This window comes from Grus americana, chromosome 1 (genome assembly GCF_028858705.1).
Source record: "Grus americana isolate bGruAme1 chromosome 1, bGruAme1.mat, whole genome shotgun sequence".
Lineage (NCBI taxonomy): Eukaryota > Metazoa > Chordata > Aves > Gruiformes > Gruidae > Grus > Grus americana.
This window is the reverse complement of record NC_072852.1, coordinates 98,381,650-98,503,545: the sequence shown is the minus strand read 5'-3', so window position 1 is coordinate 98,503,545 and position 121,896 is coordinate 98,381,650. Positions and strand designations below refer to the sequence as shown.

Sequence of the window (121,896 nt, the reverse complement as noted above, 5' to 3'; positions counted from 1 at the left end):
ATTGGAGACACACAAGCTGCAGAATTAACAAAGTAGGGGGTTTTTAAGGTGTCTGAGATCTTTTCGATCTGAATTACTTTAATAACCCTGAATGGAACTGAATGAATCACACTGTGAATCTGTAAAGGTCCCTTTTAAAGAACAGAAAGGAGGCATGTCCACATTGCAGAGGGCAGGCAGGAGAACTTGCAAATTCTGGTTTACATAAAGGCAAGTCCCTCCAGTGTAGAAAGTTAGAGGACACCAGGGACTTTGCTGGCTGATCAAAGGAACAATCCTGCAAAGAGAGATTCTGGAAAGTCATCTTCCTGTCCTGACACAAGCCTTGATAATGGCCATGCCAACTCTGGACAATTAGAGACTGCTCAACTTCGCTGCATGTAGGCACATCTGCGCCATATGGCGTAAGGCACTGAGTCCAGCCAGGAAGAGTTCCTGATCTCCAGGACAGGGGGAACTGTAAAGCAGATGGCTTGACTTTTTAGTTTAAGGTAGTGGAACTCTTCGGACTCAAGTCATTAGTAACCAATTTAAAAAGTGCTTGAAGAACCATTCCAAACAAGTGAGACTTTTTGCCTTACCCAATATTTATTATTTGTTACTAATCCAGGGCTTGTAGCAATATTGCTGGCCGCAGGACATGGATCCAGCTGACACTAACTGACACACTAAGTCAAGTGACAAGCATTAGTAACAAAGCATTGTATCCAGAAACCCTGCAAGTTTTCTCCGCAGGTAACCTTCCGCTTTTTGTCTGCTTAGCCTACCCAGATGAACCAACCTACAAATGATGCTCTACAGTCAATCTGAATTTTAAAGCTACCTGGGATCAATACAAAGGCATTTTATTTGCCCACAGGAAGTTCTCTTTCTTCCCAATTGACATCAAAGAAGCAAAGAACTTTGTTGTGGGATTAAACTCAGGCAGCTTCAGTTCTTATGCATAATAGGAGTAATCATATCAGCAGGTGAAGTCTGGTCTTCAAAGAGCCAGTTTAGTCAGAGAGAAGACAGAAATACAACTGCTCTGTTTTCATCCACAATACTTGACAAGGAATTCAGCTTTTGTCACAAATACCTAAAAGTAACTATTCCAAAATTACTACAGCAGTTCAAAAAAGTTATGTAGACCTGTGGACTCTTTTTTTTTCTTACAAGTACACTATACTATGGTGACAGGAGAGAGCACACAATCTTTTAACGGGTGTCTGTCTCTCCCTGGCCAGCCAGCAGCCAACCAGTAGGACTGAAGCACCCTTTGCTGGTACGCTGCTGCACTGCACGTGACCTAATACAGCATGAAGCCATAAAGTAGCAAGAAAAACTTCACTTTCTAAAGTCTGTTATGCACTGAATGGTGTAAACAAACACATACTGTCCCAAATATTTTACTGTCAACTAAGGACCTGTTCAAGCACAGAACAGCTCAAGTCATACAGAGAACTATAAGAAACTTCTTAGTAGGACAGGCAAGATGAAGCGTCAGGAAGATTGAAACCGCAAACACACCATCCTTAGAGACAGGATCTAATGCAGCAAGACAGCATTAAATAAAATTGAACACTGGGAAAAGGACAAGTGAAAAAAAAGGCAGTTGAATCTTTTATAGCATCTCCTAACACTTTGATTACATTCCTTAAACAATACAGCCAGATTATTATTTTCTTACAGATGCAAAAATGAAGGTACTTGCCAGCATTTAGACCCAAGTCACATAGCGCTAGATTGGAACCAGAGGCAAAAGTGGCAGACAAGGATTTAGCCAGACACATCTAAATTATCAAGTTACATTAAGAGCAGTAGGAGTCTCTGATACACTGTCACAGGCACCACGAAGACTCAGAACCCACTAAAGGAAGGTTTTACTAAAACAGGAACAAATTTGGGTGCGGTGCAACAGCAAATATTTAAACTTCCTCCTCTGACAATCAGCATTAAAAAAGTTACTTCCTGTAAATCTGTTAGACTAATTATAATTTATCCCAGTGGAACAGTACATTTCCAGTTGGAATATAATAAATCTGTGGCTAAACTCAAATTAAAATGACTTTTTAGTATATTTAACATACTTTATGCATTCTGTGTGTAGCCCTGCAAAGTAAATTCAAATTCATCCAAACTGGTGAGCAAGCTGGAGTCTACTTTGTCTCCAACTCTGTCTCAAAAGAGTGAGCTAAATTCCAGTTGTACAGTCTTGATTACTAGTCACACAAAGGGTGGAAGAATCACAGCTTTACTTTTGGCTCTTAAGTAGAATTTATTTTCTACTGGCAGTTAAAGGGTCTAGATTTAGATACAGCACAAAATCAACTCAAGATCACAAAATAAGATGAGGAAAAGCTGCAGTGAGGGGTTGTCAGTGCAGCTTAAAATGCCTAACATATCTCTACTTTGCTTTCACATTGTTTGAATAATTATTACTAAGATTCACAATCTATTTTTTGTGCATTTTCACACAGTATCATTCAGCTAAAGGTATTAAGCTAACGACCAAGAACAATGCCATACTTTTCAATAAATACAGAAACATCAAATCTTTGCTTTCTGTCAGAAAGGAACTCTGGGGTTTATCAGAATTTTGAACCCGTATTTTTACAGGTAGGCTCCTTTACAAGTCCAGTTTTTTGCTAAGGATCAAATCATACACCTGTACTTCAAAGCAGCCATTGATACTGGAAGCAGAGCGCTGAACACCATAACCTAAAAGTTGCCTAAACTACAAAAGCCAAAGTTCTTCTAGAAAGCACTCTCCACTTGCATCCTTCCTTAGCAAAGTCCGTCCTGCGTAGCAATTTTTCACTACTCACAAATATTTTCAAAAGAGATCATCTCAGTTGCACAGCAAGGAAAAAAGGTTGATAGAAAATTCAGTGGTGTTAAAACCTAAGTCATCTACCTCCACAGGGGAATAAACAAAAAATTTATTATGCATTATCCTGTTGAGATTCAACCACTCTTCAGCTTTTGCTTTTTTCCAGTAGTCACCACCTTAACAGTTTACCATAACTTTTACATAACCTCTTACAACTTCACTAGAACATAACTATCATAACTTTCACAACTGGACTGGACATTCATGTCTTTCCACACCAAGCAGGTGGTTCTAAGTTTCCCCACCATTCAAAGAATCTACACCACCAGTTGCATAAAACCAGGTAACATTGCTTTGAAACACCACTAAAGATGCAGGCTAGCTTGTTTTGATGGCATGGGTAACATGCATTATAACCTTTAAGCAGCTTTGCTACTGGAATGAAATGTGCTCCCAAAAGCCAAACCAAATCTTCCAATACTCTGAGCACGTACAAGTGGTAAAAATCCCCAGGCCATCTCCCACCAGGCAACTTAACAGTTAAGAAATACCAAGGCCATTCCCTGCCCTCCTGAAATTTAACTCTCCCAGTAATTTCTGAAGCAACCTAAGTTGTCAAAACAATTTCATCTGCTCTGTTACTACAGCACTCACATACAGAGCCTTCAAACACCACAGTGGTTCAGACAGAAAGAGTATCTTTAGGTTCTGTGGCAAAGAAGTTACTATATTTTAAGCATTTATACAACATTACAGCATTCTGCACCCAAATTTGTATCACTCAGAGAAGTAAACAACAGTAACACTGCCAGAAAGCAGCTAAAGTTAAAAACTCTGAAGGTGAAAGCCTTCCCTTCACTCTTACCCCACCTTTTTATTAGGCTTTCCTCAAGATGGATACCCAATACATTAGATCATTTTGTGACCTAACAGCAGTAGTACTTAAATAATCTCTTGTTGTTTCCTTTTTAGTTAGCACATTTTCTTAGTTTTCCTTTGTATTACATCCTCAAACATTTTGGACATAGCAAAAAATTTTATATTTTCTGTAATTAGACTAGGGTGTAGAATTTAAACAGGAGCAGAGGAAAATTTATATCTATTAAAGCTGGATATGTAAATTACTACTCTTCCCCTCCATTCCTACATCCCTCAACGGTGATTCTGGGTGCTCAGTTTATATAAGCTCTGAATTTTCACAGAATTTTGTGACTGTCAAAAGAGGTGTTGAAAGGACATCTCATTTCAGCATCCCACACCACAGATATTCAGAAGTTGTAGTCAGGAAAAACACACATGCTCTGCATATATACAACCAGAGAGGAAGAAACATATCACCAGGTGGATGCATTTTCCATACCTTAAGCAATCTTAAATCTAAAGAACATATGAAAAGTTTCTATTTTGAATGTTTTTATTCAAATCAATATACAAATACAAACATTTGAAAATGTACAAAAATAAAAAAGGACATCTTCTACATCTTAAAAAAAAGCAGATCAAACTTACTTCTATACACGCACTCCTTTCTGTGGGAAATCCTGATCAGCAGACATTTTTCTGTTCTCTTCAGAGCATTCGATGCCAAATCCCCTCCCCCAAAATCCAGCCACACTTAAGTAACATTTCAAAAAGCCTAACACACTAAATGTCCCTGAACAGATTACAAAATATCATTTCTCACAGTTAATAACCACAATGACATATTTCCCTAATGACTTTAGGGCAAACTACATGCTGATGGATAGTTTTCAATTCAAGCTTTCTGTAGTTTGTTGATATATAACTCAGGCAATGTAATTGGACTACATTTTTATTTTTTAAGCTATTTTTTACAAATTCAAAAAAAGCAATTATAGCTTTGTTGATAGCATTCTTCCTTCCTCCCTCCCTCAAAGTTTCAACTCCCCAAACAAAAATGTATCTGCAAATAAGAATAAAAAGCAGTAGAAGAGGTCTGAACCCTAAATAATTGGTTTTTTACATCGTCTGCCAACATAAGAGGAACTGCAATGATCACCTGCTCAATATCACATTATACTAATAAATGTAGCCGAAGCATTACCACACCACCACTGTTTTCAACCAGCCCACAATGTATAACCAAATATTTTTTGTATGAACTTTTGCTCAGTGATATCGGTCAAATTATCTCAAGCAGTATAGTTAATCTCAATGTTCTGTCATTCTATTTGCTTTAACACTTGGCCAAGACACTGCCATCTTTTCATGTTCTGGCAATAGATGTTTTTTAGAGATGCAGTAATGTAAGGATAGATGAGGCAATGCTTGTGGAAAGAGGTAGCTATTTAAGCTGACAGTATTGGAAAAAATATTTTTGGGGCACACAAGCCCTTCTTTGGGGCTCAACTACAGAAGGAGGCTTTCAAAATGGAAACAGTTGCTCAATTTACATGAATGTGCTCAGTCCCTAACAGAAAGGCAAGTTGACAGTGGTTTAAAGGAAGCTCTTGAGAAACAGGTTCTCTCCAACCTTTTTCTTTGCCATTCCTTCAGCTATCAACTTCATCCACACCATATAACAAAGTTGCTTAGCAAGAGAACAGTTAATGTCTACTTGTACAGTGTCCAGAACATGGGCATCTAAGCCATAATCTTCCAGCTGCTACCTGTAACAAAGCAGAAATATTTACCTAGCCCTACTGTGGATAGGGATCTCGTTACCTGTACTATGATGGATACGAATGCAGGTTTTATAACAGCATCCTGCCTGCAGCACACTTAACTATACTAGCTTTCAGTTCTATTGCTTCTACAACTATGACTCTTCCCTCTGTCTGAAAAATCCAATCACCTGCAGAAGTAACATTTAATAATACTAATTCTGTATCACTAGCTAGTTCAGTATGACATCGCCATTCTTCTCAACATTTTGTCTTAAGATCGTCTGACTGAAAATCATTATTCTGTGCTTATATGTACAGAATACACATAAGTTTCTCCAGGAAATTTTAGTCAGTGTCTTATTTCTGCTGTCTTAAAATACTTTAAGATTGTCCTGTGAGCTCATTTCAGCACTAATACATTAGAGATTTTTTTTACTTGCTAAATATTTAATTTTTTTTACACCAAAGGAAAACTTATTTTTCTAAAAAGATCCTGAGCACATTTTTCAACCATTACCCCACACTCATAAAATTTAATGTGGAATACTGTTATAGCACTGGGAACATCAGGACATTCTCCAGTTACTTCACACTACTGGTTAAGATTAAAGGACAACGCTGAAAACTATTTGAAGTCTACTGAAGCCTTCCTTTTCTTGCTAAGGTGTAAGAACACATCACAGACAGTTTTACCACCAACTGAGAAGAAACCGAAGAACAAATGTATTTATTACCAAGCAAGACAAACTCTGCAACACTTAACATGGGAGTCATACTTGGAAAAGTGGCTAAATAGCAATTTGTAGGTAAGATGCAGTTACACGTAAGACACTTTTCAGTGTCAAGTTTTGTCTGTCTAGCCATCTACTTCCTGCAACTAAGTTTCATATAGACCTGCTGTGAGACTACAACCAGCAAGTACATCAACTGACAGCCAGGATCAATATCAAACAAGAAGTTTCTGATGTAAGGTAATTGCTTCACTTTTAACAAGGTGGGAAGACACACAACACAACATGCATTATGAAACAGCAAGTCAGTATTTGAGAGGTAGTCTAGTTGCTTATTTGACTGGGAGAGGTAGAACTAGTTGAGAAATCAATAGGTAAGGCCAGTCAAAATGATACTTATCCCAAGTTTTCTAGGACACAGAAAAATAACTCTCAGCCTGAGACTGCTTATGTTACCAGGGATTCAGTTGTCTTGCTCATATTTACTCACTTTCACATTGGTAAGTTTATTGTAAAATATCCATTCAGGGAGAGAATGCTCCCTGAAATAACCAGGGAAACTACATTTTGGCATGTGTCAACAAATCTAATTTATACGACTATGAAGGTTAATAAAGCTAAATGGCTCTCCTCTTTTGGCAGGTTGATATAACTACAAAAACAAATACATACGAAAGGCTAGAAGCAAATCTTAAATTCCATAGGGTTTATCTATATAAAATACTCACATGCAATTTCTTCCCACAGGAAAAAAACCCAATTATTTTAGAGATGAAAGTCAACAAGACATATTGGTCATACAGTCAGATATTAAACCCCTCGTATCTTAAAGTTAAAATATCCGGGTACAGAATCATACATAATGCTCCCTTGGATTGATGAAGACTCTTCCAGATCCCGAGTTTTGTGGGTATCTGCTGCTCCAATTTTTGTAGTATGTTTGCTGATAAACAGGATACATATGCTGAAGACCTTGTTCCTGTGGCTCTTCATCCTCGCAAGTAAGGTGCCTTCCATTCACAGCTTTCTAAACACACACAAGCAGCAATCAGTTCCATAGTTCATGTATAGAATCTGCAATTCCTAGTGTTGTTAAAGCTTTAAGCAAAATAAAAAGGTGCATCATCTCCAAAACAGTCCTATGAATCAAGAAATATGAACTTAAAAATTCCAGTCATTAACAGAGATGACAGAAGTGTGTCCTGGTTTCAGCTGAGATAGAGTTAATTTTCTTTCTAGTAGCCGGTATGGTGCTGTGTTTTGGGGTTAGGATGAGAATAATGTTGATAACACACTGATGCTTTTAGTTGTTGCTAGGTAGTTGTAGTGCCTACACTAAAAGTCAAGGACTCTTCAGCTTCTCACGCCCTGCCAGGTGCACCAGCAACTGGGAGAGCACAGCCAGGACAGCCGGCTCAGGCTGGCCAAAGGGATATTCCCTGCCATACAGATCTGTGCTCCGGATATAACTGGGGAAGCGAGCTAGGAAGTGAGATTGCTGCTCAGATTAGACTGGGCATCAGGTCCTTTTTTCTCCTTCCACATGCAATGAGCAATTGCATTTGTGCATCTCTTGTTTTATACATATTATTATTACTATTATTTTCCCCCTTTGTAATCCTATTAAACTGTCTTTATCTCAACCCACAAACTGAAGCATTTAAGAAGCAAATCAGAAAAAAAAACCCCATGTCTGTCAGCACTCCTGTGCTTTGTTATTCAACAAAATATGGAAAGCTATAGTGTTTATGTATTTAAATTTGTCAGCAAAACTAACTAGGAAATACAGGTTATTGAAATGATATTGACACTTTCCAATAGCAAACCCACACATCCAGCAGTTGAATAGGATGGACAAATATTTTGTTCTTCATGAAAGATCCTTATAAGCTTATTTTAAGGAACAAGATGAAATCAAAGCTTCAATGAAGAATTCAAGACATTATTTACCATGTGCTCCAAGTTTCCAACATCTTTCTCTCTGTACTGGCTTTGCAAAGCAAAATGTTCTTTCTGAAAGAAGAAAAGTTACAGTGGAAACAAGTCAAAATTCAACACTGCAGAAAAGGTTTGGTTTATACAAAAGTGCTAGTCATCACTAAATACACTCTGCCTTGTGAAGTGTGTTAACCAACTACCATTTAAAATACTACTTACAAGCTAATCTCTGGCAGAAAAAAGTGCTATTGTCAATTTACGAAGTGTTATTTACACATTTAATTTTGACTTTATTTAAGCACAAGCATGTTGGAGAAAGATTAAAAGTTTTATTTTAACATGACATTGATTTTAGATAAGCCACAGGTTAAAACCAAAGTAAAATCCAAAATCAGTTACAAAGTTTTCACAAGCATTATATGGATAAATGCTGAGTCTGATATTGCACGAAAGTATTTAACTGAAGAAGAATTACACTACTGAGAGTAGAAGGGTGTAGATGTTTGTTTCTTAATTCGGTAAAATTAAGCAAAGTACTTCCTACTGAAAAATTAAAAACTTCTAATGACACTATCCAAAACAAATAAAAGAAAATGTTTTTCAGTACAATTAAACTACTTTTATTTTTCCCTTATTAAAGCAGCATAGATATATTTACAACTTGTCTACTCAAGTTTGCTGACTGATTTTCCAACTGACAGTCCATGCTGCTTAGATGGTTTACTATTAACTTTTTCTATGAGGCTTAAAACCTACTTCAGAGGTCTAGCAAGGCCTAATAGCGAGATATACATCAGGAACTAACTGGCATTGTATTCACAGGACAGGGCAAGAGCTATCAGCAACCAAAATCCTCCTAAAAACGTACTGCATGAACACCCTACGTCTCAATGTTAACTGGAGGTCTGTTCCTACTGTTCAGTACAGCTTGCTAATAAAAACATAACCATATACAGCAGTAAGTTACTCTGCAACTCAAACAGGAGTCCACTGCTTGATTCATTAAGGCCATTAGTCCTTTGGAACACTGGCCATGTTAGAACAGGAAAAAACCCAACTTACCATCCAGCTGGGTCCTGCTACCTGATTCCCTCACTTACAGAAGTAGCCTTAGAAAGTCACATTATTCTGCAGTTATTTGCCCTTCATTGGTTCCCAAAAAATTATAGTTTTACAGACTGCTTAAGTTACAAAACTCATTAGGGCCACAGAGCTATTACAGTAACAAAACAAGTCTTAAAACTGACAGTCATACAGTAATCAAAGCATTTGAGAGGTGACTATTACTTAACTCTTCAGTCAGGTCTCCCAGAAACACCGTAATAAAAACAGGTTCTCAGGTAGCAGATAGTCATTGCTCTCTGCCCTTCTTGCACCTCTTACATTTCATAACAAAACTGTTCCCCTATGTACTGGGGCTCTGTGACAGCTTTATGAGCTAATGCAATTGAGCCTGAACACACATAGCAAACACCAACATTCTCAACAGGGTGAGTATGCTTTGACCTGACAGAAGTGCTTGTGTTAAGCCCTCAGCTTGAGAGAACCAACACATGTCAATAAAATTACAAGTGCATAAAATATATACATAACACAGACGTTAATCCTGTCCATTAGAATATATATGGGTTGAAGAATGAAGACGCAAAAATTCTAGATAGCAATTAGTACCTTAGAAAGCTCCTCTATCTTGACAGCTATATTACGTCTGGAACACCTGGTCGTTATTAGTACTATATCATGAGGAGGACATGTATGTCTTATTTAGTATATGCTTTACATATTAACAGCAACGAAAACCATATTCAAGTACACAAATGCTTCATAACCAGCTAGGGTAAAATCATCTAACTAAGAAATAATACCAGATGGAAATCTTGCTCATTGTACACATCTGAAGTTAGCTACGCACAGCTTATCTATAGTTAAATACGATAATGTGTGGTTAACATGCACATACAGAGGAAGTAACATTTATTGGTAGATAATATTGTTTGAAAACCAGCACTATTGGCATAAAAATCAGGACACTTACCGTGCTCTTGGAAGCTAGAAAAACATGGAAGAAAGGAACTTCTGCCAGAGTTCACCCAAACATTTGGCTGAAGTAGAATCACCCATACCTATATCTTGCCTGACCGGTGTTTGGAGATACTATTCAAAAGCAGCGTGGATGGCAAATAGCTTTCCCAGACAGCCTAATATCTTTTCTGTTCTTCTGTTAGAAAGCTTTTTTTTTTGGTCTTGCTAAAGGAGAACAAGTAGATTTCTGTTCTTCAAAATGGTCCTTTACTTGGTAGTAAGAACATCATGTCCTTCAATATTTCTTTCAGAATGGCCAATTGTTTCCTAAAGTCATAACTCATGTATCAATCATGACAAACATTGTTACAGTGCCCTGCTTACCTTCTGATATTCTCAGTGCTTAAAGTGGAAGTTCTGTCCAATCTCAAAAGGCAGACTACTACTAAATTCAGCAGCTGCTGGACAACAGGAATAGATGTTTATCCAATTAATTCACCACACTAATCCAATGAGAGACAAGAGGCATCTAGATTTTCCTCAGGTCCCTCCCCAGCAGGATTTTTACTGCTTGACTCATGATTTAACAGCAGCAGTCCTCAACTAAGGAGTTGTTTCCCCCCCCGCCCCAACTTAAAGCTTACTCTGTAAAGCTCAAGACCTCCAGTCCATTCCCTTCCCTCGGTCAACTTCTTTCTAAACGAAGAATTAACCCTCTACCAACCTCTGGGATTGTTTTGAAGAAGATTTCCAGAAGACAACTTCTGGAAAGCAAGTAATTCCTGTTTATATTGTGTAAAGAAGGTAAGTAAAAGGACTTTTCTTCATAGTAACATACAACTAAATGTATCTGGGTGAAGTATAAGGAGCCTTCAACGAGCAGGTATCAGATTTATTTGGAAAACAGACAACTCGGCAGCTTAATACTACTTGGTTTAGCTCCAGTCTGTCACTAGCCAATTTCACAGCTTTACCATTGCTTTGCCATCAGCAACCCCAAGGTGACCAAGTAGGCAAAAAGCTGCAATAACATTACAGCAGCTAAAGAGAAGAGGCTCAGGTATAGCCAAAGGGAACAAACCTGTACCTTGATGTTATGTAGTAACTAGTCTAAGAGATATCAGAGTGATGACTTGAAAGGCGAAGCTTTATGGACAAGCAGAACAGAGTCTTGACAGTTATAAGATCATATGACAAAATGGAAGACAGTGAATGAACATATGTTGCCTGTAACTGTTCTCCAAAAAGAGGGAGCAATCACTGCACTGCATTAAGAGCAACAGCATGAAGAAAAATCATTGATCAAGGCTAGCAAAGAACCATCACATCAAGATGAGTTCATTTCTATAACAGGGTTCATATCAGAATAAAATACAAACAGGCTACATCACATACAGTTCATAAACAAACCTACTCAAACTAAGAATAAGTAGAAAAGAACTTTCTTCACTCAACTCAAATAGGTCATCATTTTTGACACCTGCCTGCATACGTGAAGTTACTGAATATTTCCAAGTAATTGATAGTTACAGTGCTGATCAGCTTATACAAGCATCTTGAACATGCAAAATAAGTTAGAATTCGGACTAAGCAAAAGATCCCAGGCCTAGAACTCCCTCACCGATTTTCCTCTAAACACAAGCACAAAACAAGAGCAGAACATTGTGTCCTCAAGAGGACAGACAATACAGGAACCTTCCAAACAGAACGAACAGCTAAACTAAAACTCATTAGCTTATTTACAAAACTATTAATTACAATGCAACTTGTAATTTTGTGCTTGTTTATATACCTACCTCTAATTTGATTATAACTGGGAGACAAAGTACTATTATTTCAGGAAGAAATGCTTCCTTACTCTTTTTCTGGGGTCCATCTAATGAGTACACTGCACACATTAAAAAGTACATTTGCATGCATATTTTCAAATCCCAAGGAACTCAGTTATTTGTTAGGCATGTATGGTTTTAAATGATCTAAAGTAGTGGAAAGTATCTAAATGTTGCAAATTTTTTTGCCTTTTAACCTTAGCTTAAAAAAAAGCCCAAAACACAACACTGTACTATAACTATACATTTGCATCTCTGCAAATAAAGGTATTTTCTCCAGGGAAGATTTAGTGCAACTAAAAACACTTCCTCATGAGTAGAAAACCTTCCTACAATTGAGACAGCTCACTGTCAGAGGGGCCAGTTTTGATCCTAGTCACTTTATTTGTTATCTAAACCTTTTCCACATTTGTTATTCGGTTCAAGTTTCAAAGCAATTTTGAGTTATTTAACTTGTAACATGACCTGCAAATGCATTGTGAAACCAGTTTAAAAAATCATCTAGTGTTTTCTTTCTCCGCTCCTCCAGCAGTTCTTCTCCACCATCTTCATAGTTCTATTTTTCCAACTTTTCTTTGTCATGTTTTCTGTCTTGTAATTCCATTTAAATGTGGTTTTTTTTCCTCCACCCTTAAAGTCATACTGCTTTTGCTTCGAGTCCTAGAACACAATCTGCAGATCAATTCTGAGAATATGAAATTTACCCCTTACCAGAAGGGGACATTGCTCTTTCATACCTGAGCTAAGAGCATGAATTCACCACACAAGAAGGTGAAACACAGGTAGGGAACAATAACCCCTGCATCACCACCAAAGGCTAACACGCTGTGAGCAAAAAAAAAAAAATCTGCCTGCTCAAGAATTTTTACCAACAGTAGATTTAGACATGATATAGATAAACCGGAAATTCCAGTGGGTTCATTTATTCAATTAAAACTAGAGAGAAAAGAAATCCTATCACATGGCATGAAAACACAACACCTTTGCTAGAGAAAGGAGTTGTATGTTTTACTGCCATGGAGCAAGTGACAGAACCAAAATCATCAGGTTCTGTCAAAGAAAACTGGTGCTGAGCTACAGTGTTTCTCTGCAGGATGACACAGTATATCTGAGGTTTTGTGCTTTGATACAATAGTTTGCATTGTCTTACCTTTACATTTTGCAGTGTTTCATAGAAGCATTCAGTTTTACTCTAAACACGCTCCTTCTCAAAACAGTCACTTAAAAGCCTAAATCAATTATGTCATCAACATGTTCATCTTACATTTTCTCATCCTTTCCAATTCAGAAATCCCATTACAAAAGCGTCCAATAATAAAAAGCTTGTGCCTCATTCTAGTCCCTATCTGGTTATTTTTTTTTTTTCCATTGCAAGATCCTTTATCAATATAGACGAGTTTATCCATGCACATTTTGTGCTTCCTGCTATTCAACCTTGCTTGCCTAAACAGCTCTTCAGTCCAAGGCAAATTATAACAATAATGGTTCCTTTTTCATCAAGGAAGAGACATTCCCACCTGCATGAAGACCATTAGGAAAAGAACCAAGAGTGCAGGAGAGCCATAATCTAAGTGAATCAATGTTATGCTAGGTTTATGAGTACTGAGTGATCTTTTCAAATTAGATCCAGAAACATCGTCATTCAGTAAGTGGTGTTACATGGTTTTAACTGTGGTAATCCAATTTCACCATCATCTTTCCTGTTTTGATTAGGAATACCAATATTACCATTGAAGAGTTTTAGCATTTGACAGGGTTGCTTGGTATGAGGTATTCTTACAAATTCCAAGTCTAAAGTCAATCTTCTCATGGCTAGAATTACGTACTAGGCCGTATTTTTCTTCTCTGCTTCTATTCCCATTTCTACAAAAAAGTCCTATTAATTTCTGAATGTTTCAAGAACTCTGAACATTCATGCATTGCATTACACAAAACATTTCTTCCTCTTTCCATCAGAAGCATGCCAAGCTAGACAAATTCAGTTCTTTCACAACCTCAAAGACTGTTCATTTCAGTCATGTTTCTATGCAAGTAAAGTAGCTTGCTTCTTAAGAGAGATATTCTTTGAAATATAGTGAAGTAACTCTAATGAATCAAAGAATTGCCTGAATTAGTACCTCCTCTCCCACTCCTTTCATAAATATTATGCAACAGAGGAATTCCTCTTTAAGCCACTGGAATTCTTCCATTGCTCAACTTCCTCTTGATTTGCCTCAAAACTCAGTTGCCAAGCAGAGATCTCTCTCTCACCAAGGACATAACCTTCAGGCTGCTCACTGCTCTTTCACATTACATGCAAAAAATAATTTGGCTAACAGAATAGTATTTCCATGACAGTGATTCTTAAAAAACACCCAAAGCAATAGCTTTGTTGCTAAAAAGGTGATAAAGATGAACCTACAGTCTTCACAGTAAATAAAACTATTGACATTGTTATTTTTCCTTTGTTCCACTTACTATTCCTATGTTTTGGACTTCTGCCTCTCTCTTTTAGGGCCAGAAGTGAACCAGTTCTTCTCAATTCTTAAGTGATTCACAGGTGTACATAAATTGGTATCTGCAAATACCAGCGTAGAGATATTATGAGTACTCAGTTACATAGTATTTTTTACATACATACAAGTAGCTTATGATTTCACACTAGCACATAAAAGATCATGTTTAAAGTCTACTTAAAAACTTCCAAGTCTGAAGTAGTAACTATGAAAAACATTGGCAAAATTCTGTGATTCTATCCAACATTATCAAATGTCTGCAACATCCCCCTTCATTTTAATGCCAACAGTCATCTACTCAGATCTGGGTAAAATCTGGTTAAATTCTGACTGCTGGGACACACATAGGAGAATTTCAGTTTATTCAGTTGCATCTGGAATACTTCCCAAGATCCAAAAAAGCTACCATGACTTCAACAATAACCATACAGATGATTAAAAAATTTGCACATTACATATAACAACTTACAGAATCAGCTTTAATTGAATCAATCCACTGTCAATTCTCAGTGAGTATGCAGAAGACATCATTTAAGTTCATTCTCCTTTAACTTCATTTTGCACTTGTGTGGCCTATTATTTCCACTCAGATTGAACTTGGTCATCTATTGCTGTTGACGACGCAGCAACACTTGACTTGCAGTTCTTTTCAGTGTCACCAGAGCTTACATGTGAACTGTTTAGAGAGGCTCACCAGCATGCTTTGCATTTATAACTAGACAACACAGTTCAAACAGCGTTTGGAACATAAATTACACGGCATGTGGAGACTTTTAGTCAAACAGGACAAGACATAGTGACAGGCTGCTAACGTGCTTCTTTTACCTCTTCACAGCTATTCAAGTGTTGGCTCATTGCACCAAAACAATGCCACCAATCACTTCCTGGCTAAAGCTAGTATTTTGACACTTACTTCTATTAGATAAAGCAGAAGCTCTTGCCTCGAGCATAACAGAGTACTTATGTTGATTATAGGTAGTATCAGCTAGGAACTTGCCTCCAGCTCCAGTTCTTTTCAGCTTTGCAGTTTCACAGACAAGAAAAAGAACAGGTACACTGACAATGTTATGCCAATATCCACTATTTTTAAATAAAGCATAGCTAACATCTCGCCTGAAAAAGAACGAGATTTCTCATCCCTTTTCCAGAACAACTTAAAACTATGTTTATCCAGCTTGAGGGAAATGAGTATTCACAGCCTGTTTACCTTCTTTTCCCTATTTACAAAATATATTTAGATAAAACATTTTATTACATGCCCAAAGACTACAGTCACCTTCAGCTTTTCTTGGATCTTAAGTATTCATTAACAGAAGCCACAGTAAGCAAAAACAAGAAAGAATTCAAACAGAGTTCAGCAGAAGAAAACAATAAGGTATACACTTTGTGAGTAGTCCTGTAAAGGATGAATAATTGCATTTCCTTTTGTTGTCATTTTGCCATCTAGCAGCACTACAGATGCACAAATAACACAATAGTCCTTATCTTCTGATTCTGTAAGCAAAATAATCTTTTACCGTAATACTTAAAGCATAGGAATGCATTAGCAGAAACACAGTTCATCAGTATTACATTTGTTGAGTATTGTAGTGACAGAAGAAAGAGTTGCTACATAGTTGGCACAGAAAAACATTGTTTCTTTTGTGTCATCTTAGGTGTTATACTGCCTTCGAAATCAGAAAACAAAAACCTACCACACTTTTTGCCAATTAAGTGTTTTATACCTTCATAATGTTATAATCATCAGGGTGCTACTAAAAGTAGCAATAGATCTCAGAAGTTTCTGGCTTCATTCAGCAACAATATTTGCAAATATTAATGTAATATTTGTAACAATATTTTCATGCATTAATTTCATGAGAAAGAGGAAAACTTTTATCAGCAACTCGTATTTGATGAGCTTTAGTAACCAGTCGTCACATGAAGAAAATCTACAAGAGTGTTTTCAGCATTACTCCATCAAAATCCATTTTTGAAGATGAGCGAAGATTTTTTTCCTCTATCAGAAAAAAAGAGACTTCTATAAGTCCTTAAAGCTGCACAGCTACACCGAAGTATTGGAAAAACAGTATCTGTTACAAACAAATGATTGCCTGAATTACCTCAGTCTTGTGATTCAGCACATCAGTGGTTAGAATCGTATTATTTATACAAAGCACTGAAGAAGGAACAAAAATCCCATTAACAACAATTATAATCTAATTCTCACCAATACTGATAGGTGATTAAAGTTTTCTTCAGTGTAAGCAGGAATCTAAAAAAATCAGAGTGACTGATTTAATATACACAAAAAAACCATAAAATAAGACTTTAGGGGCTGTAGTCAGTATCTACAGTTTTCATGACCAGACTGGTTTATTATAACAAAGTGTAATAATCAATTCTGCTATCTGAAGCTATGTCCCATAAACAAGTCTCTTCTATGTTGCATAGTGCAAAAGAAGCCTTCTGAATTCACCTGGAGTTTCACAAGCAGGCCAAACCAGTGCAAAGCCATGCTGTAGCTAAGGGCAGCAGTCCTATCCCTCCTTGCTTCCCGCTTATTTTAACTGTCTCTCTTGCTAGAATTAGCTTTCCAGTGTATAACCTCAATGATCCTGTTATATCAAGTTACACTCACACAAACACTAAATGCTGGTAAGGAACCTCATTGCCTACTGCTGTCTTGTTTGGACAGCATCACTTTAGATTGCATGAAGCTACCTGTGAAAGCGTACTAAAACTTCAATTACTTGTCACAGAATTAGTACAGAGTCTCTTGTTGCTGATAAATTAAAAAAAGAGATAAAATTAGAAGTTACATAACCACAAACATTTAAAAGTGATTTAGTAATCTTCACTGGGAATCAAAACCATATTTCGGTAGATTAGCCATGCTAAAACCCAATATATACCCACCACTCAAACCTAACAGCATAAGAGTGGCAGTTGTAACTAGCAAAGATGATGATGTTGAAGTCACTTGTTAAGTTTACCAAGTATATTTGTTCTCCCATATGAAGATTATTTTATAAAGCCATGTATATTCTCTTAATCACCACACAGTTTCAACTATAGCTTTTTCTGCTTCAAGAGGAGCAGAGTCTGCCAAACACTATCAGAGATACAAGAAGGATCTATCTACCAATTTCCTGACCTTTGAAGATTACTTTAACACCAAGGACGTAAGATTCAGATATCACATATATAGGGAAACATCTCTTGGTTGTGAATCAACAATCGAAAAACTCCATACATTACCAGGAAAGCAAAATCAGACTAAATTAACATAATAACAGAAAGTTAACACTTTTCCTACCTCAATTAACATACATAATCACTTACCTGAAGCATAGCTTCTTTCTGTGGCACAGAGGATGGTCTCTCCTCACATGAGGATGGTTTGTGAGTGGGTGGAAGATCAATCCTGTAGTAAAAAAAGAATGAAATATGACATGCCATGTTTGCAAATTCCAACTGAACAGTCAGATTTTATTTATTTTAGGTGCAAATCATGCAAAACACACTCAGGGAAACACAGCTTTCGGTCAATGACACATATATGGGATATTGTAACATTAACGTACCCACCACTGGCAATAATTCAGGCACGTGCTTGTCTACAAGAGCACTGCCTATAATTTGTTAGTTATCCTATATTAAGTAGGTTGAACTCTCTCCCCCCTGTTCCCCCAACTAACTAAGATTAGGGAATACTGTAATCATAATTTCTAGGTTATGAGATATAACTCTAGCAACATTTACTACCACAGCCTTTCTTTGAACAGTCTTCGAGAAAACCTTACAACCAATGCAGTTTTACAGTCATGCAAGACTTCTCTACCATAACTTTCTCAGGGAAAGTAAATGGTTATAAAGGAAATAGAAAGTTTAAGACTATTCATATAAATATACTTCAGCTACAGAATTTAAGAGAAATAAACCAGAAAACAGTATTTCTAACTGTTAGAAATTACTTGGTTCTAAGAAAACCGTTTACTCCTTGCTACCTCAAGAGATTCAAATGCCAAAACTTGTTTTATGCTAAATGCTGTTATTTTATTCTGCTCCTCATTAAGTATATACAGACACAACAGACATTTTCATTCTTCATTCAGTTTAAGTGTTAACTGTATATAGCACGTGTGAAAAGACTTATATTTACAGATATTCATCATCACTTCTTATACATGTTCCAAACAGGATCTAGACATCATCCACTTTGACAAAATCTTTTCAAACTTTTGTTTGCTTGGTTTTTTTTGGCCACATTGGATGCTTAAGAAAAGTAAACTGCATGTCTGTGCCAGAGACTTGAAGAAACAACCAGCATTCCAGAAAGCACATTAAGTCAGTCATTTCTAAGCACATATGTCTGTGGGTGCTTGCTTAATTTTAAATACTGATCAGGATAAATCTTAGCGGACTTTCACTTCTGTAAAGCATGGTCAATTTGCTCTCATGTTAGACCTAAAGTTATGATAAATTAATAGTCTGTGGCATCAGTCAAGATGGACCTCTCCTCTGCCCTCCAGTTATATCGATGAGCAGTTTTCTTTCAAACAAGACTTTTAAAGAGACATTACCTCTGAAGTCATTCTGAGCTTCCTAATTTCTTTTTCAGAAATGCAAGTGATTTCACGTTTGTCTACTCTGAAAATATAGCCCTGAAATTATGACAGCTTCAACAGCTTCTAAGGAAGCTCAGACATTTAAATTCCTGTACAGAATAAATGCTTTCTGCATATTGCTTTCAGTTAAAAAAAAATCCAACACATACTCACACTTTGTCAAGATAGGATGGCCTTTTTTTCCTTGGGGTCAGCAGCACTGTCACAAAGATGGTAATGATAAAAAGAGCAAGGACTGCTCCAATCACAGCCCCTGCTACAGCAACAGAAGATGTCTGCTTAAATGGCATATCTGCAATGTGATAGCATAGATTACAACTTTAAGAAGTTCACATACTTTCAATACTCAGATAAGGTATTTCAGCATTGCTCTGAGAAACGTTTCTTCCTTCATGACCAGACAGCCTTGTCCTGCACTAGCACTCTTGGCTCTGGTCATGCAATTAAAAAAAAAAAAAGGTTTAAGAGAGCTCAGGAATCATTAATATAATTTCAAAAATTTCATTGACTACTTTTTATAAAATACTAACTGCATGCTTTTATTTTCAATTTCAAGGCAAGATGAAGTTAGAGAACACATGCTTCACACTTACATGAGCAAACGAGGTGTTAATTCAAAAAGCTAGACAACTATGGCTTTATTGGCAATCTTTCTTTAAAGCCACTGAAGTCTGCAGAAAGGAAAACGGGAAACTTAAAATCAGGGGAAGAGAGCTAGGAGCAATGAACATGCAAGCTCACTAATACTTTGCTTACACTTAAAGCAACCCCTAAGACCATTTATCATCTCTAGGACTTCACACTTCAAGCTACAAGAAAGTCACTTTTATAAATAAATTTTAACAAGAGAAGAGAAAAGCTGTTTGTTGGGTTTTATTTTTTTTTTTTTAAAAAGCATTTTTCTTTTGACCTCGGCATTGTCAGATCCGATGTTTAACTCATACTGAATTAACACCCTTGTCAGTCTTCAAATGTCATCCATTTCACTACGCTAGGAATTCAGAAAGTTTTAAATCTCATAAAGCTCTGAAATCTGTTAGCATACTTTAATTCAACATCATCAATCTCAGTGTTTCAACCTTGCAACAAAAGGCTTACCAAAAAGTTGCACAATTGGAATAATTCATATTAACTTCACTAAAACTTTTACCTGTAAAATATAGGTAGCATATAGAAATAATGCTTTGATCTACAGTGATTGCTGTTACCTTTCTGATCCAGTGAAGGAGTTTAAAATTAACACAGCTCTATACTTCTAACATTCCTAATGCAGTTTGAGCTATTTTTCTTCGGAGATAATCATATAGCATGTTTATCCAAACACCACACAACCATGCTCTATTTAATTTCTTACCAGAAGAAATTTTAGGAGCCTCCCTAGCTATATATACCCAAACCAACTATCTACTCTGTTTTATCAATTACTCATAAATCTAATGCTGTGCAGGAAAGCTGGACAAACATCTTTTTCTCATATCTTTTTTTGGGGGGAAAAACCCCACCCAAAATCAAAACAAAGCCACCTTATTTCCAATCTGCTAAAAGGATTCCTGTCCTCCCGCTGCATATGAAAGACCTGACAGCAATACTCCCCTGGGATCACTCCTGCAAGTATGTTTAAGTAGACTGAACAAAACTGAAATAAGCATTTTTTTCTTGTGACTTCCTTAAAGTTAAGCAATAAAGTAATAGGTTAACAACTTGCAGGAAGCTAATTCACTCCAGAAGATCAATGTAACATACCACCTTCAGTGATTGCTGTTCTATTTTACAAAACAGCTTTCTTGGCATAAGCCAAGCCTGTCAGCACCCGTCTATATATGTAAGAACCATAATTCCCATTTTCCCTGAAGAACGGGCACATGAATTAGTAGAAGGCTTGCTTAACTACTGCCTTTTAATCAGCTTAAGTTTCAGTTACACTGGGTGCCCTCTTGTTTAAATGAGAAAGTTGCAGGTAGCTAATACACACCATTAGGTCCAGAATTCATGAAGACACTTTGGTCTTGTGATTACAATGCCACCAGAAGAGTTTGACTGTTTCATACTGTACTAACTTTACAGTGCCTTTTTTCCTGGTAAATTCTGCTATAATATTGAAACATACTGAGATGACAATAGCCACCCATTTACCTCTGAACACCAGGAAAAACAGCAATATCCCAACAAGTGTAGCAACACAGAGAACTGAAAAGAAGTGCAATTACTACAGGGCTCACTTAATTTGCTTTTTTGAATTGCTTTGGCAAATAAGTAGGCACAAAAATTCTATCAGTCTAACCAGAAGAATGATCAGAAACTTGGACTACCATGCGAAACTAACTAAGACAGAGAGCCTAAGATGCATGGTACCAGCTACACAGCATTTGAACCACCAGTTGGTCAGAAATAGACAGGAGTTGATTCACTCCAAGAAATACAGTTAAAGAAGAGCTACAGCAACTGAAAACAAAAAAATATTTAGGAATGTGAATCCTAGACAGTGTAATCAGCTGCACTTAAAGTGAAACTGTTTGGACAGCAGCTATCCCTATTTATCATTCTCAAGGTTCACACTTTTTAAAATAGTTTCTAGAGACACATATTTTATAAGCTTAGGGTCTTCGAGAGGAAACGCTAAATAGCCCATCTTATACAGCTTAAATACTCCAGTTCCTTCTATCCAACTTCTGGTTTTATTATGCTTCTTCATCTTCAATTTGAAGAATATATCTGTCAAACATTTTTGAACACTACCTATGTTCCAGAACGTAATAAAAAGTTTATTCACACAACAGCCATTTGTACTTACAATCAATTCTTTTTACAGCAGACATAATGTACAAAACATTGCAACACGCATAAACCCTATCCCTATGATCAACTTCAACTCCAAAACATTTCAACTTCTTAATCCATAGGAATTAAATATATATATATATATTTAAAATTCAAAACAAAAAATCCACAGAGACAAAAGCAAGATATCCCATGTGGAGAACAGGTTTATGGTTATGTTTATTTCCAAGTAACACCATCTTTTAAAGATGATATATCAAGTATTTCTTTATTTGAAGAGAGGTATGATCTCTTGATTCCAGAAATAATTTGGATCAGAATCTTCTGCTAGAAATTTAACTCCTTTCCTTGTGTTTGCACTCAAACTACTGAGACATACAATATCATTTGCTATTGTTCTTGAGACTTTGGTCAATCATGTATCAGAACTCCATTAATCCAAACATGAACTTAAGTTGGTTAGGGATGCTTTGCCATTTGAATTTCAAATAAAGCTGTCGTCTTAACTTTTTTAAAGACATGCAGTCATAGGCAATCACAGTGTATTGTCTACAATGCTCAATACAACTATTTTTGTGAAGCTCTAAATGCTGTAAGCTACCAAAGATCATGAGGATAGTAAAGAACTTCCAGCATGAATGCTCATGAAGCAGCCATAATTACGCAGCCTATTTTAAAGGTAGCAGAGATTTTTCCCTTTTCAGGTTTCAAATACTAATGGTGTTATCAGCTTCATTTTCTCAAGCTAAACACTTAAAAATGGCACTTCAAAATATCTACTCTTCTAGTTATGAATTTATTGTTCTGTAATTAAAGTTATTTCATTCCTCCCTACATAATCAGCAGAATTAGTTTGGTGAACCTGCTCAAAGTAGAACTACTTCAGATGTCAAACGAGATGTCCTACATACAATGCATACAATGTCATTTTAAAGAACAAGAACATGTTGTTAAATCAGCATCGATTATTTGCAGGGAAAAAAATCCACTGTGGTAGAGAGACTGCACAATTTCTCTAAAATCCTTCTTCAGAGATTCTGTAGTTGCAGCATCGGAGAGTGTGTTTTCACTATATGAAGTAGCAATGCAAGTGTCCACTTCCCTACTAATCATCTGAACTTCTAGTTACCCTCTTCAAAGCAAACATTGTAACTTTTTCAGAAGCAGCGTAAAACCGCTGTTTTAACTTCTGGTCACAAAAATTCTAGTAAATGCTTTGACACCTCTTAGCATGCTTAATATTTATTGGCACCCAGGAGAATAAGCAAATTCAAATTAGCCTCCAGCTTTGAAATCTATTAGAGTTTTCTTAGTTACGTCCAATTCTCCAGTTTTCAAATTCAATTGTAAGATTGCCACAAAACTTCAGAAACAGGTCTCTCAAAATCGTACCCTGTGTACTTGCAAAAAGAGCCTCGTAATGAGTTTTGACCTCCTGCCAATTACAGGCCTAACAATATCTTACCATATGTATATATACACACTAGCATAAGCTTTAGAAATCAATGACTATAAAAAATAATTTTTCATCTTATTCAAAGACAAGCCTTTGACCTGTTTACACAGTTACTCCTCAAAATTTTTTTCATAAGTTAGTTTCAGTGCAATGACTTCTTTTAAGTACATAGTTACAAGAAGGCTCATTAAAATGCTAAGAGGTATTCATTTTTGTGCAGAAAAACCTAAAAATAAAGCTTTGATTCTGCTGTAACTCTTTAATTGGTAAAGTATTTGCTATACAGAAGCATTAAGTTTACCATGGATGGTATCTAGACTGGAGTAATTCACTTAATCTGCAAAGTAAATGCCCCAGAAGATTATATTTGATCATTGCCTTAGGTAAACTTTTTAAATCAGGAGAGCCAAGACAGCTACTTTTTATTCTTAAACAATTTTGAATGGCAACTTTAATTTAGCCTTTTTTTACCTCTGACATAGACCAATATAAGCACTCTGCATTAAAACTCAAATCTTAAACAGTAGTACAGCATTGGGAAAAAAGCAGCTCAAATACATTTTCCCCAGATTGAATATTTCCATTTGTCAAGCCAACAATATAAAAACCCTTCAAAAAAATCAGTTTCAAAAAGTTTATTCCTCCTCTTGTGTAAGTATAAACAATCTGAAAGTGATCAGCCAACAAAATGAACTGTAGGTAACATGTTTAGTTTTCAGTGGTTACTACACATACCACTCCCTCCGAGATATTACCGAGCCATCTATGTGAGAAACAAAGTCTTCTTCATTGTCATCATAACATTCACCACCCATATACTTCATTCCCAATGTTCCACCTTCATAGTAATCCATTGGTCTTTCATAACGTTCCTGGTACCTGTTAATATTGTCTATATTGTTCCACTCTGTTTTTTCAGGGTCTTCTAAATAATCTTTAGATATTAAGCTGTTCATTGGATGCTTTATTTCTTTTTTTATACTGTCAGGGTAAGAATCCACATCATCTGACTGAAGAACATCTATTTGAGACTCTTTTTGCATATCTGATGGTGGAATGTAGTTCTTAGCAAAGTAGTCACCACGGAACGTCCGTCTTCTCCTATAGCAGATAACTCCAACCAGAACACTGACAAGTATAAGGAAGAGCGCCCCACCCACCGCACTACCGATGACGGTACCCCAAGAGTCTTCCTGCATTGCTGGCAAGGTTGATGTTGGGAAATTTATTATTCTAGGTTCTGTTGCTAAACCTGTGATGCCATCAGTCGAAGGATGCCAGGGGACCGTGGGCAGTCGAGTGGTAGTAGTAGGAGGATCTAATGGAAAGAGCAAAGAAGTAGACAAGACACAGAAAAGGCACAGAATGTCAATGCAAGCTAAATCAGTTAAGGGTTTATAAGAAAGCAAAGTTGATGGGTATGTTCTACAAGAATAGTTTTTCATTCTCAAGTTCATGGCATTACAAGAAGTCTTACACTTTCCACAGGCTTTGAACTAGCTTCATTACATGTGGTTTTGAGCTATGCTTGCAGCAGGATAGGAAGCATGGGGAGAAAATAAAATACAAATCATCTTTAAGTAGACATCTTGCCCTCCTCAAAGTAAGGAGATGCAGCTTTTCTGCTCAGATGTTCATTGTTCATAGTTCATTTACCTCCCCCCATGGAAGAATGCTGTCCATTAGGAAAAACCAAAGCAGTCCTATGTCTTTCCAGCCAGCAGTTAGGAATACTGGATCAAATTAACTGATAATGCCATAGAGTCAATTATTCCACATTGAATTCCCACTTCAGAAATTGTTCAGGGCACTGAGTATAAGAATGAAAAACTATGAGTTGTGTGCTCAGCCAGCAGCACATGAACTACTGATTTTTAAGCTATTCTCTCCAAAAACATTTGTTGCATTAATACAAATTACTCAGCTTCACCTTTGGATTAGTGTAAGAAGCATAGTTAAAAATGGCATGTATTAATCTCAAAATAACACTTATGTTGAGCAAGGAGCTTTCAGGATTTTAAAATAAAAACCTGGAACATTTGAAGTAAAAATTATTTCTGTGCATTCCTCCTAAAAGCAATTTGATCCCTCACACAGACATTTCCATATTCATTCCTCAACATAAAATATCACCTGATTTCATGTCAGATTATGCAAGTAAACAAGAGATTGCCAGATACCAGACTGCTCTAGCATTCAGCTTTTTCCTTTGTTCTTTAGGTCTACTGGAGATGTATGCATCTGTATTGAAGACAGGGCTGCAAGTGATGGGCTGATGACACTGAGAAAGCCTCCTGAGATTATCCCAGTCAATTGCCATGTTACATGCAACTCCAGTTTTTATTTCTGTGCCACGCTGAATAAAACCGGCTTTTGCCTTGCCCAATGCAAGTAATTCTAAAATCAGTAAAGCAACAAACACTAAACATGTTGTTATAGCTTGAATCTTTTAGAGAGAATATTACATGGACAGCCAAGTAGCTCATTATGTCATGTTATTTAGTCAAAATGCCCATAAGCAAGATTCATGGAACTACTACTACCATATTACAGAGGCACCCTAAATTTACCACCACAGAACGTACAACAGATGGAACTGGAGATTTGTCAAGCTTCCAGTTATTTGACAAATCATCACTAAAGATTCATAAATATGATTTTTAATCTTACTATACAGAGTCAGCCATACAATTCTCTCATACTAGACAGAATTGCCACATTTGTCATGATCACTACAAATCGTACTTCAGACTGCACCTCACTGCTGAATGCAACACTTGAAGCTTGACATAGTAAGTAAAGTTTTACTCAGATTTTCAAAGCACGTAATTATACTTGTCTATGTAAAAGTGGTGATTTGTTAGGGAGCTATAAATAAATGAAATTAATTTGACAGAAGACAGGAAACCGAACAAGGAAGATGCACTACCAAAATGAACAAGAAGAATTCAGATTATGATTTTAGTAAAAACTGATTTAAAATGAGTTTAATAATTAACAAAGAAGTAGAGATTAAGGAATCCAAGTTTACCAGGGTTCCCATGTCCCACAAATCCATAAGTCAGGAAGTTACACTTTCAAGGAAGAGGGTTTTGAGTTTATTTGCTTTAGACACAAGACTTGTTAGCTTAAAACACAATTTCAGACAGTACCAGCAATATTTTCTTCCAGGCTATATAATTTTTTTCTAAACTGACTTTGAAATTGTTCATCTGTTTCCCTGATACTGAGGTCTTAAGTCTCATCCACATTTGCAAGCATGCAGTATTTGCATCCTGGCAAGTTTAACCATCACATATGTGAAAAACACAGTGGCAATTACATTTCAACATATTGAAATACCAGTGGTTTATGAAAAGCTTTTCCTTCATAACTTCTGTTTCATCCACCAGTTGTCAGGTTGTCCAGCTGCATTATCTACAAGCACTAATTAACATATTAATCTTAAATTAATTGCAAATGTAGTATCAATTCAGTGTTTGTTGATATGCATTCCTAGAATACATAACCATGAAAACTAATACTTTTACTGTTAATTTGTGTCAGTACCTTTTATTGTTGAAGAATGACAAAATTGAAATCGTCTCTCCTTGTTAAGGCCAATTACAACTAAGAACATGTGAAGTTAACTTCTGATGTCACCCAGAGCTTTTGTGAACATAAAACTAGTTTTTATTATGTTTTAAATTCCTGCACCACGCAAGTTTCCCAAATAGAAAACAACATTAAGATCAGGAATGCCAGAGTACCTTACTTCATAACATTTTGCTTGCAAAATCACATCTCAAATGCTATCTCCGAATTAAGAAAATGTCACTCTTGTCTATTGGTATGAGTCTTTCATACCAACAAGCTATTTAATTACAACATTTCATATCACCAATACCAGTTTGAGTTCTTAATGCTTTCCACAAAACATTAAGCATATCATAATGATTTTAATTGTTCCAAATTGCACTTTATTCAAAAGCAATTTCCTACTGATCATTTTCTTTAACATTTCACTTATGACCCAATGTTGAACAGCTCTCACATCTTTCACTGATGTAGCCTTGTGCTACAACATATTAAAGTATCCATGAAGGCCAGGGAAGTGAAAGTGGCAAAAATTCTCAAAATTTTTGGCTTTAGGTTAAACACATCTTCATGTCCGTTTTGTGTCTTACTATGTTCTGGGCCCTGTTCAAATCCTTATTACATATACCCTGTAGTCATGATGAAAACAAGTGAAGCCCCACAAAAAATTCTTCTACTGTTACATAGCTGTCACCCTTATTAAAATAGGATAGGAAATGTAACTGAAGAAAGCAAAAACCTGTTTTCTGGTATGAAAGAGTAAACCCATCAGGTCCCTCCATACATAAAAAGAAGCCAATTTTTCCTAGTTTATTTCAAAGCCTTTAATAGTTTTCTACCAAGAAAAGCAAGGTTTGCTCTTTACTTCAAATGAAGCTTTAAGACCTTCTCAAACAAAGCACCATGGTCCTTGTACAGTATGTTTAGTTTTCCCTCTATTACTTATTTTCCAGATGTTTCTCATGAAAGTCAGGACCAACTTTCAACAGCTTCAGTCTGATATTTTTAATTTTCCTTGAAATGACTATTCTTGATACAGTTTTCCCAGTTCTTGCAATACAAACAACTTATCTTGGGCAGATGAGTTTTTACAATTAAGATTAGTAGAAACAGAATCATAGAATGGTTTGGGTTAGAAGGGACCTCAAAGACCATCTCGTTCCAACCCCCCTGCTGCGGGCAGGGACACCCTCCACTAGACCACGTTGCCCAAAGCCCCATCCAACCTGGTCTTAAGCACTTCCAGGGATGGGGCATCCACAACCTCTCTGGGCAACCTGTTCCAGTGCCTCACCACCCTCACAGTAAAGAATTTCTTTCTAACATCTAACCTAAATTGACCCTCCTTCAGCTTAAACCCAAACATCTGACTACATGATATGTTTCATATCCCCAAACACTGCATCTTCCCCCTCCAGTACATCCTTGTTCAAATGTCCAGGGTCCATCTTTGCTTCCATAGGAATTGAAAGCCATCAAGCAGCCAACTGTCAGAAAGATGAATGGGCAAAGAGACAGATGGATCATCCTTCGAACCGTTAGCTTCAAAATCTTAGGTTAAATCTTGTCTTGGTTTCAAAAAGCACACCATTGTAAAAATCAACTAGAGAACACAATACTTTTAAACTACAAACCACTTTGTATTTAGCCCACTATGAAGTATTTCAGGGGTAAGGGGACCAGCTCTATAGTACAGAAGAAAATTCAGTACTGGCACACATCTCCTTTGGCTAAAATCTGTCACTTAAGCATTACAGAAACAAAGTTTTGGAAAGGAAAGTGCCTTGGCTAGTAGTTGTGTATTAATACAGTCTCCCCATTTCGAAAATAAAGTACAAACCCCACATAATTCAAGATCCACACTTCAAGTCCCATATCCCTTTCTTTGCTTTCTGCAAGACAGTTACCTGCTGTCAATTACTTATAATCCAGAATTGAGTTGGCTTTGCACAAACTACAAGATCTCTCTCTGCAGTTCTGATTTTATTGAGTGGAAAGTATCTGCCTGTACATTATTAAATGTATGTTTGCAGAGAGACGTATTTATCTCTGCCTCTTAACCTGCTGTTATTCTTAAATTTCCCTTAGATGCTAAGTACCTAAAGTACTTCATAACTCTGTGTAGCCAGGCATTATAAAAACAGCTTGTTCTTTCAGTTGCTGAAAAGCTTATGTTGCAGGTCCCTTATAAAAGCAGAGAAAGTAGCCCGTCCATGAAAGAAGGCTTTTTGAATGTCTGAGACTAACTTATTTTGAAATATATCATTGTTTCTCAAACTATTCCCACTCTAAAGTCATGTAATGGGTAAGGACACTGTGTAATCCTCTCCCCATGAAGTGTCTTGTGTACACAGGTTCCACATTAGAGTTAAACATTTTTCTTAACATTATCTTCACTTCGTTCCCCCCCATTTTGGCAGCACAATAGATATGAAGATTGAGATCAGCCCAAAAGCAACCGACAATTTCTTTCATCAATCATCCATTTTCAAAATTCAGTATACTTTTGCAGTTTCTAGCTGTTATTTCAACACACTAGGTAGACTATTTTAGTATTTCTTTAGGACACAAGAGAACAAATATTATCATTAACATAACCTCAAGCTTGCAAGGAATATTCAGGAAAAAGGTTGAAAGTTCAAAGCCTGCTACATCAGGAAGCATGCAAGTTAACAGTTAGGATATCCTCGGACCCTCTTTTCTATACAGCTGGAAAAAGCAGTTTATCAATAACCCTTCTAATATATGCCGTAGAAAATACAAGAGTGCCTATATTCACAGTGCTCTCAGATATATGAAGAAACACAAGCAAAACCCATGATCAGCCTCTGCTATGTTAACTGTGACAATATCCACTCTACAAGAAGGTGACTGTACTTAGAAGTCACGTGTTCCTAGAATTGCTAGGATTGATGGCTAATAAAGGCTGGCTTTACTTTTAACAAATAGCTGTTTCTTCCAAAGGCAGTCATTTGAGCAGATGACAGGGGAAGCAAATATGTTCCTATCTGAATGTGAAACTCACAGGTCACCCCTCTTGCACATGGAGAAAAGGGAAGTTTCAGTAAACAGTATGAAGGTGAAGGAACACAGAGATAAGAAAATAAAGTTCAATTCCTTGTGTAAAAAAACTTGAGTCAATGTATATTACAAGATGAAATGCTTTACACATCAAGCTGACAGCTTGTTTTGGAAAACCCATTGCTGTAGGACTAAGTCAGAAACTTCAACAACACTTGATCACCTTTGAACTCCACGAGGAGCATGACTTGCTTCTGCTGGACAACTATAAAAACCAAGTTGAACTTTACATCACTGAACAAGTGAAAAATAGTGAAGATATCTGCGCCTTAAAACCAGTATTTTAAAAACTCTCTAGCTTCAAACACCATTTTAGTATTTCCCTACCCATGTAAAGATGTATCCTCTCTTGTAACTAAAAGCTGGTGAATCTATCATTTAATTCCTGTCAACAACTACTCTTATATTTCTCTATTCCACTTCCATAGTATTAACATAAAGGTTAGGAGCACAACAGAATTTATTAAATACAGTTTTATTTTTTAACAATGGATATTAGGACCAAAACCATGTTTTGCTCAGCTTACATTCTAATCCTGCAACACATTTTAACTTAACAGTTATTTTTTCTAGCTTTACAACTACCAGCAGTGTGACTGTTCAGAAACATTAACTTCATAAATCCTCTTTAACAGCTTCATAATTAATATTTGAAAGATGGTATGATCATACAGCTTTGTCTGCTATCTTCAAAGCTTTACTTTATGTTTTTTGCCAAGTTCTAGACAGTTGAAAATAGCTGAGATAGAAAAGTAAGCTAATTAAATGATTGCTCTACAGTATAGCAGTGCCATGGTAACCATTACTATATAATATCTGCTCAGTTAAGTCAAATATTAAGGTGGTAAGCAGTTTGACTTAAACTTTACTTCAATCTTATTTTCTGTACTCCTGACATGAGTCTGTTCCCTCTGTAGAGTAACCTAATTGATTATTTAAGATGGACATTTTTGCTATTTCATAGTCACTTACCCATTCTGAATAATTTTAGGGGCGTTTTAGTTAATTAAAAAAGCCAGTCACACTGAAAAATTATTCTTAAGAGTTACAATAAAATGTGCTTAATATTAATTTCTGAAAACAATACAGGTGCTATATTTTATGATTGCCCCACTTCTCTCATTTTAATCATTTCTCCTATATACTAAGAGTTAATACACTGTTTTTAATCAGTTTGGTATAATCTTCCCTAAGGCATCTACAGCAGAATGCTGGATGCTTGTCTCCATGTTAAACTAATGTGTATGACTTGCTTGAGCATTAGTTGTAGTGATACAGCACCAGATTTATTCTAAGTTGCCTAAAATCACCTGTATTTTCTTAGTTGTTGGTCACGCTACACACTCCAAGATTAACATGAAGTTTTTAAAAACGAAAATTTAACATCATGTATTTGTTTTCACTAGGGCACATAACTTCAAGAACCATGACCTGGTATGATGTCTAGCTAGCTGAGGTTCAGTTTTGACACTCCCTAAACACAGCTAGATTTTGCTATTTGCAGTAAAGTTACTGCAGCAAAACAAAGTTGCTGAACAAAGCTGAAAAGCAGCACCCATGTAAACAGTATCCATCAGTCCACACCAAAGACCAATTACTGCAGCTTAACTATCTCTGCAGTAAACTAGTTTAAATTATGTTGCATTTGCCACAGGCTAGAACATAAGCTATCATAAGCTCAACTAGCATATATTTCTATTCTGCTTTTTCAAAAACTTGATTCATTTTAGGAAACACCATATAAGATTTCATACTTAACCCATTTTAGGCTGTTAGTCTCAAGTCTCATTTGAATGATAGCCTTATATTTTCATGCATGACAGTTACGGTAAATAGCATGAGTTCTACTTTTAACAGATCATATTCTTAGAACTAACAACTTGAAAGCAGTGGACATGAAAAAGCTTGCTCCCTCCTAACAGCTAGAACAGGGCTGAGAACAGAGCTATACTCAGAAAATAACAATACAGTTTAAGTGTATTTTAATGTTACATTCAAGGAGAGTATTTCATCCTATTTCATGATGATATTTTTTTTACTTGATACTTCTTCCAATGCGACAGTCTTTGTAATTGTTTTGAGACTGTTACACAGCCATGAGTTGTTCTTCATAAAGGAATTGTTAGAACCAAGCATCCAAAAGTAACTTCTCACAGAAGTGACTTTCATAAGACTTAAGTGCTGCAAAGTATTAAAAGTTACATAAAATTCAAGCTATTAAGCTGTTTACAAATAATTCCACTTTCTCAAACTATTTAGAAGTTTCCAGTTAACTAGCTCATTAACTAGTCAGTTAATTAGAACTTACTAGTTTTCCCACAGTGACCTGCAGTGTAGTTATGTTAGTCTGACCGAAACACCATCCTTTGTTCTAAAGATGCAAATAACCATCAAATATGAATTGTGACAGGTGTAGCTTCAAACATCCCGTACCTTCAGTTTTAATCTTAAGTTTTCATTCTCATCTCAATCTTACTTAGTTTTAAAGTTCTTACAAAGAAGTCATCTATGTTTGTATCCTGTAACTGGCCAACGCGCACTCTGACAATTCACTTTGTGGAATAACTAATGTCAAGAACTATACTAAAGAGCAGCAACACCATACAACAGAATGAATTTTACTTTTCATATCTGTGTTTTTTTCCTTTACAAATGATAGTATACTAGCACTTATCGATTAAGCTAGGTATCAGCTTATTTTCCTAATCCATTATGGAAATCTGGAGAGCTGTTTCACACTTGTATAGCACTATTTACACATAACCTAAGTCATGCTGTTCTTTCACAAAAAAGGTGTCAAAGTAAAACATTAATTACATTGTGTTAATAGATACAAGGATGTTTTCCAACAGCAGTGGTGCTAAACAGACACATAAATTTGCAATATTATACTAAGTAGATCTGTAAGAGTTCTGCATGAGATACTTTGATTACTGGATATCTGTAACCAAGAAAAGGAGGTAACAAATAACCGGAGTACAACACACGCATTCAGAACATAACCCTAGGTTCCTTAAAGCAGAGCATCTTTGCCTTTTCTAAATGTAGCTGTTCCTCTCCCACTAACATCTGTTTTTTCAGTTTATTACAGACAAGGTACTGTTTATTGTAGTCAATATGTCTTGCCAAAATGCAGGTTAACATCGGAAAAAAGTTCCCCTACCAAGAGAAACTAATAATGTATCAGAAGCACTATGGAAACTACTACCTCAATCTTAAGAACTTCCACTGCATGTTGCTATTATTGAAAAGTCAGTTTAATCCCAAGTTTTACTGTAGCTCTCAAATCCATACTTTCAATAGGTTTTCACACTATTGAAAGGAGTATATATTTTGTGTATCAACTGGCTCTTCAGTTTGCTATTTCAACATTGATCGAAAAAAATTTCCAAGTTAACATACTGCTTTTGCTGAGAAGACAGACTTACCTAATATGTAGATAGTCTTCTGATCACTCTTCTGACCAAGGGAATTAGTCACCTTACATATGTAAGTCCCAGTGTAGTTGTAAGTCAATGGGCTGCTGAACTGTAGAGTATTGTTGACAGATAGCAATCCTTCAGGCCATTGTCCATCCAACCTAAAATAAAACAGTAATATTCAGCCTTTAATCCTTAAGATTGACAGCTGAAATATAATAGTTAAAAATACTTGCCATAGTCTCTAGAGAGCGAGCTTTTCACTGTGCTCTGACATCGTCAGTGGGCTTTCATTGGATATTCTCAGTGTTCACCTGCACATTTGGTATTTAATTTCTGTGCCAAGTCCTTTAAACATCAAATCTGGCACTCGCAAGCTGTCTACAAATGACCACTACTACAACTAAAAACATTATCTTAAAAGGACTTGGAGGAACAATCCACCTCAAGCTCTAAAAAATAACAAAGATGCACTTATACTGCTGTAAGGAATATCTGCCTGTTCTTTTGCTTCCAATTGAGCTACTACAATAAGTATTTCTGTCAGTGCACGTTTAATTTGTAGGACATTTTGACTAGGATTTTTGAGCAAGAACTCAAACAGTTTCTTCCCTCTCAACCTGCCTTTGCTCATCTCCCATCAATTTTCTATCTAAGTTACAGCACTTGGTGATATGTTTGGGGAAACAGTGGTTAAAAAAATGTTTCCAATCAACTAGTTTTTCCAAATCTATCATTTCCCTGTAGCATTCTGCATGTGATTGCAGTAACAACTGTGTAAGCACAACAGGGAAAGGGGAAAGGGCAGAGGCACTGGAACTGTTTTAACAGAGCTGCCAAGTGCCTATTAAACACCTGTGTCATCTCATGCCATTGCATCCCATTTTGCTTTTATCTAAGTATCTATTAACAGCTAAGCAGGACTAAGTCAATGTTCAACCATGTGATCATTAGGTCTCAGTATCTTGGAAGCATTTAGCAAGTATGATTTTTTTTTTTGGTAGTATCAAAAAAGCAGCACCCTGGACACTTTAAAATAGGTACTCAACCCCCCCACCCCAGTTCAAAGTAAACAATCTCCAATAAATGTAGGTTCAAGATAACATTCCCATTGCTTTGCTGACAATGATTATTGCCCAGAATTGTTTCAGCCATATCCAGCTGATAAAAGTGATTTAGTATGGACTTCATAATTCATATCACCAGAATTATTTATTTCAATAAACATTATAAAATAGTCAACTGGTTGGAAAGCTCTATTCTAATAAAATTCTCATACGTGCAACATTAAAATATTATTGACCATGAAAATATTACTAACCTAGCAGATACAGTGTCCCTTTGCTTCCAAGGGATAAAGATTTTCTGGTATGGTAGGTTCTAAAAGCTGTTATAATTTGAAACCAATAAGACAGAACAAAACCCAACCAAGAAGGTGAATGAGGAACTTCAACGGGGGGCAGGGGGGAATTATATGCAAAAGGATAGCTTGAGTGTTTAAGGAAATGGAAAGCACACAATCTCAATACAGCTACTTTCTCAAACAAAAAGGTACACTAGTTTTATGCCAGAAGATTAAGCTTTTCTTGTAAAAGTTGGTTCCGTTTTAACCTTAGAAACTTTAAAGGTGACTCTGAAGCTTGAAGTGCTTTAAACGTATTTAAATGTGTATTTCTTCCGGAATTGGAAATAAGTGTATTGATTAGTTCTTACATATATCTCTAATTCAAATCAGAGAACTGAGATCCCAGTTCAACTGAAGAAACAAGTGGTATTGCTGTTGAAAATCTGACATGCTTTTTTAAACATAGTAATTTTTGTGCATTGAAATCTCTCATCACATTGAATTTGAGCTAAGCATGGGATGGGGATGGCAACCTATGGTAGCGTGTAGGTAAAGCACACATTTTACTACACCTACTTTAGTGTAGCCATGCCATTCTGACTAGAGTTAGCTGCAATACTGACTTAAGATCTCAATGGCTGCTTTTAGGTTTGAGTCAGTTACAGTAATGTTTTGTTTTCCTGTGAAACTGCCATCAAGCAATTCCAAACTTACCAGTACAACATTTTCAAACCACATTATGACTGCAGTTCCTACATGCTAAATTATATCTACCATTGAGAAGGTAGGGAAATGGATTACAGCTTCCATCAGTAAATATTCCTGTGACTTTACTAACAGAAGCACTGTAACATAGCTACATATAAATTTACACTGTCCTTAGGTAAGTTATTTTATTTGTTGCCTGTAGAAACAAAGGAATTTAAAATAGCTGGGTTTAATTTTTTTTCCTTCACAGGACAGATTGTGATCTATGCTTGCTTTTATTGCCTTCCTCTGTCTCTTGCCCAAAGTACATCCATAGCTGCAAAAGCTAAGCAGTACATTTCTGAGCACGGCCTGCCCAATCCATATATTAATGAAATGCGTCTGTTATGTAAGGTTTTTTTTCTTCTAGAGACATATGTTCAAGACCTAGTTTCCATCGCTATGCATTGATCTGCCTTGGCAATTACTTGAGCACTTTTGAAAAACATGACAAATTCTATAATTCAGTAAGCAACATTTGACATCTCAAGTGTAATTTCCAGATTTTAAAAGGCAGATACAGAAGTCTGAGTATTTACAATCTACCTTAAGTAATAATAAAACAGAACTAGTGAAATAAGTTAGATCCCTACTAGATTTATTGGGCTTTGCCCTATACAGTGCACAGGTTTAGTCTACTTTACTAAGTAACTACAAAAGATTTTATCCTGAGAGTAATGACAAACTGTTCAGGCTTGTAAATTTACAGGATATCCACTCACCCACATTCATATATACACACATCTTGTACCCTCTTTTTAAAAGGCTGGATAAATACCATTACAACCCAACAGAAGTCATATACTTGTTTTCAAAACAGCTGTTTACTGTAAGCTAAGAGATTATTCCACTTTAATCATGTGGCAGCCCCTTTTTATAAATATTTACCTGGTCCACATAAATTCCATAGGTAATGGATTTGCATCAGCATTACATCTGAGCTGAACGTTCTCTCTTCCAATGAACCAGTTTCCATCATAGCCAGTTACTGAAACTTCTGGGGCATCTGACAAAAAAAGATTTAACCTATCAATCATCACAATTTAATGGTCAGCTCAGGGGAGCAGAAGATTTTTTTTTTTATTGGGGTTTGTTTGTGTGTGTAATTTAAAAAACACCACCACCCGAATACATGGAGCACACCAATACAGTTCCAGGCTACAGTATAATATGCAGCAGTGTGTTAGATCAGGAACAGTAAGTTGTTTCAATCAGAGCAACTGTCCCACTGCATGCTTTCAGCAAACATACAGCACTTTAGGGAAGTGAGAACACTTCAGAAGAAAACAATCAGTTTGATATTTTTTGGAAGTGAGGAAAGGTAATTCAGAGGTACTTCTCACTAACAAGATACAGCAAAGGATCAGAAACAGCGTTTTGAGAAGCCAGGTAATTAGCAAGTCATCAAAAAATCCACATATGCCAGTTAAAAAGGTTAGTAGTTATCCACTGGCATCATAATGTAGAATTACATTGTTATGACTCTAAAAAGCATGGAGGTCACTTCAGATAAGCCAGAGATACCTAGCTGAAACATTCAGAACCCAGAGAACAGAAGAACCAGTATGATTTGGTATAAGCTCCTACAGCAGAGATGAAGTAGTAGTAGCAAAAGTTGTAAGCATAACGGAAGACTGAAGGAAGACTAGAGAACACAGACAAAATCTCTGCTTCTCGCTTGCCACTGTGTTGCTTACTATACAATTGTTATAAGGTCTGAAACATGCCTTAGCATTTATTTCAGATAAAAATAAGTTTAAGATCATCTTGCCCCCTCATTTCACTTTGAATACAGTTCATTCTCTTATTCGTTGAGACAATAATGGGAACAAATAATCTTTACTTCCATTTCTGTATCAATAGCACTTCAATCTAGAACTTCATTTCAACATTGACAAAATAAACCAGTACTAACAATTATTTTATGCCCAAATAAGTGATTCTTTACCAAACAGAACAAAAGTAAACCCACAAGAGGATCCATAATAGCATAGTTCACTTTTTCTAGCCACTACATTTCTTCTAATTGAACTGACAGACTTTTATGATTTAGGAACTTTAAAGCAGCACAGCTGAGACGGGATAACAAAGGAAGAACTTGAAAATAGCTCTTTTTTATCACATGCATTGCGCAACAAAAAATGGATCACATGCCTGAAGCTTGTCTTAATTGGTTTTAGCTAAGCAGCATTGTAAGCCATCTCACTTCATATTCATGTGTTTTAAAGCCACAAATTTGTTAAACAAGCCTAGTACAGGTTTGAATTACATGAGCAATCTGAAGCTGAACAACAAAGTGTTAGGAATGTATATATTATGTTCCTGTTTCGCTGATCTAAATTAGAGCCAAAAAAGCTTAGTGAGTAATTTGAAAATAACATACTGAGCCGCATAAGACCTACTTTCAACTTGTCATCTCAAACATGAATCTTCATTAGAATTCTTTTTTAATACTGCTGAAATTCTAAGGCACTATAAACAGTTCACAGATCAACTCAGTTTGTTATTTTGTCTGTAATTTTTTCAATGTTAAATATAAACATGAATAATAATGTTTACCCATGAGCCAATATCCAAAAGAAACAGTAGAAACATAACGGTATTCTAGTTTTGTGACTAGATTTTTACTTTTTTTAATACAGAGACCCTAGGTTTCTACTCCTGCGTGACCTACCTCTTATCGCATGCTTTTCTATATATTTTTAATTTCCCTTTTTTTCCTGAAGCAGTAAGTGCTCATCTCCTTCCTGTGGAAGGTATACACCGATAAAGAGGGTAGTTATAAGATATATACCAAGTAGTAGTTACCTTACAGAATACTTACACTGTATGTCCAACACATGAGGGTATCTTATCTCCTTTTCCAAAGCAGGGTGCCTCACAATACAAGTTATGCGTCTTCCTCTTGCAAATCGTGTAGGGACAATCATATACTGACTTACAACTGTCACCGTTTCATTTGGAAACAAAGTAGAGCTGGATTCCATTTCACCAAGACCTCCCTCCCAGTCAATCTCCGCAGCAGGTTTTCCAGTGGCTGCTGTACAAGTGGCTGCTACTGTCCGATTTGCACCATCTATTAGAGGGCTTGGTCCTTTTGTTAAGCTCACAACAGGTTCAACTAGGGAGGGGGAAAAAAAACAACCTAAATTTAATCAAGACTCCACATCTTTGAAACTGTTGCTATGTAAGAGTTAGACAAAATCTAAGCCATTTGCAAAAAGCCCATGTTAATAAGATACCCTAGAAATAAGATCATGTCATACATCAGAGATATCAGCTCTACAGAGCTTTGGCCTCCTGATACTGTTCAGCTTTGTCCACTCATTGAAGTTTAATGTTGCTTTTTCATTGCATTTAATGCACTGACAGGGAATTCTGACATGGTTAGGTTCAAAATTACAGTGCTCTAGTTGCACTGTCTGACCACAGACAGCTGAAGATATTCGGTTGAAACTACACCATGATTTTAGAAAAAGCTTGCATCCTGCTGCACTTTCAAGCATTATACTTAAAGTATTAATCTATATTGTCAGCTTGTGTCACTTCAAAGCTACTTAATTCAATGTTTTAACACCTGACATTAAGAGTGTCAGCTTCTGTTGATCAGTACAACAATATGAATTGATTCTATACTGAAAAGGACAGTTAATCACTAAAAAAGTATTTTATTATATATCCACATACATTATATATAAAATCTATTACGTATACACGTATACTTAATATACACATAATGTTTAGATAAAATTTGTATGGTTTTGATATGCAAAGTTTTAGAGGCTTAGAGAATAGACTTTCTTCTGAAAGAAATCGAGTTCCTGATGTACGAGTCTACCATTGAGGGCCATAGACTGAAAGAAAAGCTTTTACAAAAAATTTCCTTCTTATTTAAGAAATCCGCTTTGGCCCTGTACAAGACATTCACCTGTCGCAGCCTAAGTCAGAAATACCATCTGGTGCTTCAGATACAAAGGTTTTGCTTTCTAGGATGGCCCATTTCTACCATCAATACTAGAAGACAGAAGTTTCCCAGTAGTATACTAGCCTATTACATAATCCCTGCCTTTGATCTAATGAGACTATCAAGTCCTCTGAAGTGAAGTCATCACTACAAACCATAATGCTACAGAATCCACCTCACTGGACCAGTCCTCACTAATTGCAGAGACAAGTCTTGCAACTTCTGTGCCTTTCAGTATCCTATAAGAAAAAGTTTAGTTCATGGAATTTCTTTCCAAGGAGCTGAAGCTGACCTACATACCTTGAAATGAAATAGAGCAGAGTTCACAATATCTGGCAAGATACTTCAACTACCTACACTTTTAAGAGATAAATGGGTAACAAGTGTTTTCAGCTTGAGTGAATTCAATGCTAGAATCAGTTTTTGATTGTTTTCTGCTCAGTCTAACACTGCTCTTGTCTGAAGAAGGCAGTTTATAAGGTTATCAATTTAGTAGTTGCCTTTACTTTTAGTGTAATTGAGCAAATAATAAAAATATGTGGTTTCTGTTCTATGCTTACAAGTGCTTAAAGAATGTACCTCATTACCAAATTGAAGGTTAGTCATTTGGGCAAATACCGAGAGTGGATTAGTTTCTACTTTGTTTCTCTGAATGCCTACCCTCTGATTTGTTAGCGACCCTACTGTAAATAAAGCAACAGCAGGGTTTTTCCAACAAGTCCTATAGTTACTCTTCTAGATTTGAAGCATCTCTTAACACAGCTTCTTTCAAAGTTTAATTCCCTGCTCTCCAACACTAGGAACAACTAAAACTTTCTGCAGTAAGCTTGGATATTTCATTAATGTACATATGAAGCATCGTATCTTCTGGAAAAAGCCTTGAACTTGTCATTATATAGCTTAGTTATTTGACCCACAATTTGGTTTCCACCATTTAACATAAACATTACCACCTTATACCCCCCAAATCACTAGCAGCAGCCTTTTCAATAGCTTCTGTAGTATTACTGAAATGCAGAAATAAACACTCAAATTTACATTTAGCCTTACAAGCAGAGATATACCAATTTCTGCTGTAGCACCCCCCCCCCCGATCTCCATCACAGTGAAATCAATTAAATTAGCAGCTATCATTAGCTTTTCATGCCAGAACTTACAGACCCAAGTCATTTCACCTGGAAATAAAGTTTCATGTATTCTATTCCTTTGAATTTTCCTCAAAATAAAGCGAGTACAACTCCAGAATTTTTCTTCTAACCCTCTGTGAAGGGATACAAAAATCAACAAGAGATCTTAACTAAGGTAGCAGAGATCTCCAGACCCAAAGCAGACTACTCAGTATGCTGCTTCACTTACTGTGCTTTTAGGAAAAAAAGTCTTCACATATTAAGTGACAGTAGTCAGAGAACAGGATATAGACTCGTTTAAAAGTCTAGTTTCTCCTAAGATTATCATTATTAGGAAAAAAGCATACTTTGCTTTCTCAAGCAATATCTGAAATTTGTGAGACTGGTCAGTTTCAGTTCATTGTCTAAGTCTTAGTTTTACACTTGTCAAAGACACAAAGCTGAACTATTTAAAACTACTCAACTTCATAAAATATACTTATTCCCAGTCCAGTGTGTTCTGGTGCTTTAGTTTTATTATACTTCACAAACAGTTAGGCTTCTACTGTCACATCTTCCCATAAATCGTGATTCTTGGACCACACACCAACTACAAGATAACTGAATAACCACATGCTAAAAAGCAGAAAGCAACTGTTGTTATGATCTTATTTCTATAGTCTATCCCTGGGGATTACTTTGTCCCAGCAACTGAAACAAAACCAGCAGAAACCCAGTTACTCATTCTATAGCCTTTCTAGCTGTTTCACTCACCGATTAAGATAAACATCTTGCGAATGAATCCCTAATTACAAAGGGCCATTGGCATCTACCTCTCACATAGGGAAACAGTTTTACTGTTTTCAACTTGGAAAAAAGATTACCAAAGCAGAGGGTTTGAAGAGTTTTTTTGTTATGTTTTGGCTGGCTTTTTTTTTTTTTTTTTTGGAAAGCATAACTTCTATATACACAGACTCTTGTAGCAGTCCTCTTTTGTCCCTGGACCATTCAGTGTGCTATGTGAATCATACTGAAGCATGCTCTGCAGACTTGCATTGCTCACAGTGGTGGTGGGGACACATGAAGGAGGTTGGGAAAGCATTATAGAAGCTGCTTCATTCATTCAGTAAAAACACTACGCTCTATTCAGGTCAAATGAAGCAGGTGGTGGGGACAACGCTTAGTTTGGGAATGGAAACCACCAATCCCACAAAGATCCAAAAGCAGAAGGGACCTGCTTCCACAATGTAAGAGTTCAAGGGCAGTGGCAGTTTTCCCCCCATCCCCTTTAAATAATTGAGTAGACAACCTCTGTCCATTCAGTCAGTGTATCCAAAGGTCAGCATGCATTGATCATCTTATTCATTTATCTTAGCGGAATAATGACACAAATTCAAAGCAATGTTACAGTATGAATATTTGAGTTATAAGAAATGGTCACTGCAGTATGGAAGCTAGACATGCAGCTGCTTAATGAAGTCTCAACTAATTTGGCACATCTGTGCTAGCCTTTTTACTGATTCATGACCACTATGTAATTTAACCCTACTTACTCTAGGCTTCACCTTACATTCACATGGACAAGGACAGATTTTTTTGTTAGTCATGACTTACATTGCTTTATAGAAAAACAACATAATAAAGCATTCAGAAAACAAAGAGCCTGAAATCCTACTGCATTAAGTTTCCAGGTCTCAAAGTTTCTTCTTGGTTTTAAGTACTTCATAAGCCTTTTTCAACTGCTTCTGTTAGTTTTAAAACCAGTTTTCTTCTACCACTGTGCACAGGAGGTCTGGACAAAATTGGCATGATTACAACACAAGCAGTATTATTTCCACTTACCATTAAATTGACTAATTCCTTGGCAACAGAATGACACTGGGAATTGTGAGCCCCTTCATTCCAACTGACATTTACTTGAATAATGTCTTTGCAAAACTGTATTTCTAGTTTTTATTTTCTCTCCCCTCAAAATCCGCAGCTTTATATTTCTGTGTGACTTATCCCACCCGCTAATTAATCCTTTGGGGTTTTTTGTTTTGTTGTTATTTTTTTAATAACAGTAAGTTCGCTAATTTATCTGCTTGATACTTATTCTTGGCCTGGAGTATTGTGGGGTACTTAAGAATGTGTACATCTCATCAGCTACAACTTTTCAAACACCATTACTTTATTAGAACTGTCTGAGAGGATCCATGTGCCATAATGTCTGACACGCATCTTCCCTTAATTCCTTATTGTAAGAATTTCTACAGTAGCATGTCTGGGATCTATTAGTGGTGACAGACCATTTGCTATTCTCATCTGTGCAGCTCTTGTTCTTCACTTGTAGCACTGGTAAGAGCTAGCCTGCAGAAGAACAAGATCTACTTTATCAATACCTATGCTGAGAAATGTAGCTTAGCAAGACAGTAGGAGTCAAAGTGAACCAAGTATTTAAAATAGTCATGTACAGCGTTCAAGCTAGTGACATAAAATTACATAAGCTCTGCAAGCACACCATCTTCTGCCTTCAAATACCATTTCATCCAGTTTAGTCATCGTCTTAAGAAATTGCTTGACATACAATTCTTTGCGTTTTTTTTCCCTAGTTTAACAAGGTAAGTTTGAAGAACCAAAGTTCTACACAAGATCAATACATCTCTCACTCAAAAAGCATTTTCATATTTTCACTGTCTTTTACAGTGCATTTCCTCAAGACAACATGAAGCACTAACCAAAGCAAACTGGGAGTGAGCAAAGTCACCAAACATGCTAAGTCTGTTAAGCTTAAGTAGTCTAAGACAGAGGTTCTAAATGTGGTCTTAATTGATCAGTGCACTGTAGCTAAATACAGGACATTTTATCCTATAGTTATTTTTTCTTCCATTTGTCTTCAGTGTCTCTGCCTGACAGTGTACAAGCATCTACTACAAGATTAAGTATGTCCGCTACACATAGGAAGGAAACTAATTCTTTGCTAAATAGGAACAGACAGGGACTAGGAAAAAAGGCAATGCTGCTTGGACTGGAAACAGTTACAGCCTTAGGACATGAACTTTTCTCTCCTCACTTAAGGGAAACTGTTTTAGAACAGTGGGAGAATGCAGTCAGAATAAAGCTGATTTTAAGTTACATCAGGTTTTAAATTTTGATTGGAGTTACTCCATGTCTTGAGAATCTGCTGACCTTGGAACTGCTGAGCTCAGGCCATTAAAGCTCAGTTATTCAGTTACATGCATATTCTGAAAATCATTACCTCCCCAGTATTTTTACTGTTTAAGTCTAGATGTCAGTGTAGCAAAAAGTTTTCAGAAGGACAGAAAATGCTCTGCTGAGGCCACATAACATAGCTAAGTCCAACAGAGGGTTGGCTACCCAAATGTACATGCAAGCCAAGCAGCTGCTAACTGGGACAGAAAGGCATCTTCGCAATTCAGAGGTTAATACCAAGTCACCAAGAGGCTTACAACTATCAGCAACCATCTACATCATCAACTATGAAAAAAAATATGATCGGGACCACTGTATGCCTGACATACTTTACCTATTCCAACTGCAATTTTTTATAATATGTATCTTATCAAGCAAGTTGCAGTCCTCCTAAATTTTCAAGGGTAGAATACATTTACTTTCCAAGTTCCTCCTCATGTTCTCCATAAACCTGAAATTTGAAGGGCAGAATGGACACAACTACTGATGTCATCTGAAAAAAATTATCTTAGAAACAGGAACTGACTAGAAGAGATGAGGGAAAGCAGTAAGAACTTGCCACTGCATGTTGATAAAGCACAAGAGCTGAAACCTGAAGTCAAAACACTGCTGCAATAGCCACTTGTAGTACAGGCAGAAGACAGGTGGGAGAGAGCCATAAGGCTATATGCTTTGTATATCACACAGAACTTCTTTGGTCAAGTTACTTGTTTCAAATTGGATTAAGTCACTTGCTTTGATGCATTTATTTTGCCCCACCTTGTGGTGAAAATCAGTTTACATACTGTGCTACAGCCATATGATTAATCTCATAATATTAGAAAGCAGGTATCAAATACCATGAAAATACTAAAAAAGCACATTAGTTTACAAAAATAGAGGTCATTGAGGACCACCTCAGCTGTAGAAAGCATCACTTGATGACTTGCAGTGGATACAGAACTAACTTACTCTATTATAAGAAGGTATAATACTATAAGGAGAGGACAAACGAGTAAGTCTTCAAATTTTAGGATCGAGTAATTGTTTTACCTCATACTGCACTACCAACTAAGTCTACCTGTGCTTCAGTACTAGTCCTTCATGACAGCAATACTGAACCCTCAACAAGATAGACAAAATTAGTTTGTGAAAAACTGAGTTTATGTAAGGCTCACATTTGGACTACCCACAACCAGTCAAGGGCTTAAATTGCCTCTTTCATCTCACAACTCTCATTAGTAGTCTAGGCAGTTTTGCTTTACATTTATACTGTACAAAGAACAGTTTACATCACCAGCCCCAAGCAGCTACATTAACTTATCATATTAGCAACAAATTTATGAGGGAATTTAGACAAGGTGGTAGCTAAAGCTATGTTTGGCAGCTTCTCTCAGCACACACACAGGTCCCCAGTATCAGTATTGCCAGGCTTAAGTTCTAAAGCACTGTCCAAATGTTTGATTAGCACAATGCCTAAATAGGAACTGCTTATTTATATTTAATATCTGGGAAAAAAAAAATAAAAATCAAAGAGCAAGTTCTAAAGCAGCAAGATCCAAAAGAAGTGTCCTCAAAGTCAGAAAGAATACCAAGACATCTGTTATGAAAGACTGGCAAATACATTTTTTGTATTGTCACTGGGTTAAAAGGTAAAATGCAATATATTACTAAGTTTGCAGAATTTCACCTCCTTTTATAAAGAAGTTGACTTACCTAGTACTGTTACAGTCGTCGATGACTGTGTATTTCCAAGTGGGAATGTAACTGCCTTGCAAATATATTCTCCTGCATCAGAAAAGGTTACATTTTTTAAGATGATTGTTGCATCAGTAAGTGAGTAGTTTTTAAATGACACTCTTCCTTGGTATTCTCCTTGAACAGATATTCCATATTCAGGATGATGAACAGCAATAGTCTGTGAAGTTTTACCATGTATCTTCTCCCAAGAAACTTGTGTTATCGTTTCATTTACATCAATTATGCATTTCAGTGCAACCTTCTTCCCCAAAACTGCTGTCACATGTGGATCAACAATTGGTCCAGCTAAGGCACCTAAAAAACAAAGCAATCATTAGTCCGTACACAAGAAGGTTGTGCCTCTAAGACTTCACATTAAGCCTTCTTCAATAATTAGCTTGCCTTTTTCAGAGAGAATTCCTACTTTCTTCTGAATAACCATATTCTAGCTGATTCACAGCAGTGTGGAAACATTATAAAAGCATGCTTTAAGCAGAAACATCAAAGCTAAGTGTAGATTGACCATTCTTCAGAGAATACTAATAGACAGCTTTCTATAAAAATGACCTGATAATTGTGTAACTGGTATATCAGTCATTTGAGAATTTAACTAGATATGAGCATTGTGTGTATTCAGATTTACTGAAAAAACAGTAATCAGACATGGTATTTTAGCAGCTTGATTACTGATCCAGAGCATCAGGTAAAAATTTAAGTTGAAAGTAGAAGTAAGTGCAGTAATTTAAAAGATAAGATTCCTAATAAAGATAATTTAAGGAGAAATGTGTAAGTGAAACTTCTACCACTTACCATACGAATAACAAATTAAAAAGCAAAGCAACAATAAAAACCAAATAAGAAACCCCCAAGCCCCACAAACTACGCCATCTTAACAGTGATGGTCAAGAATTCAATTTTAGCTTTGGTATCCTAGTTCCAAAGACATGTACAATTATACATAGACGATCTTTCTGCCACACTGTAGTGCGGTGTTTTCACACTAGATCTTCCTCTGTATTAACACAGTAAATATGTAATAATAGGTATAGTCAGTGTTTGCTTAAGATTCAATGTATTTCCATTTAATACCTAAAATACTCTCCACAGTAGCAACTACATTCTAAGCTCAGCATTTCACACCACCTCCTTTCAAGAAAGGAAATCTACCAGGACAAAGCAGTTCATTTAACCACAGGTTCAAAATTTCTTTTCCAAACACATGCTCTAGCAATTTCAATCATTCATTCTCTTGGAGTAAACTAACATGATGAAAAAGAACTAAAGCCTTAGCCCTGTATTTCTTTCTACTGTGTTTAAGTTTTAACAGAGTCATTTCAACTGTTCTGATTTTCTCTTCCATTATCAATCAGTACTCAAGCTGTTGCTGATAAAGTTCACCCATGGAACTAGATTGAAGTCTAAATTTTAGTAGCCTTATTTTCACAAGCATAAAGAGGTCATTCAACTGGAGACATTAACCACCGTTTCAGTCAACAAGTTCCCACAAAAGCAAAACCATGTGTACAGGACAAAGTTATCTATATGCCTTTATGTAAGAGCCCATTGTTGAAAGCTTTCCATTTCCCATCAATTGATTTTTTCAGTGTTCAAACCATAACTAAGTCAACCGAGTCACCTAAACAAGTGATTTAAAGATTCAGCTATGGATTTCTTCAGTATAGAACTACCAACTAATGCCAATAATAAGAAAACATTAAGTTGCACAAATAAATCAAACTAAGCTAGAACTTTATACCAAGATTGTTGATATGCCAGTCACTAAGAGGGGTTGGTGAGGGGAAAAAAAATAGCCAGAAAATGCAAACAACTGAATAAATAAGTTTCATAGACAGAATATCTACCATGACTAATCCATGAGCAATGAAAGAACATTTTGTCTAGTCTTCTCGTGCCTCTGGAACCAATATGGAATTCTTGAGATAAACGTTGGAAAGAGGGCAACTGTTTGAACACTGAAACACACAGAATTCTACCCAAACTTTTGTCTCCACTTGCCATTGCTACGTTTAAGTGGAACACTCCTCAAGAAGTATTTAACTATTGCTTTCTACCTTATATCTAAATAAGGGTCACAAGTTACATTTCTGCAATGCATTTTAGAATGTACAGAATACATGTATTCTGCAATGTCATTTAAATAAAGAAAATCACACTTCTGTTCAGAAATCAGCTATTTGCAATATCTAAGTCTACTGAACCTTAACATAATGATCAGCTGTATATAACTCCAACAAACTTAGTACAGAAAAACCCTACAATTAAACTTACACAAAAGCTGCTCAGACTTCTGGAAAGGTAACAAACTGAATTGGAAAGTCATCCTACACCAGCTGTTTTGTTTCAAATTTTCTTTTTTGATAACTACTTCCAATAATTAGAGGCTTTAGCTAAAACCAACCAGAGTACATTTAAGAAGTCAATACTCAACTAACAGTTATCTCTCTTTCAAGATATGAAAATACTACAGTTTTTCCACCAAGGAATACTTCTAACAGCTCACTTGTCCCACAAGAACATTATGTTCTCATATGAGTTGCATGAATATTTTCATTAGTCAAACTTTTTTATTGCTGCTACCCTCAAGATTTAGACTGAACTGAGCAGGCCTCATTTATATACATCCACACACTGGCAGCTATAGAACAATAATCAGTTACATCTTTTTGTTCATTTATCTTCTCCAATAAACGAAGTAGAGCCAATAGATCATTACACTAAATTTTACACATTTATCTCATCTTCTGACACATGTTCAGACTCCAAAGACAAGAAAAACCCCAACTCATCTATACTAATCATTTATCTCGTACTTATATATAGTTTATAAAACAGTGTTTATACTCCAAAGGATTTAAAGTTTTAAAAATAGCTTAAAGCCCAAGTCAGAACAACCACATCTTTAACTTGCAATAGCATCTCTGGTTTTTATCTTCAGCCAGTTATTATTTATTCTTTTGGTTGCTGAGCAATCAAGCTAACAGTTCAAACCAGAAAGTTAATTACTATGCTGATATGCAGGGCTCTCCAAGACTCAAGGCTCTAAGAGGTATTTCCTGTGACAGATATTTTCATTTGAGAGTCAATATTTTGCTCAAAGATTGTACCTGAATAATGAGTAACAACTACATGCCTGTTCCAAAATAAAGCTTTAGAGGCTTATGATGCACAAGGTTCTGAAGAATAAGACACTTCAAGGCCACATTACTCATCTTCTTAAGTGATCCAAGGTACTAATGCATAGGACATACTGTTTTAATAAAGCCTAGCTCTCCTCCTTTTGAAATCTAATACTGAAATCTGACCTTGTTTGCTTGCGCGTTCACAATATCGAAATCCTTGCTTATTCTCAACATCCCTTAAGGAAACCATTTGTATTCACTTACTAATCAAGATCTTATTTTGTAACTTCTTAAGGCAAAAACAGCATCATAAAGTTTTCTTACATGTTTCTTTATATTTGACAAAGTTTTCGTGGATCTTTTTTACCCTTTGTTTTACACGCTTGGAAGACAGGAAAAATAGCTTATGCCTTCCCTCTGATTTCCTCAGTCATGTGTGCTCTGACAGGTCATATATTCCAGCATACCTTTGAAACATGGAATGAGGTTCTCTCATAACCTGCTTATTGAAGATACTGTCAGATGACTTGCTGGTGGGTTACAATAATTGAGTATCATATTGTGATATGGCACATGATATTGTGATATCTCATTCATTTCAAAGCTTTGTACCTAAATATCATTGAGCCTGTAGAAGTGTTTCAGAAGTTCTTGTCTCTACCAATCAGCCAGACTTCATAGAATGGTTTGGGTTGGAAGGGACCTCAAAGATCATCTAGTTCCAACCCCCCTGCCATGGGCAGGGACACCCTCCACTAGACCACATTGCCCAAAGCCCCATCCAACCTGGCCTTGAACACTTCCAGGGAGGGGGCATCCACAACCTCTCTGGGCAACCTGTTCCAGTGCCTCACCACCCTCACAGTAAAGAATTTCTTCCTAACATCTAACCTAAATCGACCCTCCTTCAGCTTAAACCCATTACCCCTTGTCCTGTCACTGCACCCCCTGATAAACAGTCCCTCTCCAGCTTTCCTGTAGGCCCCTTCAGGTACTGGAAGGCCGCAATGAGATCTCCCCAGAGCCTTCTCTTCTCCAGGCTGAACAACCCCAACTCTCAGCCTGTCCTCACAGGAGAGGTGCTCCAGCCCTCTGATCAGCTTCGTGGCCCTCCTCTGGACTCGCTCCAACAGCTCCATGTCTCTCCTGTACTGGGGCCCCCAGAGCTGGATGCAGTACTCCAGGTGGGGTCTCACAAGAGCGGAGTAGAGGGGCAGGATCACCTCCCTCGACCTGCTGGTCACACCTCTTTTGATGCAGCCCAGGACACAGTTGGCTTTCTGGGCTGCAAGCGCACACTGCCGGCTCATGTTGAGCTTCCCATCAGTCAATACCCCCAAGTCCTTCTCCTCAGGGCTGCTCTCAATCCATTCCTCACCCAGCCTATAGTCATGCTTGGGATTGCGCCGACCCACGTGCAGGACCTTGCACTTGGCTTTGTTGAACTTCATGAGGTTCGCATGGGCCCACCTTTCCAGCCTGTCAAGGTCCCTCTGGATGGCATCCCTTCCCTCCAGCGTGTCGACCACACCACACAGCTTGGTGTTGTCAGCAAACTTGCTGAGGGTGCACTCAATCCCACTGTCCATGTCGCTGACAAAGATGCTGAACAGTGCCGGTCCTAGTACCGACCCCTGAGGCACGCCACTCGTCACCGTTCTCCACTTGGACATTGAGCCATTGACCACAACTCTGAGTGCGACCATCCAGCCAATTCTTCATCCACCAAGTGGTCCATCCATCGAATCCCTGTCTCTCCAATTTAGAGACAAGGATATTGTGTGGGACAGTGTCAAATGCCTTGCACAAGTCCACATAGATGATGTTAGTTGCCCTTGCCTTATCCACCAATGCTGTAACACCATCATAGAAGGCCATCAAATTTGTCAGACACGATTTGCCCTTAGTGAAGCCGTGTTGGCTGTCACCAATCACCTCCTTATTTTCCATGAACAGCTCCTTTAATGAAACAGTTCATACTACTGGTCAGATTGCATGGGCAACAGACAGGGCATTTACATTGTCTGGAGCAGCAAGGGATTATCCAGTATTTTTTCATATGCAGCCTGGTATTCCTATCTCCAGTACCTTTAGATGGTTCCATTTAAGCTAAGTCCCTACGCACTAATTGATTTTTTGATCACACAGCAATCCAATCCATACTGGTAATACTTCACACGTCCAAGTCTATCACAAAACTACCTTGTGCCTAAAGCTAACAGAAGTTAAGCAAGTGGATACTCTTCCTAGTTGATTTACTGGACACATCCATTTTCCAATCTATTTGCAAACATGCTAATAAGACTCTCAACCTGTTTTGCAGATAACACTGGTAGTTGCATGCAGACACTAACAGTCCACATCTCAGCTTCTCAAATTGCAACAGTTCCCCTCTATCTCTAATTTCAACAACTGAGAGGACTTTTAATAAAGCAGTCATTTACTACTCATGGCTCCACACTTGCTAATTAATACCATGAGATCACTCTACCTCAACTTGAAGTCTTAAAAAAAATTATTTCAAAGCTGAACAATGGTTATCTCATTTGAGAGTGCAGGGAAGGAAAGCATAAGCTTCTTGTACTAAAAGTTTTGGTAAAACACCTTCCAGAGGAACATAGTTTTGGTCCTTTGAGTTATGATACCTTCCGCTCCCATCCTCAAAATGAGCTGAAGCATCTCTTCATTTTCCCACCCACCCTTCACATCACCACACAGACCGGATTTCAAGGTCCAGTACTGCAAATGTATCTCAGTCCAAATTGTACAAGCTATTGTTTTATTTCAGATAAACACTAGCTTTCATCTTTTCTTCAAAGTTTTTATCAGGTTTACATTGTGTTCGCTACGTCTCCAGTTTCAGACCATTGCAAGGATCTTCTACAAAATGGCAAGGCGCTTACCATTCTCACTTGTCAAAAAGCAGTTTGAAGAGTAAACATAACAGGAAAATCCCTAAAACTCACTTCTAGCATTAAAAGCCACAGAACTAAGAGCTATCAAATATCAACCGCGATAACAGATGCTGTTCACTAATAATTCTTAATCAAGCTTCTTTCACTAACTGAAAAAAAATACTGAGTAAATACAGGGTCTTGAAAATATGACCTTCTTAATATAACAAAGGACTCATGCTACAAAATGAGAGTAGTCTCCACACCTCCAGCCTTGTTATTTGTAATAGGTAGCAGATTTAGAGATTTTCTATATGGAACAGCCATGCACAAAGCTAATTACAAAAGCAATCCATTTTGTTACCAGCTGTAGAACTGTGACCTGCTTAACAGCACACCACTGCCAAGACCGAAAGACCACACTGACACTTTGCACTAGCTGTCAACTTTTTCCACAAGACAAAGCCAAACTGCAAAAGAGCACAAAACCTGAAGTTCTTCCCAATATCAGCATGCTACTCAGCTCATGGGTGTATCTGGCCTTAGCACACAAATGCAGGGAAGAAGAGTTTCAAATCAAGAGCAGAACAACAAGAACATCCCATTTTGGTGACAGCAAGTTGCTATGTCAGCAGAACTTCCCATGAAACACTCTTAAGGTCAGGCTAAGCATTATTGTTAGGTCAGTTTAATCTTAGCTGACATCAGAAAGCTCAGACTCCTTCTTTCAGCCCTCCCTCTCCTGCATCAGCACTCATCAGGTACCTAAGAGACTAATCTACAAAATATTGCTTTCTTCCCGATTCAGCCTTCTGAATTGGCTCATTCCCTGCTCAGTCAATCACAAGTGGCAATGCAACAGAAGCAACAAGAGCATAGCCACACTTTCTATGGTTTTTTTATGATTTGTTTAGCTAGAGAATCGAATCACTTAAGAACGCTCCAGAAAACAAGCCTGAAACCTCAACTTGAGGCTTTATAAAAATGTATGCTTAAATTACTGTGAAGTCAGTGTGTATCTTGAGTAACAGAGCATGATCAAATTACTGTGTCAAAAAAAGATCAGAACCAAGGAATGGAAGAGATTCAAGATTAAGTAGTACAAAATGCTTCAACACTAGCTTCCAATTAGAATTGTTAAGCAAATACTTAGTAAAAAAACCCGCACTTACATCAAAGAGATAGTTTATAACCTGTGTTACAATACTAGTGCTAGTTTGTCAATGAAGTCTTTGGAAGAAAGTGAGCTGGGAGCAGAAACAGGGCATGAGGTTGGCTTCTATATTTACTAGACTCAGCTCAAGTTCCCTTTTTTTGTAGAGCACCTTTTTAAAAAAAACACAAACCAGAGGTATATTATTTCCATCTTAGAAGAGCAATTCTTAAAACCTTGTTCAGTGTTTATCACAACAGTACAGACACATTAAAGCCTACCAGAAGGCAAAAAATTTTGGTGAAGTGAGGCGTAGCAATTGATAGTCTGCGCTGAGACTACTGAAATCCTCTTAGCCTTTCTCTGTATTTACCAGCTAACTCAGGCTGCTTTTTCATTTTATTAACGTTCAAGGGACTCAATCTTTTGAATCCAGGTGTCAACTTCACCTGATACCAGAAGGAAACTAGGAACACTATGATAACAATTGTTTAAACATTTCTAGATTTCTCTGATTGCACTGACGTATCATTACTGTGGCTCATAGACATTTATCACTTGGAAATGCATCTATTAACTTCTGAATGTTAACCTTCTATACCTACAGATGGCCCAAAACTAGGTTCCAGTCTTAACTTTAACAGGTAAGCAGCTCTCCCTTAGGTGACTGTAGCCTACGTGCTTACAAAGGCTATATTAAGGGGAACATAATTTCTGGTTGAAAAGCATAAAGAAGTCGCACAGAAGTAGAATTTCTTAAACAACCTAGAAGTTGAAGACACTGGCCACAAGACCTGGCTGAGTTTTAGAACACATAAACAGGTTAGTCTCAATTTCAGTACTGTCTCAAGAGTTAACTGTTGCTGAAGCAGGGGATTTACTCAAAACATCAAGCTAAACACACAAATTCTCAGTTAAGTGCTATCATAGGATGTTTTGCAGAATTTAAGTACTTTTAACCTCCACCTGCTGCTTCTAAGGGTAGAGCTGACAACATATCCCACCATTCTATTAAGAGGGTCATGTTACTCAACTCTATTTCCCCACACCTGATGGAAGGGACAGTCAATTATCTTCCTCTAGCTGCTGAATCAACATGTACCTATAGACAGATATCAAGAAATACTGATATTTGTGGCAAAGGCTACAGCTACCATTCACAAAATAGCATCCAGGGCCCTCAGACAGAAGATTCATACCACCTGTTAAAAGGCCAGATAATGCAATACTAGACAATACACTCTCATCCTAATACAAATGGGTTAAGATGATTAAGTATGCAAACCTCTATGACACCACAATAAACACTTCTCAGCAAGATCAAAGTTTTCATTATAGAAAGCAAGGAAACAGATTAAAAGGAGGTATTTTACTCCAGTGCAACACAAAGTCAAAGAAAAAAATAAACTCAGAGTGTGATAACAACATTGATAATAACATAGCTTGAGCCCAGCTCATACAGTCATGAGTTGGAGCCTCAAAAAAGCTCCACACCTCTGCACTTGTAGTCAGGCATGGCTGTAACCCACTACTCTTATTTCACAATACTGTTTTCTTATGTTAACTGGTGCTTCTGTTTAGTTTCACTGCCTCCATACAGGGCAGAGACTGTGCCCCTGCATACTCTGCTTCCCACCATGCTGCACAGACCTTTACTATTAAACAGCAGAAAGTGAAATACAATCTAAGAGACTAGAGGAAAGTTTCAAAAAGGTTAGGCTCATGATTCAAATTGAGTTGTGAACGATACTCTTAGCCAATTTTATAAGGTTAAAGCTTTAAATCTAACTACTTATCAAGAACGTTTACAAAGTCTCATGAACTTTAAAACTTTATCTGGAATTTCAACTTAAACCACATTAGCATCAGTATCTGTTAACATACATAGATTATAATGTAGGAGCATGTAGAACACATAGCCAATTGAGACATTCGCATTTATCCTGATACTAAGCATTCAGATGTTTACAAGACATGTTGAACTAACAAGTGAGGCAAGCTATGAGGCAGCTGGAAGTTCTTCTGCAATGAACATTCCAACCTCTGTTTAACTAGACAAACCTCCCAATCCCACCCCCTTTAAAAGGAAATAAGCGAGACAACACAGTACTCTTTTTCCAACTGTGCTGGTTTTGGCTGGGTTAGAGTTAACTTTCTTCATAGTATCTAGTATGGGGCTATGGTTTGTGTTTGTGCTGAAAACAGTGTTGATAATATAAAAGTGTTTTCATTACTGTTGAGCAGTGCTTACACAGAGTCATGACCTTTTCTGCTCAAGAAGCTGGGAGAGGACACAGTCAGGACAGCTGACCAAAGGGATATTCCATACCATATGACATCACGGTCAGCATATAAAGCTGGGGGACGAAGGAAGAGGGGGGACATTCAGAATGATGGCATTTGTCATCCTGTAACTGTTACACATATAATGGAGCCCTGCTTTCCCAGAGATGGCTGAACACCTGCCTGCCCATGGGAAGTGGTGAATGAACTCCTTGTGTTTGCTTTGCTTGTGTGGCTTTTGCTTTACCTGTTAAACTGTCTTGATCTCAACCCATGAGTTCTCACTTTCACTTTCCAATTCTCTCCCCCATTCTGGGGCAGGGGGGAGTGAGCAAGCAGCTGCACAGTGCTTAACTGCCTGCTGGGGTTAAACCACAACAGCAACAAATGGGTCAGGCTCAAAAGCAGGACTGGAAGAGAACATCTCATCCTTGGTTCCACTCCCTCAAAAAACTAGTAGTGAGAGTAAACACATAGTTCAAAAGTTATCCATAGAAATATATACCATTTCCTCTCCCTAAACACCACAAAATGCTTCACATTTCCATTTAAATAAATTTTAATCCCCAAGTAGCAAAGCAAGAGGTATAAGTACACTTAAAAAAAGCCAGAGAGATCAAAAAAGCAATTATTCATGTAACTCAAACCTTTGATTGGAAAGTTTGTTAAAGAATTCCAGATGATCTTCAAAATCTTTTGAAACACAAAAGATGAGTTAACAGTTCTGACAAACCAACGTGGAAGAAAAGGTTACAGTCCTCCTATGTGGCACCCTGTTTAAACACATAACCAAAATATCTAACAGATATAGCAGAAGGTCAAAAGGAACACTGCACTTCTGTTCTGTATCTTGGTGGGGCTGCCAACTAACTGCATTAGATACAGAAAAACAAGTGAAGTTCTACATAACAAATACTTTCCAGCCAGCCTGAAAAAAGTTGCAGGTTCTAGTGGGTCCAAATTAGAAAAGTCAGTAGGAACAAGTTTAAGTAACAGATACAAGAAGTTACCGGTTAGAGAGCAAAGACTGTTCAGAGAGTTACGGCAAGTATATGGTAATTATATTTCAAGAATTCAAAGTGTCACTCTAGAATATGCTAATATAGAAGTAAACTTTCTGCTCTAGCCAACATCAGTGAGGCTCCATCTGGAGTTGTTCAGTTTGAACATTATACCTCAAATATGAGCCTCCTAGAGTCTGAAAGCAAACAAGCTGTGCTCAAAGGCCTAGAAAACATGACCTACAAGGAAGGACTGGAAGAACTGATGGTTGTTCTCCAAGAAGGCAACCCAATAAAAAGTCCTGAAGTACTTACACTGCAAAAAGAGAATGCCTGCATTGTGAGTATGCCTATGGTAGTTAGAAAGGAGATAAACTGGAGCGACAAAAAAACCCCCACCACAAAAAAAAGCAACAACGAAACCCACTGAAATCAAGAAAATCTTTGATGTTACAGAAAGTGAATTCCTCAAATGAACACCATGGCCAAAACGGTAAACCCTCCATGACCTTTAGAAAGGTTTGATGTTTAGTTATAAAAAAACCAAACACCCAAACTCACCCTAAGCTGATCCAGCACTGGGGTAGGGACATGATCTGCTGTTCAAGGATTTTGCTGGCCTAATTACTATAAGATTGTTAACAGACATTTTTAGTAAAGTAATAATTTGGTCTTCCTTCAAATTCTTGTTAGCTGATGACACACATGCTGATGGACTCAGTTACAAGCTCTCCTTTCAGGAGCTTATTAGCAACAATCCATTCCATACACTTATACCACTTGCTATCTCATGACCATTTGGTTTACTCAGACCTCACTACTCAGATTTCAGGTTACATTGCTTTTAGAAGTCTTCCCATTCCCAGTCCTCTTACTACCAAGCTGCTGATTCACATTTTTTCCACCTGTGTTTCAAGACCATCCTTACTTACTTCGCAAATTAAGGAACTAACACAATTACACATGAAGAAATTACAAAAACCAGAGAGAAATTGTCATATCTAGGATGGCAAATTAATTTTATTTTTAATGCTCAGTTAGTAGCACTTCAAAAAATAATTACGAAACCAGAAGTTCTGTGTTCAAGAGCACCAGTGCTTTTAGCTAGCACATATTTACTTAAGACAGAGCACTTTCAACTACTTTTTTCATCCTCAGGTCTACTGTGTTTGGGGTTTAACTTGAATGTTATATTCAGCCTACTCAATTAGATAGCTGTTTTCTCACCAAGTTTTTTTTCCACCATTTGCTGCTTCTATTTGTATCCTTTCCAGCTGCCCTTTTCAGTAAAGGTTTTCCTCTTCAGAGGCACAGACAGCTCACAGCAGAATCAGTCTTCCCTATTCCTAATTTCTTGTATTCTGATCCACAAGCATATATTCAGCTTTTGTCATGTATTTTTTTAAAAAGCTTTTAATTCCTCAAAGTTCTATACATGAATCCCCACAAAATCTCTATTAACACCCAACTAACCTCAACTGAGTCACTATAACATACTCAAATCACTCCTTAGAGACTGGCTTTCTCATTCTCAGCCACAAGTAACACTTGCAGAAATAACAGATAACCTTCAGCTTTAAGTAACTTATTCTGAGTACATTCATTAGTAAGTTACAACCTGATGTTAGACATTAAATTTAGTGTTGCTTGCTTATAATTTATTTTAAAAACTCCAGTTCTTCATCTGCAAGCTTACAACTTGCCTCCTTTTAGCTTCATCTGAGGAGCACCTACCTACTTCTTGCACTGTAAGAGTTAATCTGTATACACATTGTTGACATCACTCATGATTTCAGACACCACCACATCCCTCCCTCTCCTTCTCCCAAGAAATCACCTCTTTTCTCAACTGAGAGGTCCCAGCCAACCTCACTTACAAGCCCACTTTCATATCTTTGACACTTGCTGCCCTCCTCTGAACCTACTTCAACCCTAAGTTTTATTTTATTTTGGGGGGTGGGGTGTGTGTTTGCTTTTAAGATCAAGGGACCAAAACTGAATAGAGTATTTGAACCACAGACAAAACCTATTTACACTTTAGCACAGCATGTTGTTCTCTTACTCCAACACTTGATTGCACCCTCCCCACCCCCCTCTTAAAGATAACTAACAGTCAGTTTTGTGACCTGACCATCACATACTCAAGGCCTTGTTTCCAAGTACACAAATACATATCCTATAATGATATATGAAGTTTACTCTTCTCCTCCACAAAGGGGGCCTCATGAGCATCACTAAACATTTATCTACACTTCAGCTTGTTTCATTATTCAATCAGTTTCATAAGGTCCTCCATAACCGTGTAATTCATCTTTATTCCAACTTGCTATCAGCAGCAAGTAGTTATGTATAATTAGGGCATCTCATACTCCAGGAAATGCAATAGACAAGATCCAACTATCCTTCAGCACCAAAGAGAACTACAGCTTCCACCATATGAATTTTCTCCAGAAAAAGGTCCTAGCCAGACCACAGCAATTGCTAACTGAAGGTTTGGTCAGATAAATATCCCTCCAATCCTTATTTGGAAAAGCAATTTAATGCTATTTAATGCTATCACAATACCTAGCTTTTTTTTTTTTTGAGAGGAGGAAGAAAATTGGGGGTGGGGGTTCAGACACTAAATATCACAGAAGTCTGAAGAGTTACTGCCCGTCACTCCTGCTTCATTTCAAAATCTGTGAGTTAGCAATGACAGCAGCACAGTCTCTTTCCCATAGCCACAAACTTTCAAAAACATGGGTTGATATTCCAGGAGATGCACACTATGTCCAACAACTTCTCTTCCAAGAGATATAGTTGTTCTTTCAGCACTACCATATAAAGAAGTTGCCATTAGACTAACAGAAATACAAGACAACTGCAATCAGAACCCAAAAATGCAATATGAAGTGATCAGTACAGGATTTGTCATTGCTGTTTGCTGTCTTTCATTATAAGGTAGAAAGCCACTATTCTGCTACACAGCAATACATACACTGTCATACTAATAAGGGTAACTGCAATGTGTATCTTGCTAGATTACTTAGAAAGCTCACATCTATCCCTGAGTATAAATGAATAGCAGCAAGATATTCTTCACTTAATCATGCTGACTTCATCTATCAGACCTAGGCTTTCAGAATGCTCAGGTCCCAGGAATCACTATTTATCAGTACCAGCTTGTAAAGAAAATGTATTCACAGAAAGCCTGTGATGTCTCCAAAGCGTTCAACGGGTCATGTCCAACGCAGGTATAAGCTATATCCATCATTTCCAACGATGACACCTACCAATTACCAAAAGACAAGTGAACTCCTAGGTATAGGTTTCTTCATAATACACTTCTCGTTGGCAAAGACAAACAAGCTCTAATATTGATTTAGAGAATAATGATTTCATGTAGGTAAGAGGCAAAGGACCTCTAGAGGCTACTGAGTCCTGCTCAAAGTAGACCCAGTTATATTAGACTGCTTGAAGACTCGTCCAGTCGAGTTTTATATATCACCACAGAATGAGACAGATTCCTCAAATGCTTTGGACACCCACTCCAGCATCTCAACTCCCTCACAGAGAAGTATTTTTTCCTTACATTGACTCTGAATTTCCCACACTCCAGCTTGTTCCTATTCACTTGTGTGCTGCACCACCTTCTTGACACACTCCCCTCAGGTAGCAATAAGGGCTCCCTCCCTCCAGCCTTCCCTTCACCAGACTAATCAGGCCCAGCTCTTGCAGCCTCTCCTCACACACCCTGTGCTCCAGCCCTCAATCAACATGGTGGCCCCACCACTGTGCTTGCTCCAGTACCTCAGTGTCCCTCTGGGACTGGGGAGCCCCAAACTGGACACAGCACTCCAATGCCAAACAGAGATGAAGAATCCCTTCCCTCAACCTGCTGTCATGCTTTACAGAGCCCAGGATGAGATCATCTATCTTTGCTGCAAAGGCAAACTGCTGATACACTTTCAATTTATTGTTCACCTGTACTGTACATCTGTGCTTGCCAAGCTGCCTTCCAGCCCACTGGACCACAGTCTATGCTGTTGCATGGGGTTATTTCAGATCAGATGTGGGACTTCACACTTGCTATTGCTGAACTCCATGATGTTCTGGCCAGCCTGTTTCTCCAGCATGTTGAGATCCCTCAAAGTAGCAGTTCTGCCTCCTAGTGTATCAACTGTACCCCAGTCTGGTACCATTCACAAACTTACTGAGTGCGTTATATCCTGCCTTCAAAAAACATGAAATGGTATTTGCCCCAGTATCAATTGACAATTAGCTACCAGTTGGACTCTGTACAACTGAATTCCATCCTCCAAGCCATTCCCAACCACCTTTTTTTACTCTTCGTGTGCCTAGAGGATTTGCACCATCATCTTTCCAGGGACTGAGGCAAACCTGACCAGGTTGTAGTTTCCTAGATCCTCCTTGCTTGAAGATGGGTATGATGCCTGCTTTTTTCCACTCATCAGGAAGCTTCCTCAGTCACTATGACTTTTTAAAGGTGACAGAACGTGACATCAGCCAATGCACTCAGCACCGTCAGGAGCATCATTCTGTTAGAGACTCAAACTGGGAAGCCAGAGGGCAGATCTTACCAGTGAAAAAAATCAAACACAGGATACTATACATCTCAGCTTTTTTCTTGTCCTTCCTTGCAAGGTCCCCTGCCCCACTGAGCATTGGGCACATTTTCTTCAGTTTTTCTTTTGCTGACAGCGTAGTTACAGCAGCTTTTCCTGTCACCATTAACATCCCTTACTTGTTCCAGCTGCAGCTGAGAGTGAGCTCCCCCGCTCTATACCTACCCTCTCAGATACTGTCTCTATGTTCCTATTGCTTCAGTCTTCTGTGGGCTTCCTTTGAGCACCTGAGGTTCAGTGAGGAATTCCCTGTTCTTTCATGCTGACCTTCTGCAGACCTGTTAAACTTCCTGCACATTGCAGGGGATGTTTATTGTAGTCTGAAGATATTTCATTTGCCTACCAGAACAGTTTCCCCAAGAGAACATCACAAGCAGATCCCCAAATAAGGTAAAATCTTTTTTTCTACAGTCCAGGGTTATGATTCTACTTCAGTCCTGACCACTTCTCAGTATTTCAAACTCCAGTTTCAAAGCTCCTTCAGCCAACAGTGCCATGGACTTTTACATTTTCAACCAGTTGTTCTTTGTTTATGCATAACAGATCAAGTAGAGAATCTTCCCTAGTCAGCCCATGATCACCCGCATCAACAAATTGTCTGTAATACACCCCAGACATCTCCTGGATGGTTTGTGCCCAGCCCTATTGCTCTTTCAGCAGATACCAGAGTGGCTGATGTCTCCCATAAACACCATAGCCTGCAATCATGAGGCTTCTTCCAGGTGCCTAAAGGCTTCATCTACACATTGATCAGGCCAGCAGCAGCAAAGACTTACTAGTGTCATCTGGTTTGATTTGTTCTCTTAACATAACCCATAAGCTTTTAACTGGCTTGTCACCTGCTTAAGGGTAAAGCTCCATGCATTCTAGCCATTCTTCTGTGGAGCACTACCTCTTTCTCACCTTCCCATTCTGCCTTTCCTGAAAGGTATGGATCCAGCTAATCACACTACTCCTGTTATGTAAGCTATCCCATCAAAGTGACAGAATCCCAATGAGGTCGTTAAGCCTGCAGCTGTGCACAGTCCTCATTTGTGCTGCCTTCACAATGGGAGGGCAAAAACCCTCTCCCGTCACATCCCCTTGGACACTTCTTTATTGCTCTTCATGTCTTTGCTTCTCTTCAGATTAGAGAGAAATCTGAGGACATCCCACATGCCTAGTTTAAAGCCTTGCTCACAAGCTAACAATGCTATTTGAAAATAAACTTCCGCTTACTGTCAGATGGACCCCGTCTCTGGCTCAGTAGTCCTTGTTCTTCAAGGAGAACTCAGTGGTCAAAGAAGTCAAAGTCCTACCTTCAACACCAGCTAGATGCATTCACTCCTACCCAAGTCTCCAAGTCTTTCTCCCTCACTGGGATACGCATCCCGATTGCAGGCTCTGCACTCGTGTCTCTCCCTTTGCCCCCCAGAGTTTTTTTAGTCACTCTTGATAACACCCAGGGTCACCCTTGGCAGCATCACTGGTGACCACATGTATATCTGCACAATGTAGCAGTCAAAAGACCAGACTTGGTCTCTTCCAATTCTGAATCCAATGGCCTGGAAAGGGGGAAGATCTTAAGACATGAAATCAGGTCCACAGAGAGGGTTCCTCCAAACCCCACAGGAAACTCTGATACCTACCATTCTCCTCTTCTTTCCAACACCGCTAAGTCCTTCACTCAAAACAGAAGGCTATTAAGATGCACAGAACTAGGTGCAATCATATGATGAAACCACTAAGCAATATTAAGTTCATCCATCTGATAATTAGAAGTGCTAAGACTACTACTACTACCCCAGAAGTAGAAATCCCAGCTAGTAGCTAATAAGTTAATATGCTTTCTTAAATAGAAAAAAAAAAAGGTTCTGTCACAACATTTCTCAGTTGACACCTTTTTGAAAGGTAGTCAAGGTACCACTATGCTGATAGGCTGAACCAATACTGCTGAATGCATGACCTATGGAATTAGCAAACCAAAATTTGATCCTGCATGTTACCAAAAGCAATAGGTGACTGAGGCATCTTCATAAGCGTGTCCTTCTGCCCTTAGTTCAAGTAGAATATTACATAAGGGTCCAGAAATTAAAAACTTGGTTTTTTTCTCAGTTTGAAGTAGCAAATGCCTCAGTGCCTAGCCAAGTTATAACCCTACAATGCAACTAAGGGAATCCTACAGCAGATATCTTCAAGCCAATAGCATTTATTAATAAAGTAATCGGGTTGGGCTGTAACTGATGAAGTCTTAGTAATCATGAATTAATACCTGATCCTTCAGGCATTTCCCAGTATTTACACCAGCCAGCACAAGAAAGTTGCAATGGTCAGCCAGAACCTACGTATTAACTGTAAGACTACACAAGACACTTGTTCGAATGACAGTCAACTCAGCTGACTACGAGAAGCAATGAAGATTTAAATCAAGAATTTGTGTATTTCCATGCCTGTGTTTATAAGCTTGTGCAGTACTATAGTAGTACTTAATTATTGTTATACAGTAACTTTTCCACACCTATGTATTTTCTGTTCTTTCCATGCTACCTACGCTTCTCAGGCTCCACTTGTCCATTTGTTATTAACAATAGCTTAAATTTGTCTTTAATGTGTGGACTCCGAGAAACAATTAACCATCAATTTCTGGATTTCACAATTACTGTTTATGTTCAAACAGAAGGTCTAAGAAAGTGATCATGTTTAAGTTAAGTTTCCTAGAACTAAGACATTTTTTACCTACTCAAAAGTATGGCTGGGAGGGAGAAGGATTTCTGAACTGTTCAGTCAATAATGGCCAATAAAGTCAAAGTGAAGAGTACACAGACTGCTCTTCTTTGTCTTAGGCAAATAAGTTCATTCAGTATGAACACAACACAGATTAACAAATAAGCAAAAAAACCCCAAACAACTTTAACACATACTACCAAAATTGCTGGCTGGTCTTGACAAGTCAAAATGATGGCCATTTAAAGGTGTGTGATATTGAAAAGCAGTGTCCTTGAAATTCCTATTAAACTCAACCAAGAACAAAGCTTTAAGCACAAATAATATCTCCTGACTTAGGGTAACTTAAACCTACATAGGGCATGTCAGTCATTTTGGGGAGAACAAAATCAATAGAAAAATACTGTTGTATTAACATTTTAATTGTCTTTAACAGAATATTACTTTTACACAAGAAGATTAAAGCAAAAATTTAAGTCAAGCAGAAATGGAAATAGCTCCAGCTTCAAATGGAAGGAACATGGCGTACTCTGAGAGACTGCCCACTGTATTTGGTTGTGTGACTGAACACAGTCCTTACAGAAAGCTCAAGGCTAAGATAACAACAAGTTGTGTACAAGCAAAAATTCTGAATTTCTTGAACACCCAGGTATCAGGATTTGCGGTTCAGGTGGTGGTGTGTTGGGTTTTGTTTTTCATGAAATTAATTTTAAGGACCTGAAAAATCTGCTAAGCATACAGCAACAGTTGTAAGCATCCAGCATTCCCTGACCCCACAAATGTACCTCCTACAGTGAAATTAGAAAACCATTAAGAACTGGTCAGGAGAACTGACGTGTATGACATCCTTCTAGCTGAAGGGACAAGACCTTTGCTGCCTAGGAAAGCCCTGATTCCCTTAAGCAGACCACTCCTTCACTTTTTCTATGTTGTCTTCCCATGTACCACCTACTCTGGGAAGAACTGAGGTCTGGGGGAGGAGAAGGGAGGTTGCACTTTGCACTAAATAAAAATAGTGAAAGTCTCAACTAAGTTCCAGAAGACAGCTAAACATTAACTTCACATTTTCAATTAATTGTAAAGTTTGAGTGTTATCTGCCAATATTTAACAACTGCACCCATATTATGAAATATAAAATGAACGTATTTTGTCAGGAGCAGCAAACTATGAAATACAATGCCTATCTCTCTGCTGTCCATGGCAAGATCTGAGGAGTTACCAGCTACATTACAAAGGTATGCAGATGCCTACTGCCCCCTGCACTGCTGCTGGCTTTTTTTTAGCTCTTAAGGCCACCAGCCACTGCAAGCTATTCCAGGAAGTTAACCCTTTTTGTCCAGGAACAGCATCAGGACAGTAAGCCTAGGTAACCTACAGCCACACATATAGCCACTCTATTTACTGCTGAACTACATTTTCAGTATTTGTTGCACTGTCACTCAGCTCTGTGCTATAAGGAACTGGGTCTTACAGGCTACTTACTGAAGTAACAGAAGAAATGCGGGCAAGTCTTTCTTTAAGAAATTCTCTAAAAGTTATTACTTACTTTAGGAGTTAACAATGGGATCCAATTTTAAAGTAGGCTTTTAGCAGTTAAATTGCTTTATAGGAAAAACTTAAGACTTTACTTGGACATTTTGATCTTAATACACTTAAACCACTTTCAACTACTTCTACTTTTCTTCCAGGGCTAGCGACTATAGTATACTAGCTCCTGCCTACCCAGGCAAAAAACGAGACTCATTTAGACTGAAAGGGACTTCTGGAGGTTATCCAATCTGATCCCCAACTGAAAGCAAGACTAACTTTGAAGCAGGATCAGGTTGCTCAGGGTCATACCATAGTCAGGTTCTGACTATTTTCAAGGGCAGAGATTCCACAACCTGTTTCAGTGCTTCATTCTTCATGTGGGAAAACACACCGCTAATACATTATTAGAATTTCCCTTGCTGTATCTTGTCCCTTGCCTCTTATCCTTTCCCTGTGCAATATCTAAGCAGAGTCTGTCTTCATTTTCTCTCACCTCCTATTAAACAGTCATAGCCAGCAATTCAGATCCCTTGCTTCAGACTTCTCTCAAAGCTGAACAAACTCACTTCTCAGCCCCTCTTCAGACATGATGTGCTGCTGACTCCTTATCTTAGTGGCCTTCCACAGACACCTCAGCATCTGCCTTCTTCTTGGGAACACAAACTGGACATTACTCCAGATGCAGTCTCACAAGCTCCAAATATCAGAGAACAATTGCTCCCTTCAACTAGCTGACCATGCCCAGTGTGCTCTTCATCTTTTACACCACAGAAGTACATACTGCCCCACAAAGACCCCTTAAGTTCTTTTCTGTAAAGCTGCTTTTCACCAGTTAGCACCACATCTATGCTGCTGCATGGGGTCATTCTGCCCCAGAAAGACTTAGCATTTACTTTTATTGAATTTCATGAGGTTTCTGCCAGCTATTTTTCCAGCCCACAGACGTCCCACTCAATTACCCTTAGTCTTCAGCGTACCAATTGCCCCTCACAATCTGGTAGCATCCATAAACTTGCTCGAAATGCATTACTGACCTGGAAGAGGGGTCGAAATGCAGACAAACTGCCCCATACTGATCCCTAAGGCATGCCACCAGGAAAAGCCTCGAGAAGGACTTTGTACAGCTGATCAGAACATTGAGCCTAGCAGTACACACAATTTTTCACCCACTAAATCTACTTCCCTAAACCATATCTCACCAATTTGGCTGCAAGGACATTGTAGGAAGCCTTGTTAAAAGCCTCTCCAGCCAAGGTTAGTAACACTTGCTGTTCTTCCTTTGTCCACAATCTCGTCCTATGTACTTATAGCAATCAATTCAGGACCTCTTTTCAGAGCAGTCTCAAGTTGTGGAAACACCACAACTCCTTTTCCTCACTTACTTAGTTGTCACCTTGTTTGCAGCCACATCAATTTATCACACCTAAGCCATGCCTGGAGTCTTGGAAAACAGCTGTTGAGTAGCTCTCAAAATACATCACCAAAGGAGCTTTCACTAACAGTTCCATGGAGTCCCACAGTCCTCATCTCTTGCTGTATGGCAGAATACTCTCAGCAGAATCTTTAAAAGATCTTACATGCAATGAAGCTTGCACAAAACTTTCTCAATAGATTACACTGATTTGTCAGAAGGTAACATAGGTTATTAAATGTTCATGTGAAAACACTGACACATCAACTGTGATGCTTAATCTGGTTATGGTCAAAAGCCTTACTATTTTACAGCCATTAAACTTAACACTTTTCTTACACATAGAACAACAGAATGGTTTGGAACGGACTTTAAAGACCATCTATTCCAACCCCTCCCCCCCCCGCCATATAAGCTATGTGCAGAAGCCTGAGATACCTCTGATACCACAAACTGCTGAAACATAGCTATGTAGAACTTAGTATACTTCTTCCTATACAAGATATCCTGGATAAATGGGTATATTGCATTTGCTAGTTACCAGAGGTAGACTATTTTATGGTACCTCAACACACTGAAACTTTCAACAGGATGCATTTAAATCTCATAAGTGATTAACAGTATGGTCACAAGCATCAAATTCTCATGGTTGATTTCTTTACATCTATAGTACTTCTTTAAATGTTAAAGTACCTTAATGAAGTCATAAGAACACTACTTCCGTTTCAAGAAAGTTTACCTTTTGAAGTCAAAATTGCACAGAAGTGTTTAAAGCACAGAAGCAGCATCACTGGTGACGGGCCGAGCAGTGGCGTTTTATAATGCAAATACTATTAATCGCTATAAATATGTTCAAAAATGGAATTAAGCTTAACAGCTTTTTATCTTTGCTTCTCCAATCTCTAGTCATAATCTTAGTAGATTCAACCGGGTATATTTTTTTTGTGGCAAAGGACAACAGGTGATATACAAGAAATTAAAGAAGGAATTTGGAGAAAAAAATTACCACAAATAAGAGTTTTGCCCCCCTCAGTTACTCTGCTATTATGAAGTTCCTTGCATTTGATGTACTTTAACTTATGCTTAACTAAACTGACTATTGTTCTACCAGATTATGTACACTTAAAAGAAATTAAGTAAAGCTAGTTACCCAACTTGATCATCATCTCAACTGTTTCACATTTTATCTCCAGTATTCCTTCACCCAATAGGCTGTTCCTAAGTGTGCTTGTCCAAGCAACAGTTTTCAGCTTAACCATAATGCAGCACAGGTGGTATTGCAAGTAAAGCAGCAGCAACAGAAGTGGGCAAAGAATACGCATGCAAAACAGGATGAAGAAAAATTTAAGTCAAACATTAATCTGTAATCTAACGCAAGGGGTAGTGAAAACTACAGGTCTGAAAGTAATAAATTCATTCAGCTAGCTCAGTTTGTTTCTTCCACTCATCTGTACACACATCAACTATGGAGACCTGTTTTACTATCCTTTACTCACCTTTTAGCAAGTACAGGGTTTTTTGGGCACAAGATTGCCATTTCAGGGACTTTGAATTCTGCACACGCCACTGCATTACAGTCATAGTACTACCTACCTTCTAAGTAACAGTCACTTAAGGAAAACATTCCATTCAAACTAATCCCAGGAAGATACTAAGGGCAAGTTTAAAAACTATCATGTTATACCAGCCTTGACTAACAGAAAAGGAGAAAACAATCATTCTCTGTAGACCTACAAAGGTATCTTAAGTGCCAGATAATGAAAATCTGATGGTGGGGAAGGGAAATCAACAAGAGCCATCTACTGCTGCAGGTAATCCTAATACACCAGTCAACCCAAGCCAAGCTACACTTGACTAGCCTTCATGGTGACAACGTGAAAACATGATATTTTAAAGTATTAATTAAAATTGCTTTCACTTTTGTACGCTACTGGAAAAACAATGGGAAAAAAGCAAAAACATTGAACAGGAGAATGCAGTAGTGGTTAAATAGGATAGTCTGAAAGTTGGTTACTTTTTACTACCTGAACTAATAGTGACCTTCTTGATAACATCCTGATGTTAAACTACCTAGTCAGTTCGCCACACTTGGGAAAACACAGGTAAAGGGATAGAGGACAGAGACTGAAGTTTCAAGACTTTGAAAGTTTCTTATTCTTGCTAATTTTTTTTCTACTGGTAACTAATGGACAAAGACCAAATTTTGAGTTCACATTTGAAACAGTCCCAAGTCTAATAATTAATTACTTGAAAATGATGAGAAGGAGAAAAGTAACTCTTGAAGCATGCACCTACTGGATAATAAAAAAAGTTTGGGTTTTGCGGGGTGGGGGGACGGGCGGATAGACACGACATGGATGCATGGGGGACTGTTGAGGTTTTGAATTTTTTTTTTTTTTTACTGACTTAGACATTCTTGTGCTATGCCTTGAAGTTCTCCATTATGAGCCTGTGTACTAAGTTGTGCAGTAAGCAGTCACTGGCCTAGCTTTTCCAGGACCACGGTAAATATTGTACATGAGGCCTGCCCCCCCCCCCCCCCCCCAAGAGTGTTACACATACCTATACCTCATTTTAACCCACTATTTTACACCTTCACTGTCTTTTCACATCCAGGGGAGTACGACAAGCTAAGACCTAACAACTTTTTCATGCCTCCTTACTTCATAGATGGAAACACAATAATAATTTTCCCTGATACGATCTTTTACTGCATGTTTTGCTGTTTAACTGCTTCCCATCTATTTCCTTGCATTTTATCCATATTCAGCCATTCCTATCTTTTTCTTCTTAGCTATTCTTGGGATTTCTTCTCATACTTCCATGATATTCTTTTCTAGGTAATTCATCTGCTTTCTAACCAGGAATAGTGCTAATGACCCTTTTACCTCTAACGAGAAAGCTTGATCAACCTATCTCATACCTAATTCAACAATTCATCTATCCTCTCAATAGAAATACATGAATGCATTGCAAACAGTTATGGTCTCTGAGGCACTGAATGCAGCTGTCCTTCAAATAACTACTATTCAATAAAATCTTGGTTTAGATAGGCTAACCCTACCAAAAAACCCCATACAGAACACCACATAGTATGGTTTGGGTTAGAAGGTACCTTTAAAGATCATATACCCCTCCTCCTCTTCAAATAAGCATAACAATAAAAACCAACAACACATGGCATAACAAAATAATTAAATAATTGCACCTATAGCTATTCTTCACATAAGTAAGAAAACCTAGCTATTCAGTACCCAATTACCATGTCCCTAATAAAATTCTTCACAGGAATTTCTGCATATTATCTACATACCAGTCAGTATAGTGATCATCACAATAAAAAAAGGTTTATATAATCCTGAATCAATACAACACTTTTTTGAAGGTGGAAACAAAGAAGTCCAAGTACATACACAAACAGTGCTAGAGCAAAGTAATCTGTCATCACACAACTCATCTTTAAGAGGTAATGTACCAGGACTCCACAGCAAGCAGGCAACACAAGCAATCTCAGCACTCTCACTTCTTTGCAGACTTATCTAACCAGTCTGTAGCCATATGTTCCGATAAAGAACTCTGTTTGGACAAAGCTGCATTCAATCACAGGACAGCAGGTCAAACTACCTCCAACAATCTGCTGTAACACAGGATGTAAAGTCATACTCTTCAAGTTTATTGCTCTTCAACAGATAACCAAATCAACAATGAAAAAGGACATTTACTAACAGCACTGCAGGTAGTTGGCACTTCTACCAGTTTGTATACCAGGTTTTGTATTTATATTATCCTATTTCTATTCATTACTTGTTTTGTTTCTAAAATTGAAATTTAAACTTTTGATTCTAGAGCTTCCAACTCAAGTTTTCTTTGAGCTCCACAAATGCTACTCATTAGCCCCACACACTGCTTACTGAAGCAACACACCCCCAATTCCTTTTCCCTTTTCACAGCAGATGCATTTACATTTGTGATGTTGCACACCTGAAAAGCTCTACCACCAGCACCTGAAGGGCAATCAGCCAGTACAGATGTGCTCTGTAAAGACAACATGTTTTTACTTCTCCTGCTACAGAACAGTCCTTTGTTTCCCAATATCATCCTGGGAGCCACACTACATAAAGGGAGTGGGAAAGAGAACAACCTGAATTTGACCATATTTCTGAACAGGATACTTGACTCTAATCTTAAAAGGAATAAATCCTGCTAGAGCCTAGCCTTCTTTTGCTCAATATCGCACAATCTTCAAATTCCATGACTTAAGATCAAGTTATTTAAGGAGGCAAGAGAGAAACACATTGTTTAAATCAAGAGACTGTTCAACCTTTAGGTTGAACCTTTAGGTAGCACAACCATCACAATTCTTATAATACTCAAAGCATTCAGATCTTAACAACTCAAATAACATTACACTTTCATATATAGGGGAGTTCTTCCACACAGAAGCAAAAATCTAAGTTGGCATGCTCACTTTTCATTTACCCTAAAATTCATGATTAGTGTAACCTGCCCACACACATTTTATAACCACTTCTCTGAGCAACTCCAACTTGTAGTATTTCCATGCAATGCTACAGATAAATTGGAACTGTCTTGTCTAATATTTAAATAGCAGTCAAGAATTATAAAGCCCATACAATATATTTCATTAAAATGTTAGCATCTACATTTTCTTATTTTGTATTTTATATGAGCGACACAGTTTAACAGTGATCTTGAACATGACCGACCTACCACAACGAAACAGAGCTAAGAACTGTTCCAAAATAGCACACTGCATATTATACTGAGTTATCCTGAAGTATGGGCTTCACAAGCTTCTTGGCTTCAGTTTTTTTGCTAATTATCAAATAATCCTGGTTTAACTGTGCCCCTATTTGAAGTTACTCTGTTATTTTTATCAGTGCAGCTACTCTGTTCACAGAGCAGTTTCATACACTGCTCCACCCCTACCATATAGCTCACCAACATGTCATTCTCTGCAACATTTAAAATACCTTCTATAGTATTCCTACTCCTTCGCTTACTCACCGTATTGGCTCACCTAGTGCCTTTTTAAAGTGCATTTCTCTCCATACCACTTTCAAAAAAATAAATGCACATTCAGACATGAATTTCTAAACTATCATCACCTTTTACATACAGTGGGGAAAAAATACATTGTTATCTTTTTGAACACTACCACACTTTCCCATTCCCAAGGTAGTACCCTGGTTTGCTTGACGTCATATTTTTGTCATGACTTAACCTGAAATTCATAAAAAAAGGTTTTAGTCAAATAGACTGTTCTGTTTAATAGTTACTTGGGAGTTTCCTTTTTTTTATTTGCAACTCCATTTTTCTATATGGTACACTGTATACTTGTATTTATCCACACCTTTATAATCCAACCCTTCCAGCTCCACTACAGTCTGGAGTTCTGTACTCCAGGCTACTTTAAGAAAAAAAAAATCAATGCAAATTTAAAAACATATGCCTCACAAACACTTCTGTTTGTAGCCTTACTGAGAAGCTTAACAAAAATCAACAAGTCAAATTGAAAAACATTTCCTCAATGAAGTTCCTGAAACATCTATCTTGTATATTTTTCCTTTCTATTCACCTCACTTTACAATTTTGAGAAGTTTTGTGCAGTTTCTTGGAATGTAAGCATGAATTAAAAACTAATCACTGTGTGCAAACTAATGAGGCACTGAAATTATGAGGAATTAATTATTTAGTATCACACAGATCCTCATATACAACATAGCGGAAAAATATTTGCCACAATGTATACTAAGTTATGTTATAGATTAAAGGTTATGACAATGTTTCTTACAGATGGTATATGTCTCCCCCAGTGCAAAGCTACAGGAAATTTGATCATGTAAGTTTAGTACACACTTCATTGCATGACACACTGTTCAACTGAAGTGGAAGAATTACTTGTACATGGTAAGCTGAACCTGATAGTTTTGCTTTCCTAAGTATTTATTAAAGCAGGTTTATTTTTATTAAAAATCCCCAAGTTGCTTTTATTTCACATTCCACATATATTTCTTGCTCTTCCTTCCCCCTTCAGTGTTGGAGGTTTTTTGGGCAATGTTTCTCTATGGAATTATAGATCAAATAATCATCATTCTAGCCATCAGTCAAAATCATTGCATAAAAATTGGTTTGATTTTATACTGAAGATTTTCTACTAGCAGTTTGGGGTTTTCGTCTGTGTGTGGTGTTGGTGCTGTTTTAAATTCTTCCTTTTGCTAGCATTATGAAAATTGACTGACCAGCAGGACGAATGGTGACCAAAAGTCATTGGCAATTTTGGGTTCCATCAACATCTAATCACACTCAAAATGCATTTACCAGCACTCTTAAAAAGCTACAATCTTTGTATTTCCTTCACAGTCACCTGTGACAGTCAGAGATGATAGAAAACAATTGTGGGAAATTTCAGGGACAAAAGAAGTAATCTAAAAACTAAGGTAACTGACAAAAAAAAAATCTTCCCCTGCTTCTTACCTCACAGTCCAAAAGTCACTAGTAGTTTCTTAAGTTTCCCCTTTTATCCATAGATTACACTTTAAAACTTTGTACTTGAAAAAGAATATCATTTCAACACAACATTCCTACTTTTGGCAGATGTTCTGAAGCATTGTTAGTCAAGTTCACATACACCAAAAGGAAACTAGGAACACTGACATCTGAATTACACTTATCAAGACTAAAATAGTAAGCTACCACATGACAAAGCACATAGATGCTCTTAACTTCATTGTTACTATTATCTTCACATTTACACATAAAATTAGTTATGTCAAGTCTGCAATTTCACCTTTTTAATCACAAAAGAGCAGAAGTCACCCTGAATGGAGGGGGAAAAAAGCGCAACAAGTTTGTCAATCCTATGAAAACTGTGTCTTCAAGCCTTAAGGTTTTGAGATGTGGCACCTTCTTAATATTGAAAGGTCATTTTACCACAAATAAAGCCAAATACTGTCTAATAAGTGTTTGTTATCAACTAAGAACTCCAAAGTTTTATGCATGGGAAATTAAGCTGTTGGATGTGTTTTAAAGAAGAAAAATAGGTTTTTAACACTTTTTAAAACATTCAGCCAAGTAGCTCCAGAGAACATACAAGGAGGCAATAGATCATTTCAGTTATTTCAATAGCAACTTAGTTTAATAGCTGATGAGCTATTAAAAAAAATAAAAAAGAGCTGGCAATTTAAACACTTAATCTTGTAGCCAGGACATACTCTATGCAACACAAAAATTTCTGCATAAGCAATTAAATGTTTAGATCATTTCTCTAACATATAGTTCATCTTATCTAAAGAAGCATCCCAATAATCTCTGGCTAAGAAGACATTCACCTAGTTCCAAACTCCTGCACTAAGTATTACAGTTGTTATTCAGCTTGACTAGGACCAAATCTGTCCTCTCAACAAAATTTGTGTGAGCACATTAGCTCTCAGCAAGTTGAAACAATAACAGGTTCACCATCAGAATAAGGAATAATGGTGAACTACTCCTCCTCCTCTGAAATAAATCCTATGTACATGAAGACCCACCCTTCTGTCTTTCCCATAGCTGCCTTTCTTTAGGGACAGAGAGAACATACACAATTTAATAGGGTTCTATTTCAGCACATGCATGTGTTTAAGCTTAAATTAGTAATAATCATCTTTTCTGAAAGCTACATCATTGCCAGAGGGGGGAGACTATCACATGCAAGAGCACAATCTTACAGCAGCAGTGCCTCGACTCCCTCCCTGAAAAAGCATTTCTCAGATACTATACAACTGCTTTACAGTGGCATGGCTTGCAAGTTCCTCAGTATTTTTATCACACGAGCCTCCAGAGACTACCTCCTCTAACTTGTTCCTCCTTCCTTCAAGAGGGAAAGGACACGGTGTATCCTATAATAAAATACCCTTGCCAACTATTCATTACTGCACAGGGAATACAACAGCAGGATGATGCTTTTCAATGCGCTCTTGCCCAAGTCCACTTTTTTCCCCTCATCTTCCACTGCTATAAAAATGACACGACACACGCTGCACTGCATGCAGTAAGGAAAACAAAAATCCTGCTCCGATTTAGTTTCCAACTGCTACGTCACTTGCTTGTTTTCCACAGCAAAAAGCACGCGGGGGGGGGGGGGGGGTGGAGGTGGTGCCGGTATTTTTCTACGAGCGGTCACATTAAGCCGCAGGGGTGCCCTGCACCGCAGTGCCCCCAGTAGTAGCTGCTCAAGACGAAGGGGATGTAGAGTACACAAATCTATTCTCACAAGAAGAGATAAGCGATCTAAAACCATAAGCCTACAACAACTAGCAACGATTTCACCCTAATTAAGGGGAAACAAGGATGCGAACCAACAGCTCCAGTAGCAAAGGGCGTACTATTCCTCCCCCGAAGTACACCCGGAGAACATGAAGACCCACCCTTCTGTCCTTCCCACAGGCTACAGCCGAAGGGAAGCAGCCGTGAATTTCCGCAAACAAGCGAAAGCTCGCCGTTCAGGACGGGAATTACGGCGGATAACCCGCCGCCCGCCGGGGAGAAGCCCCAGCCCCGCCACCGGCGGACAAACTTACCCCACCGCCCCTCCCCGGGCTGCGGCCACCCCAGCAGGGCGCCGGGCGGCGCGGAGCCGATCGCCGAAGAAACTTGGCGGCGGCGCACGGCGGGGCGGCTCCCGGCCCCCCGCGCGAGTAACGGTCCCCGCCGCGGCAAGTGAACCCAACGGCGGGCACAACGGCCCGCCCTGCCGCGGCCTCCCGGGACGCCCGGCACCCACTCCTACCGGCGAGGCCGGCAGCGGCCTCGAAGCGTGTGCGCGTCCCGGCGGCGGCGCTAGCGGGGGGTTTCTCCGGGAGAAAGCGGGGGAAAGCGTCGGGGCTCTCCCCGGCGCGGTGCGGGCTCCGACTCCCCTTCACCACCCTCCTTCCCAGTCTCTCCCGGCCGCGATCCCGGCCACATCCCACCCGCCTTCCCCGCCCGCAGGACAGCCGGCAGACAAGCGCCACCCCGCCTGGCCGGGCGCGCACACAAAGTTTCCCCCAACTCGGCCGAGTCCCTCGGCGGTGCCGGGGCTCGGGTTTCTCTCCTCCTCCACCCGCCCCCTCGCCCTGCCCCGGCCGGCAACGGGAAAAAGTTTCACTTACTGCAGCAGAAGCGAGAGAAAACCAGCCCCAGCAGCCCCAGTCCCGGCCCGGGAGGCACCGCCGAACGTAGCCGCCGCCACTGCTGCTGCCTCCGCCGTTGCCACCACCACCGGGGGGAGGCACCGCCGCCGGCTGCTGGAAAAAGTTCCCGGCGGACGGGAGGAGCCGGCGAAGGGGGGAAACCAGCGGCAGCCTCCACAGCTGCTTCGGTCCCTGCCATGCTCCAGGCTCGGCTCCCAGTCGCCGCCGCCGCTACGACGCTCGCTCGCCGACCAGCCACCGCCTCCCCGCCCCGGGTGCGTGTGTCACTGAGCAGGGAGGCGCTGCGCGCCGCTCCCCGCCCTCCTCAGAACGGGCCACACCACCCCGCCGCGGGGAGAGGGGGAGGAGGGAGGCGTGTGCCGTGCGCGTCTACCTCGACCCCCGCGCCCCCCTCCCTTTTCCACCCGTCCCAGGACAAGTCGCCTCGGCCCTCGCCTCTCCCTGTGGACTCGCAGACACGCTCGCGCACCGGGGGGTTCCCCTTGGCAACGCAGGCGGCGCGGGTAGCTAGTGGGAAGGGGTGCCACAGTGTCCTCCCCCGGGGGCTCTTGGTACGTCCCGCCCCGCCCCCTCCCCCCGCCCCGCCCGCCACCGCCCCGAGCGTGGTCGGGGGCGCCGCGCTCCCCGGCGGCCCGGCCTGACTCACCGCCCGCCCCGCGCTCCCGCTCTCTCTCTCTCTCTCTCGCGTCGCCTGTCCTTCTCGGGCTCCTCCGCCTCTCCCGTCCCGCTTCGCCCCTGCGGGAAAGGGAGGCTCCCCCACGCGTCCTCCCAGCCGCTGTCCGGCGTATGCATGCAGCGGACCCCGCTGAGGCAGTGGGGAAGCCGGCGGGAGAGGGGAACCGTGCGGCCGAGAGATACCGCGCTGCCGGGCCGGGCCGGGTGGCGGCTGCCCCGCGGCCTGGGGACCGGTCAGCAGCGCATGTCCCGGGCGGTGTCCCCCGGGGGGGGGGGCGGGGGACTGGCCGCAGCCCGCTCCTCCTGGCGCCGGGCGCGGTCACGGGCGTTCCCGTTCGCCGGGTCGCCGCGGGCGGCGGTCAGGGCCGCTCCTGGGCTCCCCCGGAGGGGCGGGGGGCCGGCCGGCGCGGCTCCCTCGGCGGGACGGGCCCTTTCCTCCTCCGCGGGGGCTCCCGCCCGCTGCGGGGCCGGTGGCAGCGGGCGCCCAGCTTTGGCCCCCTGGCTTTACCGACAGTAAACTTTCCCGGCGTTGTCCCCACATCGCGTACTCTCCCGTTGGGAAACCCCTCGTGAGAGGCACGTAACGTGCTACCTGATCGCCACCGAGGTGCCGGGCACCCGTTTCCACAGCACCTCCCAACGTGGCTTGTGCAGGCATCCCGGCAGCCAAAGGGGGAACATCGAGCGCACGGGTACGGAAAGATGCGGACCCCATCTTACGGCTGCGAGAGACGAGTTATCCGAAGGCAGGCTCCGGCAGAGCCAAGGAGCCTGAAGCCGTGTGGGAGCCGTGCGAGCCCTGCGCAGAAATCACCGAGGAATACCAAATATGGCCCCGCGCAGCCCTCGCAGAGGGGCCTGCGGGGGTCCGCGGGGCAGCAGGGAGGGTTTCTGTCACGCTAACGCCTGCAGGGATTCTTGGCTGCGGCACGGCACGTAGCTTCGCTCTGGGTAAGGCTGTCCTCGATGAGGGCAGAGCTGCTCCGCAGGGAGAGACGACGCCCCAGCCACAAGCGGGGACCAACGCTGTGGGCGAGGTGGCCCCTCTCGAAGTGGGGAGGGGGTTTGTGCTCAAGGTCTCAGGAGTCCAGCTAAGGGCTGGCTTGGAATTAGAGCAGGCTGTAACCAGGTCACAAAATTAAAGGTAACTTTTCCAAGAAATACAGTTTCTTTGCAGCATCTCGGTATGTGTCTGAACGCGAGTGTTGTGGGCACAACGTCAATGAATGTATCCCTGAGTCAGGTTTTCCATAGCGAAATACAGAAGCTCGAAAGAATTGGGTTGAGAGTCTTGCTTCTTTACAATCTAGGTTGCTTTTTCATTTCAGATGCACTATCCCTGCAAAACTTGAAGGAAAATATTGAATAGCTGTATATCTCATACCCACTGCTGAAAGATCTACTGGGAGCTGGTTCCATATAAGCCCCACATTTTCCGCAATACACTGTAATATTTGATCATTTCCTTCAGTGGTGGGCAGGAACAGCAGTTTCTCTCAAAGCTACACATGGCTAAGTTTATCAGATGCTCACAATAGTATGTTCATCTGGTCTTCAGCTACACTGAATGCTTGCCAATGAACTGGCCTCATTAATTTGTAACTCTGAAACAAAACAGAATTCAGGCTAATAGTTACTAGAGGCAAACTGCTAGTTGCGATGGACGTCCTACGTTCATCAACATTTTGGTATGCAAACCAACATAACGAGAAGACTCTCAAGAAAGTGTTGTGAAATCAATTTAATGTTGTCAATCTAATCCTCAGCTAGTAAAAAACTCTTCTTATGACAATTTGCTCTGGGATTGAGACTCGGGATTGCTCAGGTGGTACACATCATCTTGTCCAAAAGTGTGTAAACAAATTTGGCCGACTGTTTAAAGCAAAAAAAGAGTACTTACTGGAGTGGTTTTCCCACTCTGCTGATGCTTTTGCTGGTCCTTTACTCTGCTGTTAGACTCTTTGCTGTTTTGATTCCATGGAAACCAATACATTCCACCATGCCAATAAACCTGGATAAATATAATACTGAATTAATCATTAGAGCCCAATTTTTATTTATGCTAAGAGCCTTTTTACATGGGAAAATGGATGAGCATAATTGTAGCAGAATAATTTATACCAGTATGGCTTTGCTCATGTAACATTCCAGGTAGATGTTTTAATTTGGTCTAATTATTCCATTTCCCTGTGTAGATGAGTCCTATATAGATAAATCCCCTTTTATACTTAACAGTCGAAGTAAATTACATCTCATAATTACATTTACACCAAGTTTAAGGCACTCTTAGGATGGGCAGGAAATATAATGGGGCCATAGTGTAATTGAGAGTGCAACCCTTAAAATCCTATTTGTGACAACTATAATCAAATTGTCATTTGCTATAATATTTTCATTTCTTCTCATTCCGAAACAACAAAAGGCATTAAGTCTGCTTAAAATAAAATGTTTTGAAGGTTTAGCACCAAAATGTGTACATCGATTCATGCAGGCTAAGGAAGCAAATGCAGTTTGTCATATTTAAACAGAACTGTGCCCAGTCTGTAGGTAACATCTTCCAGTGCCAGATTCAGCACTGTTGTAATCAGGCATCCTGGGGACTTTGTGGTACAAAAGGAAATTTGACTTCATGATATCAAGGCTAAATTTGGCTCCCCAATGCTTAGAACACTCCTGAAGGCATGATGCTCCAAACAATTAATCTTGCATAATATTGAATAAATGCATATAGGACACACTGGCTCAGTTCTTGTAAATCCGTTGTTACTGGCATATTTTTCCATAAAAAGATGGTTTTCCACAGTTGGCAGCAGTCCTGTTCAAAAGCATCTTTGAGCTGTAGAAATACAAAAGACTCTACTTTATTTCCAGTCCATATTTCCCTCTCTTTCTGGCCATTGTCCACCCACCTGCCCTCCCCCCTCCCCCAAAAAAAAGCCCTTACTCTTAATTTAGACCGCAGTGTTTGGCAAGCGTTTACTTCTCCATTCTTAACCCTTTTGGTCATTTGGAAACAAAGTCCTAAAGCAGTGTGAAATTAACTTACATGCATAACATTTGAAGTGACGGCACAAATTCCTGCTGGAATGAAGGGCTATTCACTTCAGTGGGAATGGGCAAATAGATTTGTAGCAGAACAATGTGCTTTTCTGAAAACTCTCACTTCTATTCGAATGGATGGGACGGGGCCTCCCTGGCGATGCTCGCGCACCACCGCTCGTTATGACCCTTTAAAATAAACCTACACCAAACCAACGCCAAACAAAACCCACCTTTTTTTTTTTCCCCCCATGCACTTCCAGCTAGATGAGATATTTAGCAGAGTTTCCGCGATTTGCTGTCAGGTGGTTGTGTTTCTGTACCCTTCCTCCAGCCAAAGTCAGAATGGTTGTGTCTCTGGGTGTGCCTCAGCAAAACTGCAGCCAGAGTTACTAGTTGTGCTGTATGGAGAAAGGTGCCTGTCCAACTCCTGGTCTAGAAATCCGTGGAAAAGCATCATGCAGCAGGCATGATTGACAGTGGTTCCAGCAGGGCCAAAGAACGTGGGCTGCATATTTATGTGCATGTGTCTCCTGACCCAGCGGTGGACTCGGTGCTCCCATCGTCCCTGAATGTGTTTGGGAAGGGCTCAGACAACACCCCACAATGCACAGAGTTTGGCTTATCGCTGGTAAATTATGTTTCTAATAGCGTTGGATATGCTTAGGAATTTTTTGGGGAAGGATGCTCTATAACCGTGACTGTTATTAAGAAATGACTAAGGTTAAGAATATATTGTAAAGTTGGATTATTCTCATGATTCCCAGCTTTTTGCATACAGTATCATGCAAAATGATCTGGGTTGTCATCTCATAGAAAAATCTATCATAATATTTTGATTCAAATCATAAGCAAGCTTAGCCAAGAATAACATGCATAAGTTGCATGGTATATGATATTTTTAAAATCCATTTGCCCAGTACTTTGCTTATTAAAGATGACATACTTAAATCTTTTTTCAGTCAAAGACTATCCCTTTAAGGAGAAATCTGAGTGACTGACTCCCTCTTCATTGGAAAGTACAATTAGAAAACTGGTTCTCTTGCACACAGAGGGGCCCTACTCTCACACATTTATGCAAGAACTTTTATGTGCCTCAGAAAAGTCCCAAAGCTCACGTTTTTTTCACAAAAGAGTAATGCAGTTACTGACAATAATCACGCTCCAACATTATGTTTCATACCCATGGTCAGGAGTACATATCATCCAGTCTACAATGCAACTGAGATTCCTGTTGTCTCAGCCAAGAGGTTTCAGACTCCCAGCCAACTAAGTAAATTCCTCATGCATTTCTGACAGACGAAAAATAATAGATGAGGAAATGGTATGGTTTCCAGTTAGATTTCTCTGGTTGCCACTTACCTCACTGAGAAAGAGGACAGAATACTTCAGGATTCCTCTCAGAAGAATATTTGCAAGACAATGCTTCCTCTGTTTTCTTTCTGCTCTGCTTCCCTTTACTGTAATCTCTTGCTCTCCTTCTGTATGCCTGTTTTCTTGCCGTTCTCTCTTCCTCTTTAACTATTTATGTATAGTTATATTGTTGAATTGTGATACTTTATACTAATAAATACAAAATGCCCTTGATTTTTAAGTGTCTGTATGGACCAACGTACACTTTGCTTATTTTCTTCTAAACCCACCACATTTATTTCTAGGCACAAGCATTAGATACTTAAGATGAACAGAAAGAGAGCACAGGAAGGTGAGAGAGAGAAAAGTGAAGGGAATGGGTGGAGAAGAGAGGAAAAAGAGAAAATGAGCGAGCGAGGGCTGCTACCATGACGTTTCAGAAGCAGGAGTGTAGAGGTACAGTTAGAAAGAGAGGAAGAAACCCAAAGGACCGTACCGCGATCCATAGCTGGGGAGTAGCTGGCGTAGCAGAGGGAGGATGCCAAGTCTCCCTTTTCGTGTCACTCCCCCCGGGGCTGCTTCCTATCCAAAACTATCAGCCAGAAGCCGAGGGTGTTGCCAGCCTGCCTGGGTGCCAGCTGGACATCCCTATACTGCGGTCCCACTTCCCTGCCCTTGGCAGTGGTCTCTTCAGTGGCCACAAAGACGCCTCCAGGCACATCCCCACGTTTGGGCTGATTTCCCTGCACAAGAGAGAGCCGCTGACCTGCCTCTACGGGGCTGAGCTTCATCCAGCCCCTGCGTGGTGCAGTGGTGGAGGAGGGATAATTACCCAAGATAGTCCTGGTTCAGCTCTGTAAGAGGATTCTTGCTGTCCTGGTAGATGTTTCTCTCATGACTAAAGAAAACCAAAATGAGTCTGCTTTTCTACAGGGTCAAAAAGAAAAAAAGATGACTTCAGGGAAAAAAAAAATCCCAAGGAGGTCATGATTTTATAGTGCATACCTACATTTCACAATGATATTTCATTGTCCTGATTCACTAACATGATCCCGGCCCCAGCAGGAGATTAGTTCTTGATTCAAGGAAAAGGGAGTTTTAACATTCATTTTAATGGGAACCTTTATTCATTTTTAGTACCAGTACTGTTACACCAGCTTCACTTAATTATGGGAGAAGAAGCAGGTTTAGAATTCCCTGGAGGAACTTGCTGTTTTTTCTTCTTAGACTTACTCTCTTCATCTTCTCAACTGCTCCTCCCTTAGTCTTTTCATTTTCCTTGAGAGTGCTTATTCTTATCCTTCGAAATGAGCACATCTTGGTGAGATTTTAACTACTATAAATGGTGTGATCTTATTACTTTGCTTTTCTTTTTTTCCACTGTCTTATCCTCTGTGGATCAATTGTTAAATGCAGCAGGTTTTCCACAGTATGATGAGTGGAGTACACAAACCCAAAGGTTGTGCCTGCCTGTGTCCTAGGGATACAGCTTGGAGATGTAATATATGAAAGATGCATCAAGGTAAAGTCACAAGGTAACTGCAGTAACGTGCTGTATTCCTGCTGCTTACATCCATGTTTTGCACTTGAAACCATATTAACTTCTGCGAATTCAAAAATTAGTGCAAGATTGAAACGTGCCATGGTTCACTAAGAAAAAGTCACCTTATTATACCCGTATGTTTCTGCTGTATGAAGCCCATGTACATTGCGGTTTCTATTGTGCCCTTTTTTAATATCTATAAAAATTAGTGTCAGCCTGAAGCTAAATGAAGGTTTCAGTCTCTGAATGATTTCTGAGCACATTTTAAGTCACTTACAGATCAAGTCTTTTAAAACTTTGAGTGGCAAAGAAGAATGCGTATTAATTTTAGACAGCTATTTTTACACTTTTACACGTATAATTGAATTCAGATTTTGCCCTTCTACTTTCAACCTGAAAAGAGTAGCCCAGAATGCACCTACATGCTTTTGATCCTTTGAAAAAAGGTTTGTAAACTGAAGGAACCTTATTAAACTTTAAAAACAAATCTCTGCGCACAGAGAGTGCTTCATTTCTATACAGCTTTTTAATAGGTGCTGTTAGAAGCATACAGAAAATCTCTACAGCTCTGCTTTAACCTGAGCATTCATTGGTCTGTCCCAAGGTCTGTCTTTACATGAAGAGAAGTGCACAGGTACACATGGAAAGTGTAACTGAGGTTGAAGTATTCATCCATGTAAATATCTTGCACCACTTCAGCTATTCCCACGTACAAGAGAAAGCTGCATTTATAAAGAAATGAATACCCTTATTCCTGTAAGGAAAAAGAGCACCTTTATTGATAATAACTACATCTAAATTGCAATTACATAACTGTTTTACCTGGAAATCACCCCATGAGTGAAATTGTTATATAACAAGGAAAAAATCTGTGTAGATTAAAGGCACATGAATAGTGGACTTTTTTTGTTTGGTCATCCAGCCAAAATACGGGAAAAATGTAATTTCACTTGTGCCAAAAAAAAATTATTGCTCAATTTTTTCACTTTTATAAACATTTCTGACCCCTTCAAATTAGGTCATTTCTAAACAAAAGCATCATTTAAATGTGAAGTATCAATGTTTCATTTTGGAAATATTTACTGTTTCATTGTTTCAGTTCTCCAGAATGAGACATTCTGCCATTTGCTGGAAACTGTCCCAAATTCACAAATGTTTTCAGATTCTGCAAAAAATGAGGTTTGGAATACCACTGGTTTTGTCGGGGGGGGGGGGCGGGGGCGGGAGGAGGGGGAGAGATAGGGGGAGAAGAGTGGGAGCAAGGGTATGCATACACCTTATTTAAGAGTTCACAAGGCCTGAGAATTTTTTCCTTAATTTCCGGTAATCCACTCAGAAAGGATTAAGTAATCCAAACCAGGCCACCCTGCAACAGAAACACAGAAGTCCTCTTTTCAGCTTACACGAAATAAATCAGTTTAAAGGAATATTTTATGTGAGGTGTACAATACCGAAACACCTGACAGTCTAATGTCATCCTTTAGCAGACACAATCAAGGAAGAATATAGGCTCAAGTGGTAAAACACACACATGTGTAACTTTAAGTATGAGAAGAACCCAATTAAAAGAAAGAAAACATGCTCTAAATTGCATGTACTTGTAAATACCTTGAGAAACAAAGGTTGTAAAACATTTTTCTCCTGCCCACAAACTCACACCTTCTAATGCCTCGCAAACTTATTTGCACCCTCAATACTATCCTTCAACAGCAAGTTCCATAGCCTGATTATATATTTAATTATCTAATTTTTTGTCAGCTCATTTACATCCAAGTACAGTCAACAGCATGTCATCTGGGATCAATTCTTCAACAGTGATTTTATTATAGTTTCTATATAATGTTACTTTGGTATATCCACCCTGTTCCCACCCCTGAGCATATGGTGTCTCTTTTTGAAATACATCTGAATTAGAGAAAAGTACCAGCATTAAATATGAATCTCTTGGCTTTTGACGGTTGCCAATCCTAGAGTTGTTTGCAAATGTTTTTGATATCAGTTTCACTAGTGCTTTGTTAACATCTGCCCTGCAGCAGATGATCATTTTTATTTACTGATTTATTCATGTATTTATATTTTGGTGTGAAAGCATAGTCGTAACTCTTGGGCTTTAATTTGCGGAAGGAATAGAGCAGAATGAAACGCAGTCAGTCACGCTCTGCACTTGAAAGGAACACCACCATTATTTCTTTGTTTTCTGTGGTAATCCTAGGTATAATAAGTAGAATGGCAAAAAAAAATTGAGGTCTTTGTTGCAGTTCTCCCTCCCTCAGCCAGAGAGCCATGCTTTCTCTCACGTACGTCATCTATCAAATGTTGTTTAAGGATCTTTTTGCACCAGCTGCTATCCTGTTTCACTTTTTGCTTCAGCTAAGCTCTCTAAACAATTTGATGAGCATGAAGAACGATGCCAACCTGACAAATCCTGTTTTTCGGATTTTTCTCCCGGAGTTACCCGGTCGTAAAGCACCGCGACGGTGGCTGTATTCACTTTTGGGGCAGTGAGAGCCGTCAGCCCCATTGTCGCGTGATTCCGCGGGGCTAGAAGCAAGTTTGTGGAACTGCATGGTTTTTCTGTTAGTCTCTTCATTTGCTAACTATTTATAGTTATATGAACACAAAAATTTGTTAATATTTACAATTCACTTGTGGAAATGACTTCACATGGTTCAGAAAGGGCATTTTGAGAGAAGATCCCACGTTCCCACTGTAGACTTCTGCTGTTAGCCTTGAGTGGGCTGGATATTTAACTTAATCATTTCAAGCTGAAATGGCCATTTAATCTTAGTTTTAGAGCTGCTTTAATTTTATCAGTTATGTTCTTGCTCTGCTTGCAATCAATTGAATGAAACTCACAATAAATAAGCCAGGAAATACAGAGAAGTAACAGATAGTCCCAATCATCCTTTACCCCTGCTACCTCAAGTCAGACTCTTTTGAGCATTACAGAAATTGATGGTTTTCCATGAGCTGAATAGTGGGGCAATGGTTTAGAAAGGTTTTACTAACATGGAGTTTAAATAAACTGCATAAATAGTTGTGGTTATATGCGTGGCAGATCCTAACAGATCTTCTTGGGGAGAGAGAGAGTGTTCAAGAATAAATGCCGACATAAAAATTAGCCAAAAAAAAAAAATTATGTAGAATTTCAATGAGAAAGCAAGCACATTTTCACCAGCACAGAAAATATTCACGCTTTGATAGAACAAAATGTATAACCAATTGTAAACAAATTTTCCATGGATCCTTGGCTGAGACTGATCTAAAATACTCAGTCCAAACCCTAACAGCCGGTTTTAGCTGCATCATTTGTTGGTTGTATCACTTCGGTTTCTCATGAGAAGCCTTCATCAAGGTTGTAAGCTCTCAGAAAGACAGATGAATAAAAAAAAACTTCTCCAAAATCAGAATGACTTGTATTTTTATTGATAATATTCTTATTAATAATCTTAGAAAGTAGGAAGGAAACCAACTTACATGAGGCAATAATAAACAATTTCATGTATAAGGATATGAACCCTGTGTAAAAACTGGGGTGTTGGCGTTCTGGCAGGTTGTATGAGAAGAAAAGGTGATCTTGGTGCTGTCTCTGCCTTTTCAGTCAATAAACAGAAGACATTGCGCTCTCTCTCATATGTGTGGAAAACAGCATAAATTAAGTACTGTGCAACTCCTTTCCAGGAAGAAAAATGCTATAGTCCTTAATTTCAATGTATTATGAGCAGAGATTTATGCCATTAAATATTTATATGTCCCTGAACAGTAATACATAAGTTTGTCTTTTAAGAGTTAAGGGCACAGAGATAGAAGACAGTCAGTAATTTATGGTTTTCTAGTTATCATAGAACCATAGAATCACAGAATGGTTTGGGTTGGAAGGGACCTCAAAGCTCATCTAGTTCCAACCCCCCTGCTGCGGGCAGGGACACCCTCCACTAGACCACATTGCTCAAAGCCCCATCCAACCTGGCCTTGAACACTTCCAGGGAGGGGGCATCCACAACCTCTCTGGGCAACCTGTTCCAGTGCCTCACCACCCTCACAGTAAAGAATTTCTTCCTAACATCTAATCTAAATCGACCCTCCTTCAGCTTAAACCCATTACCCCTTGTCCTGTCACTGCATGCCCTTATATGTTGCTAAAGGAACATTTCTTGTGTTCTAAGCAGAATAGAATTACAGTTGCAACTCAGTCATCATTCTAATATGTAGCATTTATCTACCTATATATGGATATATTTATCTAAATAGGTGTATTACGTGCAACTTGTCTTATGAGTGACCTGATCCTGCAAAGATTTATGTATACACTTTATTTTATATGGCTGGTGTGACCAACACAATGTCACTGACACATGTAGAGTTCAGTCTCTGTGTTAACTTGAGCAATATAGAAGCCCTGATCTGCCTTGATTACAGGGACTTGGGAAATTTCACTAAAACTATTTTTTAAACAGAAAATGTAAGTGAATTTAAATCGGACTTTGTCACAAGAGAATATACATCATTTTCAAAAAGGCTGGGATTTCTGGTGCAAGTGAGAATCTCCAAGACTAAAAGTTAGCTGAAACATGTAAAACCCTATTTACCAAATTTTTCTTACTACATCAGACATCTCCGGTCTGTGAAGACGGAGAAACATCGATAAAGAAAGAAGTCACTAAAGTGACCGATGTGGCGATATGCTATTGGACACCCAAATGCAGAATTGAACTCGGGCGAAAAAGAAACCTCTACCTGGGAGATGAAGGAAAGTTTTACGTGAGGTGCTAGGAGGCTTGCTTTTAGATATAGCTATAGAATACTCACGGCTGTTAAGTGTAGACAGCTCGGGAAATGCCTACTAGGTTACTTTCACGGAGCAGAATACTGTTTTTTATTCATCTTTTATGACTCTCTATTGTTCCTGCTCCATTTTACAGTGAATATTTTTACATACTTTATTGTTATAACAGCAGGGATAGATAATTTTTTTTCAATTACTGGAAAAGTCACTGAAAGTACGGTTCTAAAGTGGCCGAAATTGTTCACACCAAAGAGTGTAATTTGGCAAATAATTACGACTGAAAAAATATGGAAGCAGTATAAAAAGACCTGAAATGTTTCATTTCAGAAACACCAACTGCTTATTTTGACATTTTCTTAATGAATCATTTTGGCTTTTCCTTTCAAAAAACATTTTTCATTGGCGAGTGGTCTATATTTTTTAAAGAAGAAATAATTAGAGGTACATAATCTGAGAACATAATGCAACATTTCAATGAAAAACACACACAAAAGTCCATTTCAGAAATATTTTTCCCCTTATTTTTATTGCAATTATTTAACTAAAAAGAATCATAATTTGCTCTGCTGTATTAGTAATGACTGCAGGTGTCAATAACCCAGTGCATGCATATCAATTTAGATCCAGTTACATTTTGGAAGGAAAAAACCCCATAACGGTGTGACAATGCAATTAATATGTTTTTTCAACGTTCACAGGTAACGCGAGGAAGTAAAGGTGGCTACACCACGTGTGAATGCAAGACTAGCCTAACTAGGTCCTGAGAACTGAGGTATACTACAGCAAGAAATGAGTCCAGGGTCTGAAGAGGCCTGGCTTAATTCATTCCATCCTTTGAAAGACGTACAGGGTATGATGAGGCAGCTTTGCAGGCAAAAAAACTGTCATGGTAAGGACCTCATCAAGAGCCCAGAGAGTTCATTGAAATACTGGCTTAAGGCCATCCTGTTTAGTTAGATATAAGGGAAGGGGTGGGCTTGCTTTATTTCCTCCAGTCTTGGAGATCTGCTGAAGAAGCAGAATGGGAAAGCTACAGGAGCAGAAAGCTTGTTGCACTCAGAAGTGGATATCTGGAAGACGTGTTTGAAACACAGCAGAGCCCCACTTCAGAGCTTTGGCATGGAAGTGCAACACGCATATCTCATAAATTGGGCAAAGAAGAGTTAAGATGCATGGCACGATTCCAGGGAGTACAAGTGTTAACTATTAAAGAAGCTGTGCTGATGCAAAGGAAAAGAAGGATTTGGACCATGTTGTTTCACTTATTTTTTTCTGAACTGATGTAAAGCTGATCCAGTGAAACCCCACCGAGCATCTGTTGGCTCCTGGTTGCAGCACAGAAATCCTCAGTACAAGATTCAGGGGTTCAGGCCTTTGTACAGAAGACCTGTGCTCCATCAGTCAGTTAAGAGCCACCACACTGCAAAGGTTAAGCCTTTTCTCCTATATTACAGCAAAAATACAATGATTTTGTAACTGCTTATGCAAGCACCTCTGTAAGCTGAAATGGCTCTATATCCCCTTGGGTTATCAGTAGTGAATGAAAGTTTGCATGTGCCAAGTTTTTCACATTTGTGTGAAAGGAAAACAGAGAGGAAAACTGAAGGGATTAGTCTTAATACCTTAGAGCTAAATAAATATTTACCAGGTTTGATTCTGCCATCATTTCATGGCCAATGCTAAGTACAAGGTGACTGCAGGACTGCTGAAAATATACAAACAACATTAATCCGCTGGGTTTTTTCCCCATTTTGAAATGTATCATAGAATCCAATTTAATGGCATACTTTGATTTTATATGTATCCCTTCCCAGGTGAAATAGCCATTTTTTGTCACTTGTGACACTTTCATTTCTCATATGTGTTTCTAAAATAAAATGCTCAGTTTCCCCATTTAGATATGCCTTTATGCAAAATTATGGCAGAGATTTACTGCTGCAGCAGCTACTTTTTGACTCTATCAGGCAGCCAGCTATTTTCTGCAAAATCCTGCCTGTTACAGGATTCTGGACTACCCATAGATCACGCCAAACAAGAATGTGAACATTCAAAAACAGCTCTCCTGCTAGCAAAAAGAACTTCTTTGTTGCTCTGCATATAAAATCCAGCTGGTAGTTAATCAGATTCATTCAGAGTAGATAACTAATGATAGTAAAATACTCATGTTGGTGTAAATGTGTAACTTTCTGATATTTTATGTGATTAAAATTCACTGGACCAATTAAAAAAAACAGAGAAAATTATTTTTGCACTGTTCACCTCCATGTAGGGTTACTGTAATTCTCAGAATTTGCAGCTGTAGGTGAGGATGTCAAATTCATGCGTTGTAAAGCGTAGCATCTTACACTGACTAGCTTCAGACTTTTGCAAATGAGAGAGGTTCATGCCTCTTTCCTTCCTCTGGCTCCGGACCATTTCCAAAGTCAGCTGAAGGCCTTTAAACATAATCCTCAGGGTAATTAATGGATGGAACCCCAGCAACACAACAGATCTGGTTTCAGGCTTTGAGTGGCTGAGGCAGATTCTTCCTCCGCGGGGCGAAGCAGAGCATAGGGCTATAGAAACCACGCTCTCCCACCTACGGGCTGCACCCCTACGTATGCCACATCCAGCTGCCGCTAGGAAAGCCTGCAGAGGTGCTTGGCAACGAGGACACAGCTTATGGCTAGCCTCCTTCCAGAAGGTCACGGCAACCTCCCTTGGAAGTATATTATACGCCTTCGTGGATGTCACGTAACAGATGATAACTTTTTAAGGAATTCAGTGATTTAACAAGGAGTGCCTCCCCAAACAACCCTCCAGGACAAAAAAAATCACAGCAGGATAAGAAAAACCCAACTAAGTCCACTAAATTATCGCATAAAGACCCCCGGGTTCAGAATGACACCAAGGACACCTAGAAGAAGTGTCTTGCATCATATACAAGGTGTTCTTGGACTTAAAAAGCATAGAGGGAGTAATCTGATGAAAAGCAAATTTATTGTCACCCGTCTGGATTTCCTTCATAGACACTGGAGAGGAAAAGGCATTTCTGTGGTGCAGTTCATCTCATTCTAAAGTGAACACCAAAAATAGGGTAGATTAACGTACCCTTAAAAGTGTCTGCTTCTCACTTTGAACAGTTAGAAAGCCTGAGCTAACTAGCTCGGGTGTAGGCATTTGCATAATAAGCATATACATTAGGGAAAGGCAAGATCACTCTTTGTGAATGTATTTTGGACTAAGACTCATCATACTTTATGCAAGTCATTTACATATGAAATTTAGATCTTTTTCTCATGAACGAACTATGCATGTGAGCAAACTATGTGACCAGAGGCCAGCTTAGTGTCCTCAGGCCAGGTGTGCAAAGGAAACCAAAAGGTGTTTGAGCACACTTTAACTGAAAACTAGCACAGTGACTTACAAGATAAAGGGAAGGGATATTGAACACTCTTTGACTAACTATGTTACAACTCTCTTCGGTCTCTACGAGGTATGCGCGTTGTTGACTGTGCTGTAATGCCAGTTGTAGGCACCGTGCGTGTAACCAACCCGACCGAGCTCGGGCCAGCTGCAGAAGGGAAAGTGCAGGATTTTGTTCCATCTGGTTCCCAGCGCTGAATCTTTGAGCAATTCTGTAGTGGAGTACTGACTCCGCTAATTGCCTAAAGTGACTGCTGTTTTCTCAGATGCAGAAGCAACGCAGTGACTACCTTTCGGAAACTCTGAATGTGCTTACATATTTCCACTTAACTGAAGTTAGACTCTGTGGGGTTTTTTTTCTTATTTTGCTGTCCTGCTAGAGCATAAACACCGTTATCATCCAGGGAAGATATTGAGACCAACATTTTCATGAACTTCACAAGAAGTGACTGACAGCCTGGTGTTGCAACCTTGGAGGCTCTAATAACTATCAGTCTTCCTCCTGCTGAGGTTTTCTCTGACATGAATCCCAAACATAACTATGTATATGCGGCTTTTGCATATGCATCTTTTAAAATGACACACCTTCAGGGGGGTCGGGCTCTAAAGGACACACAGGCTTGTCTGGATGCTGGTATAATGATGTGTGCTGGTACTATTCTCTCCAGGTGTATGAGGACATAACCATATGCATGCACATGAGTTCATGTCTAAAATCACTCTTTCCTGAGATTTGCCCCTAACTAATTATAAAAATGGTGCTACAAACCCATTTTCCACTCTAAGACTTCTCCCTTCAGAGGCATCCATCTCAAATGTGAATTCTGGATGGTGTTTTCTCTGTTTTCTGGCACCCCACTAGGGAAGTAATTTACAAAACATACCCCTACGTTTTTAATCCACTTAACAAACCTTTTAGTTCCACTGGAGGATGAACTTCACAAGAGATTAACATTTTGGAGACCTACACATTGACATACAATCACAGTAATTTTTTATTGACCTCCCACTGATTTCCTTTCCAGCTCAGTGCCGTACACAAGAACTTCTGACACGACACTGAGTTGTAGTTCCTGAACCTGAGCCACGTAACACTTGTCAGGTTATTATGAAAATTTTGTATCCGTATCGAACAGTAGTGAATCAGTAGTAACTGACTTCACTGGCTGTTTTAACAGCTTTTCTGGATGTGACAAAAGGGAACATTTCCCCCATTTTACAACAGTTAAGATTGGTCTCAATATACTGAGATGAACAATGAGATGTCTTAACATTCTGGTAAAGTGCAGCCATATTTTGCTGAAGAAGAAGCACTAATTACCAAAGAAACTAACAAAAAGTAACATAACAATAATAAAGACATTTACAATCAAACATGGTGATGTTTCACAGGTGTCTATGTCCTCAGCAGTTTTCTTCTAAGTTATGAGATCAACTTAGCAGAGTTAGGACTAGGGCGTCGGAAAGGGGTGGCATGGTTGAGATATTTTTTATAAAAGAGGTAGTGAAAAATAAAGACCCAATGGAAAATCTGAGAGGAATTAATGGAAACATATTTTTCTAAAACAGGATTTAACCAGAATATTGGGATTTATTCTTGTAATTAATTTATTAGGTATTTTTATGATCATTGGTGATCATAAGCTTGAGTTCTTTGGACAAACTTGTTTGGAAAGCATGGCAACTTAAACAGAAAAGATATCCTGTTGCCATGATTAAGAATTAATTAAGTATTGACTCAGAAAGATGTCCTGGTTGAATTTATTGTAGCTACTTAAGTGTGCTCTGAAATCTTTTATCCTGTTACTATTTATGGTCACTGCTTACTCAGGAGCCTAAAAGGTGGACCTAGAAAAAAAAAAAGTAGAGAATGATAATGTTTAAATAGATGCCATATTGCCTCCAGAATTCATGCCAAATCTGTATTGTGACGAGGTACATTAAAATCATTCTGTTATGTGCATCACCTCAGATGCTTATTATCATTATTGCAATTTGGGTCATTACTTGTTATGCATAGCAGCTAAAATCTTTATTATTTAAGTAATATTAATTTTTTTTAAAAAATTCTTTAAATGGTTTCTTACTGTTCAAAGTACTGACTGAATAGAATTGCAAATTGCCATACAGTGATGGCAGGTGAAAATAAGTTGTTTTAATCATAAATATTATGGTGAATACCTATGTAAAAACTATCGAATTTGTGTTCCACATGATGAAGTAGTATGTGGCCAAATTACAAAATAACCAGTTTGAAGATGAAATTCAGTGTCTAGTGCCGCTTAATGCCCATATGTATGAGAGAAAGAAGTGCAGTTCAAGAATTTGGTTTATGTTCCTTTCACAATCCTTGTGCTAAAAAAACAGACCTAAAAAGCCATTGCAGGCATTAGAGTTTAAGTATTAGAGTTAATCTTGATATTTATCGCACCTTTGAAACCATATTGATATAATTTTGAAGCCACATCGGTAACAAACATAATTTCTATCATCTCGGATATTTTAAGTTCTATCCAGACTGTAATTTCCATTGCCATCGCCATCAGTTATATCACAGTTCTGTCCAGGACTTCAGAGTAAGCGAAGGAAGTATAAGTGCACACTCAAGCACTCTATAGAAAAACACTTTATTATCTTGCCATTCACCGAGACCCAGGAGCTGTACAAAGCCGCTTATGCAGTGTGCAGCAGCAATGATATCTGCAATACTTCCAGCAGCGTGGAAGTGCGGGAGTTTGTGGCAGGTCACCTCGCGCAGCGGTGCTGCCGGGGAGGACGGGGTGCCTGACACCCGAGGGCCAGAACAGAGACAAAGCTGAAGACTCCATGGCGGGGACATCTAGGACCTCAGATCTACAATGGACCGTAATTTTTGAAGCACTCCTACAACTTAGTGTAGTCATAGCAAAGAGAGTGCCCCCTCTGCCCCCACCCCCCCCCCCCAATTAACATTTGAATGATATTTGCTGCAGAACTGGTTCCTACGGAAAGTAAACCTCCTTCTGGTAAATTCTTTGCTAGATGAAAATCACTCCTATTCACCGTTCAGTTTAATGTGACTGGATTTTCTCGATGGAACTTCCTTTTCCACCTTTCTGCAGGAATTTGGTGGGGGGAGCACAAAGTAAGCTAGTATAAGAAAAAATAAATTACGTTTAAGCTTTTCTGTGCTAGAAGTCAGAGGGATGGAGGCTGCACATGATGCACATATGCACACGCTCACATTTATTTTGCAGATAAAAGTGACGTAATTTGAGATTCCTCTTTCACCTAATAACATTTGTGTATAATTCTCACATTTGCAGTATCCATGTCATTGTAATAGCATGCTAATTCGTACTTGGTCTGTGTATTATGAGTCACTTCATTACATCGGACTGAAAAACAAGAGTGACCCCTTTGCGTTCCCATGGCTGAAATAGCTTTGGAATCTGCATGCCAGCTTCTCATTGTCTTTGCTTGCTTTTGTCTTCTCAGACTCTAGTAAAGGAGATTTTTATAAACTGCTCATTGTTTCCTCTGTGCCTGTACAACATTGTACCAATATTACTCAGGAATTACTGACAACTTTAGTGAGTGCGTATGTACAGACCTCTAGGAATTTCTGATCTTTGCAATTTGAGCCTTTACAAGTTTGTCTGACATGTGAACTGTGCAAAATCTTTTCTGAGCTTTTTTAAAGCTCTGGTTTTGTCCATAGGAATGTACAGCATTTTATTACTTCACATGTGAAGATGTTTGTTATAACAAGGGCAGAAAAACAGAAACTAAAAGCTTGGTGAAAGAATGTTAGTTAAGGCAGCTAGCTAGTTAGGACTCTGATATCCTTCACTTACACCAATCTTGAATATAAACCATATAATAAGAAAAAGTTTATTCAAAGAATACAAACATTGAAATAATAAAAAGAGTCTTTTCAGATACACATTAAGGTCTGCTGTGTTTTACTGATATCATGTCTATTCATTCCACCAAACTTCATCTTGTTACCTGAAGCGATTTAATAAATCCCTGAATATAATTTCTTAATAGCTGGGCAAACGCAGACGTGTTTAGAAAGTGAGGTATATCACTTTAATTGATTTCTTCTTGTATGACTATGTTGCTGAACAATTAATGTGAGATAAGAATCACTTCCAATAGGCTTGTATTTTCAGTGAATGCATGGATCCCATCATATGATGTTGGCAATCATTAAAAACAAGAAGCTGACGTCACGACCAGCATGTTACACTGTACACAGGCTGTTGGACTGCACGGAAGGTGATAGCTGCAGGAAGAAAGAATGAAAGGGAGTTATTCCCCATAAACTGTACCAGCAATCTTTTCATCCAGTCAGATGACATGCTTCTCACTGAAGTATGTTCCCCTAGTGTTTATTTTGAGTTCAGCAATTTATTTTAATACTTTATTAGTTAACCATAGAGTAAACTGTCACTAATCTTCTGGGAATGCTATTGGACATTCTGATGAACATTCATGTAAAACGACAAAGCTGTCTGAACACCTATGGTTAAGACTTTGTAAGTAAACATTTTACATTGTTTTGATATAAAGCAATCATATAATTTGGAAATAAGGACTGTTATCTGGCTACATCTGTATTACTTGAGCCACTCTAATATTAAAACATGGTATCTGATTTTGTAAGTTGCAGATCATTTCCACTGGCGAAGCAAACACTGTACATTTGTGTGTCAGTTGGTCAATATTGAAGGTGTTGCAGAATCTGGATCCAAGGGAAGAGGTTTGTATAATTTTCCCACTCCCTACATGTTTCTTCTCATGTTAGAAGGTGACTGTCCCAAAGAACTTTTACTGGAATATCTACAGATGAGTTACAGCATTGCTGATAGCTTTCGGTGAACGCTGCTGTTGTACAGTAGAAATTCTGTAAAGCTGGGATAAAAGCTTTGAAGATAAGAAAGATTACTATGGAAATGTCATTATTTGGAGAGGAAGAAGTAAATGCACTACCATAAAACCTTTAACGACTGTTTTACATACAGGCATATAAAAAAAGAAAGTGCCAGGATCAGTGAGTGCTCAGCTTTTTGGGTTTTCAGGTACTGAATCAGGGGTTTAGGTACTGATTGAGTCATATCGGTTTAGATTCTCATTCAGTGCAAAACAGTGTAGTTTTGCTGGAAGTTGTTTGCTGTAGTTTTCTGGGGTTAAAACTAGATGATCTGGGGTTGGAACTAGATGATCATTAAGGTCCCTTCCAACCCAAACCATTCTATGATTCCACGATTCTAAGAAGTGATATTACATTGAAATATATGGAAAATGCCTTCTCCCTTCCCTTCCCTTCCCTTCCCTTCCCTTCCCTTCCCTTCCCCTCCCCTCCCCTCCCCTCCCCTCCCCTCCCCTCCCTCTCCTTTCCCTCTCCCTCTCTCTCCAGACAATTTTCTGGATGGCTTTTTTTAGAAAAGTACTCATTATGAAATATGAGTGTCAAGAGTAATAGACTTTATAGGATACTGTAATTCTCAAATATGAAGAAGCTAACTTCATCCTAATAAATCTTATTTCCAGTAGAAAAATGATCAGACTGAATTTGAGTTTTCTTTCAGCCTTGCTGAGACTTGAAAGATTCAATATGTTTTTAATTAAAGCAGCCTAATGGAAGTTCAGATCATGCTCTCAATTCTTACTTTTCTCAAAGTAGAGGAAATAACAGGTATGCTAGAACTGGTATTTTCCCTTCAAAATACAGAAGTCAGAAACCATATTTCAACTTGCAGCTCAGAGTTCAGTACCCACCACTATCTAGAAGGAGGGCAGACAATATCTGAGTGATCACCCTCAGCTTTGTCCGAAAAAAATTCTTTGCAAAAGAGACATTCGCCTTCAGAAAAGGATTTATCATCAAGAGCAAGAAAAATATTCCACATCTTCTCCGTCCCACGCTCAAGACAGCTAGGTGTGGCAAGAACTATGAGACTTAAGTTGTGAGTTATAAATAGGAAAATCAAGCTTGTTCTTTAGTTGTAATTGTGGTGTAGGTGGGTAGCAGGGCTATGCCTGTAATAGAGTAGCTGGCTGATTGTTACAGGAGCCCACCTGGTGGGAATTTTGGACAGTTCTAGAAATTGCCCCTGAGGAAACTCCTGCTAGTGTCTTGTCTAATTTCTTTGCCTAAATGTGTTTATTAACATCCTGGATGGAGTGTCCCAAAGTGTCGCTGCTGCAGAAGTGATTGGATTGTACGTAGATACAACATCTGTAAATAGTCAATAGAAACCATTCCTCCAGAAATGGCCATGTGGGACAGTCTTATGTCTGTAGCTAGGATATTTAAGAGATGGCTTTTATGTAGCTGAGGTGTATGAGTAGTGATGAAGTATGCACGTGCTGTGCTGTGCCTGTAGGACGATGGCCTGCTGGATTATAAGAACTTAGCAAAACAGTGGTTTGAGGGGTCTCTCCTGTTCCAGCTGAAGATGTTGCTTGCAAGGACCCTTGCAACAGACACCCCATCGCCACTGGGCAGCAACTGATTGTCCTGTTTGGAAGATTTGTTTCCCCATGTGACCCCAGCCCTATGCCAACATCCCAGTACATATTTTTTCCTTTTAACAAGTGTGCTCTCCAATGCTCTGTCTGTGCATTAGTCAGGATCTGAAGAAAGAAGAACTGATGCCCTGAAGTCTTCTGGCTAGTGAGGACTAACAGCTCTGAAATAAGCATGGCTTCCAGCAGCACGGAAAGCAAAATGAGCGCTCTTAAGTCAGAGCTCCTCTACTGCTTCCGTACTAGCTCAGCTGGTTCCTCTCCCTGCCCTCCCACTGGTGCATGCCCTTTCCAGAGATGGTGGACTTTCCATAAACCCGTCCTGCAGGTCCTCAAACCTGCCTGCCGAGGTGACGTTGGAACCAACTGCAGGAGACCTGATTTGATTACGCAGGACCCACTGGCTTGTAAATCTAGGACTTTGACCACTAAACAACTTCCCTAACTTAACATTTTCTTAGCCACTTTGTTCTTTGTAGGCTTGGGATCCCTTTACTTAAGGAGCTAGTTTGTCCAGTCTTCGAACTGAAAACGCAAACATGTTATTTAATGCAACACAAGGCAGAATTATTTTTTCTTTGGACAAAAAAAGGAAAAAGGAGAGAAGCCTAGGCAGTGAATGCAAATGTGGTCAGAGGGCATAGGTTCCGTTAAACAATTTCCATCTTTTGGCAATCAACGTGCACGGGCCAGAGCTCCAGTGCCTGTGGCTTGTATTGCCTCTCTCAGGAGCCTGGCTACTGTGACTGCAGGCATTTGTAAAGAAACACGGTATGTGATTTTCCACAGCTGAGGGCAGAATAAGGCCCCCTTGTAGACAGTGATTACAGGTTATGCAAAATTGGATTTGTGGAGTACTTGAGGCCATTGTGAAGTGCTTTAAACTTCTATTCCAGGCTTGTACTTTCCTTTCAGAGCAATCTCTGAAACGCAAAAATATCAAATAGCCAAAATCAATAACAGGAATTGTTCTTACCAGAAACTGTACCTTCACAGAGATTGTCCCAGTTCGGCCTCTTTTTTCCTGTGGATCACAATACTGTAGTATATTATAGTGCTGCAAAGGCGACTGAAATTGAGAAGATTAATATGGTAGCAACTAGGCTGAATCCTAAGAAATACCAAGCATCTAAATGTCTCAATTGCTCCCTCTAGAACAGCAAATATCTGTAACCCATGTGGGTGTCCCAGACTTTGGTGTGTTGGGTCACTACTGGGGAGATGAGTCAAGGGAAAGCTAGAAGGTTTGCTTTCTACTCTGCTGGAAGCTACAGGCATACCAGTGTTGAAGACATAGGAGTTTTGGCACTCATTTTAGGAGGAAGTAGAGCAATCATGAAGAACTATATACCTAAGTCACAGGAGGGATTCGAAGGGGATGCCAGAAAGACATGAAGTCAAAGCAGTAGTGCTTCCTTTCCATGAGCTTTAGACACCAACACCATCTGTACTGGGGGCATAATAAAGAAATTGCCGTGATCTTCTAGAAATTATTTAAATAAAAAGGCATTGAGGAATAAAACAGAAACAGAGTTAAAAACAAATCAGCTGGAGGGCCTGATTTCAGAGGGCCTGATTTCCAGTCACGTGCATATTCCACTCCTTACCAGCAAAAAGGTCCTCAGAGTAAATGGGGTTTCAGTGTGAACAGTGCACACGTCACGGCTCATGTGTATTATTTGAGAGCTGGTCTTACGGTCTTCTCTGGCCAATTTAATAAATAGTGAAGTGCAGAATGCTTGGCATAAAAAGTAGCACCATCTGTTCTCAAAGCATGGATCCTTGTCTCAGGGAAGGGAGCTGCTGTTGTTTTTCACGAGAAGGTAGTTAGTTGCCTCACTGGAGGTGAGACTGACCTGCAGTTCTCAGAGTATCAAGTACAGTAACAGTTTTATTATTCTCCACACCGTTCCTTGTCTGATAAGCCCCAGAAGTTACTTGCAGTTGAAATCACTCCAAGGTCGCTGGCTATTAAAGCAAAAGAAGACATTGTGAGGCAATGTAGACTGCATGGTGTAGCAGCAAGCTGCTACAAGGAAATAGGAATTTCTCCAGGTTGCTGGCCTGGGTGGGCCAAATTCATTAAAGCAAAGGCTGGACCAAAGCTCCTATGGGGCAAGGGGCCATGAGCTGTGTTCAGTGGAGCTATACATAAAGTGGTCAGCTTTCTTGGAGAACATCTGCATTTATTCCATCTGAAAAAAAAAAAAAAAAATCCTTTCCTGCCACTACTCAAGTACTTATCCCTTTGTGGGTACCAATTTAATCACATTGTGTATAAGCAGCCCTTGACTGCATTCACTCCCAACCAGTTCCTCGTTTGCCTGTTTGATCTCCTTTAATTCTTCCTCTAATGTCTCTTCTGACAGTTTGTGCTGCGGAAAAGACAGAAAAAAACTTTGGCTCACAAATATCACCTGAGCCACAGAGACCTGCATGCTTCCTCGTAGCCCTGTGGGTGGATACAAGCCTGTCTGTATGGGCCATCGCAGATTTCCTCCTCTCCCCTCACTCACACCATGTCTGACTCCAGCACCTTCTATTCCTCACCGCATCAGGATCATACACCTCGAACATAATTAATCTGTACCACTGGTATAAACTAGGCCACTGAATTTTTAGTTCTGTTTTCTGTGGAAACAGGATAATATAATCCTACTGCATCTTTCCCTCCATTGAGTAGATTTGAACTAGTCGTCCAATTTCAATAACATTTGATAGAGAGATACAGGCTTAAAAGATAGTTCAATTCCTACAACTGTAAAGGAAATAAGTGCTTACAGAGGTGAACAAGACCCTTTTTGTGCCTTTTTATGGTAAATGCTACCATTTAAGCTCCTATCTTATTATGAACGTGAGAATGCACACATCGGAGAGTGTGATAAATGTCCGTCTATGGCAGAAATTTCACCTTGAGCTCAGAATGAAAAAGCCAAAGACAGTCAACCAGGAGACAACACTTCACAGAAAATGAAGCTTCATCAGTCTGATGCTTGTGGAAACTCCAGTGTGATGAATTTCTCACTGGCTACCCTTTTCTACCACTGTGAATTTCATCTGATTTACCCATCCCATGGGTAAATAACCATGAATAAATGGAAAAATTGTGACAGCCAGCTGTATGTAAATGCTGATAACAACACAGTAATAACTAGTGCTAAAATTTATCAGTTCTCAACTGTGTCTTTTTTAACTAGTAGCCAAGTTAAGAAGCCTCGGTGCGGCAGTCAGTATCTACACAGTATAAGTAAGTGTGACTTGTTTTGCTACCTTGAGTAGCAGAGGGGTTGCACATAGTATTTTAAAAGTGTTCAGAAATGTACCAATTACTATGGTATCAATTGCACTAGAAGATTATCAAGACCCTTCTATCCTGAAGTTTTTAGCAAAATTAATTAAAAGATCTGAACCCTCATGAGTCCAGAAATTCTTTATTGTTTAATACCATAATCTTCTTGTTATAAATAAGGAGTCCAGTCATACAAAATAATCCAAAGCCTTTTGCAATGCATAATCCAGTGAAAAGACTCTGGTTTCGGTTCAAAGTTGGCTAAGTGATTTGTAGCAGGTAGGGACAATAGCAGGATTTTTAAGTGGTCAGCTGTTTGAAAGATCCTCTGGGAGAAACTGGTGAAGGAGAGAGGTAGTTCAGTGTCTAGGGAGGACTTTGTGAAAAGCAAGTTGTTCACATTTGTGCATTTAACGAGAAGCATCTCTGGAATGAGGGTTTTAGAGGCTGCATGTCAGGAGCTGCAAAACCGTGTCCAATTTGCACCTCCATTTACATAAGTTTAAATACAAATAAAATCCCAAGTCATCGTAACAGCAGCATCTGAGGATGAAGCACAGATAATCCAAGGAAGGGTGGACAATTGTCATCAATATTCATTCATCTGTGTTACCAAATCACCACTTTTAAAAGAAGTGTGGAAAATCAAATGGAGATGTTTAATTGGGCAAATAACTTCACTGCTTCCTTATGCTGCTGAAAGGAAATTCAAAGGATTTCCAGACATTAATCTTTTAATTAATCCAAAGGAAATCCTTGGATGATGAGAAATAGTTACAAAGTGGACCTCAGGGATTGCCTCATGTAAACTGCAGGATTAATCCAGGGATTCAAACATGGATATCACGTCCTGGCTAACCGCCTATTCAACTGGTACTTAAATTCATCCTGCAGCTAGTTACACTGAAGGATATTCAGCGTGGCTTTTAATGCACTTGTGTGGACTATGTCTCTCTCAAAAGCCTCTATCGGCTACTTACAGGACAATTATATGTGCTCTTCAGACGACTTTGTTCTCTTTTGCTGGTCCTCTTCACTTTCTCCAGCCCCTTTCACAAAGAGATGCTCAAATGCTGATAGGTAAAAGCAATATGTTAATCCGGACCTTTAAAGGATCGCAGAAGTCGCACCCAGATGCAGCAACACCGGTGTAATCTGTAGTATGAAGGCTGCCAGCTTTTCATTGATCCAATACATCATGCTCGATAAGGCAGTTCTGCAGCTGGCTTCATAACTCTCATGAGGTCCTTTATAGTGTTGCTAGGAACCTGTAAGTAAGGTATCATCTCATAATTTGCCAGAGAATAACAGTGCGTGCAATGCTCCTTGTCTACCAAGGACCAATTTTTTTTTTTTTTTTTTTTTCTTTCATCCCTCGGGATACCTACTGTTGACTTTAACTGGCTGAATGTTCTTTGATGATTTTCAGACTGATTAATATTTAAAAGTATTGAAATGGACACTGCTTTCATATACACTTTAGAAATACCTGTAAAAGAAGCTTCATAATTTTTTTTTCAACTGAAGGTTTGTGCCAATGATGTGAAAAAGTCACGAGTCAACACGGAGTGATAATCTAATTTTTCTCACAAATATATGCATCCTAGGTTTTTAACAAGCCAAAGTTTAATGGGTTAGAATAAATTAATGGCAGTTGTCTCAGAAGAACTAAATGATACTTCATCTATTCTGGGTTTTCAGTTTTGGGTTTGTTTGGGGTTTTCTGGGGGTTTTTTTTTGTTGGTTTTTTTTGTTTTTTCCCTATAATATTTTCACTTAATTTGTCAATGAGTCAATATCGTAAAAGACTTTTGCCTTCTGGTTAGAAAGGAAGCCTACAGGAACTTTTATTTTCCAGGGAGCAGTGCAAATAAAATGAAATTCAAGAAACAAAACAGCCATTTAATTTACTCCCTGTTTGTAGCTCGCCTATATATAGACAAACAAAGGAATATTTAAGGGAATATATTAAAAAGAAGCAACGTAGGCAGTCCTAGGATTTGCCACACATTGTGTTCACAGGGGCACAAACTTCAAACAGGTGAAAACTTTACAGATCCCTTTGCTTCGCCCCTCTCCCTTCTCCTGCCCCCTCGCAGCACGGTTTCCTGTGCCAGACACCACACAGAGCAAGGGCAGTGACTAAGTCATTTTGACCGTCTCTCAGGGAAGAAAGCGCCTTGCGTTTTATGGGCAAGTTTATCTCTTTCCTGCTGACGCATCTCAGCGGGCTTTACACGAGGAGAGGGAAACGAGAGCTGTGTGAGAAGCAGGCTGGCTTGGGGATGGAGCCCTGTATTGGGGAACACTGCCCCGAGGTTTGTCTTCTCCAGCCGGCATTGCTCGGTGCACCGCAGTGCCCCCGCTGCCCTGAGACTCGCTGGTGCGGCTGGACCGTGGCATGATAGTGACTAATTTCTCTCTCAGATGCATCCTAGGTTTTTAAAAAGCCGAAGTTTTAAGGTGACTTCGTGGGGGATGAGAGAAAACCCAGCTGTTCAGAGGAACTGTGAACGATCGGAGTTTTGCTGCACACCCACGTACTGATACAGTGGTGTAACACACACATAAAATAACCATCTAAATCAGCCCAGCTAGTTCAACGACAACAAAAAAGTCGTTATCATGTTTTTCTCCAAAGCTTTGCTCTAAACTCTTAAGGCACCCACCCAGACTCCAGCAGTAGATTTTGTGGCCAGACTTTTTGTACTTGGCTGACTATGGCTGGGCTCCTAAATCCATATTTTGGCAGCGAGCTGGGAACTGACAGAGCACCAATAAACCTCACTGAAGTCATTGCCTTTGAAAACGAGGCCTCCTTCATTTCTGTGCTGAAAATGGACTTAAAAGCCTTCATTTAAGCACCTAAAATTGAAAATATTGTCTAAAGGTTTTACATTAACCATAGATTAAACAGAACTGTCAGCCAGCAATGAAATAAATGAAAGTCATTCCCTGCCCCGACCAATGGTGCTTTTTCTCACTTAAAAAAATATCTGATTCATTGTTTTGCATGTGCCCCCTGAACAGTTCATGTGTTTTCAGAGCCCAGGCTTGTTTTCCTCCTGCACCTTTCACAGCTGCGTTGAAGCTGTGCAGTCAAGGGATCAGCCAGGGCTTATGCACTCAGTGGCAAAGACAGGCAAATAGAATACAGCATTTTTTTTTTTTAATCCTCCTGCCATGTCATCAGTGTAGCAGCTTTTTCAGATCCTCAATTGTCTGCATTCCTGTGGAAGGCATACCACAATCAGAAACCACTTTCTTTCTTTCTTTACCTCAGTCCAAACAAACCCAGCCTAGCTGTTCATTTTCTGTCTCTTCAAGCGATATTGACTGTAACGTGCATTGCTGTCTCCTCAAATCTTTGTTTCGCTTATAATTTCCTTTGTGTTATACCCCAGAAATGTGAACTTCTAATCTACATCTTGCTTCAATTCTATTACACTTACTTCTTAACACATGTGATCCTAATTCAGTGCCCGTATTTTTGGAACTTTCTAACTTTCCCATGCAACTCATTTAGATGTCATTCATCATTTTCTGACTCATTTTTATTTCCCTCTTTCTATCCTCCTTTCCCCATTAAGAAGAAAACACAAGCAAAAACAAAACCAAAAACATTTCCAAAAAAAGTGCCAGTCATTTATTTTCTAGTAGGTCTTCATGTGAGGCGGTCAAGAGAAAAATGTCTGTTGTGAGTGATGGAAGCATAATACAGCATTCATGCAAGTGAAGTGGCATGTTTGCCTTGCAGTTCTCTAATTTTAACCTTTTCTTCAGTCTGGGAGGGCAAATAAAAAGCTGTATGTGAAAATGAGAATAAAAAGCACCTTTTCCTTTAAAGTCTTGTACTGGAATGACTGTTAAATGCCAGTTCCCGTCTCCTGAGTGCAAGCTTCTAGCAGGCAGACAGCCATTTCAGAGAGCTGCACGCTTTGGAGCAGCAGCAGCAGCAGCAAAACCAGGAAAGTTCCCTGCAGCTCAAAACAAAATAACAAAACCTCTATCTGTATAGGTTTATGTTAAAGCGATGTTGTTGAGAACAGCCCGCGCCACCTTTAGCTTGCAGGGTAACATGCCTTTTCCACTCGCTGCAGTAAACAATACAAAGAATGGAGCGGCAATACCAGACTGCAAACAAAAAGCCCCAGCAAAGCACGGGGAAGTGACTGACTTGAAATTTTCAGAAGTGCCCAAGGGCTGTTCCGGCAGAGAAACGCACACTGAGCGTGGTGACACACTGAAGAACTGACTAAAGATGAAGCTGGTGCCCGTCTTCTCCATTTTCTCTTGGGACCTGCAGGGAGCAACCATCATTCCCGTGGCAGAAATACTTATCCTAAGGGCGGCGATAAATTAGGCCTCCAGTGCGGTGACTGCTACAGGACATCCCCAAGGCAAAGAATCGCTGCAAAGCGGTCTCTCCATGGACGTTTCCCTTTCTGCTAATGAGTAATTACCGCCGTCCCCCCGACCGCCCCAGCCCGGCGGGGATGCCCCGGCAGGAGGCCGGTGCTCCGGGAGCCGCAGAGCCAGCCTGGCACAGGCGCCCCGGCAGCGGGGGAGATGGGGCAAGCAGCCTCTTGGAAACAGCTGCCTGGGAAATGATCTGCAAAGCGGGAGGCACGATGAAACAGAACCGCGCTTCCCCTCTCACATTTATTTTTTTCCAGTCCTGCGGATTCATCAGGTTCATGTTGGAAAGCCTCTTGGTGCTCACTGGAGGTGGTACTGTGCCGATGTGCCTCCACGCCAAATATGCTGAGAGAATTCCTACTGTGAAAAAAAAATGAACTAAGGAGAGGACAAAGGAGCACACATATGTATTCCTAATAAAAATATAAACCCCGCAAGTCCGTGAACTGGTATGTTTGAATCATACTGATTTGACAACTTCCTGCTGGCAGTAAGAATGAAAGAGAAGTCAGTGAAGTGGCATGTGCATGTGCTTACAAACTATTTTTTAACCACATCAGATGGCCTCAGGCTTCTCTTCTAAGGACAATTATTTTTTTTTAGCGCAAAATGTGTCCAAAATGTTTGGCAGAGGGGATCAACTTAATAGCTTCACAACTTGCAACTGTGCTCAACAACTGTCAACGTATGCAGCAATTTCAGTCATGGACGGGAGATCCTCAGACTTCCTGCTTGGTGAGTCACTTGGCCTGTGAAGACTTACAACTCCTGCCCTGGGACAGGGCTGTTTCTAGGACTCATTTAGGTGTTTGCACTCATACCTATTTCACCCTGCTGAACTGAAACTTGTTATCTCAATTTCTTAAAAAAACTTATAGTCTTGATCCAAAGCTCAGCTATTTAGATCATTATCAAACCATTTACCTGACTCATGCAATACAATTATTTCACTTTACAGCTCCTGAAGACTAAATTTTTAAAAATGCTGTAATTTCATGATCAGTTTAAACTGCCATAAATAAGCCGCAGCCTGCGACTGATAGAAGCAATCCCAATTTGCTCTGGTGGTATTTCTGGCAGATGGACTCAGCATTCATAGCGCTGCTGTTCTGGGGTAAGGAGTTTGAGTCTGAAGTCTATTCAGGACATAGCCTTCGGTTCAAGGATGCTGAGACTTGCTTTCTGACTCCAAAAAATTTCAGACACAAAGGCAGACGTGGGGGAGGACAAGGTGAAGCCTTCTCTGGGATTTGGATTCAGTTCAGAATCCATTTCAGATGGCAACTGATACAGAACTTCATTTATAACTCCAGACTTAGATCTCCATGCAACTGAGGTGCATGGCAATATTCCTTCGTATATTTATCTCCATTTATCCTTTTGAAAGATCTGTTTAAATTCACCACTGATGTAATTCGTGTTCAAAATCCTTTGTGATGACATACATCATCACTGGCACAGCCAAACATAATCTCCCATACTGGGGTTCAAAGCTCAAGCATAAATCCTCTGTCCAATCTCAGAAGTGAGACGTACAGTCATGCAAAATTTAGAAAATCCTGTAATGGATAGTTTTGTTAATTTTCATCTAAGCATCTCGAGGAAGCCGTCAGTCATAAGCATATAAATATTTCGCAAGCCTAAGGGAGGAAAGCTGATGTCTTTGCAAAGGCCTCACCAGTGGATCCAGAGGAGGCTACGTCAATACCACTGGTTTAACAGACACTGAACGCTTTGCAGGTGTTTGGCCTTTGTTAGGTTTGATTTTATACCTCTCTTGAGCTTCATATGAAAGAACTAGCAAGCTCAACAACTTGCAGAGCAAGTGTTAAGCAGCTAAGCGTTATTTGTTCCGATAAACAAGCTTTCTATAGGGAAGTCTTTGGTAATATGTATACTTGCTAGAACTCATGGAACAGGATGTGCTTTTGGATGCCAAAAGCAAGTCACTGGAAATTACAAGCAGATATTAATTACTTGTTAGCATACTGAGCACATCTACTACCTTTTACAACATAAACAACGGAAAAATGAGAAATCAAGTAACACTGGATGAAACCTGACAATGCATTACGTTTCTATGACATTTTTTTCCTGAAACACTTGTTGCATTAGAGATTTATAGGCCAGATACAGACTGCTTTACAACCTTCTACTTGTGACTCCCCTGTGTGATGTGTCTGTCCCCTCAGAGCATCTCCCTCCACTGCTGGATTTGCAGGTGATCCAGAGCTACCACCCTGCTTCTAGGTTGTTTTTCTGTCGCCGGCCCAATGGGCACATCTTAAGTTATCAGGACCTCACCAGTGAGGGTAGATTGACTCCTCTCAGCTGTGAGCAGCTGATGTCAGCAGCTCTGAGGCTATTCTGATGCACTAGGGTCGAGATAAGCATCTGGATGGGGCTGGTCACAAAGTAGGTTCAAACCTACTTCAGGTAGGTTGAGACTATTTTCCCCTTCCTGCTGCTCTGTCTTTAGTGCTTTGTAACTGGTGTGGAGGAGTTCTCTGCTCAATTTTTCGATCTCTTGTCCCCATTCTAGTAAGTACAGCTCATTTTTACTGTTGGCAATATTACTGTTCATCACATTAAAGGATGCTGAATAGTAAATGAAAGTATGTATGTGTAGGCAACATGCTATTACTTGGAATGCACAGTCCACAAATGTTTCTGGGCTGTCCCTATAGATAATCCTACTTCAGACAGCTGGAAACAGCTGCACTGAGAACAGGATGTTATCTGACAGTGGATGCTAACTGGTGAGTCAGGTAGTAGACGATGTTACATCAAAGCAGATTAGGGAGGAACAAATCTAAGGTTTGCCGATAGGAATGGAGATGAAAGGCAGCAATAAAAATGGCATAGACCGAGATAGAACGGATATCGACCTCTGAAACACTGAGCAACAGGCTGGCCAGGCACACTGTGTAAGAATTAGCAGGCTAGCTAGTCTTACAGCCAGGAGGTGTACAAACCCTATTTTTTCCAAGAGGATTAAGATAAGATAAAGTAGTTAAGACAAGACCTTGTAATATTTGGTGTTTCTCTAAAGGAGAACAAGTACGTGATGTTGCTTTGCAGCTAATGAGGGTTATAAGCCCCACATGTATCCCTCATAAAACACCGCTGCAGAAAATGAAGTCAGCCCATTACTTTATTATTGGGTAAAGGACACCTCCAAAAGCACACTGCTTCCTAATGCCAAATTAAGGTCTTAATTCAATACTGACTCAAGGAAATGTGACACCTGCTGAAGCAAAAAGACTATATAACGTGCGTTCATAAAGATCTCCCATCCAAGCTCGAATCATGCCCTAGGCTGCCAGACTTTGAGATCACAGCCCATCTCACTATGGGGCACAGACAAAGCTATTGCAAAGCTTAATGCTGCTGCACACAGAGAATGAATCACACATTCTGGTCATTTGAGTGGGCTGAATAAGGTTTGTTACATCAAGATATGGATCTCATTCTTCTGAACAAAGCAAAACATTTAATGAAAAACTGACGTTTTCTTAATATAAATGAGTAAGCACAGTAATTTGCACTTATATAACTCCTTTCATCTCCTCCAGAGCTCAGAGCTTCTTAACAATGAAAGGTGATTTTTTTCTTTACTTACATTTTAAAGGAAAAATTGAAGCACTTGTAAATTACTTGCACAAAGTTGAGTCAGAACTCAGGTCAGTCTCCTGCTGTCCTTGTTGTACGTTGCTGCATCCTCCTCACTACCAACGTAATAGTTTATTGTTTGGGTTTTGTTGTTTGCATACAGAGGATAAGCTTACTGTAGTTGCAGAATGATTTGTTACTTCATTATATAGATTTATCCTGCAAGCTTTGGAATGTAAAAATGATTTCTGTACTATTCAGTATAGTGAATTTATAAATACTTAGGCCCAGCTTCATCAGAACTAGTAGAGGATGAACAAAGAACATGGTAGCACATATTTTTCTTTTGGCATCAGGACTGGCTTACGTAGCTCTCACTTTGTTCTCTTGTATAATTTTTTCATGGCACTCCATTTTTAAATCTGGTTCGCTGCGCAAAGAGTTGTTGATACACAATGGAGAGGGTGGGGTGTAGGGAGGGAGCGGCAATGGACAAGGAGAACTGCCCTGGCCAGCTTTGCTATTGGAAAAAAACCCAAAAATCCATGAATGTATCATCAATTTGCTGCGTCCTGGACGTACTGGATAGAAAATAAGTATGTATTTTAAATGCTGAACCTGGATATCTCAAAGGTTCAATAAAAGCATACAAAGTCTTTATCTTTAGGTCACTCGTTCAAATAATGAGTAAAAGATCTGAGGTTCATTTCTTAGCGAAAGAGCGGTAATAGCACCGATACTCACCCTTCTCAGTGCCCTGTTAAAGAGGTGACAGCAGAGGGAACGCGTTACCCGCTCTGCCCTAGAGGAAGGTCAAGGCTGAGCTCGTTGGCAGGTCTGTGCGTAGGATGCTGTTGCTCGCTTTGTCCCTGTTGAATAACTAGGAAATTAATCCCTTGGGAAGTGAATGTGACACCTTCCGACCCCACAAATTCACACAGGCAGGTGGAGGGAAAGAATGCAAAGTGTCTATAAATTCGCACTGCGTAAATCAAAAGCCACTCAGAAGTAATTTGTATTGGACAAGCATAAACCTGATGCAACCCAGAGTCATGCCAGCTCCTAACTGATCGATAAGAATATTCAGTAAAGCCATTGCAAATGTCCAGCTTTTAACTGGAGCATAAAGTTTTATGAAACCGGATCATCACATAAACAGTAACAGAATGTAAAAACTGCAACATACACACCAACAACAGCTTAATAGTAATTCTGACAGAATATATTTCATAAGAACCTGTTTACCACTGATATCCTTCATGAACTTATACTGGAAATAAAGGCTATTAAATTGCAGTCAACCCATGAAATTATTACTACAAACATTCATTATTTTATGAAGCAGCCTATTGACATTACTTAGCCTGCAGAAAGAATTATGAACTCTTGTTACAGTAGTACACTGTAGCTTGGCTTTAGATTATAAATTCATCACTGTATTCATAAGCTCTCGCCAGTGTTTCATTGCTTATGTGTAAAATGTGTCCACATTTACCAGTCTTGCTAGAATCACAACTAGATAGAAATGATTATGTTAAAATGCCAGGGCTTGGCATTCGTTCATGTGCAAAAATGAAGCTGTAGTTCTGCTGAAGATGAATTACAGGACTGCATAAAACAAGGCATACTTTTTTCACTGTGTTAACAAATAAAGTGAAACTTAGTGCACGAATAACTGTGCCATGCTGGTAAGTCAATCTTATGAGGTTTTTTCCCATGGGTCAGCATTACTGCCTGTGAGCTCAGCTACCCCGAAGGGCTGACTACTGAAGCCTTGTCTACAGGCACTCATGTAGCTCTGCTGACAGAGCTTCTCATGTAGACCCAGATCAGGCAGATAGGAGATGCTTACGGTTGGCCAAACTTCTCTGGCAGCTCCCTGAATTTATATAAAGATCTTTTCTTTTGGAAGAACTGCCCACAGTAATAATTTTGCTGGCATCATGACATCTACCAGAAGATGTCTGGTTTCTACACTGACTTGAGGGTATCAGCAGAACTTTCTGAATGTAGTCCTAGCCTGACCTAAAGTACTGTAGGAGATATGAACCAAATCATAGAATGGATTTAATTCACTCATGTTCTCTTTGGCTTGTTTTCAGGTTTTTCTAGTCAATAGAGTTTCCATTGCTTCCCTTGGCTATCTATTTCACAACAGCAGTTCTTTGGTCTCCTTGAGTCTTCAACCTGTGCAGACTTGAAGGACCCTCAAGCTGGTGATGTTAGCCTTTCCAAAGTTTTCACAGTCATCAGTAAATAAAGTGACTCTAAATATTCTTAAGTGGAAGACAGAAAAAGTCCAAAAGATCATAAAGATTCACACTGACTCTGGGGATCACCTCGAGGAGATCTGAAGAAGGAAGGAAACAGTAATGGAGGTTCTGCCAGCATGGACATTTTCTTTTCATGTTCCCCTGGGAAAAAAACCAAAACCAAACCAAAACCAAACCAAAAAACAACCTTCTTCTTAGAGCTTGTGAGTAATCCCACAAGCAGTTCTTATCTTTATCTCCTTTGGAGAAAAGTATCATGCTTTGTCATACACCTCATCAGTGAGTGGCAGGAGATGGTGCTGACCACTGTGTTAGGCTTTGTCCTGTTCTACAAGTTTTTGGTTACGCTTTTCATTAAACAAAATTTCAAATAAAGTCTACTTATATGAGTTGGTTTTGTTGACTAATCTCTTTGCCACACTCTTGCTGCAAACAGATGGATCATCGGTGATGTACAGTAGTAAAATACTTTTCTAATCTTGAGTTTTGTGAGACACCATATGTACTCACGCAGATAATAAAAGACAACACATTATTCCAAGAGTACTGGAGACTTCTCTGCTGTGAACTGATAAATCAGTCCTGATAAGAGGAAACAGAACTCCAGTCCAAACGGAGATATTCAATTACACGAGATTTTCACTTGTCAATGTATTCTGAAAGACCCATTTAATATGTCAATATCTTTTCAAAATGGAATTGGACATTGCTGACGGCATAAATGACATTAAAACTTTTTTTCTGATTTGTGTTGCTTACTTGGTCTATGTAAGTTTTGTGAATCTGGGGAGCTCTGCTTCTGCTAATTTGGAAAGCATATTTGTATAACGTTTGCTTTTCACATTGTTAGTCCGGGACATTAAAGCATGGTTGTTAATTTGCCTGGGAGATTTCTACATGGTGTGTATTCAGACAAGGAACGTGATACTATCTGTGCGTAGATGCAAACTTGCAGCTGGTCCTGGGTGGAGTTGAATAATATTCCTCCTCATTCAGACTAATTTCAACAGAAATCTGGAAAGAGGGGTCTGTAAGCTCTTGTCACTCACACTTGACCCTCATGCATTGCAAGGTGAGTGCAAATTTCTCCAGTGTGACAGGGGAAAACAGACCAGCAGCACTGACAGTGGCGGCTGCCAAAGTTAGCCATGCTGAGGCCTGTTCTTTCCAGCGACCCTCAATTCCAGCTCCAAGTTGGCCAAAGCTTTGATAGGGATCTCCCTCATCCTTCTCCTTGCACCACAGAGGAGCCAGGACGGCTTGTGAACGCAGACAAGAGCGTGCATGAGAAAACTGGATTTCATTTAAAAAACAGAGAAAACCCAAAGTGAGTAGGCAAGACAGTGTGCAAAGAAAAGAAAGAGACAGACATCTTGTGCTCATCATGTTACTGAGAAGAAAGTCCACCCACCTAGGCTTGCTCTTCACCCGGCTCCCTTTGGGTAGCTTCTAGCGCTGCAGCACTGCACCCCGGGAAAAGCCTCCGTGTCCATCACCTCCTGCCCCCGTGCTGCGGCTGTGCCCAGAGCAGCCGTTCAGCCTCTCAGCTCGAAGCCCAGGTCTCCTTTCCTGCTCTGCCCACCACCCCCCGGCACCATGCAGCTCCACCTTCCCATGGACTGCCTCGTACTCCTGAAGGAACGTTATTCTGCACAAACGTGTAGTTTTGGATCACATGGGTGTAAAATAGTGTAAATGTAAAGGAGAACTGTCCACGCTCTGGTAAAGAAAACTATTTAGATGTGTTGAATTTCACTGTAGAGTCAAAGGTTTTCCACAGACATTAACACAGCGTATTTTGATACACACACACGTCTTTAAATACGCGTGCGAGTACTCTGAGTATTTCCACACAGAACCATGCATACACAATGTCATAATCTGGGCAGCCAGGCATGAGCCCTCTCCTAGTCTCACCCGTGGTTTCAGCTGAGCCCTGCTGGAAGCCACCGTACGACTGGGTTCAGCAGTGCAACGTGGACTTGCGGCATCTCGCTACATGGGAAAGCAAACTTGCATGTGCTTTGCATCAGGGCAGGTCAAGGTCCGTTCCGCCAGCGAAATACAACATGTCTATGCTCCTGGGTATAAAAAAGGGAGCGAGAAGACTTTTCTTGCTTACGAATAATATTCCACATACAAGGTCAATTTTTAGATACTAAGGTTTTGCCCACTGTTCTAGATTTTGTTTTAAACTGCCCGTTCCTATCATTCTCCAAGAAAGTTACCTTTTTTTTGTCTGAATGAGATATCCTCCTCCCATTTTGAATTATTTTGTATTGGAACAGTCCTCTATCGATTTTTTAATTTTTGTATTTTTTCCTTCAGTCCTGTCAATGAATGTAGTGTGTGCACTGGTTGAAAGGATCTGTGTTTCCTGTGAAAGGACATATTGCCTATTAAACTTGCACTCAGGTGACTTTCTCCTCTCGTTGTACACGTTCAGGTCCAGCGAAATTAAAGGGACGGCACGTTTGACAGGTATTTTACTAGTGAATATTGGATATACTAGTTTTTGAGAGGTAACTGTGTATGACCCTTTCTTCCACAGCTGAAGATCACTGACATAAGTGCTACTGGCTTACTATGTGAAACACAGAATCCCATATTGGGTTTGATGTACAATTTTCCCACCTGTAACTGGGGATAAAGAAGCTTATCTCCTCCTGGGAATCACTTAGAGCAATTTATACAAAAAGTACATCATTAAGATGTTGGCTTACAAGAACTTGAAATAAATTTGTATTTTCTTTAAAAAAGTGCCTTTATAATGTATTTCAGTTAAAGTTTAAGTCACCATTTCATTTTTACAAGCAAACAGAACATTCAGGATGTCAGAAGTATTTTCTTGCATATCATGGAGACCCGCGGAGCTTGTGGCCGAGGTGGCTAGCTGTCAGCGCGGGCAGCGGTGGCAAGGACAGACTGCCACTGGGGTGGGCTGCCTGCCATCCCCACCGGCACCCCATGCTGGGGTGCTCCCCGAGGGGCTGCAGCACGGCACCCCGCGCCGGGTACCCAGCCAGGCTGCGCCCGTGCAAATGACTGACACATCTGAGGCGGCTGATGCAGATAGCAGACCTGACGTTACTGTTTTCCCTAGAAAACCAGATCAGCTAAAATGTAAATGACTGACAGAGAAATTCAGTGACGCTATATTTGCAGAATTATTTTTAATTGCTGCATTAATCAGGAATGGAACTCAGTTTTCTGGCTGCACTTATTAGTTATGCAGTCATATAGTATAAACTGGAGGTGAATTAGTTGGCTCCATAGTTTGGCTTCCAAGATGTAAATATTTTGAAATGTTGTGGTGAGAACCTATGTTCGCAGTCCGAGTTTGTTTGGAAGGTATGTGCTAGTTTGGGAAATATATCCTTCAAACAGATAGTAATGTTACCAGAATCAGAAACATATGTAGATTTTTGCCCCAAGTTAAGCATGTGTTTGGGCGTGCGTGTGTGTGTGTGTATATTTCTAAGACTGTCACAAAGACATTATAATTGATTTCCTTCTAATATGTTTAAAACATTTTCTTATGCTCTGTAAATTTTCCTGTAAGAACAACAAAGCTTCTGGTGAGATAGCTGTTTGCTCAAACATAGAAGTTAAAAAAACCAGACAGAAAAAAAGCACTATTCTCCACTGGAATCGGAAAGCAAAAGCATATGTACATACTTCATTCTGAAAATATTGCCTTATTCTCATGAGAATTCAGCTGACATTAGAGTTACAAAGTGGATCCCAGAATGTGCTCTGGGAAGCTGTACCTGTATGAGACACAAAAGAACACCTCTTTTTTAGTGAGGACAGGTGCAAAAAGCTTGTTTAGGTATACCAGGGGAGAAATACACTAATGACTTCTTGGTTTTTTCCTTAAAATTAATAAAAAGAATTTGTTTCTTTGTTTCCCTTGTCTAGAAGTTTCAAAGTCTCAGTGTTGAAGCTAAAGCTGTGCTGAAAAGATTTGGGATAGGATTATTTTATTTCTGGCAGGGTTTGCATAATTTTTTAAAATTATTTTTCCTAGAGATTAAGATTTAAGTCTGCTCATTTACTTTTCTTATCATTCTTCCCCCAGAAAAATGAGATGCATTAGGTTTGGCAACCTGACCACAAAAATCCTAAGTTTTCACCCTTGTAAATTTTACAAAGCTAGACCTTGGTGGCAAGCCTCTCTAATGAAAATATGTTTATTTTCCTCTTGTGACAAATGCTTTTCTTTCTTTCTTTTTTTTTTTTTTTTCTTTTTCTGGGGTGATGTGCAAGATTCTTATTCATATACCAACATTACAGTGCAAAGAATGAAGTGAAAATATATCTATTAGAAAAAGAAGAAATAGTTTGTTAATTTTTATTGCTGCATATAAGCAAATGCTAATAAAATATAAAACCATGCAGTTGTTCTTTTGGGATGAGGGATTAGGTGCTTAATGTGAGTCTGATGTGCACACTTACCTAGTGCTCCTCAGAACTCTGCTGAGCTATCAGAAAGAACATTTCAGCTCCGGTCCTATCAGCTTCCTCAAGTCTTCAAGCAGTTCCTTATGAACAAGCTTACAGCCTGAGTTCATCTGATAACTCACACATGCTGACATTGGCTTTACAAATACTTTGCTAGTAATACATCTTCATTTGGCTAAAGGGAAAATGATGCCCCTTTTCGCTGTAAAATGCAACTTTGTGTATTATACTTCAATAGTTGGCGTCATATCCCACCACCCCGTTAAAAGACTAGAGAGGTACCGAGCCAGACCTACAGAGTTAGCTGTATATTTTGTGTAGAGATGAGGGGATAAGAACAAAAAGAGCATTTCCAAGAGAAACAGGAAGAAAAAGAAAAAGGAAGGCAGACGTATTTCGTGTGTTTGGTTTTTTTCTCGCTTTGACAGGGAACTCCCTATTACTATTTAATTACTAGTTGTTTTAAAAGTGCTCATATAATACCTCAAACTTCAATACTTTATCACAAAATGTCTGGAAATAAATATTGCAATACTGTTGATGATAAAATGATAGTTTTATTTGAAAGTTGACTACGTTACTTGGTGTAATCAATGACATTTAACTGAACACTAGAGATTTTTACTTGAAACTCCCTGGCTTTCTTAGGCCTCCTGCAGGTAAAACATACTATAGATTTATGATAATATATAAATATTCAATAATAGATTTTTTTTCCTTGATTATTGATGAGAAGTGTGAACTATGAGAAGACTTTTGCAAATTTCCAGGTTAACAAATCCTAAAGAAAAAAAGTTCTTAGTAATAGATTCCCTTCCACCCTTTTGGTAACGCTAATTCTTTAAAATTCCCTAATCTGCACCACAATGCTCCACAAAGTCACATATTACACACATGACTTTTACAAACTCAGGTATTTTTCCAGTCCTTGATTATCTTGGTAACTCTGAAATAACATACTTCCCTTCTTAAAAGGAAAAGAGTGATTTTATCCAAAGCATGAAAGTCAAATACTTTCAAGCTCTTGCTAATGTGTGACGTGAGACCTAGTCATGGATAAACCCCGAAAGAGATCAAGAGGTGAAGTGGTGAGGCAGGTGCTGGGCAGTAGGATATGCCAATTTGTACTGCTCACCTGGAAGAGTGTTGAAGCCACGTCCGTGTTAGTGGATGCATCCCTTTGATTCACCCGTGGGATAACAGATGACAGCACTGCAGATAAACTGACAAAAATTGACAAAAAAGCGCCTGCAGAGAGAAGGTAACTACGGCCTGCCAAACCCTTTCTGAGACAACTTGGGTAACCAGGTGGTTTCCAACCTGCTGCGGTCTTAAGCAAGATGTCAGAAGGACAAAACAGCGTTTTATATCTATTTAAGAAGGACAAGGAGCCCTGGTAAACTTGTTTTAATGGTTGAAGAGAGGGTGATTGTCAGTGGCTGGAAGAAAGAACTTGCTAAATGATTAGCTTATCAGTCACTGTATTTCTGCTGAGCTGTAATATGCACAAACTGCAGAATGAACACAATTTATAATAATCTTGGAGCCCACTACAAAGGAAATTTCACTATAAACAAACACCTCTTCCTAAAAAGCTCCTTAAAGTCCCCATTTCTTCATTCCAAGCAGGCGAGAAGCTTGTTTCTCAAAAGTGGGAGCTGAACTATCATTACTTGCATTTTTTCACAAGACTGGTGACATGCTGTAAGCATAGCTATAAACTGGCCCAGTGATATGTGATGCAAAGATAATTACATTTATATGGATGCCTTTAACGGTCGCTTTCAGCTCACATTGTTGATCTGGAGCGTAGATAATGCTGATAGCTAGACTCCTGTGGTCTCACTGGTGCGGACTGACTGACTGTGATTGACTAATAGATATGTGGTTTTATCGCATTCAGTTTTTTCTCACCCTCTTTATGAGCAGAAGTTTTGATCCCATAAAGTAAAAGTGAATGTTAATTTTCCTAGCAGCTGATTGATTCCTTTTGCTGTTGAGTTGCCAAGATAGGTTTCTTAGAGACCTGGCTTGGTCAAAGCCAAATGGAGGTCAGCATCGTAGTGTCTATGCACAAGGAAATATACCACTATAAGCTACATAGCATATTGCATTTATCTGTATGCATCCTAGGAGTATGATCAGTAAGCAACACAAATGAACTTTCATTGTTAAGCTTGTAATATACCTTAATAATCTCCCTAAAATTAATTCTGTCTCATCTATCAGTAGTCAGGCATCATTCCCACCAATATGGCTGTTTGCATTTAAAAAAGAAACCACTTTGCACAGGCATACAATGGACTGTGGAAAAAGAAAAAAATATTTCCCTTTTCAGGTTTGTCATATAAGATATACATAAATATTTTTAAATGTAGTTGACCATTGACATGACTGCCTGAAATTCAAGGACAACTTTCAAAACACAGCCTAGCTCAAGGTTGGTTTATTAATATCTACATTAATATAACATCATAAAACTATTTTAGGATAGTTTGCCAGTGACCTGAATGAGAAAGTCTCATTATTCTCTACCAAAAAGTTAATAAGACTATGAAGTTTAAGAAGAATTTTATTTATTTATTTATTTATTCTAAGATTATACCCACTCTGAGCAAAATCTTGGTCAAGTTAACGTCTGTATTTATACCTTCTTGAAGAAACCCCCTGATGATCTCCCTAAACAGCAGAAAGAGGGACTGTGGTCATACCTATTCCTGGCTAAGCCAGCTCTATGGTAATTTCACTGTGAAATGCAGGTGGCAGAGCCTCTTCCCAGAGCAGGTTCTCAGGACCCTTGGTGAGTTACGAGCCTGACATAAGACATATATCGATGCTGCATTAGATGTGCCTAACTTTCCTGCAATCAGATTTTGTTTGATTTTGCTGTGTAGACCTAAATTCCATTTGGGTAGGAAAGCCTGTGGCAGGGAACAAAGCGACTCTTTCTTCCTCCCTGAATGAAGACAGGTTGTTGGGTTTTTTTTCCACAGTTGAGAACTGTGGCTCATTTGTTTGAAAGACGTTGAAAGCAATTGGTTTCTTATCATGTTTCTCAAATGTGAAAGTTGTGATGAGGTAAAATGTAAAATATATACAACTTTAAGTAAATTTTTTTCTGACTTTTTTGTTAATTATTAATAGCATACATCTGGAAAATAGAGATCTGCCTGTCAGTGGCCAAAGAGCTTTAGAATACAGTACTGATCTTTGTCTGTGCAGAAAGGGTACCCTGAAGCTACTGATGGAAATGAGCCACGAGACAAGTGATTATCAAACATAACGGAGGCATTGTTGGCTCAGGTTGGGCTGTGGCTGATGGGAGTGTGATGTACCTGTTACAAGCTGGTCATGGTTAACAGTTTAATAACCTGACACTGCCTGTTCTAGGACTAGCAGGTCAACACAGCCTTCACTTGCTTTTTAAATTTTATTCTTGCTAGGAAATCAGCTGCAAGGTGAATTAGTTTTATTAATACAGGAATGTAATTCTTTGCCAAAAGGCTAGCTTCAGCAAAAAAAGATACTACAAATTTAAACTAACTTCAACGGAAGGCAAAAGCATGGTAATACAATGATAAACCCCGAGTATGAACACCATAAAATATTCTGCGCAGATGAGGTTTTAACATAGGTAGTAAAGAAATAAACGTCACAGTGTGGTGTTGGTACTTCTGCAAGCATTAAAACATAGTACGAGATAGAAGTTCGTGTTCATTTTATCTAAGGCTTTCTATGGCCAGAGAAGATCATTGTGATTAAGAAGAAATGGGATGATGGATAAATTATGGAAATGATGTAAAATTTAATTGTTGTCCCTTACAACCCTGCTCAACCCCAGTTCAGATTCACTTGTCATTCAGCACCCACAGGGGTGGCTTTGATGTAGAGAGACAAGCTTAAACTTGCCCATTTCACGTCTGAATACAGGGAGACAAAAAAAAAAAACCCTTCCAGTGCTTTCCGGTACCGGAGCTACTCTAGAGCTCCCACCAGTGCAACTCAGTGATGGGAAAAGGACAGGGTTCATCATAAATGAAGCCACAGTTGATTCAAGTATTTGAGCTATAGTATAAATAAGGCAATCTTTTAAAGACAGCACAGCTATCAAACAGTAATGAAGAAGTGAAAAGCAACTCTGCATAATCACCATTCAGCTAAATGATGATTTCACAGATGGAAGAACAGATGAAATTCAGCCAAAGGATTTTAGGGGCAAATGAATAGGCAATAATGTACTTAGGAAGCATTAGCCTCTCTTCATTCTCAGAGACAGTGACCCATTGTTCACAACTAATAAACCCTGAGGCACAAAAGGGACAGAGATAGTGGCTGCCTAAGATCTGTTCAAATCCACACAATAAAACAAGCATAGAAAACCCTACGTTACGCTGCATCTTAACCTAAAACAGAGCCTCGAATCGCTTTCATACATTACAGATTAAAATACAAGCCCTGCTAAATTATGACAAGTTACCACTCTCCCTCTGGATGTGGTGAAAGTCACTTTTGCTATAAATGAAAGGATCATTGGTTAGGTAGCAGCTTAGCTTTCCTTTGCTCACAGGCCTTTCTAGGGCTGGCACAAAGAAGCATGCACAGGAGTCACCAGCCCTTAAAGGCCAGCTTGTCCTTCAGAGCTGAAAACTCAGAAATAGCGCACTATTATCTGTTAGTAGTAAAGCACGTTAAAAATGAGGAACGCATTGCGTGGCAAGCACCTGAGCCGGTAAAAACCCAAACCAATGGCTTCAAGAGATGAGTAACTCTTTTTATTTTGATAACTACCACATCAGCGACTTTGAAAAAGGAAAAATGCCTGACTGTAAATAGATAATACCACTGTGAGGAAAAGCAAATGCTAATAAGTACAGTAGTTCATCTTCATAATTGAGCTTAGAGACAATCGTTGCAACTTTTTTCCTCTGGGAAGCCTAAAAGTAATTGTCTTTTTTTTTTTTTTTTCTCCCTTTTTTGGTCACCTAGCAGTGTAACTATTACTTCTGTCTTGGAAAAATAGATAATTACATGCTCTTTCTTTTGAGGATATTTTACCCTGTAGTATGTGTCAAAAGCTAATTTTCACACTAAGCGTATCAGGTTAGTGGTCCACAACCTGCAGGACAAGAAAATGACAAATAAGTATTTGCAGTGGCTGTACTGTGGAAAAAGTTGTTTTTGTAAGTGGCTACCATTCAAATATTTTACATTTTTGTGTTAAATTTGATGCTGCAGGACATAATCAATGTAACTTTAGAACTACTGTGATATCCTAACACATCTAACCTTGACCCTTGACAAGCAGGATTTCTTCCTCTGCAGTTCTCCACCAGTTCTCTCTATTGTGTGTCTGTGGAAGTTCAGACCTGTAAAATTACAGGTAAAATGGAGAAAAAGAATAATGAATTGATGCATATTTATTTGTTAAATACCAGAACCACAGGTCATCTAATTAAATCATCAGACAGTGTGTTATAAAGCAATCCGAAGGAAGTATGTTGTGTCACAATATAACTGATGTAAGTCAGTCATTTACACAGGGTACTGTAAACAAACCAAACATATCTAAACGAGCTCAGAAGGATAGCCAAAGTCATGGAGGATACCTCTGCTGGACAGAAGGTGAGGTCTGGAGATGAACAACTTGTGCAGCTGAGCACTGGGGGACCATTGCTGTCGGCAGTTTTCTGCTTAGGGACTGAATCCAGGAGGCTACGATGAGAGGGAGCATTGCATTATACTTGGCCTTTTATTACGTTCTTTCCCTCGATGTCTTCTACTTGTCAGTGCCAGGCGGTATACTGCATGATGTGTTCTTCTTGGGTTTTTAATCCCATCCTAGGACAGGTGGTCCCGAGTTTTGTGGCATGTCATCTTGCTGGTGACTTTATGCAGTCATTGCATTCGCGACACAGTACGTGGTGTCTGTTCGCTGTGAGGGACTGGTCCCGTCCTCCTCTCCTCAGAGGCAAGGAGGAGGCCAAGCTCTTTATTCACGTTGCACTGTAAGTTTGAAAAACAAGCACGAGAAAAATTTGGCCTCACCATCCTGGATACCTAAGAAGTACCCTTGGGGCACAAGCAAAGTGCCAGAAATTAGTGGTTTGCATATACTAGCCCTTAAATAGCGTTTTAGATGGATCATGGTGGAACCATTGCTTGAACTCCAGAAGTTTTCCATAAGTTGTGAAGGACTGAAAGAATTTTGCTGGAAAAGGGAAGAAGGTCTTGGCAAAAACTTGTAAAATAATGACTTAACAAAACTAAACACTAAACTAATCAGCTGTATTTCACATGCACAAAACAGATTTCTGAAATAAGTACCTTTTTTTTGCATTGTCATAGTGACGAATGGCACGGGTCATTATGTGAGTATCAAAGATGGAGCATACTGAATGCCAAGATTCTTAACGTATGTTTCACTGGTTTTGAGTGATTTTCATATTTAAAAAAATGGAAAAGCAATGTTGGTGGAGGGAGGGAAGGCACTGATATTTTTGGCTTATAGACAAAGAGGTGTCATTTTTCTAGGACTTAGAAATAGTATGTAAGTGGCAGCAATATGGGCATGCAGATAAAGGAAAAAAAAATATTTTCAGAGATAAAGCCTGTGAAATGAACATGACATGTTAGGCATATTGTGGTCTAGTTAGCACAGCACTACATTAAAGATTAACCAAATGTGTCAGTATATATTCAAACTTTATTAAAAATTCTGGTGCTGTGCTGTAATGAATGATCAGTACCCAAATAGCAGACATTTCATAGTTCTGGTAATGCTAGCATACCTCATGTTTTCTTTGTTAACTTCTCCAATAAGAGCTTGTCTGAACAAACTAAAACTTGAAATTATTGTGTTCATTATTCATTTTTGAATCGAAGATTTTTGCAACTTAATATTTCCAGCATACTTTGAGAGAATATTACAATTACAAATCACGATTTCACCACAAACTAACTATCAGAAAAAATTAGTCTTCATCCTCCCCCAAGTGAGATGAAAAACTAGAATTTTTTTCCATATTCTTGCATCTCCAGAAGTAATAGAAAAACAATATGGTTTGGCTTTTCTGTTACTTAACAAGAGCAAAAAAATGACTGCAGTGAGGGGCAAAAACTGTATTCTTTAATGCTCAAAAAAAG

The 121,896-nt window shown here is 39.2% G+C and overlaps 1 protein-coding gene across 2 annotated transcripts; it reads right to left on the bottom strand.

Moving 5' to 3' along the window:
- Positions 1 to 4,208: 4,208 nt before the first annotated feature.
- On the bottom strand, positions 4,209 to 75,765 carry NECTIN3 (nectin cell adhesion molecule 3). Of its 2 annotated transcripts, XM_054836858.1 has the most exons (9): positions 75,338 to 75,765; positions 45,424 to 45,762; positions 38,291 to 38,587; positions 36,355 to 36,472; positions 33,384 to 33,535; positions 19,218 to 19,356; positions 17,779 to 17,860; positions 8,121 to 8,183; positions 4,209 to 7,197 (listed from the first exon to the last, which is right to left on the bottom strand). In XM_054836858.1, exons 1-9 carry the CDS (start codon positions 75,555 to 75,557, stop codon positions 7,024 to 7,026), a joined length of 1,584 nt encoding a protein of 527 aa, XP_054692833.1. In that variant the 5' UTR covers positions 75,558 to 75,765; the 3' UTR covers positions 4,209 to 7,023. The 2 variants fall into 2 exon arrangements, with proteins under 2 accessions (XP_054692833.1, XP_054692824.1); XM_054836849.1 differs by lacking the exons at positions 4,209 to 7,197; positions 8,121 to 8,183; positions 17,779 to 17,860; positions 19,218 to 19,356 and adding an exon at positions 22,638 to 24,616 and having other exon boundaries at positions 75,338 to 75,763.
- Positions 75,766 to 121,896: the final 46,131 nt, after the last annotated feature.

Coding starts and splice junctions, on each gene's coding strand:
- NECTIN3 (XM_054836849.1), bottom strand. CDS start 75,557: ATGGCAGGGACCGAAGCAGCTGTGGAGGCTGCCGCTGGTTTCCCCCCT. Junction 36,473..38,290: donor TCATGTGTTGGACATACAGT/GTAAGTATTCTG, acceptor TTTTTTTGTCAG/ATGCCCCAGAAGTTTCAGTA. Junction 24,617..33,383: donor GAAGACTATCTACATATTAG/GTAAGTCTGTCT, acceptor TCTTTCCATTAG/ATCCTCCTACTACTACCACT.